Source organism: Nicotiana sylvestris, chromosome 4 (assembly GCF_000393655.2).
Source record: "Nicotiana sylvestris chromosome 4, ASM39365v2, whole genome shotgun sequence".
Taxonomy (NCBI): domain Eukaryota; kingdom Viridiplantae; phylum Streptophyta; class Magnoliopsida; order Solanales; family Solanaceae; genus Nicotiana; species Nicotiana sylvestris.
In genome coordinates, this window is record NC_091060.1 from 77348425 (window position 1) to 77492603 (window position 144179).

At 39.4% G+C, this 144179-nt stretch overlaps 2 protein-coding genes and 1 long non-coding RNA gene across 4 annotated transcripts; 1 reads left to right on the forward strand and 2 right to left on the reverse strand.

Moving 5' to 3' along the window:
- Positions 1 to 38684: 38684 nt before the first annotated feature.
- On the reverse strand, positions 38685 to 41941 carry LOC104236227 (succinate--CoA ligase [ADP-forming] subunit alpha-2, mitochondrial-like). 2 transcript variants are annotated; one of them, XR_011406789.1, is made up of 4 exons: positions 41823 to 41941; positions 40934 to 40995; positions 40145 to 40226; positions 38685 to 39122 (listed from the first exon to the last, which is right to left on the reverse strand). XR_011406789.1 is itself a non-coding variant. In XM_009790109.2 (4 exons), the coding sequence occupies exons 1-4, from the start codon at positions 41428 to 41430 to the stop codon at positions 38986 to 38988; spliced, it is 291 nt and encodes a 96-aa protein (XP_009788411.1). In that variant the 5' UTR covers positions 41431 to 41445; the 3' UTR covers positions 38685 to 38985. The 2 variants fall into 2 exon arrangements, 1 of the variants encoding a protein (XP_009788411.1); XM_009790109.2 differs by lacking the exon at positions 41823 to 41941 and adding an exon at positions 41421 to 41445.
- Positions 41942 to 51332: 9391 nt separating this feature from the next.
- LOC104225736 (succinate--CoA ligase [ADP-forming] subunit alpha-2, mitochondrial) lies at positions 51333 to 80074 on the reverse strand. The gene is made up of 7 exons (XM_070172040.1): positions 79628 to 80074; positions 78344 to 78553; positions 73444 to 73614; positions 70780 to 70903; positions 53582 to 53643; positions 52793 to 52874; positions 51333 to 51770 (listed from the first exon to the last, which is right to left on the reverse strand). The coding sequence occupies exons 1-7, from the start codon at positions 79862 to 79864 to the stop codon at positions 51634 to 51636; spliced, it is 1023 nt and encodes a 340-aa protein (XP_070028141.1). The 5' UTR covers positions 79865 to 80074; the 3' UTR covers positions 51333 to 51633.
- Positions 80075 to 106352: 26278 nt separating this feature from the next.
- LOC104224122 (uncharacterized) lies at positions 106353 to 109325 on the forward strand. The gene is made up of 4 exons (XR_011406561.1): positions 106353 to 106933; positions 107889 to 107956; positions 108541 to 108645; positions 108820 to 109325. It is a non-coding gene; the product is annotated as an uncharacterized lncRNA (long non-coding RNA).
- Positions 109326 to 144179: the final 34854 nt, after the last annotated feature.

The following is a 144179-nucleotide window of genomic DNA, read 5'->3' on the forward strand; positions in this document are numbered from 1 at the left end:
TCGAGGGCTGCTTGTACACAAATTTTTATGAATAAGAATACACTTTACTGACTTTTGCTTTCCTCACTTTTGTAAGCTTTCATACCCTTCGAGGCCCTTTGAATGCCTTCTTTTATTTGCTGACTGCTAATAACTGACTTGGGCGTGGGCGTTCTTTCCGATCTTCTACTGATCGACGCGGTTCTCCTTCGAACTCGTCGTCGTACTTAAGACCAATCCTGGATTGATTTGATAGGCCCGGGCTATGGAGGCCCTCCGAGTTGTATGGAGATCATGCGTCGAATCCCAGAATCTCCGGGAACGTTATCCTAAATGAAGGTTAGCTTCGGGTACCCGGGGGTCCCTTTTGATCCTGATATAGATAGCCCCTTTAAAACGTATAGGATAGAATTCTGCTGAGGAGTTGTCTATACTCAGGCGCTGCCTCGGACCCTCGTGGAGCTTTCGTGATCGGAGTTTCCCGTGCTTATTCCTCTCTTTTAGGAGAGGGGAACCATGAGACCAGGTACCTGCCTTGCATTGGGTAATAACATTGAAAGCTTCCCGAAGTCCGTCTTCTTTTGGTCGGGGATCCTCGAGATAAAATGCTATCTCGAGCTTGGAGATAACATGGACGGCTCCTCGAATCTTGACTTCTCGTTGAAGGATTCTTTCCAGATCGAGTACCAACCTGTCGATCCGTATCGAAGATGTCGGCTTCTCGGGGCTCACCTCGGGTAGGCGAGTCATCACCGTTTCTCGCATATATGTGGGGCGGCTTTGGATTCTTTGCAAGACCTCACTATTTTACATAGCTGCCCTTCCGCTTTGACATAGGGTTCCCCATTTCTTCAGGTGCAAAAAATATTTCCGCACATTCTTTCTTTGATCTGTTAGTTTTACCACAGTTATGGCGAGTACTTCGGGGCCGGCCCGTCAGGAAGTAGGAAGGACTACTCCCGGCGCCCAGGATCTGCTGGGGTTTGTTTCGAAGACCGTTTCTTGGGTAAATGTGGAACATCTGGAGATGGTAAGGAGATACTGCGGGTGGAGCGAGGGGATTACACTGCAGGTGCTTTCCCCAGATGAGAGTATTACGGACTCCACTGATGGATTCTTGAGCGTACACCTATACCCTTTCGCATTTGGCCCCCTAATAGGGTTGTGCTTGATTTTTGCCTAAAGTATCGGGTTACTCTGGTGCAGATACATCCATCATTTTGGCGAGTGGTGTTGGTGATGAGGTTCTTTGCGGGGAAGGCTGAGCTCGAGTTCATGCTTGATCACCTCGTTAAGCTATACCGACCCTTTCATCATCGGGGCCTGCTAACTATGAGGTGTCGTTCGTCCACACCCTTTGTTGTTGACGACGAAGAAGATGGGGATCGAGAGTGGGCCAGCTGGTTTATCCAGGTCCGGACAGCTGACATTATCCTTACAGGGCTTTTGCCATTTCCCGAATGGTGGAATTATGCACGTGAGTGGGGCGTCTGGCACTTTTTCAGATTTTGCCTTATAGCGAAAATCCGTTGAGTAATAATGTTGTCTTTCCTTGTTGCAGCAACTTTGTAGATGTACGCAAAGTCCTCAACCTGTCCGGCTGGGTCAGAAAGCTGGTGACATATTTGACCTGCGATGAGCGCAGGTGGCGAGCTGTATTTCTATCGCATGAGGAGTGAAATACCAAAGTATGTGCGTATGTTGCCTTTGCCTTGGACTTCGTATAGTCGAGGTAATATTTTCCCCTTTCATTTGTGCTGGATTCGCTGTTTGAAGACATCGGATGGTTCATTGGGATGAAGCAATGCTCTTCCGAAGAGAGGAAGGAGTCGTCGGCCTTCGAGCTAAGGGGTGATGGCGATAAGGGGGATCGGCATCCACATTGTGATGGAGCTTTTAGTGATGCTGGCCGGGCCCGTATCTTTGAGTATAGGGCATCGTCCGAGCCTGATGTTCCCGGAGTATTAGATTCCCAGGCGGCGGTTCCTCCAAGTGAATATGCTCTGCCCGAGGCTGGTTTCACCTGGGACTGGAGAGGCAGGATCAACAAGAGTGTGTTCTGACTTAGAGGAAGTCCGTTGGCTTCTCTTCGAGGTAAGTTTAGGTGCATTTTTTCCTGTATGTCGCTCCCTCCTTCCTTTATTAAGTTTTCCTTGCGCAAATGTGTGATGGGCTTATGTCCGAGCTGCTCTGACAAGGGGCAAGACTCCAGAAAATCCTGAATGATGGTGAGTCCCTTAGGCTCCTTAGCGAGGAGAATAAGGCTGAGTTGGTGTATTGGCGATATGAGGCGTATCGGAGCTCAAACTATGAGAGCTACTTGATGGAGCAGGTAACTTCCTGTAGTACGCGCTTCGCTCCTTTTTAACCTTAGGGCTAACCCCTTTTGTTATATCAATTGCAGAAAAAGGCGGAGGCCTTGGAGTACCTCAAAGGCGACGTCAACCGCGTTAGAGTTGCTTGTGGGGAGCTAGGGGCTCAAGGGCAGGCTCGAGCTTTGGAGGAGTCAAGTGCATCGGCCAAGGTCCCTTCCTTCAAGGCCCAACTCCGCTTGACTCGCGACAACGCTAAAGTTCAAGCATATATGATCGGGAAACTTGAATATGATCTCTCGAAGGTTAGAGCCGAGATAATTGACGCTCGTGCTGAAGCGGTGCTAAACCGGACCAAGGCTGATCAGGAGATGGCGATTCGTATGAAGGATGTTGCTGATGCCCAAGCTGAGATGAAGCGAGCCCTCGACCAGGAGAAGAGGATCGAGGAGTATGTTCGTTGTAGATCCCGGAGAGAGGTACTCGAGGAGGTCGGTTCACGGGGCTTTGTTCTCTCGGAAGAATTGGCTCGAGCAAGGGCGGATGAGCGCGATGCTCGGTCACTTCTCGCTGACGTCGCGGAGGGCGAACTTGACAAGCTGTATCCCTTTAGTGTGGAATGTAGATTTCACTGTTTTGTCACTTTGTTTCTGATATATGTAAAGCATGCCTGTAGATGGAGAACGCGCCTTTTTCGTGTATATGATATATAGGAAGAAACTTGAAACTTTATTTCTTCTGTACCTTTTTTTCTGTTATTGCTTTCGACCGGGCAGGCTGGTGTTTGGCGGGATCCCCGTAGATCTGGAACTGATCGGATAGGCCCGGGGGCTCTTACATGCGATCCTTGGCGCGAGCAGGTGCTGGGGCCTCCATGCTTGGCCCGACTATATAGGCTTAGTCTCCGAGTCGGTCTTCGACTCGAGCCTTCTTGCCCCTTCAATCTTCTATGCACGTGCGGGCAGGTAGTAATTGTTCTTATTTCTTGCCTTTGGGCTTTTGCCGTTTCAACTATTTCGGTTCCAGTCTCTGAGTCGCATTGTGACTCGAGCTTCAATTGACCCTCAAGCTTTTTCCTGCCTGCATGGGCGGACGATGATGGCCTTTTGTGTTTCGGGCCAAAATGATCTTACAGGCGCATGGCCCGGGGGCTCACTGATGGTAGCATTTATGTCGTGCCCTTAGGCATGTTGTAATTTAATTGTTTCGGGTCCAGTCTCCGAGTCGCATTGCGATTCGAGCTGTAATTGACCCTTAAGTTCTTTCTTGCCAGCATAGGCGGATGGCGATAGCCTTTTGTGTTTCGGGTCGAAGTGACATTACAAACGCGTAGCCCAGGGGCTCGCTGATGGTGGCATTTATGTCGTGCCCTTAGGCATATTGTAGTTTAGCTATTTCGGGTCTAGTCTCCGAGTCGCATTGCGATTCGAGATTTAATTGGCCCTTAAGCATTTTTTCTGCCTACATCGGGTCGAAGTGACCTTTCAGGCGCATAGCTCGGGGGCTCGCTGATGGTGACATTTATGTTATGCCCTTAGGCATATTGTAGTTTAGCTATATCGGGTCCAGTCTCCGTGTCACATTGCGATTCGAGCTTTAATTGACCCTTCAGCATTTGTTCTGCCTACATGGGCGGATGGCGATGGCCTTTACACTGTTTGGTCGTAGAGACCCGTTAATATGTGGCCCATAGGCTTGCTTAGTTAACTAATTTTTATCCAGCCTCCGAATCAGGTTACGATTCGAGCTCACTTTAATCCTCAAGTTGTCAATTTTTGGCTGGCGACAATGACTCTTACGCTGTTTGGTCGTAGAGACCTTTTAATGTGTGGCCCGTAGGCTTGCTTAGGTGGCGACAATGGCTCTTATGCTGTTTTTGCCCGTGGGCATTTTTGTAGTCTTTGTTTTCCGCTCGTTAAGGTCTTTTAGAATATTTTTCCCTGACCCGTCGTCGATTTCGGGGAACCTCGATTTCAAGTCATTATCGGTGATGTTTCGAGCACCTCGAAAGTTTCATAGCTCGTAGGTCGAGTAGATCGACGCTCTTGGGATTTGGAGCCGACATGGTCGGAGCTCATTTTTGCCTGTTGAGGGAAGCCTGTTTTAACCGGTTCTTTCCGAAGTATATTCAGAGTAGTGGCCTGTGATTTTAGCGACAGTCGGGTGTCCCCGAGTTGCGTTATTTTGGCTGTATCAGCCATTTTGAACGTAGTCATGTGTGTTTGGCCGTAGCCATTTTTGATCCCGAGTGATAGTTTAGGCGTCTACACCGAGGGCATGCCCTTTAGGGATTCTTACAAATGCGATGTATAGCCTAAACTTCGGGATTTTCATGCCTGTTGAGGTCTTACAGTTTGTCATGCCTTTTGAGGTCTTACAGTTTGTATAATGTAGAATAGATCTGGATACGCCGAGGCTGCCTGCTAGGGGTCTTACAGTTTCAGGTTTTCCAACGTATGGCGATTAATGGCAGTCTCCGAGTCATCGAGTTTGTTTAAGCTTGAAGACAGCTTCTCATGAGCTCGGAGTTGCCTTGTAGGGGCTTCTTGATCCCGGAGTTCCGATCCTGGGGTCGTGCGGGTGTTGAATTGCTGATGCTAAGTCTTTGAGTATCTCGGGATGCATTCGGCGGAGAGGCCCTTGCCGCGAGTATGTTGAAATCCCCTTTTCCGAAGTACGAAATGCTGAAAAGATATTCTTTATTGCTTGGCGTAAATATATGTTGTAAATACATATTGTCTCGTCGTTGTGAGCTCGGCCCGCGTAGGTACAACTCTTCGGACCATCTGATTTGAAACTCAGTTTGTTATTTTTGGTTCTTCTGAGGGGATGGTTCCCTTAAGAGGAGATCATCGCTCGTCGTTCGATTGTAGAAGAAGGCATGTAATCTTGTCGGATCCTGCTGGCAGGACCATCTTTGGGGGTACGCTGCTCCGCTAATAATCTTGCTGGCGGGACCCTCTTTAGTGGTACGCTGCTCTGCTAATAATCTTGCTGGCGGGACCCTCTTTGGGGGTACGCTGCTCTGCCAATAATTTGGCTGGCGGGACCCTCTTCGGGTTTGAAGTCCGATCAAGTGAAGAGAGCACGACGTGCCCTACTAAGGCCTTGAATCTTCGGGTGGAGTTAGAATTTCCGAATGCCCCGACTGACTACCTGCATATAGGTTCGTGAAAAAGTAACAAAGGAGTGAAGTAGTTCTTCCTCACCGCGGGATGTGTAGGCGACATTTTGAGATTTGGTATGTTCTTATGCTTTTGGGACACGGGCCCTGGTTCAGCCCTACGCCGTGTCTAATCAGGCTTGGCCGAAGATGCGGTCTGCTTGCCCTTTGATTCCTTTGAGGGCGAAGGCATTGATGTCGCTGATGCATTACATGGTGAGGAATTTTCTCTCGTCGCGTGTTGCTTTCTGCCGATTTATTTTAGTTTTGCCCTTTGCAAGGAGTTCCATGATTTTGGCGAAACGGATCTGACGCTGCCTCCGGGTGGTATGCCGATGGTCGTCTGAATATGGCGTCCGTGCTTTGTGCCTCCTCCGATGGTACAGAGCTCAACGTCCTGGCCTAAGCTCATACGGGTTGTGTTAAGAGATCTGTCATTAGGAATTTCGCCAGGGATTTGGGATACGGGAGTGATTTGGTCCGTTAGCTCGGACCGCTATATTGGCTTTGGTTCGGCATCGTTGTTGTACGTGATTGAACCACCTCAATTCATGAACACATGTTTTATTTGAAATAGATCAAATGAGGGAGAGGGTTACCAATGCGTCAGTGTGATGCCGAGGCAAAGTATCGATGTCTTTTTCCCTGGATGTAAGGGTGTCCTCTGGGATACTTCCCCGAACCCGTTTTTCCCTGGCGATGAAGATTTTCACTTTCCATTTTATGAGTTCTCGGGGGTTGTCGCCGCTCCTTCACTGTCGTGGTAATATATCGTGGCTTGTCTGCTTCATTTTTCCCGGTTGTTTTCCTCCCTTGGGGCTAGATTCGAGTCTGACCGCTCGACGATACTTGGTGGTGATCTTTATTGAGTAGCACGACTGTCGTCCTCCTGAGCTGGTGTCCGTTTTTGACCCTATGGCCACGCGCGCTCTACAGTTCCCACGCCAAGTTGTGGTTCTTTTGAAGGGGTCTTGTCGAGTAGGCCCGAGTCATTTGGCGTCCCTGGTTTCGCTTATGGTGATCACGATGTTTGGTATAGTAATACTGATACTCAGATAGGTGGGGTTCCCCTACCGGCCATGCCTTGTTGAATCTGGTTCCACTGGAGATTTCTCGAGGGTGTTGTCCTCGGGCTACTTCCCTATTGTTGCGGGGTAGGTTGCATCTTGTGCCGTTCTTCCCATATGTGGTGCATAGATGGTACCTCCACCTACTTGGCATTAGTTTCTTTGTCGAGATCTGCTTGGATGTACCGAGCTCGAGGAAGTTCCCGGGCAGTTGACCACGGCCCTGCTCTGTGGCCGGTGCCCGGTGCGGGTATCCGGCCAGTTCTCGGCTAGGTGTCTGATCAAGCTTCACCTGAAATGTCTTGGAGTCAACGGGCATGCTTCGTTTGAGCTTCGGGTGAAAGCCTGTGTTGCCCAATTATCCGAAACCAGGAGCGATCTCATTCGTTCCCTCAGGAAATGAGGTGCGGCTTCCTGTGGTGCTTCACTCTCTCTTTGTTCGGCCTACGATGTATCGGGCTCTTCCGTTACTGCTTCGATGGCATTGGCATATGCTTCTGCGGAGGAATTTGCTGGTGCGGTGAGTGAGTTTGCGAGGCCAGGTGCCAGGCCGCGGCGCTGCATCATGGTTTCTTTCGAGAGTTCTCCTCCTAACTTCCTCAACGAGACGGACTCGTACTCATCACCTTGGAGGTCACCGCCTTTGAACGAGCACGTGTAAGTGGTGGCGCGCTCGTAGGGATCCAAGGTCCTTGTCGCACCTGGGAGTTTTGGCGTTCCGGGTTTCCGTGAAGCGAGTTCCGGGACCGCTCTTTTGGGAGATGATTGTTGTATCAACTTCCACGAACCTGACTCGATCCTTTCGAAGAGATCTCGAAGCATCCTCGTTGCGGTGGGGGTTAGTTACCGATCCGTTGTTGCTTGATCTCTCAGGTACTCGTTCGGCGTAAGGAGATGTTTCCGGCGCTACTGCGCTGGGAGTCTCCGGGTGTCTTTGCAGCTGAGCGATAGCCAACCGATGTGCCTGCAACATTTCAAAAGTTACATGAAGACTAACTTTATGTTCTTCCCGGGCCGGGGTTTTTTGAGCTTCCTATTGGTCGATATATTGTATGCTACTATCGGTGCGCGAATCTTCATCGACTTTATGTGCGCCCTGCGAATCTACGTCCGCTAGAATCAGTCTGGGCGCGATATCAAGATTCTGTGGAGGTGCTCCAGCGGCCGGGACAGCCACGCCATTTTTCCCATGATTTTCGAGGTTGTCATTCTCAACTCCGTTTACCGAGCCAGACATTTTAACCTAAAATCAAAGGATCTAGGACAAGAAAAAGTGTAAAGATAATGTGTGTTTGCGTGACGAAACTAGCAAGAAAATAATCACTATTATTTTTAGCCCCACGGTGGGCGCCAAACTATTTACCGTGAAAATATTACAACAATTAAATTTGTAGATGAGATTCTAAAAATACGTGATCTATTCCCGAGCTAGTTGTTAAAGCAGTTGATGCTAATAATGTTAAGTTTAACGATAAAGTGCGAGCTAAAATGAGGCAGTAATCAAACCGAAGGGCCTGATGCCCGGTCGCAAGGCTGTTCGATGGGGACCTCGGGGTCCAGGTTCAGGTCGAGCTCGAGGTATCTGGGGCAGTCGGGAATGGGATAACAATTGGGGATATGGTTAAGTAAGGCTCTATACGGCCAATATTGGGCAATATAGTAAAGATCAAGTAAGAGGACGATAAATACTGAAGTGGCCTCGGGCCAGTGAGAACAAACAAGTTAGAAAGAAAAGAGAGATAGAGAGATTATTGCACTTATGGAGAAATGGAGCAACATCAGTCCCTTACAAGGTAGGGTGAGTCCCCTTTATATTGGAGAGGGGACTCGGTTACAAGTATGTGGAGATCAATTGCAAAGTATAGAGATGGGATGGCTTGATGTGATGCCTCAACATAGGCTCTGGATAGGCCGGCCCTGTCAGTCTTAGTCGTGTGCCTTGGGAGCTTCCCCCTCTATCCTGGCTTCGATCTCCATTTCCTCTGAGTCGGGCCTCGTTGAGCCCCGAGGTCGGGAACTCGGTCGTGGATTCCCGTCCTCGGGGCCCCGAGGCATGCTTCCGAAATGACTCGACAACGAGAAATCAAGTCTTCTGATTTTGCCGTGTACATCAATGTTCCTCTTCCATTCAATGACAGGTTCACCAGGAAATTGAATCCTAACTATCTTCATACGACAATCAACATTTGCATAATATGATGCCAACCAGTCTATTCTCATTATGACATCGAAGTCAACTATTTCTAACTCAAATAGATTCGCTGAGGTTTTACCGCTACAAATCATCACTGTGCAACCTCTATATACCCTTCTAAAAATCACAGAATCTCCTATCGGAGTAGATACCGCAAGTGGTTTACTTATCAATTCAGGTTCAATGCCAAACTTATTAGCCACAAAGGGTGTAACATATGATAATGTAGATCCCGAATCAATCAACACATATACATCAAAAAAAACATAGACACTATACCTGTAACAACATCCGGAGAAGTCTCGAGATCCTGTCGACCTACTAGAGCATAGGTTCGATTTTGAGTACCGCTCTAACCCGGCACTGTACCTCTACCCCTACCACGACCTGTCGACTGCTAAAAACCCTGTGTTGAAGGTCGAACTGATGAGGAAGAGCCAAACATAGATCCAGTCAGCTGAACCATACCACCACCTCCTCTCTTTGGACAATCTCGCATCATATGGCCAGGATTTCTGCAAGAATTGCATGCATCGGAACCTTGACAGCACAATCCAAAATGCGCCTTGTCGCACTGATTACAATAGGGTGTTGGGGGTCTCGTATGACTAGTATTCCCATGATATTGCGATCTTGATGACCGCGAACTATGACCTAGTCCAGAATAGATAGATGGATCATACCGAGGCCTCTGAAACTATGGAGGAGCACTAACTACAGGTGGCACCGAACTCCTCGAAGACTGGGGCCTGAAACTACCTCTGAGGTAACCAAAATACCCTGCAAATCTCGCCCTCGTATGTTGGCCCCTATCCTGCTCCCTATCTGCCCTTTGCTGGCGCTTATGATCCTCTAGTTTCTGGGCATAAGCCTGAATATGGGAAATATCCATGCCATCCACCAAGGAGGTTGTCATGCACTCATTGATCAAATATAGTTCCAACCTGTTCACGAACTGGTGCACCCTATCGCTCATCTCGGCTACCATATGGGGAGCATTCCTTTCTAAAGAATCAAACTGCATACTATATTCTTGCACACTCATATTACCTTGTCGAAGTTTCAAGAATTTATCAAATCTAGCTCATCGTATCTCAACTAGCAAGTAGTGACGAAGAAATGCCTCAGAAAATTCCTTCCACACAACTGGAGGAGAATTCGGACCCTAGATCTCTCCCAATTGTCATACCAGAAAACCGCAAACTCCCATAACCAATAAGAAGCCAACTCTACTACCTCAGTATCACTAACGTGCATAACCCGCAATGTACGATGAACCTGATTAATAAAAGTCTGTGGGTCCTCCTTGGGGTCTGATCCGGTAAATACTAAATGTTCTAGATTAATCAAATCACAACTATCGCACTAACCGGTTTGCCAACAGCACCGGTATTCTACCTCTAACCCTGAACAGCTACCAATCTATTCATCAATTGTACCGCACTGCACATATTCTGGTCTGTAGTGCTAGACGGAGGAACTTGAGGTGTTGGGTCCCTCATAATATCCTCTGGAGGGGACAAAGTAGATGAGGTATAAGACGACATCTCTCTCTGATCATCACTTTGGCCTGCTCTGGTTAGAGGCACCAAATTGGTACCCTCTCCCACGACTGTAGCAAGTCTTCTATAATCGCTTGCTTCCCAGTCAAAGGCAATGCTGAAAGAAAACAAGGTGAATATTAGATATGAACACTTGCGACTCAACTCTACGCACGATCTAGATTCATAAGGAAGCTAACCACCCTAGATATCATGTAGCCTCCTAATTATAAATGTGGCGCGCTACACATCCATAATCAAGACTCTACTAGACACGGCTCATAGACAACCCCTAGGACAGACTTGCTCTGATACCAAGTTTGTTACGACCCAAACTAGAGGGCCATGACTGGCACTCGGACCATACTTGTCGAGCACCAACGTACATTTTATCTAACCTTTCTAATTATCTATAAGGGCCGACGAGATCAATATAAATGGTAGACATGAATCATAAACAACCAACAATTACAGATAATGGCATGAACATACATAACATGGGCCGACAATGTCACACCCCAACCTAGGTGAAGTGTGGCTGGCACTCGGTGTCTTACTGGCCCGAGCGAACCACTCTGCAACTCATGATTTTTCGTCGAAAACTAGAACATATATAGGCTGACTTGGATGAATTGATTCATTTTGTAACTATCATGGGCCAATATAGCCACAACTCGTACTATGTAACTGTAAGTAGGAAAATGTTGTATCAATGAGCCATCATACTCAAAATATAAATACACATGGGCTGTCAAGGCCTCTGACATGGTGTACATACTGAACTTGTGTCTACAAAGCCTCTAAGAGTATCTGACATCAAAATATGGTAAGGATAGGATACTGACCTACCCACAAGTATATATATATATACATAGGACAGTCTAATAACCTCTAGACTTGGTTGTACTCTATATGAAATGGAGCTTTGCCAATCCTAAGCTAGATATCAACTCTATATATGATAAGAGCCTGCCAAACTGGATACTTGAACCTGTAGGTATGAATGCAATGCCTCGACTATGGGACATTAGTACAAAGAAATGTACTAAGTATGTAACGCAGATAACATATGAATAACTGAATTGAAACTGAACTAACATGTATATATGATATACTGAAAGTAATCTGGAGGGTCAATGAGAATCATACTTACCTTATTCTGACTCGTAACATATCTGAATATTGAATTATCCAACTTACTTTACAAAAGATGTAGACAGAAAAGGGAAGGCTCCGTTGGCCGAGAACATCTAATGTCGTATATACATCTAATTCGTGTCATGATATACCTGAACTTGTTCCCATATGCTATATGTACTGGAAACCATCATATTATGGAACTTCATCTGTAACATTCTTCTAGCCATCATACCTTATATCTGAATACTTACCTCAGACAGATCAAACATCTCTAGGGCTACACTGAAACATAAAAGTGGCACTTACGTGTTTCATAGGAGACCGTCCGTAAGGCTCACTCATAAACATAAATAACTAGTGGCTCGTACGCGTAACATAGTAAACCGTCCGTACGACTTATAATACTGAGGTTTGGCTATGCGTGCAACTGAGACCGTCCATAACCAACATTCATTATGCACTTATGTGTGCATAGACCGTCTATAGGTCTTCATTGTACACCTATGCGTTCATAGACCATCCATAGGGATCATGTCTTATACCTTTCATTTCATATCACTCATGCAGACATCATTCAATCATCATTAGATAAACTCGTATTCATAAACATACAAGTTCGCGACTAATTCGTTACAATAACCAATCCTTATTCCTTAGCCACTTTCTACGTCATCCTTCGTATTCCATATTATTTAGCCATAAAGAACATTGTAGCTATTTTTAAATCGCACTTCTATCCTTATTTCACATCACCACTCATTTCTGGAGATTACATGATTCTTTCTACTTGTAGCTATGTAATATTCATAGCTTGTGAGGCTACTCATTATATATATATATATATATATATATGAGCACATGATTTTTGCCTCACACGAATTACTCCAAAAGAATTCCCAAAATTAGGTCTTTTCTTTAATTATGTGTTATTTTTAGGAATTATTACGCTATTTTCCTGATTATTTGCATATGTTTATGTACATGTTTAATTTTATTAACACATTAGAAAATACAAAAAAATATAGTATCTGCATTTAGGATTTGAGTTTACATTTTTTGGATTAATTAATAATTAGGAGTTTTACAAAAACGAAAAAAATAACATATTTTTAGTCAAATTGTGTGCTTTTCTTTTAATTTAGTGTCTAATTATTCATGTTAATTATAATTTAGAGTGAATTAGTATTTTTAAGATTAATTTTGGTTTTATAACTTAATTTAGGATTTTAATTTTTGAAAAAATAAAACAAGAAAAGAAGGAATTAATTTGAAAAGTAAAGAAATCAAAAATCAAAGTTTGGGCTGTTCTTTAAACCCAAATCTGCAGGCCCAAAAAATACGCCCATACCCGGTCCAAACTTTCAGGTCTCTGAGACCAGCGAAATGACGTAGTATAGAACTACGTCGTTTCAATTTCAACAGATCTCAACCATCCATTCATCTACATCCAACGACCAGAACTTTGCCCCATCACCCGTATCCGCCCCTGACCCGCCCCTGAACCGGTCTTGCCCCATGAAACCAAAACGACCCCGTTTCCCTTTTACGATTTAATCAGAGCCGTTGGATTCCAATCATCCAACGGCCCTAATAAAATCAAACATTTAATATATCAAACCCCCCAAACCTTTACCCCTCTCAAAAACCCCTCTCCTTCGTCTCTCTTCAGAGACCAACCGACACACCACCGTCTTCTGCCCGCCGGAAATCGCCCACGGCGATGGACGGTGCCCAAACAACCCCATATTAACACCATCGACTCTCCTTCATCTCCCCGTTCCGAATCCTCAAACTTTTACCTTCGAATCATCTCAGAACTCGTCGAATATTTGATAAAAATTCGGACCCCTGAACCCTAACCTACCCAATCGACCCCAAATTAACACCACACAACCGCCTTGACCCCCTCATACCTAATCCATCAATAGTTTCCCTCGAATACCATTGAAACCCCTCGAATCTGGATTTGGAAGAAAAAAACGAACCCTAAATCCCAAAAATCCAAATCGTTAGATGTTTGAAGGTTTGAGGCCGGAATCGACCTTAGTTGTGTGTTCTCAGTCGAGAACACTCGATTAAGGTCTATTCCGGCCACAAATTAGAAGAAAATTAAAGGCCTAATTAGAGACAGTATTCAAATATTTGGAGGTAGGTTTCCTAATTTTAATTTTTTCTATTTCCTTATATTATTATCTACTTCTACTCCTTTCTGTTATTAGAATATTTATTTGGTCAGTTTTGTTCTATGTTTTTTTAGTTAATAGATTGTTTGTTGATTTCGTTTGGTTTTTGTTTTGTTTCTCAGTAGTTTAAACTCACAATAATTCTTGAATTGATTCTTGCTAATTTCATTGAAAGATTGAAATTGTTTCATTTTAAGAGCTATTAGGCAGTCTGCTGGGAGAGTTTGTTTGTATAAAGATTGAATAGCCTTAAATGATATGAATTGGGTTCAGCCTGGTCCATGAATTTCAAGTTTAAAAACAGAAAATTTAAGATAATAGTGGGAATTATTTAAGTGTTCACCTAATTAAGAAGCTTCTCAATAGTGGTAGGGTTAGAATTACACTAATTAGGTTAAGTGGACAATTAAGAAATGAAAAGGTAAATTGGTAATGGAGAAGGCACTAAGCTGAATGTTTATTTAAAAGGGCTGAACAGACTGAAAAAGGGGGAGAATCTAAGAGATATAGAGCTTAAGAGTTAGAAGGGGTACTCGGAAACACAAAGAAAAACATTCAGAAAAATACGGGAAAAAATACAAAATATTACTGTTCCATTAAAATTTCTGAAATTCTTGAGGCTTTTCATTTCTGAAATAATTTTTGAATAATCAGAGGTTGAAAATGATTTGAACTTGTCGATTTTCAAGTGTTTGGTTCAAGTGTTGGCTGCATTTTGATTGCTGAGCATCATTTGATCGTTCTACTGGTTTGAATTTGGCTCAAAAATTGGTTTTCCTTGGTGTATTTCTACTGTTGGGGCTTGTTGTTTCTACTGCTGAATCTTACCCCTTTTTACTCTCATTTCCTGGTACATTGTTACTCTACCCGCTGTAAAACCTTTTGTGATATGGAAATCAGGAAGATTTGAAGCATGTTGGCCATTTATTCTCATTAGAAGAGTTTAATTCTGTCTTTATTTCGAGTTTTAGTTTGAATATGTTTACGTTTGAATGTTGGTCAGTGATAGTGCTTTTAGGGGTTGAGTTTGGTTTAAAAATGGATATGGGATTTGATTTTGGTCGAATATTCTGTAATCTAAAAACCAGCACTGTGTAAATGGACCTGGTCATAATGTTTAAATCTGCTTAAAAGTTAGGACAACATGTTTGCTTAGTTAGGTCAGTAATGGAGTTCTGCATATAATATTGAGTAGCCATTTGCTTAATTAGATATTGAATGATCAAATATCACTAGATATGGTAACTTCTATGCAAGAGCAGTGTGATTAGTTGCGTTGTTGTAAAATTGAAATTGTTAAATTCCATTGTCTTTTGTTTATCGTTGAAATTGGAATTTAATATTGCTTTCATAATCAAACAATTATTAGGTTTGATTTGTTTGGCTTTTAAGTTTGAATGGAAATCTGAAGTATGTTGAATTACGATCCTTCATTTCTACTGCAATGAACTTGTCGTAATTTCGAAATCTGATTGGTTCGGTGTTAACATTCAAGAAATCTCGTAATCATCTTTCATAAAATGCATAGGTCCTTGGTTGAGTCTGTTAATTGGTCAAATCTGGATTAAATTGGGGTGGACTATAATTGAACTCGTTTATTATGGATTTTGAACTTGGATTCCTCTTAGATTTGGACTTTGTTATAATTTAAGGTGAATGAGCTCAGTTTCTTCTAGTTGAATGAAAAATAAATCTTGGAATTTGGTCATTAACTATAGAGTGTTGGTATATGTTTGTTTAAGTTATTTCGATGGCTATTCTCTTTTAAGGGCTTTAGATATAAACTAATAATCATTTAAAGCCAGTAATAATCGGCGGACTTGTATTGTTCTCTTGGTGTGTAAGAATTGAATAAATATAATTTGTCTCCTCTGTATTTATTTGGTCATTTGCTAGTATTCATGATTTTGCTGTTAGATTCTGTAGCTTCAATCTTCAGTTGGAAAATAAGCTGTTTGAGAAAAATGTGAATTTCGTTAAATTGAATTCCAATTGCCTTATTAATTGATAGGCTGCTTGGTTAGCATTTACATTGGTTAGGCCGTTTGTTAGCCTTAGGAAGATACAAAATTAGATTGGGATTAAAACAAATATGATCTGTTGGTTCGAGCCATTTCATATATGAATTGGTAAAGCAATTAAGTCATAAAGCTAGCATATTTTTCCATTTAGCAAAATAATCACTTATGAACATCCTTAGTTTGTTTTGGCTAAGTAAAGTAATTCGAGGTGTGCCATATTGAATAAAATCCCAAAACTCATGGCCCTCACTTAATTAATTTTAACTCTTTAGAATTGAGATTTGCCATTTTTATTAAATAATCCACGACCCTCAGATAATTAATACTAACTCTTTTATAATCGGGGGTTGCCATCAATTGAATTTTTCATGGTCTCCGCAAATTTCTTTTGTTATTTTGAACGATCGTAGTTTGCTTTAGACCCAATTTAGATTAGTATTGTGATTATGTATACGCTCGCATAACTTAATTGCAAATTTAACTCTAAAAAAAAGGGACTCGAGGGATGCGTTCGCGCAGCTTCAACTAAAATTTTCTTAAATAAATAAACGTTATCAATTATGGATACGTACGCGTGACATGATTTTTGACGCTCCAAAACAAAAGATTATACGTACGCGTAACTCAATTCTTTAATTACGAATAATCAAGTGATTTTTTTAAAAAAAAAACGGTAAAAGTAAAACGCATGTAGGATATTAAATAATTTAAACCAAGTATAAACTGTTAAGCGATCGTGCTAAAACTATGGAATTCGGGAGTGCCTAACACCTTCTCCCGGGTTAACAGAATTCCTTACCCATTCTTCTGGTTTCGCAGGCTTAAAACTGAGTCAACCTTCCTCGATTTGGGATTTAAAACAAACCGGTGACTTGGGACACCATAAATTATCCCCAGTGGCGATTCTGAATAAAATAAATAATCTCGTTTCGATCGTCACTTAAATTGAAAAAAACTCCCTTATACCCCATCTCGGGCAAAAAAGGAGGTGTGACAGCTCTGGCGACTCTGCTGGGGAACGGACCCAGAATCTCTGGTTCAGGGTTCAAGAATTTGAGCTTAGAATATTGTTATATTTGGCTTTATTTATTTTTATTCACATGTTTGTGCTTAATGTGTGAAATGTTGCTTTTTACCGCTTTGATATTATCTGAACTGTATGTATAAACTGTTACGAAACCCTTCTTCTTTATGAGTCTTCTGAATTTATGGTGCATACGTACGCGTGACCCACCTTTCTGTTAGAGGTCATACCAAATAGAACGAAGTTGGGCCAAGTAACTAGGTCGGATAGACTTTCGTGCTCCCGGTACGTTGCCCCCACTTCGGCTCAAGCTGTCCGCTTGGGAAAGCCAGGTCTAGAACAGTATACCCCAGGTTTTACACTTAGAATAACTCTTCTTCATGCCGGATCCCTAGTAGGAACGTTTGTTTGCATCATGTGCATTTGACTTCGGAGACTCAACACAGGGGTTGGGTCTGTCTAGGACAGGTGAAGACCATCTTGATACATCTTACTTGCTACTTGTGCATTTATTTGTTTCGGATTTGCATGTTGACCAGCTTATAGGAAAAAGTTAGAAAAGGAAAATCAATGTGAGAACCGAGAAAGAAAATTGGTTGTTTTTCGGAAAAAAAATAAATAAATTCCAAAATATTTTGAAATTCTGTCGAAATTTTGAAAAAAAAGAGAAGGAAATTTTGTGTTTCTTTTAAAAATAGTTTTATTATTACGAACTACGTAAGTTTGATTCTCGCCGTATGTGAGATACGTAGGCAACCCACATCGGGCCCAACTATTCAAAAAAAGATAAAAAAAGGGAAATAGATAATAAATAAATAAATAAATAAAAATGTAGGTACATAATTGTCGTTGTGTTGTCATAAGTAAGGCGATGCCATTCTTGTCCAAAATATGCCGAATGTCCCCAAAAGGGCGCTGGAAGGCTATTTTTGCAAGAACAACCACCTTTAAATCTTCTTCATCGAAGTGTTTTTTCTTATGAATTTTTTTATTAAAATATCGATGATTTTTTTCAAAATGAGTCTTGATTTTGGTTTTTAAAATTAAAATCACTCACAGGTACAAAATGAGCACCATCCAAAACCCACCGTTCACAAATGTAGATGAGTGTCTATTTCGGCTTCAGATGTGGTGGTATGAATTACGAGGAGATGGTCAGAAATGGGTCATTAAGTATTTGGGACCTCTTACAGATATTATGAAAGTTAAACCACGCGATGATTTGATCATAGCACTAGTGACTTTTTGGGACCCCGTTCACAATGTCTTTCGCTTCTCTGATTTCGAGCTTACTCCCACATTAGAAGAAATAGCTGGATATTCCGATTTTGACGGAGATTTGAGAAACCAGAATCTTATATTCCCAAAGGCTCCCTATGTACACCGATTCTTTGGTCTTCTGAATATCAGTAATCAAATCAGAAAAAGCAACGTTGTCAAAGGGTGTTGTTCTTTCAACTTCCTATATTCAAGGTTCGGAAAGCCGGATGGATTTGAAATTCATGAAAAGGGCCTTACTAACAAACAAAATAAGGACACCTGGCAGATTCACCGTCGCTTCGCTTTTATGGTGGCTTTTCTGGGAGTCATGGTCTTCCCAAACAAAGAGCGGATGATTGATATTCGCATAGCCAGAGTCGTACAAGTCCTCACTATCAAAGAACATCACACTCTTGCCCCGATCATTCTCTCAGACATTTATCGAGCGTTGACTTTGTGTAAGTCCGGGGCAAAATTCTTCGAAGGGTGCAATATTTTGTTGCAAATGTGGTTGACTGAACATCTCCGACATCACCCCAAGTTCATGCAGTATGGTCCGAGCAAGGACAATTTCATTGAGAGTTATGAAGAAAGAATAAAAGATTATAAATCTCCAGAAGGGGTGGAAGCCTGGATATCCCATTTAAGATCTTTAATGACAAGTCAAATTGAGTGGACTTTGGGATGGCTCCCGGTAAGAGAGGTGATACACATGTCAACCTTAAAAGAGTTATTTGCCGTTGTTGGGTTTAAGAAGTGTCCAGCCATATGCGCCACAGAGAGTTCTAAGACAGCTAGGGAGATACCAAGTGGGGCCTGATGATGAAAATTTGAGTGTGCAAGTGATTGAGCTACACCCCGAAGCCACATTCCCTGAGGCTTTAATCCAACGGATTTGGAATGGTTGTCGATACTTGAAAGATGATACCCAAGTTCCAGATCCTGCGAAAGGTGATATAAATTCGGGTTATGCTAGGTGGTTTGAGAAAATATCCCGTGTGGATGATGCACCCGAACCCGATCCCAGAAGGACCATAAAAAGACCGCATGTTCAAGCCTTTGATGAAAAAATCCAAGAACGGTTGGCTTGGGGTGAAAAGGAAAAGGGGTACAAAGCAACTATTCATGCCTTAGAAGAAAGCCCGAGGAACCTCAATTTGGAGAAAGACTTACAAGCACAAGAAGCAGAAGGTGAAAAGAAGAGTCTGATTTGCGAGAATAAAACTCTCCGCGCTCAGTTTCAACAGATGAAGAAAGCCTCTGAAGCACCAGTGAGAAGTTGGAAAGATCAGAAAATCATTTCCAATATGATGGAAAGGATGCAAGATTATGACTCCATTTTGGCAAGAACCAAAAAGGCGTTAGATAAAGCTAAGGAAAAAATCATACAGTTGAATGAGGAGGCCAAATCTAGTAAAAAACACCAAGTAATGAGATTTGAATAAGAAATGGCTCATTCGAGAAAGAGAAGGATCATTGGATACGTTCAAAGGCTCAGCTCCATGCAGAATTAGAAGAAATGAGAATGTACAACAGAATATATCAGCATACAGATATTGATAGGGAGATAGCACAGGCAAGACTCAAGCAGGCCAGACTTCGGGCTCAATTGGAATCGGCTTTAGATCGCGAGGGCCACATAAGAGATATAGCCACCACTCGCCAACAGGAATTGCAAAACCAAGACCAAAATCTCCAAGATTTCAGAGCACAAATCCATGATTTGACCGTTTATACTTCTCAAAGTTATGTGAACTGCCAGGGGATGGATTATGAAAGGTTTTTGGAGCATGCGCCTACTTTTGCCCGTCATCTTGCAGTAGAGATAGAGAGGATGTACCGTACATTAGGGGGTCATCCGGGACAAGCTCCGCCATAAGCAGATTTTCCAGTGATTGAAAGCAAAAGATTGTGGAGTGAAGCATAGTCATAGTTGTTGAAACTTTTCATATAATAGTCATGTTTTAGTTTGAGTACATGTCGAGTCTTTCAAACTATTTTCTTAAAGTGTTGTCCAAATGTAATGTCATTTCTGTCTTTGTACTGTTTCGTTTGTTAAAATAAATAAAAATAATAATAATTGTTTCCACCAGAACTACGCTCGGTCTGATTCATGCAGGGTCATGATACGTAGGCAATCTTCATAAGATTCGACCACAACCAAAAGAAAAGAATAAAATGAAAAAGGAAGGGGAATAAAAGATAGGCGTGAGTGACAATAAAAGGGAAAGGTCAGCAAAAATTGGGATGACACAAGCAATCGAGCAAATACATGGTAGAAATGACTAATTGCCTAGGTGCATTGCATTCCTATGTGTGGTTGCTTATTTGTTAAAACTCTAATCACTAACAAGTTTGGTTGTTGTTCAAGAATTCAAGCAGTTAGTACACCTAAGTATACTGGCAACCCACCCCTACCAAACCAAATCCAAAGGAGAAATAATCATGTTTATCCCAGATGTAGACACCAGTGTCATTGAAGGAGAAGAGTTGGACGTTAACTCCATAAAAGAAGAGATGTACAAGTTAAAACAACAAATGGCCGAAATGTATCAGGCCTGGGATAGACAACCGCCATCCGCCTACCCGGCTAACCCTACCTTCACTCCACCACCGGCTCAAACTCAGGATCATCCTACCACCGATCTATCCCTGAGCTTTCCCATTTACCAACACTACCGGGGCACCACTTCTCATACACCACAATCTCCACCCCCTAAACCGATTCCATACCCTCCTTCACCAGTAACTCCTGTCTTCGTAGCACCTCCACCAGCTACACTCCACAAATCTCCTAGTGAGCCTATGTTCCAGGCCCATGACAACCAATACTACCCCTCGGAGCCCACTTTCAAAGCTCCAGAAACCCATTCCTATACTCCTCGCTTTAACCTCCCGATAGAAGTTGATAAACCAGTCAAAAATACCGAACAGGAGGAGATGTTCGGGAAAGTTAAAAGCTTAGAACAATCATTCAGAGACATGCGGGGGTTGGGAGGGCAAGCCAGCGTGGCCTACAAGGACCTATGTCTGTTCCCGAATGTGCAATTACCGGCAGGTTTCAAGATGCCCAAGTTCGATCTATACAACGAGCATGATGATCCAGTAGCCCACTTGAGGGGTTTTTGTAGCAAGATGAGGGGAGCTGGAGGAAAAGATGAATTGTTAATGGCTTACTTCAGTCAGAGTTTGAGTGGATCAGCATTGGAATGGTATACCCGCCAAGACCATGGACGATGGTACACATTGGATGATCTGGCGCAAGCATTTGCTTGTCACTTCCAATACAATCTTGAGATCATTCCAGATCACTGTCCTTGACTAAACTGGAGAAGAAGCACAGTGAAAGCTTTAGAGAATATGGTTTCCGATGGAGGGAGCAAGCAGCAGGAGTAGATCCCCCAATGAAGGAAAGTGAGATGGTAGATTACTTCCTACAGGCTTTGGAACCTACTTACTATGGTCATTTGGTCTCAGCTGTGGGAAAGTCATTCAACGAAGTGGTAAAGATGGGGGGCATGGTAGAAGAAAGCCTCAAGTCGAATAAAATCATGAGCTATTCGGCTATCAAAGCGACTACTTAGGCTATTCAGGGCGGCATAGGAGGGATTGGGAAGAAGAAGAGAGAGGAAGCATCAATGGTTGATTCAGGAACTTGGTCCGGATCTAGAGGTTCACCTTACCACTACAATCAACCTCGACCCCACCAACAAACTTATCACCACAATCCACCCCAACACTACTATCCCCCACCAGAACCTCATTTTTTCGTCCACCATGCACAAGCATACAACCAACCTCCTGCCCACACTCAATGGCGTTCTCCCGTCCTACAAAATACTTATCCACATCCACGAGCCTACCAAAGAACTCCCGGACCAAGTTTCCGGCCTAGTCAATCATTCAAGGGTGAAAGGTTGCATAAAAAGAAAACCTTTACTCCGTTGGAAGAATCATACACTAGTCTGTTCCACAGGCTAAAACAGCTAGATATGCTAAGGCCGATACAGTCCAAACTGCTAAATCCTCCTCCAAAGAATCTTGACTATACTGTCAGCTGTGAGTATTGTTCTGGCACTCCGGGTCATGATACAGAAAAGTGCTGGCACTTGAAAAGTGAGATACAAGAGCTTATTGATACCAATAGAATTGAAGTTCAAGCTCCTGAGGCGCCCAATATTAACAGGAATCCAATGCCAGCCCACCAGGAGGCTAATATGATCAAAATAGTGCATGCGGAGGGAGAACCCAAGAAGCCATCCCAGACCGTCATGATGATTCGGTCTAGTGGAGTCAAGACAGATGAACAATCAGCAGGTGAGAAGTTGGTGGTCAAGCCAAGCAAAAAGAGTGTTGAGCCATCTGTGGCAGTTGAAAAGGGGTCTTTAAGCAAAGTTGCAATGAAACAGGAAGGGGTGAAGGTGATTGTACAAGGAGCGGCCAGCAAACCCGTCATAATCGTGGAAGGTGCCCACGCAGATCATGTTATTATCAAGCCGGTAACCCAGTTACCAATAATCAATAGCAAGGCTATTCCATGGAATTACGAACGGGTAACAATGATGTACAAAGGGAAGGAAGTCAAAGAAGAAATCTGTGAAGTACAGGGTTTGACTCGCTCGAGAAGGTGTTTTACTCCCGAGGAGTTAAGAAGAGCTAAAGACAATCCAGCGCTAGTAAAGAAAGCCGTAACTGAAGAAGAAGCAGAAGAATTCTTGAGAAAGATGAAGCTACAGGACTACTCTATCGTGGAACAATTAAGAAAGACGCATGCTCAAATTTCCCTATTATCATTATTGATCCATTCGGATGAGCACCGTCAAGCTTTAATGAAGATCGTGAATGAGGCGCACGTTCCTGATAAGATCTCCATGAATCATTTGGAAAAAATAGCCAACAAAATCTTCGAAGTAAATAGAGTCACGTTTTCTGATGATGAATTGCCTGTGGAAGGTACTGAGCACAACAGAGCTCTTTACCTCATAGTAAAATGTGAGAACTCTATGGTGACCCGGGTATTGGTTGACAACGGGTCAAGCGCAAACATCTGTCCTCTCTCCACTCTAAGCAAGTTGAAAATAGAAGACAAAAGGATCCATAAGAACAACATTTGCGTGCGGGGATTTGACGGCGGAGGTAAAGATTCAGTTGGGGACATAGTGCTGGAGGTGACAATAGGGCCAGTTGAGTTCACAATGGAGTTTCAGGTGCTGGATATAGCTATTTCCTATAATTTGTTGTTGGGTCGACCATGGATCCACGCCGCTAAAGCAGTCCCATCAACACTACACCAGGTAGTCAAATTTGAATGGGATAGACAAGAAATAGTTGTGCATGGGGAAGACAGTTTATGTGCTCGTAGCAATGCCATTGTACCAGTCATTGAAGTGGAAAATGACCAAGGACCATGGGTCTACCAGGTTTCTGACACGATGTTGGTAGAGAAAGTTCCGGAAGGGAAATACATTCCAAATCCAAAGATAATCGTCGCATCAGTCATGGTAGCCTATGAGATGTTGAAGAATGGTTTTGTACTCGGTAAAGGTTTGGGCTCATCTTTGCAAGGCATCGTACACCCGGTGTCCCTTCCTGAAAACTTGGGAACATTTGGTTTGGGATTCAAGCCCACTGCCGCAGACATAAGAAAGGCCAGAAAGCTAAAACAGAAGGCATGGGTCCTTTCAAAGCCAGTCCTACGTCTTTCCAAATCATTTGTCAAGTCCGGTACCAGAAGTTGCCCTGTAACAACAATTCCTAGTTCTGTGATTGATCTTGACAAGGAGTTAATTGAAAGATTTGAGAAGTTGTTCGACAGTCTGAACATGGTGGAAATTGGAGAAGGTTCTAGCAACGCGGATGTGCAATTTGTCGGGCCAAAAACAAAGCTTAACAATTGGAAAGCTACTCCTCTCCCCACTCGGAAGGAGTCTTGGTAGTTTATTTTGAGTTTCCTTCAGTTTGTCTGGGTTATTCCAGGGTTGTAATCCAGATTTTTTATCTTTCAGTCTGTTTGAAGTGTACAAACCTTGTTATCTTTCATCATTCAATGAAATGTAGTTTCCCTTTCTTTATCATTCCTGATAGTTTTTCTTTTGCTTTTCTTTTCTTTTCTGTAAAGTTCTTTTTACGCTGGTTCTAATGACATGGCATGCATGAGGAATCCTCAGCTAGTCTTAAAAATCAATCTGATTCCAAAATAATAGTTCAAGAAGTAGATTGTGACTACGAATCAGAATACGATGAAGATGAAGCCTTAGAAGAGATTAGTAAGGAGTTAATTCACTTCGACGAAAAACCCAAACCCAACCTGAATGAAACAGAAGCCGTCAATTTAGGGGATACAGATAATATCAGAGAAACTAAAATAAGTGTCCATCTCGAGCCAAAGATCCGGGAAGAGTTAATCAAAGCACTCATTGAATACAAAGATTTTTTTGCATGGTCGTATGACGACATGCTGGGTTTGAGCACTGATTTAATGGTCCACAAATTGCCCACTGATCCAGCGTTCCCTCCCGTCAAGCAAAAGTTGAGGAAATTCAAAACTGATATGAGTGTGAAGATTAAAGAAGAAATCACCAAACAGTTGGATGCAAAGGTTATTCGGGTTACTCGATCCTGTTTGGTTGGCTAATGTTGTGCCTGTGCCGAAGAAGGATGGCAAGAGCAGAGTATGCGTCGATTACCGCAATCTCAACAAAGCAAGTCCGAAGGATAACTTCCCACTACCCAATATCCACATTTTGATCGATAATTGTGCCAAATGTGAGATTGGATCTTTTGTGGATTGCTATGCAGGGTATCATCAAATTCTAATGGATGAAGAAGATGCAGAAAAGACGACATTCATCACGCCATAGGGAACTTATTGCTACCGGGTAATGCCATTTGGTTTGAAGAACACAACTTACTTGAGAGCAATGACTACTGTGTTTCATGATATGATACACAAGGAGATTGAGGTATACGTGGATGATGTGATCATAAAATCAAAGCATCAGGCCAACCATGTTGGGTATTTGAGGAAATTCTTCCTGAGACTTCGCGGGTACAACCTCAAGCTTAACCCTGCCAAGTGCGCATTTGGTGTTCCATCCGGAAAGCTATTGAGATTCATAGTCAGCCGGCGAGGCATCGAGTTAGACCCATCAAAGATCAAAGCCATCCAAGAATTTCCACCTCCGAGGAACAAGACTGAAGTGATGAGTCTGTTATGGAGGTTGAACTACATCAGCAGGTTTATTGCTCAGTTCACGACAACTTGTGAGCCTATTTTCAAATTACTGAAGAAGGATGTTGCGGTCAAATGGACTGATGAGTGTCAAGAAGCATTTGATAAAATAAAAGGATACTTGTCAAACCCACCTGTGCTGGTTCCGCTAGAACCAGGGAGACCTTTGATTCTTTACTTGACAGTCCTAGAAAATTCATTTGGCTGTGTACTGGGGCAGCATGACATCACCAGCAGAAAGGAATAGGCCATCTGCTATCTTAGCAAGAAGTTCACGACTTATGAGGTTAAGTACACTCATTTGGAAAGGACATGTTGTGCCCTAACTTGGGTGGCTCAGAAATTGAAACATTATTTGTCATCCTACACTACTTACCTCATTTCGCGCTTGGATCCGTTGAAGTATATCTTTCAAAATCCTATGCCGATAGGAAGACTTGTGAAGTGGCAAATCTTGCTCATAGATTTTGACATCATCTATGTTACTCGGACTGCGATGAAAGCCCAAGCATTGGCTGATCATTTGGCCGGAAACCCGGTCGATGAAGATTACGAGCCATTGAGAACTTATTTTCCCGATGAAGAAGTGATGCATATCGATGAACTGGAGCAAATTGAAAAACCAGGTGGGAAACTTTTCTTTGATGGGGTTGCCAACATGAAAGGAGTCGGAATAGGAGCTGTGCTTATTTCTGAAACAGGGCATCACTATCCTGTTACGGCTCAGCTTCAGTTTTATTGCACCAACAATATAGCTCAATATGAAGCCTGTATTTTGGGTCTAAGGCTAGCTGCAGACATGGATATCTAGGAAGTCTTGGTCTTGGGAGACTCGGATCTTCTGGTACATCAAATTTAAGGAGAATGGGAAACGTGAGATTTGAAGCTCATACCGTACCGACAATGTTTGCATGATCTTTGTCAACGGTTTCGATCAGTGGAGTTCAGGCATATTCCAAGGGTCCATAATGAGGTTGTCGATGCTTTGGCTACCCTGACATCAATGTTGCACCATCCGGACAACGCTTATGTCGATCCTCTGCATATTCAAGTCCGAGATCAACAGGCTTATTGTAACATGATTGAAGAAGAACTTGATGGCGAACCATGGTTCCACGATATCAAGGAGTACATCAGAATGGGGATATATCCAGTGCAAGCCACGGGGGATCAAAAGAGAATGATTCGACGGTTGACAAGTGGATTCTCCTTAAGTAGAGGAGTTTTGTATAAAAGAACACCAGACCTTGGATTATTAAGATGTATAGATGCTAGACAAGCTACGACTGTTATGTCCGAAGTACATTCGGGTGTCTGCAGACCACTGGCAAAGAAAATTCTCCGAGCAGGTTATTATTGGCTCACCATGGAGCGAGATTGTATTAGTTTTGTGCGCAAATGTCATCAGTGCCAAGTACATGGAGATTTGATTCATTCTCCACCATTGGAATTGCACACAATGTCAGCACCATGGCCCTTTGTTGATTGGGTCATGGATGTCATTGGACCAATTGAGCCAGCAGCATCCAACGCACACAGGTTCATTCTGGTAGCCATTGATTATTTCACCAAGTGGGTTGAGGACAAAACTTTTAAATCGGTGACCAAGAAAACAGTGGTCGATTTTGTTCACTCAAATATCATCTGTCGATTCGGAATCCCAAAGGTGATCATCATAGATAATGGTGCTAATCTTAACAGTAACATGATGGAAGAGGTATGTCAACAGTTTAAGATTACACATCGCAATTCTACCCCATATCTTATCTCTAATAGTCATCCAAATTTGGATTTTCCTCTTTATTCTTAATTCTCAAAATCATTGCATTTCATTACTGTTAATTTTACTCCTCTAAAGCTCTTCCAAGGTTAGCCTTGTTTCAACAAATAAGAAGGAATGTCAGAGTGTACTACCAGATTCAAAATTGCACAAAGCAAAATGCGGCTAGAACATGCCGAAGATAATATGATGAAAAGTGGGACATGGGGTGTAAGCAAAGGTTATATCGGTGGAATGGTTCAGTAATGTCGTGGGAGATGTACGGGTTCAGGCAGAAAGGTCAGGAGGGGAGAATAACAGTTGGGGGATCCAGCAGTCAAGGATCAGTCAAAAGGTCAAAACAGTCTTTTCGACCAGTTCAAGGCAGACGAAGCAAAGCATGGCAAAGAGAAAACCACCCCCAGCAAGAATGCCACAACTAACTGCCACATTTTAAACGGATGAGATTTTCTTTGATTTGAAACAGAAGCAAAGATGGCATTTGCTTCAGGAAGCACCCTGTAAGGAAAACAAGTACCATGCAGGTTTGATCGTAGAATTCTCAGTACCCTCCTGGGAAATGGGACCTAGGTTAAAATCCAAAACAAACATAAGTAGTGAATACCAGACAAATGTGCACCAAAAGGAATAAGTTGGCTTCAAAGATTGCATAAGAGTTTTCAGGACCCACCTGAATAATGGGACATAACTGTACGCATTCCATTAGATAAGTGTTGTTATAAGAGAGTACAGTTTAGCCTTGAAACTGTCATTTGTAAGATAAGCTTTAATTTGAAATTTCAGGACCCTCCTGGATAATGGGATGTAGTTCTAAGACTGTCTTAGATAACATGATTCAACTGAATTCATACCTTTAGAAAATATAATGTATCTTTGAAACTTGCATTTTACTAGAAATTTTCAGGACCCTCCTAGATAATGGGATATAGCTTGCAGATTGTTAGAGATGCTTGGTAAAAGGATTCAATTAACACTTACAGATGGGCCCGGTTACCAAACTGGGGCAGAAATTTTCCTTTTTGTTTTGTCTATTTTGTTGAAGTCAGGTACCCTTCTGAAGAACAGGGAAGAAGCACACGGATGTTAAGGATTAAAAGCAGTTCAGGATCAAGTAATCAGGAGCCCACCTGGAGAACAAGGGAAAACAAATCAAGTTTAAAGGAAGATTGGCACAAGTATTGGCAATCAAGCACCCACCTGGAAGAACGAGGGAGAACAAGTCAAAGAAAAGCAGTTTCAGGAAGAACAGTTGAAGTATCAGCAATCAGGCATCCACCTGGAGAATAAGGAAGAACAGTTGAAGTATCAGCAATCAGGTGTCCACCTGGAGAACAAGGAACAACAGTTGAAGTATCAACAATCAAGCATCCACCTAGAGAACAAGGGAATACATTTCAAATCCAGCAATCAGGAGCCCACCTGGAGAACAAGGGAATACATTTTGAGTTTCAGCAATCAGGAGCCCACCTGGAGAACAAGGGAATACATTTCAAATCCAGCAATCAGGAGCCCACCTGGAGAACAAGGGAATACATTTTGAGTTTCAGCAATCAAGAGCCCACCTAGAGAACAAAGGAATACAATCTAGATGTCAAGTAGTCAGGAGCCCACCTGGAGAACAAAGGAATACAATCTAGATGTCAAGTAGTCAGGAGCCCGCCTGGAGAACGAAGGGAAGAAGCAGCTCAAATTTCAAGTAATCAGGCGCCCGCCTGGAGAACAGAGGAAAGGAAACAATAGTCAGAGGAAGACATTTAAAAGGTTCAGCAATCAGGTACCCGCTTGGAGGAGAGGGAAAGCATCTCAAAAATACAATTCAAGTCAGCAACAAAGGAACTTCTAAAGAAAATACAAGTCAAAAAGGCAACAACAGTCACAAGACCAAGTTTGAAAATAGATCTTTGTAAAGGATAAATTATAGCTTAGTCTAGCTTCTTCATTTTTGTCATGGTGTAATGAGGAGGTCAGTAAGCAGTATCAGCAACAACAGTAGCAGTAATAGTGAAACCACAGCTTCATGGTAGTCCCAGCTACCGAAACTTCCCGAACTACATTGACCTGATTCCTTTATAGCCAAGGATATGTAGGAAACCTTTGAAGTAGAGGTTCGGTCAAATCTTTCAAAAAATGCTTCCCACGGAGTATTCAAACGGGCAAAAATCGCTCGTATCCGCTCACTTTATCTTTGCACGTAAACTCTTCGTATTTCCGAGCAAAAAGGGGCAGCTGTGAGCACGTGATTTTTGCCTCACATGAATTACTCCAAAAGAATTCCCAAAATTAGGTCTTTTCTTTAATTATGTGTTATTTTTTGGAATTATTACGCTATTTTCCTGATTATTTGCATATGTTTATGTACATGTTTAATTTTTTAACACATTAAAAAATACAAAAAAAAAATTAGTATCTACATTTAGGATTTGATTTTACATTTTTGGATTAATTAATAATTAGGAGTTTTACAAAAATGAAAAAAAAAATAATAACATATTTTTAGTCAAATTGTGTGCTTTTCTTTTAATTTAGTGTCTAATTATTCATGTTAATTATAATTGAGAGTGAATTAGTATTTTTAAGATTAATTTTGGTTTTATAACTTAATTTAGGATTTTAATTTTTGAAAAAATAAAACAAGAAAAGAAGGAATTAATTTGAAAAGTAAAGAAATGAAAAATCAAAGTTTGGGCTGTTCTTTAAACCCAAATCTGCTGGCCCAAAAAATACGCCCATACCCGGTCCAAACTTTCAGGTCTCTGAGACTAGCGAAAGGACGTAGTATAGGGACAGAACTACGTCGTTTTGATTTCAACAGGTCTCAATTGTCCATTCATCTACATCCAACGACCAGAACTTCGCCCCATCACCCGTATCCGACCCTGACCCGCCCCTTAATCGGTCTTGCCCCATGAAACCAAAACAACCCTGTTTCCCATTTACGATTTAATCAGAGCCGTTGGATTCCAATCATCCAATGGCCCTAATTAAATCAAACATTTAATATATCAAACCCCCCCAAACCCTTACCCCTCTCAGAACCCCCCCTCTTTTGTCTCTCATCAGAGTCCAACCAACACACCATCGTCTTCCGCCCGCCGGAAATCGCCCACGGCGGTGGACGGTGCCCAAACAACCCCAAATTAAAACCATCGACTCTCTTTCATCTCCCCGTTCCGAATCCTCAACCTATTACCTTCGAATCATCTCAGAACTCGTCGAATATTTGATAGAAATTCGGACCCCTGAACCCTAACCTACCCAATCGACCCCAAATTAACACCACACAACCGCCTTGACCCCCTCATACCTAATCCATCACTAGTTTCCCTCGAATACCCTTGAAAACCCTCGAATCTGGATTTGAAAAAAAAACGAACCCAAAATCCCAAAAATCCAAATCGTTAGATGTTTGAAGGTTTGAGGCCGGAATCGACCTTAGTTGTGTGTTCTCAGTCGAGAACACTCGATTAAGGTCTATTCCGGCCACAAATTCGAAGAAAATTAAAGGCCTAATTAGAGACAGTATTCAAATATTTGGAGGTAGGTTTCCTAATTTTAATTTTTTCTATTTCTTTATGTTACTATCTTCTTCTACTCCTTTCTGTTATTAGAATATTTATTTGGTCAGTGTTTTTCTATGTTTTTTTTAGTTAATAGATTGTTTGTTGATTTCGTTTGGTTTTTGTATTGTTTCTCAGTAGTTTAAACTCACAATAGTTCTTGAATTGATTCTTGCTAATTTCATTGAAAGATTGAAATTGTTTCATTTTAAGAGCTATTAGGCAGTCTGCTGGGAGAGTTTGTTTGTATAAAGATTGAATAGCCTTAAATGATATGAATTAGGTTCAGCCTGGTCCATGAATTTCAAGTTTAAAAACAGAAACTTTAAGATAATAGTGGGAATTATTTAAGTGTTCACCTAATTAAGAAGCTTCTCAATAGTGGTAGGGTTAGAATTACACTAATTAGGTTAAGTGGACAATTAAGAAATGAAAAGGTAAATTGGTAATGGAGAAGGCACTAAGCTGAATGCTTATTTAAAAGGGCTGAACAGACTGAAAAAGGGGGAGAATCTAAGAGATATAGAGCTTAAGAGTTAGAAGGGGTACACGGAAACACAAAGAAAAACATTCAGAAAAATACGGGAAAAAATACAAAATATTACTGTTCCATTAAAATTTCTGAAATCTTTGAGGCTTTTCATTTCTGAAATAATTCCTGAATAATCAGAGGTTAAAAATGATTTGAACTTGTTGGTTTTCAAGTGTTTGGTTCAAGTGTTGGCTGCATTTTGATTACTGAGCATCATTTGATCCTTCTACTGGTTTGAATTTGGCTCAAAAATTGATTTTCCTTGGTGTATTTCTACTGTTGGGTCTTGTTGTTGCAACTGCTGAATCTTACCCCTTTTTACTCTCATTTCCAGGTACATTTTTACTCTACCCGCTGTAAAACCTTTTGTGATATGGAAATCAGGAAGATTTGAAGCATGTTGGCCATTTATTCTCATTAGAAGAGTTTAATTCTGTCTTTATTTCGAGTTTTAGTTTGAATATGTTTACGTTTGAATGTTGGTCAGTGATAGTGCTTTTAGGGGTTGAGTTTGGTTTTAAAATGGATATGGGATTCGATTTTGGTCGAATATTCTGTAATCTAAAAACCAGCACTGTGTAAATAGACCTGGTAATAATGTTTAAATCTGCTTAAAAGTTAGGACAACATGTTTGCTTAGTTAGGTCAGTAATGGAGTTCTGCATATAATATTGAGTAGCCATTTGCTTAATTAGATATTGAATGATCAAATATCACTAGATATGGTAACTTCTATGCAGGAGCAATGTGATTAGTTGCGTTGTTGTGAAACTGAAATTGTTAAATTCCATTTCCTTTTGTTAATCATTGAAATTGGAATTTAATATTGCTTTCATAATCAAACCATTATTAGGTTTGATTTGTTTGGCTTTTAAGTTTTAATGGAAATCTGAAGTATGTTGAATTACGATCCTTCATTTCTACTGTAATGAACTTGTCGTAATTTCAAAATTTGATTGGTTCTGTGTTAACATTCAAGAAATCTCGTAATCATCTTCCATAAAATGCATAAGTCCTTGGTTGAGTCTGTTTATTGGTCAAATCTGGATTAAATTGGGGTGGACTATAATTGAACACGTTTATTATGGATTTTGAACTTGGATTCCTCTTAGATTTGGACTTTGTTATAATTTAAGGTGAATGATCTCAGTTTCTTCTAGTTGAATGAAAAATAAATCTTCGAATTTGGTCATTAACTGTAGAGTGTTGGTATATATTTGTTTAAGTTATTTCGATGGCTATTCTCTTTTAAGGGCTTTAGATATAAACTAGTAATCATTTAAAGCCAGTAATAATCGGCGGACTTGTATTGTTCTCTTGGTGTGTAAGAATTGAATAAATATAATTTGTATCCTCTGTATTTATTTGGTCATTTGCTAGTATTCATGATTTTGCTGTAAGATTCTGTAGCTTCTATCTTCAGTTGGAAAATAAGCTGTTTGAGAAAAATGTGAATTTCGTTAAATTGAATTCCAATTGCCTTGTTAACTGATAGGTTGCTTGGTTAGCATTTACATTGGTTGGGCCGTTTGTTAGTCTTAGGAAGATACAAAATTGGATTGGGATTAAAACAAATATGATCTGTTGGTTCGAGCCATTTCATGTATGAATTGGTAAAACAATTAAGTCATAAAGCTAGCATATTTTTCCATTTAGCAAAATAATCACTTATGAACATCCTTAGTTTGTTTTGGCTGAGTAAAGTAATTCGAGGTGTGCCATGTTGAATAAAATCCCAAAACGCATGGCCCTCACTTAATTAATTTTAACTCTTTAGAAATTGAGATTTGCCATTTTTATTAAATAACCCACGACCCTCAGATAATTAATACTAACTCTTTTATAATCGGGGTTTGCCATCAATTGAATTTTCATGGCCTCCGCAAATTTCTTTTGTTATTTTGAACGATCGTAGTTTGCTTTAGACCCAATTTATATTAGTATTGTGATTATGTATACGCTCGTGTAACGTAATTGCAAATTTAACTCTAAAAAAAAGGGACTCGAGGGATGCGTTCGCGCAGCTTCAACTAAAATTTTCTTAAATAAATAAACATTATCAATTATGGATACGTACGCGTGACATAATTTTTGACGCTCCAAAACAAAAGAGTATACGTACGCGTAACTCAATTCTTTAATTATGAATAATCAAGTAATTTTTTTTAAAAAAAAAAGCGGTAAAAGTAAAACGCATGTAGGATATTAAATAATTTAAGCTAAGTATAAACTATTAAGCGACCGTGCTAAAACCATGGAATTCGGGAGTGCCTAATACCTTCTCTCGGGTTAACAGAATTCCTTACCCGGTCTTCTGGTTTCGCAGGCTTAAAACTGAGTCAACCTTCCTCGGTTTGGGATTTAAAACAAATCGGTGACTTGGGACACCATAAATTATCCCCAGTGGCGACTCTGAATAAAATAAATAATCCCGTTTCGATTGTCACTTAAACTGGAAAAAACTCCCTTATACCCCATCTCGGGTAAAAAAGGAGGTGTGACAATATATATATATATATATATATATATATATATATATCCATTCAATACATAACAAGAGTTGCGGAATTTACGCTCTATCAACTTATATTCTTATGCCAACAAGGCTATCCAAAACTACACATGAGACGACACCTGTCTATGAGCCTTTAAAGGAACTTAAATGTTGTAACATTACCGGAATAGGGCCCCGACATACCCAAAATGTCTATAACAAAAACGCATACCAAGATCATGGCAAGTCCAGAAAAGGAATCTCGCCTATAATCGTTGAATTGGGCAGCCTATTATGGTGGGGGAGCTTCGTCTACCTGTCTATCAGGACCTGCAATACGATATGCAGCATCCACAAAAGTGATGTCAGTACGAATAAAGTACTGAGTATGTAAGGAAAGAAGCATAAATAAGAACCGTAATGTAAAGAGGGGTAGAGAATATACAACTTGTAACATATGTATGCCTCTGTGGGCGAAATCATCATCATATCATACTCGATCGTAACAGGCTCGATAAAAATATACCCGACCATTATAAGGCTCGGTAGAATCATACCCGGCCACATGAAGCTCGATAAAACCCAACTGATCAGTGGTTACACAATAGGTGCAATACCCGACCGACTATAGCATGGCTCGGTAGAGTAAAATAGGTGTATATATATATATAATGCATGTTTGACTCATGGTAATCACCTTGTGAACCTTTCGGAATGACGTAAGGTCGGTGACCTCCGTATAAGTTATTAGGGCTAAATCTTCATCATGAATCTTATAAGAATTAGGAAATACCAATAACACTGATAACATAATAATAATAGAAGAAACATCAACATCAATCGTTCCATAAGAAGGGAAACAATGTAAGTACTGCTAGCTTCTAAGAGTGGAGTATAATTGGAAGCTTGTTCGTTACATTATGCTTTATCGAAGTCGCAAAAAATAAGGAAAGAGATAGCCTCACATAACTTGTATATACTTCCCAACCTCAAGCTATGCAAATCTCACAGCTCATTAGTGCACAATAAGAGAACTGATACTGTCGTTATCGTTTAGCATCGTAACTAGTATATATAAACCGCAGCCTATTTTACAATGAAACGGACATCACCTCCCCTATTTGTATGACTTCCAACAATTTAAAACAATTACCAAACAACATCAATAATAATCATATTAAGCCTCCCAAAATAGTTCATCAATCAACAACATTACTAACAAGCCTTTCAATGGATATCCCACAAGTTCTAGCTTTAACGACTTAGCCGCAACTTGGATAAGATTAAACACATATAGAGTAAAAGGTTCCTTAAATTTACACATATAGAAAAACTCCAATTTGAGTGTAACTCACCACTAAATATCCTTCAAATGCAGCCACAAGAACAAGGAAGTGAAACTAGCAATCAATTCGGGTTTCTCGGTACTAGAATCACTTTAGAAGACTTGAAATCACCTAGGGTTGATATGAAAAACTTTAGAGAGTATTTTACATAACTTAAACCACTTTAAATAATCCCCCATACGAGCTAGAACCACACCAAAATCAGCAACAATAAAAAGAACAAAAAACTCACTAGCGCCACGAGATTCCCGATACTTGATTTGTGTTGTTTGTACTTTGTTTGGGTCTTGAATCATGAGAGAACTTTGAGAGAAAGTTCTTAGGTGTCTATGGTTTGAAGAGAGCAAAAAATAATGAGTTAAAACTGTCTTTAGGCATCTCATATATATCAATATATCTCAACAGCCTAAGTAGATCTCGTAGAGAGCTGTTACGCAGTCTCGCAAAAATATAAATATCTCTCTACTCCGATGTTGTATCGATGAACGATTTAATAAGTTAGAAACTAGATTCGTAGATCTTCAATTTGGAGTGGTGGATCAGCCTATAATTCCAAGTATATTTAGAGAAAATCTTAGTAACATTAGACTTAAATTCTAAGTAAAATTATAAACGTAAGTTGCGACAACGTTTGTCAACTTTTGTTTCATAACTCGTTTGACTTCAAGAATTATGATACGGATATTATATAATTCAAATACCTTAAAACACGACCTCCTTGGCATATTAAGAACATCTATTTTTATCCGAAAATACGGGTTACAACACCATTGATTCGTTTAACTTCTAACTTTTAATAATTATTAACCACTCTTATACACCCTTGTATTATTTAAGACCAACATGATTAACTTCTTATCATTTCAAAAATAATCTCTTCCCCGATTTACATCGACTAACTTACGACGTGATTTAACATACGCAAATATGGGTTGTAAAATGCCCTCCCAGCTCAGAGTTTATCCCGTGCTCCATCAGTTCAGGGTTCGTCAGTACCGGGTTCTACCAATGGTTATTCTAATTCTTGGGGTTCTATACAGGACCCACCACTATTTCTGGCTCGAGGTTGTTATTATTGTTGAGAGTTGGGGCATGTGAGGAAGTATTTTGGTCTAGTGCAGCCGGGAGGCCAGTCCATGGCTCCTGCACGAGTTGCTATACCACTCGCTCAGCCATCTCAGGGTGGAGGTCGTACGGGTCGAGTTCTCCCCATATGGGGAGGTAAGACATGTGGTGGTCAAGCTTGATGCTATGCTTTTCCCACCTGGCTAGAGGCAATTGTTTCAGATTCAATGATCACATGTATTGTTTCACTGTGCCAAAGGGATTTATTCATATTATTTAATCCTGGTTCCACTTATTCATATGTGTCATCATACTTTGATCATTATTCGGATATGCCTCATGATTCCTTAGTTACACCTGTTCATGTATCTATGATGGTAGATGATTATATTATTATGGACTGTGTATATCGGTCGTGTGTGGTGACTATTGGGTGATTGGAGATGAGAGTTGATATTTTAGTGCTTAGTATGGTTGACTTTGACGTTATTCTAGGAATGGATGGTTTTCACCATGTCATGATATTCTGGATTGTCACGCTAAGATCGTGATGTTGGCGATGGTGGGATTGCCTAGGATTGAGTGAAGAGGTTCTTTGGACTATATTCCATGTAAAGTGATTTCATATTTGAAGGCCCAATGAATGGTTGGGAAGGAATGCTTGGCATATTTGGCCTTTGTGAGGGATATTGGTACTGATACTCCTACCATTGATTCTGTTCCGGTAGTGCAAGATTTTTCGAATATGTTTCCTGCAGACCTGCCAGGCATGCGACCCGACAAGGACATTGATTTTGGTATTGACTTGAGGAATAAGGAAGAGATCATAGAGGAATGTTAAGGCACTTCCTTCTTTCTTTTGATATGATCTAAAATGAAATGAACATAAACGATACGCTATTCCATAATGGATATTGTCCATGTTGTTCTTTCCTTATAAAGTTATTCTAAGCATGTATGTATAATGCTTGTATCCTATTGAGGTTCATATGGATGGTATGGATGTCCATAACGTTAATCGAAGGTGCAATGACCTTATTGTCACTCCGAAAGGTTGAGAATGTGATTCCATGAGTTCAGCATGCATTATATATATGTACATATTTTACACTACCGAGCGGCGCTATAATTGGCCAGGTACGACACCTATTGTGCAACCACTCATCAATTGGGTTTTACCGAGCTCGACATTTCTAGGTACGATTCTACTGAGCCTTATGATAGTCGGGTACGTTTTTACCGAGCCTATTACTGTTGGGTACGATATGATGATAATGCCCACAGAGGCGTATGCTTTCGAGTCTGATTAGTTTTCGAGCCTATTCGAGCCTGATTAGTGTCCGGCAATGCAAAGTGCAAACTTTTACTTTCATAATTTGTGATGTTTCGGAAGTGTTTGATAACCTACGAATAAAGATATCAGTTTTCTTCCTTTGACACTCAAACCAGATTTGTTTGCGTTTATGTGAAGTTTTGTTACATATAGTGATTGTTAGTCGAGTTCCTGGCCTCAACTGTAATATATTCAGCCTAATTATTTTTTATAAATGTGTGTTTTTTCACCTCCCTCATTCTTAAAGCTCTTAACTCTAATTCTTTATATTTGCACATTGCAGGTTTCAAGTGTACTAAGTTGCTATTAGTCTTATCTTTCATAGTTTATGATGCTTCATGAAGTGTTCGTTACCCTGTGAATAAAGACATGAGTTTACTCAACTGGATTTGTTTTCATATGTCTATAGTTTGTTACGTAGAGAGTATTGGTTGAGTTCATGGCCTCAACTTTTAAAATTGCTTTCTATAAAGTATGTAGTAATATATTTAGCCTAATTATTTAGTAGACTAATTGGATTCGACTGCAAAGTCAGTTCTTAAATTTAAGGAGGTTATTCTTATCTTTTTCTTAATTAAATCGAGCAATTTTAATGGCAAGCTAAACGTTAACCTGTTAAGACTTTTCGTTAAGCTAGATCACTGATTCCTCTTCCTTGCTGACGGTTAGGGTGGGGCGAGGGGACGATATGATTAATTGGCTTAAATATCCTTATTGGTTAGGGAAAGTCGATTCTAAACCACGATTTGCTAATTTGTTTTAAACTCTACGGTGATGAAGGTATATGTGTGGACGACATTAGTACTGCAGAATCCTTGAAGTATGATTTCTCTATAATTAGATCAGCGACAAGTAATTTCTAAGAATAGTTTGGCCAAACTTGTCCCTTTTAGATAACAAAATATTTTTGTTACACCTAGATACCAAAGAAGGGATGTACATGTAACACTTGAAACCATAAGGGAGGTAAGCGTTACAAGTCAAAACCTCAAGAGATGTCTCTGTAACTATGCCATTATTTTATTAAAAACTACTAGCAGAGATTATCCAGGTGTACTATTATGAGAGATTTAGTTTTAACGCATAGAAAGATAGTTGCAAAGAAAGGAAAGGAAAGGAAAATATAAGTAGTCCACCATTCATGCCAAAGTGTACAATGTTAGTTAAATGTTCCTTCTTATTCCTTTATCTTCAATCCTAATTGATCGACCTCTTATGCAACGCATCTAATGGTTCAAAGGCAATGCAATGCTATAATAGGAAGTAATCGCAAAACCTGAGACCAAATTCAATCCAATTTCAGGACATGTAAACTTCGTCTGAGAAAACAAGTCATTCAACATAAAGCAGTCATTCCATAGAATAGCCATTTCATGAAAAAGCAACACTTACCGCTGTAGTTCCAAGGTCCAAAGTATAGTTTAATTCACGAGATCATTTAAGCACTTGCTTCAGAAGGAAATGATATAACACCATAGCTTTGAATTGTTTAATAAAAAAAAAAGGTCTCAGAGCATAGCAGTAAAAAAGGGCACACTATTGCAACATCATTGGCAATACAAGAAATTTGGTAGTGTAAACTGAAAAGTCAACAAGGAGAACTTTTTGGAGCTTCTGAATGATGCTTGGAAAAACAAATGGAGATTCAAAGTATTCTCTTTTGTTATTCTCGGCTAAATATGAGTTTTGAGGGTAACTACACATTTTTTTAGCACATGTCTGCACAAAAAGAAAAATTGCCAAATGAATTGTATGCCGCTTGCTTATGCAAGACCCCTCTGTTTGAACACATCAAGCATTGTGACCCCGATTTTTGCAGGAGACTCGCATACTGTAACCCCAGCTTCCTTGAGAGCCTTGATTTTGTCCTGTGCTGTTCCCTTTCCACCAGATACAATGGCTGCATGAGCAAGACAGATCACGGTTTAGAAAAGGAAATTAAGACTTCTTTTTACAGCACATGAAACATTAACTCTTCAAGACAATAATACAACAACTCACGAACCGAAAGGGTGAGAGTTGCTATTACAACAACTCACGGTCTGAGGAGGGTAGCGTGTATGCAGACCTTACCCCTACCTATGAAAGTAGAGAGGCTATTACCGAAAGACTCTCGGCTCAAGAACGTAAAAAAAAATGGAGCAATAGAGAAACAATAGCAACAACAATGTGATAAGACAGTATAAGCAAATAACACAAACGAATAATGACAGATCCGTGGATATGAAACTACAAGAATAGTGCAAATCCTACTGCTAATACTGACATACCCTATAGAAACAACGGACTAGGAATAGGAAGGTACCCGACTAGTACTACTACTACTACTACTGGTAAGACAAGGCAAAACTCTAGACTGTCTATCAACCCACCACCCTAGTTTTCGACCTCCACACCTTTCTATCGAGGGTCATGTCCTCGGTAATTTGAGAACTATCAACTCTCGTGAACTGAGAAAATCAAATCTCTCTGGGTGAATTTGGATTACCAAACTTACCCAGTGGATGAGAATTTAAGCAATTTCCCAGACTTCGAGGCAGGGATAAGTTGACAGTGCAGAAAGCCTGTTAAATCCAACGCGGTAGCTGCCACCTTGCTATTACAAGTAATAAATATTGTGTTCTTTCTAATTGAGGGAGTTGGGGAATGGATATAACAGTTCATCAGATTAGAATCCTTAAAGCATGGATTGATCAAATGCAGTTAAGAGGACTTCTTTCTTAACTTCTGATTACAGTTACTGTAACATGGACAGAATAAATTTTGTACTTGCTTAGCTTTGGATGTTAACTACAGTCAGAAATGCTACTCCAACCTTATTGAAAAAATTAATTTACCAACGTTTTCCTGCCCATTTTTTGTTTAGCAGAGAGGAGGTCAATCAAAAAAACCACAAGTAGATTAGCTGAACCAGAACAGTACCTCCAGCATGACCCATTCGCCGTCCAGGGGGAGCAGTTAGTCCAGCAATAAATGCAACAACAGGCTTTTGAGTTCCACTTTCCTGTTTAAGGAGCCGAAAGACACATAAATTCCCACCAATGCCAAAACAATTAAAAAAATAGATTTTTAAGAACATATCACAATTCACTGACATGGCAAGTATCCCAACATTCAGAAAATGGACATCTTTTTCCTCTCAACAATATAGTGTTTGCTAATGTAAAGAAATAAGTGATCCAGATATTTCAAGGGAAAATACATGAAGGTGTACAGTATTATCGAATATAGATTCATAAAAAAGCACATACAGGAAATTCAAAAGAGCATAATTAGTCTGGAGCAAATTTTATATCATTCCTTGATACTCCTCCAATACTTAGTAAGACATATTTTGGGATAGCTAAAGATGGATCTTTGCGATTTCCTGGTAAGGAGAGGTCGGGCGAACATAACCTTTCGTGTTGCCTAATACAGTAGGTTTACTGTGAAATTTAAACTAATCCTTGTACAGGCACTAACTTAAAACTACAAAACAAATAGTTACCATTCCATATATGGCGTTTAACCATGGTTTAGAATTTGACACAAACAATCTGCAAACAAGGTGGCGGACCCAGATATAAAATCATCATAATAAAAAGATGACCCAGCAAAGAGCATGTCAGTTATTCCATCACATACAAGAATGACCAGCATATAACACATCAGTCCTAATTGCAAACAACATTGTACTTCGTGATAGATATTAGTATTACAATTATCACTAACCTTTATCAAGGCTGCAGCATCTTCTTCTGCAGTACCACCGATCTCACCAATAAGAACTATACCTGACATGCAACAAGCACATATAACCAAGTCTTATCAAATGAAAAGCATAACAATGCACCAAGGTCTACTGGGGTTGAGATGCAAGCAAAATTAAAAGACGAGCTTGTGTAAAAGGCACATCAATCAAGTTCATAAAACATTTTTCAAATTTTGATTTAGATGAAAAGATGTAGCTTTAAGTTTCTAATTTAGGTTTAGTGACTAGATTTCTTGTGCTAAACATCTAATTTTCAAATCCTAATTATTAAAATATTCGTTCATTAAATTTTCTTAACAACTAACATATTACTGTGTCAGCCACATTCATTATTTGGACCCCACTATCTTCAAGATATAGCCTATGGACGGTAACATGGTTAGAGCACACCTTGTGTATATACTAAAGCACTGCCTATTAAAACGAAGAGCTCAACTTGTGTTGCACCTGGCTTCATGGTTTAAACGCACCTCACATGCGTCTTGAGCAACATAGATATAATAAGATAAAAAAAAACTACTTCCGCTAAGCATCTAGGTGCAGATCGTCTGAATCTTGTCCTCGTCTCAACACTTTCAAATAGAGAAACTGTCTAACCCTCATACCTTGAGAAATCAGAAGGCTTGAAGAAACATGAACGCTATAAATGTATGTTTTCCTCTCATAGGAATGAAGAATCTGAAAAGAGGCTAAAAGGACTACTTTATTTGAGCAACTTAAACCTAATCATGTAGGCATCTACAAGGGTCCTGGGGGATGGTCAACTATGGATATGGCAAAATCATTTTCTATTTCGCATCTATTCGGGGTTTCCTCCCTGTCCTTTGTTAAAATGTAAAAGTATTCTACCAGCTTTTAATGTTGTTTAACTCTGAGCCTCTGTTGCTTGAATCCTTCAAAATCCTTTATACACCCGCAACACAGTTTTGTGTGGGCGTAGGTTCGCACCGGATTTGGTCAACCTAACTTGGGTACTTTGATTACACCTATGACTAAGAATTATGGATTGCTCGGGCATTTGGTTTATATCATATGTATATTCACATAACGTGCTAGAGCACTTTGCCACAGAGTTTAAGAAAAAAATAAAGACTTTTGAAACTTTTGGTCTTAAAAGCTTAAAGCATAAAAACTTTTGTTGGGGCTTTCAATTTGTGTCTCTACAAAAGCTTCTCATTAAGGGTAAACTGGGTAAAAGAGAAAGTTTGAAGTTAAATTGTTTCCAAATATATAAATGTGTCATTCCTTTTGGAATGGACTAATAAAGAAAGTGTGTCAGATAAATTAAAACAGTGGGAGTGATGAGCATACAAGCTCAAATCATAATGCTAGAGAAGCACAAGTGGAGACCATGTTTTCTATAGCAATAGAGGCTTATTGGGTTCACGAAAATGTCAATAGATTTGGAGAATTGAGCCACGAATTTCAAATGCTTACACTAATTAGCCTTAATCCAATTGAGGCCCAAGAATCTCAAGAAGTCCAAGAACCCATTCAAGATTAGGATTTCTTTTCCTTAAAGATTAGGATTTCTTATTTCTTGTTTCCTAGTAATTTTATCCTTGTTTTAGTAGGATTATATTTGTAATTCTAGTCAAACTAGAATTGTTAGTTGATATCTCATTCCTACTAGAATTCTTTTTCCGATTTTAGATAGGATAGATTTTTTTAACCTTATTCTTATTCTAGTTTCCCTTAACTTCACAAAGTTTACTCATTGTAAGGCATATTTTGTAACGACCCGAATGGTCGTTTTGAGCATTTGCACTTCGTTTGGTGGTTTGAGGTCTTGAGTAGCTTCATAAGATATATTATGACTTATGCGTATCATCGATTTTGGTTTTCGGGTGATTCGTGATTGACTTGGAAAAATGATTCTCAACTAGGAAGCTTTAAGATGGAAGAGTTGATCAAGTTTGACTTTTGTGTATTTGACTCCGGTTCGGAGTTTTGATAGTTCTGTTACGTCCGGATGGTGATTTTGGACTTGGGCATATGTCCGGATTTGCATTTGAATATTTCTAGAAGGTTTTGGCACTATTTGACGAAAGTTGGCAATTTAAAGGTTTGGAATGTTCATAAGTTTGACCGGAAGTTGACTTTGATGATATCGGGTTCGGATTATGGTTCCGTGAGTTGGAATAGGTTTGTTATGTCATTTGGAACTTGTGTGCAAAGTTTGAGGTTATTCCGAACTGATTTGGTAAGGTTCGGCTTCGGCACGAGTTTTGGAAGTTGAAAGTTCATAAACTCGTCAAGTTTGGTTTGAGGTGTGATTCGTAGTTTTAATGTTGTTATGTGTGATTTAAGGCCTCAAGTAGGTCCCTATATTGTCTTGGAACTTGTTGGCATGTTCGGAGGGGGCCACGAGGGGCTCGGGTGAGTTTCAGACGTGTTCCGGACCATTTTTTTTTCATGCGAGGGTGCTGGTTGCTGCTGGTTCTGGTGTTGCGCACCTGCGGTTGGTTTGGCGCAGGTGCGGTGGTCGCAGAAGTGAAAATATGGTCGCACCTGCGATGAAGGCCGGGGGAGTTATCCGCAGATGCGGGTTTATTCTCGTAGAAGCGAAACAGGGCTGAGCATGGGATCTTCGCAGATGCGGAACTATGGGCGCAGATGCAGAACTATGGGCGCATCTGCGGCAACGCAGAAGCGATGGTTTGGGACGAGAAGCAAGATGGAGCACAGAAGCGGGGATTAGGGTCGCACCTGCGGTTGCACAGAAGTGGACAAGTGTCTGTAGGTGCGAGAGGTCGGCTATTTAGTGGTGTCTGCAGAAGCGGAATTTGTGTCGCAGAAGCGGTTGGAGGTTCGCAAATGCGGAAATGCCTGAGCAAGTTGTATATATTCCGAGGGTTCATTCATTTTATCACATTTGGAGCTCTGATTTGGCCGATTTTGGAGAGGATATTCACCACATGGATTGGGTAAGTATTTTTGACTCGATTTTGATTATATTTCATGATTTCATCTTCAATTTTGGCATTTGATTGATGATTTTAAAAAGAGAAATTGGGAATTTTTGTCTAGTTTTTTCTAAAGTGAATAATTGGGTTTTGAACATCGATTCAGAGTTGGATTTGAGTGAAATTAGTATGGTTGGACTCGTAATTTAATGGGTTGGAACTTGTGAGTTTTATCGGGTTCCAAAGCGCGGGCCCAAGTTAACTTTTTAGTTGACTTTGAGTATTTGATTAAAGATTCAACCTTTGTCGTTTAACTTGGTTGAGGCACTAGTTGCTTGAGTTATTCCTGTGTTATAAGTGCGCATATGTGTAGGGTTAAAGCCCACGTGCAAGCACCGGGGTATTTATCCATGCTCGGGGTAGTGTTTAGGCTATGACATGCCTTGAATCGATTGAGCTTTATGTTACGATGTTTCTCATATATGTAACCTTGTTGTGAACTACTTGATCCATGTTTGATGTTACATAGAGGTTAATCCAGTGTTTTCATAATCGTTGAAATTGGAATTTAATATTGCTTTCATAATCAAACCATTATTAGGTTTGATTTGTTTGGCTTTTAAGTTTTAATGGAAATCTGAAGTATGTTGAATTACGATCCTTCATTTCTACTGCAATGAACTTGTCGTAATATCAAAATTTGATTGGTTCTGTGTTAACATTCAAGAAATCTCGTAATCATCTTCCATAAAATGCATAAGTCCTTGGTTGAGTCTGTTTATTGGTTGAATCTGGATTAAATTGGGGTGGACTATAATTGAACACGTTTATTATGGATTTTGAACTTGGATTCCTCTTAGATTTGGACTTTGTTATAATTTAAGGTGAATGATCTCAGTTTCTTCTAGTTGAATGAAAAATAAATCTTCGAATTTGGTCATTAACTGTAGAGTGTTGGTATATGTTTGTTTAAGTTATTTCGATGACTATTCTCTTTTAAGGGCTTTAGATATAAACTAGTAATCATTTAAAGCCAGTAATAATCGGCGGACTTGTATTGTTCTCTTGGTGTGTAAGAATTGAATAAATATAATTTGTCTCCTCTGTATTTATTTGGTCATTTGCTAGTATTCATGATTTTGTTGTAAGATTCTGTAGCTTCTATCTTCAGTTGGAAAATAAGCTGTTTGAGAAAAATGTGAATTTCGTTAAATTGAATTCCAATTGCCTTATTAACTGATAGGTTGCTTGGTTAGCATTTACATTGGTTGGGCCGTTTGTTAGTCTTAGGAAGATACAAAATTGGATTGGGATTAAATCAAATATGATCTGTTGGTTCGAGCCATTTCATGTATGAATTGGTAAAGCAATTAAGTCATAAAGCTAGCATATTTTTCCATTTAGCAAAATAATCACTTATGAACATCCTTAGTTTGTTTTGGCTAAGTAAAGTAATTCGAGGTGTGCCATGTTGAATAAAATCCCAAAACGCATGGCCCTCACTTAATTAATTTTAACTCTTTAGAAATTGAGATTTGCCATTTTTATTAAATAACCCACGACCCTCAGATAATTACTACTAACTCTTTTATAATCGGGGTTTGCCATCAATTGAATTTTCATGGCCTCCGCAAATTTCTTTTGTTATTTTGAACGATCGTAGTTTGCTTTAGACCCAATTTATATTAGTATTGTGATTATGTATACGCTCGTGTAACGTAATTGCAAATTTAACTCTAAAAAAAAGGGACTCGAGGGATGCGTTCGCGCAGCTTCAACTAAAATTTTCTTAAATAAATAAACATTATCAATTATGGATACGTACGTGTGACATGATTTTTGACGCTCCAAAACAAAAGAGTATACGTACGCGTAACTCAATTTTTTAATTATGAATAATCAAGTAATTTTTTTTAAAAAAAAAACGGTAAAAGTAAAACGCATGTAGGATATTAAATAATTTAAGCCAAGTATAAACTATTAAGCGACCGTGCTAAAACCATGGAATTCGGGAGTGCCTAATACCTTCTCTCGGGTTAACAGAATTCCTTACCCGGTCTTCTGGTTTCGCAGGCTTAAAACTGAGTCAACCTTCCTCGGTTTGGGATTTAAAACAAATCGGTGACTTGGGACACCATAAATTATCCCCAGTGGCGACTCTGAATAAAATAAATAATCCCATTTCGATTGTCACTTAAACTGGAAAAAACTCCCTTATACCCCATCTCGGGTAAAAAAGGAGGTGTGACAATATATATATATATATATATATATATATATATATATATATATATCCATTCAGTACATAACAAGAGTTGCGGAATTTACGCTCTATCAACTTATATTCTTATGCCAACAAGGCTATCCAAAACTACACATGAGACGACACCTGTCTATGAGCCTTTAAAGGAACATAAATGTTGTAACATTACCGGAATAGGGCCCCGACATACCTATAATGTCTATAACAAAAAAGCATACCAAGATCATGGCAAGTCCAGAAAAGGAATCTCGCCTATAATCGTTGAATTGGGCAGCCTATTATGGTGGTGGAGCTTCGTCTACCTGTCTATCAGGACCTGCAATACGATATGCAACATCCACAAAAGTGATGTCAGTACGAATAAAGTACTGAGTATGTAAGGAAAGAAGCATAAATAAGAACCGTAATGTAAAGAGGAGTAGAGAATATACAACTTGTAACATATGTATGCCTCTGTGGGCGAAATCATCATCATATCATACTCGGTCGTAACAGGCTCGATAAAAATATATCCGACCATTATAAGGCTCGGTAGAATCGTACCCGGCCACATGAAGCTCGATAAAACCCAACTGATCAGTGGTTACACAATAGTTGCAATACCCGACCGACTATAGCATGGCTCGGTAGAGTAAAATAGGTGTATATATATATAATGCATGTTTGACTCATGGTAATCACCTTGTGAACCTTTCGGAATGACGTAAGGTTTGTGACCTCCGTATACGTTATTAGGGCTAAATCTTCATCATGAATCTTATAAGAATTAGGAAATACCAATAACACTGATAACATAATAATAATAGAAGAAACATCAACATCAATCGTTCCATAAGAAGGGAAACAATGTAAGTACTGCTAGCTTCTAAGAGTGGAGTATAATTGGAAGCTTGTTCGTTACATTATGCACTATCGAAGTCGCAAAAAATAAGGAAAGAGATAGCCTCACATAACTTGTATATACTTCCCAACCTCAAGCTATGCAAATCTCACAGCTCATTAGTGCACAATAAGAGAACTGATACTGTCGTTATCGTTTAGCATCGTAACTAGTATATATAAACCGCAGCCTATTTTACAATGAAACGGACATCACCTCCCCTATTTGTATGACTTCCCACAATTTAAAACAATTACCAAACAACATCAATAATAATCATATTAAGCCTCCCAAAATAGTTCATCAATCAACAACATTACTAACAAGCCTTTCAATGGATATCCCACAAGTTCTAGCTTTAACGACTTAGCCGCAACTTGGATAAGATTAAACACATATAGAGTAAAAGGTTCCTTAAATTTACACATATAGAACAACTCCAATTTGAGTGTAACTCACCACTAAATATCCTTCAAATGCAGCCACAAGAACAAGGAAGTGAAACTAGCAATCAATTCGGGTTTCTCGGTACTAGAATCACTTTAGAAGACTTGAAATCACCTAGGGTTGATATGAAAAACTGTAGAGAGTATTTTACATAACTTAAACCACTTTAAATAATCCCCCATATGAGCTAGAACCACACCAAAATCAGCAACAATAAAAAGAACAAGAAACTCACCAACGCCACGAGATTCCCGATACTTGATTTGTGTTGTTTGTACTTTGTTTAGGTCTTGAATAATGAGAGAACTTTGAGATAAAGTTCTTAGGTGTCTATGGTTTGAAGAGAGCAAAAAATAATGAGTTAAAACAGTCTTTAGGCATCTCATATATATCAATATATCTCAACAGCCTAAGTAGATCTCGTAGAGAGCTGTTACGCAGTCTCGCAAAAATATAAATATCTCTCTACTCCGATGTTGTATCGATGAACGATTTAATAAGTTAGAAACTAGATTCGTAGATCTTCAATTTGGAGTAGTGGATCAGCCTATAATTCCAAGTATATTTAGAGAAAATCTTAGTAACATTAGACTTAAATTCTAAGTAAAATTATAAACGTAAGTTGCGACAACGTTTGTCAACTTTTGTTTCATAACTCGTTTGACTTCAAGAATTATGATACGGATATTATATAATTCAAATACCTTAAAACACGACCTCCTTGGCATATTAAGAACATCTATTTTTATCCGAAAATACGGGTTACAACACCATTGATTCGTTTAACTTCTAACTTTTAATAATTATTAACCACTCTTATACACCCTTGTATTATTTAAGACCAACATGATTAACTTCTTATCATTTCAAAAATAATCTCTTCCCCGATTTACATCGACTAACTTACGACGTGATTTAACATACGCAAATATGGGTTGTAAAATGCCCTCCCAGCTCAGAGTTTATCCCGTGCTCCATCAGTTCAGGGTTCGTCAGTACCGGGTTCTACCAATGGTTATTCTAATTCTTGGGGTTCTATACAGGACCCACCACTATTTCTGGCTCGAGGTTGTTATTATTGTTGAGAGTTGGGGCATGTGAGGAAGTATTTTGGTCTAGTGCAGCCGGGAGGCCAGTCCATGGCTCCTGCACGAGTTGCTATACCACTCGCTCAGCCATCTCAGGGTGGAGGTCGTACGGGTCGAGTTCTCCCCATATGGGGAGGTAAGACATGTGGTGGTCAAGCTTGATGCTATGCTTTTCCCACCTGGCTAGAGGCAATTGTTTCAGATTCAATGATCACATGTATTGTTTCACTGTGCCAAAGGGATTTATTCATATTATTTAATCCTGGTTCCACTTATTCATATGTGTCATCATACTTTGATCATTATTCGGATATGCCTCATGATTCCTTAGTTACACCTGTTCATGTATCTATGATGGTAGATGATTATATTATTATGGACTGTGTATATCGGTCGTGTGTGGTGACTATTGGGTGATTGGAGATGAGAGTTGATATTTTAGTGCTTAGTATGGTTGACTTTGACGTTATTCTAGGAATGGATGGTTTTCACCATGTCATGATATTCTGGATTGTCACGCTAAGATCGTGATGTTGGCGATGGTGGGATTGCCTAGGATTGAGTGAAGAGGTTCTTTGGACTATATTCCATGTAAAGTGATTTCATATTTGAAGGCCCAATGAATGGTTGGGAAGGAATGCTTGGCATATTTGGCCTTTGTGAGGGATATTGGTACTGATACTCCTACCATTGATTCTGTTCCGGTAGTGCAAGATTTTTCGAATATGTTTCCTGCAGACCTGCCAGGCATGCGACCCGACAAGGACATTGATTTTGGTATTGACTTGAGGAATAAGGAAGAGATCATAGAGGAATGTTAAGGCACTTCCTTCTTTCTTTTGATATGATCTAAAATGAAATGAACATAAACGATACGCTATTCCATAATGGATATTGTCCATGTTGTTCTTTCCTTATAAAGTTATTCTAAGCATGTATGTATAATGCTTGTATCCTATTGAGGTTCATATGGATGGTATGGATGTCCATAACGTTAATCGAAGGTGCAATGACCTTATTGTCACTCCGAAAGGTTGAGAATGTGATTCCATGAGTTCAGCATGCATTATATATATGTACATATTTTACACTACCGAGCGGCGCTATAATTGGCCAGGTACGACACCTATTGTGCAACCACTCATCAATTGGGTTTTACCGAGCTCGACATTTCTAGGTACGATTCTACTGAGCCTTATGATAGTCGGGTACGTTTTTACCGAGCCTATTACTGTTGGGTACGATATGATGATAATGCCCACAGAGGCGTATGCTTTCGAGTCTGATTAGTTTTCGAGCCTATTCGAGCCTGATTAGTGTCCGGCAATGCAAAGTGCAAACTTTTACTTTCATAATTTGTGATGTTTCGGAAGTGTTTGATAACCTACGAATAAAGATATCAGTTTTCTTCCTTTGACACTCAAACCAGATTTGTTTGCGTTTATGTGAAGTTTTGTTACATATAGTGATTGTTAGTCGAGTTCCTGGCCTCAACTGTAATATATTCAGCCTAATTATTTTTTATAAATGTGTGTTTTTTCACCTCCCTCATTCTTAAAGCTCTTAACTCTAATTCTTTATATTTGCACATTGCAGGTTTCAAGTGTACTAAGTTGCTATTAGTCTTATCTTTCATAGTTTATGATGCTTCATGAAGTGTTCGTTACCCTGTGAATAAAGACATGAGTTTACTCAACTGGATTTGTTTTCATATGTCTATAGTTTGTTACGTAGAGAGTATTGGTTGAGTTCATGGCCTCAACTTTTAAAATTGCTTTCTATAAAGTATGTAGTAATATATTTAGCCTAATTATTTAGTAGACTAATTGGATTCGACTGCAAAGTCAGTTCTTAAATTTAAGGAGGTTATTCTTATCTTTTTCTTAATTAAATCGAGCAATTTTAATGGCAAGCTAAACGTTAACCTGTTAAGACTTTTCGTTAAGCTAGATCACTGATTCCTCTTCCTTGCTGACGGTTAGGGTGGGGCGAGGGGACGATATGATTAATTGGCTTAAATATCCTTATTGGTTAGGGAAAGTCGATTCTAAACCACGATTTGCTAATTTGTTTTAAACTCTACGGTGATGAAGGTATATGTGTGGACGACATTAGTACTGCAGAATCCTTGAAGTATGATTTCTCTATAATTAGATCAGCGACAAGTAATTTCTAAGAATAGTTTGGCCAAACTTGTCCCTTTTAGATAACAAAATATTTTTGTTACACCTAGATACCAAAGAAGGGATGTACATGTAACACTTGAAACCATAAGGGAGGTAAGCGTTACAAGTCAAAACCTCAAGAGATGTCTCTGTAACTATGCCATTATTTTATTAAAAACTACTAGCAGAGATTATCCAGGTGTACTATTATGAGAGATTTAGTTTTAACGCATAGAAAGATAGTTGCAAAGAAAGGAAAGGAAAGGAAAATATAAGTAGTCCACCATTCATGCCAAAGTGTACAATGTTAGTTAAATGTTCCTTCTTATTCCTTTATCTTCAATCCTAATTGATCGACCTCTTATGCAACGCATCTAATGGTTCAAAGGCAATGCAATGCTATAATAGGAAGTAATCGCAAAACCTGAGACCAAATTCAATCCAATTTCAGGACATGTAAACTTCGTCTGAGAAAACAAGTCATTCAACATAAAGCAGTCATTCCATAGAATAGCCATTTCATGAAAAAGCAACACTTACCGCTGTAGTTCCAAGGTCCAAAGTATAGTTTAATTCACGAGATCATTTAAGCACTTGCTTCAGAAGGAAATGATATAACACCATAGCTTTGAATTGTTTAATAAAAAAAAAAGGTCTCAGAGCATAGCAGTAAAAAAGGGCACACTATTGCAACATCATTGGCAATACAAGAAATTTGGTAGTGTAAACTGAAAAGTCAACAAGGAGAACTTTTTGGAGCTTCTGAATGATGCTTGGAAAAACAAATGGAGATTCAAAGTATTCTCTTTTGTTATTCTCGGCTAAATATGAGTTTTGAGGGTAACTACACATTTTTTTAGCACATGTCTGCACAAAAAGAAAAATTGCCAAATGAATTGTATGCCGCTTGCTTATGCAAGACCCCTCTGTTTGAACACATCAAGCATTGTGACCCCGATTTTTGCAGGAGACTCGCATACTGTAACCCCAGCTTCCTTGAGAGCCTTGATTTTGTCCTGTGCTGTTCCCTTTCCACCAGATACAATGGCTGCATGAGCAAGACAGATCACGGTTTAGAAAAGGAAATTAAGACTTCTTTTTACAGCACATGAAACATTAACTCTTCAAGACAATAATACAACAACTCACGAACCGAAAGGGTGAGAGTTGCTATTACAACAACTCACGGTCTGAGGAGGGTAGCGTGTATGCAGACCTTACCCCTACCTATGAAAGTAGAGAGGCTATTACCGAAAGACTCTCGGCTCAAGAACGTAAAAAAAAATGGAGCAATAGAGAAACAATAGCAACAACAATGTGATAAGACAGTATAAGCAAATAACACAAACGAATAATGACAGATCCGTGGATATGAAACTACAAGAATAGTGCAAATCCTACTGCTAATACTGACATACCCTATAGAAACAACGGACTAGGAATAGGAAGGTACCCGACTAGTACTACTACTACTACTACTGGTAAGACAAGGCAAAACTCTAGACTGTCTATCAACCCACCACCCTAGTTTTCGACCTCCACACCTTTCTATCGAGGGTCATGTCCTCGGTAATTTGAGAACTATCAACTCTCGTGAACTGAGAAAATCAAATCTCTCTGGGTGAATTTGGATTACCAAACTTACCCAGTGGATGAGAATTTAAGCAATTTCCCAGACTTCGAGGCAGGGATAAGTTGACAGTGCAGAAAGCCTGTTAAATCCAACGCGGTAGCTGCCACCTTGCTATTACAAGTAATAAATATTGTGTTCTTTCTAATTGAGGGAGTTGGGGAATGGATATAACAGTTCATCAGATTAGAATCCTTAAAGCATGGATTGATCAAATGCAGTTAAGAGGACTTCTTTCTTAACTTCTGATTACAGTTACTGTAACATGGACAGAATAAATTTTGTACTTGCTTAGCTTTGGATGTTAACTACAGTCAGAAATGCTACTCCAACCTTATTGAAAAAATTAATTTACCAACGTTTTCCTGCCCATTTTTTGTTTAGCAGAGAGGAGGTCAATCAAAAAAACCACAAGTAGATTAGCTGAACCAGAACAGTACCTCCAGCATGACCCATTCGCCGTCCAGGGGGAGCAGTTAGTCCAGCAATAAATGCAACAACAGGCTTTTGAGTTCCACTTTCCTGTTTAAGGAGCCGAAAGACACATAAATTCCCACCAATGCCAAAACAATTAAAAAAATAGATTTTTAAGAACATATCACAATTCACTGACATGGCAAGTATCCCAACATTCAGAAAATGGACATCTTTTTCCTCTCAACAATATAGTGTTTGCTAATGTAAAGAAATAAGTGATCCAGATATTTCAAGGGAAAATACATGAAGGTGTACAGTATTATCGAATATAGATTCATAAAAAAGCACATACAGGAAATTCAAAAGAGCATAATTAGTCTGGAGCAAATTTTATATCATTCCTTGATACTCCTCCAATACTTAGTAAGACATATTTTGGGATAGCTAAAGATGGATCTTTGCGATTTCCTGGTAAGGAGAGGTCGGGCGAACATAACCTTTCGTGTTGCCTAATACAGTAGGTTTACTGTGAAATTTAAACTAATCCTTGTACAGGCACTAACTTAAAACTACAAAACAAATAGTTACCATTCCATATATGGCGTTTAACCATGGTTTAGAATTTGACACAAACAATCTGCAAACAAGGTGGCGGACCCAGATATAAAATCATCATAATAAAAAGATGACCCAGCAAAGAGCATGTCAGTTATTCCATCACATACAAGAATGACCAGCATATAACACATCAGTCCTAATTGCAAACAACATTGTACTTCGTGATAGATATTAGTATTACAATTATCACTAACCTTTATCAAGGCTGCAGCATCTTCTTCTGCAGTACCACCGATCTCACCAATAAGAACTATACCTGACATGCAACAAGCACATATAACCAAGTCTTATCAAATGAAAAGCATAACAATGCACCAAGGTCTACTGGGGTTGAGATGCAAGCAAAATTAAAAGACGAGCTTGTGTAAAAGGCACATCAATCAAGTTCATAAAACATTTTTTAAATTTTGATTTAGATGAAAAGATGTAGCTTTAAGTTTCTAATTTAGGTTTAGTGACTAGATTTCTTGTGCTAAACATCTAATTTTCAAATCCTAATTATTAAAATATTCGTTCATTAAATTTTCTTAACAACTAACATATTACTGTGTCAGCCACATTCATTATTTGGACCCCACTATCTTCAAGATATAGCCTATGGACGGTAACATGGTTAGAGCACACCTTGTGTATATACTAAAGCACTGCATATTAAAACGAAGAGCTCAACTTGTGTTGCACCTGGCTTCATGGTTTAAACGCACCTCACATGCGTCTTGAGCAACATAGATATAATAAGATAAAAAAAAACTACTTCCGCTAAGCATCTAGGTGCAGATCGTCTGAATCTTGTCCTCGTCTCAACACTTTCAAATAGAGAAACTGTCTAACCCTCATACCTTGAGAAATCAGAAGGCTTGAAGAAACATGAACGCTATAAATGTATGTTTTCCTCTCATAGGAATGAAGAATCTGAAAAGAGGCTAAAAGGACTACTTTATTTGAGCAACTTAAACCTAATCATGTAGGCATCTACAAGGGTCCTGGGGGATGGTCAACTATGGATATGGCAAAATCATTTTCTATTTCGCATCTATTCGGGGTTTCCTCCCTGTCCTTTGTTAAAATGTAAAAGTATTCTACCAGCTTTTAATGTTGTTTAACTCTGAGCCTCTGTTGCTTGAATCCTTCAAAATCCTTTATACACCCGCAACACAGTTTTGTGTGGGCGTAGGTTCGCACCGGATTTGGTCAACCTAACTTGGGTACTTTGATTACACCTATGACTAAGAATTATGGATTGCTCGGGCATTTGGTTTATATCATATGTATATTCACATAACGTGCTAGAGCACTTTGCCACAGAGTTTAAGAAAAAAATAAAGACTTTTGAAACTTTTGGTCTTAAAAGCTTAAAGCATAAAAACTTTTGTTGGGGCTTTCAATTTGTGTCTCTACAAAAGCTTCTCATTAAGGGTAAACTGGGTAAAAGAGAAAGTTTGAAGTTAAATTGTTTCCAAATATATAAATGTGTCATTCCTTTTTGGAATGGACTAATAAAGAAAGTGTGTCAGATAAATTAAAACAGTGGGAGTGATGAGCATACAAGCTCAAATCATAATGCTAGAGAAGCACAAGTGGAGACCATGTTTTCTATAGCAATAGAGGCTTATTGGGTTCACGAAAATGCCAATAGATTTGGAGAATTGAGCCACGAATTTCAAATGCTTACACTAATTAGCCTTAATCCAATTGAGGCCCAAGAATCTCAAGAAGTCCAAGAACCCATTCAAGATTAGGATTTCTTTTCCTTAAAGATTAGGATTTCTTATTTCTTGTTTCCTAGTAATTTTATCCTTGTTTTAGTAGGATTATATTTGTAATTCTAGTCAAACTAGAATTGTTAGTTGATATCTCATTCCTACTAGAATTCTTTTTCCGATTTTAGATAGGATAGATTTTTTTAACCTTATTCTTATTCTAGTTTCCCTTAACTTCACAAAGTTTACTCATTGTAAGGCATATTTTGTAACGACCCGAATGGTCGTTTTGAGCATTTGCACTTCGTTTGGTGGTTTGAGGTCTTGAGTAGCTTCATAAGATATATTATGACTTATGCGTATCATCGATTTTGGTTTTCGGGTGATTCGTGATTGACTTGGAAGAATGATTCTCAACTAGGAAGCTTTAAGATGGAAGAGTTGATCAAGTTTGACTTTTGTGTATTTGACTCCGGATCGGAGTTTTGATGGTTCTGTTACGTCCGGATGGTGATTTTGGACTTGGGCCTATGTCCGGATTTGCATTTGAATATTTCTAGAAGGTTTTGGCACTATTTGACGAAAGTTGGCAATTTGAAGGTTTGGAATGTTCATAAGTTTGACCGGAAGTTGACTTTGATGATATCGGGTTCGGATTATGGTTCCGTGAGTTGGAATAGGTTTGTTATGTCATTTGGAACTTGTGTGTAAAATTTGAGGTTATTCCGAACTGATTTGGTATGGTTCGGCTTCGGCACGAGTTTTGGAAGTTGAAAGTTCATAAACTCATCAAGTTTGGTTTGAGGTGTGATTCGTAGTTTTAATGTTGTTATGTGTGATTTAAGGCCTCAAGTAGGTCCCTATTATGTCTTGGGACTTGTTGGCATGTTCGGAGGGGGCCACGAGGGGCTCGGGTGAGTTTCAGACGTATTCCGGACCATTTTTTTTTCATGCGAGGGTGCTGGTTGCTGCTGGTTCTGGTGTTGCGCACCTGCGGTTGGTTTGGCGCAGGTGCGGTGGTCGCAGAAGTGAAAATATGGTCGCACCTGCGATGAAGGCCGGGGGAGTTATCCGCAGATGCGGGTTTATTCTCGCAGAAGCGAAACAGGGCTGAGCATGGGATCTTCGCAGATGCGGAACTATGGGCGCAGATGCAGAACTATGGGCGCATCTGCGGCAACGCAGAAGCGATGGTTTGGGGCGCAGAAGCAAGATGGAGCACAGAAGCGCGGATTAGGGTCGCACCTGCGGTTGCGCAGAAGTGGACAAGTGTCTGTAGGTGCGAGAGGTCGGCTATTTAGTGGTGTCCGCAGAAGCGGAATTTGTGTCGCAGAAGCGGTTGGAGGTTCGCAAATGCGGAAATGCCTGAGCAAGTTGTATATATTCCGAGGGTTCATTCATTTTATCACATTTGGAGCTCTGATTTGGCCGATTTTGGAGAGGATATTCACCACATGGATTGGGCAAGTATTTTTGACTCGATTTTGATTATATTTCATGATTCCATCTTCAATTTTGGCATTTGATTGATGATTTTAAAAAGAGAAATTGGGAATTTTTGTCTAGTTTTTTCTAAAGTGAATAATTGGGTTTTGAACATCGATTCAGAGTTGGATTTGAGTGAAATTAGTATGGTTGGACTCGTAATTTAATGGGTTGGAACTTGTGAGTTTTATCGGGTTCCAAAGCGCGGGCCCAAGTTAACTTTTTAGTTGACTTTGAGTATTTGATTAAAGATTCAACCTTTGTCGTTTAACTTGGTTGAGGCACTAGTTGCTTGAGTTATTCCTGTGTTATAAGTGCGCATATGTGTAGGGTTAAAGCCCACGTGCAAGCACCGGGGTATTTATCCATGCTCGGGGTAGTGTTTAGGCTATGACATGCCTTGAATCGATTGAGCTTTATGTTACGATGTTTCTCATATATGTAACCTTGTTGTGAACTACTTGATCCATGTTTGATGTTACATAAAGGTTAATCCAGTGTTTTGGAGAGCGAGAAGCGAAAAAAAGCGACAAGGCCTCGATTCACCGAAGCAAGAAGTGGAAAGCGAAGGGCGCGCTTTTTTCATGGGAAACGAATTTAATACATAAATAAAAAAAATTAAATAGGCATAGATAAATGACCAAGAACTCAATAAAAAAAACAGAGGAAAAAAAAACAGAACAGTCAAGCTGGATCTTTTTTTTGCTTGATGCCATTGAATAATAAGAACGATTTTACTTCACAAAAAAAAAAAAGACAACAGTTAAAACAGTTAAAACAGAGAAAAAAATCAGAAAAGTCAACAGAACAGAGATTAACAAAAAAACATAGCAGAAACAGAACATAGAAAACAGAGCAGAACAGAGAAAAGATGAACTGAAAAAAATAGAAAAGAATAAGAGAAGAAGAGAAAATAGGGGGGAGTCTAGAGGAAGCAGGTAAAGTAGAGAAAAGCATAAAAGGAAGAGAAGAGAAGAAAGAGAAAAAGAGAAGAGAAACTTACCTTGAGAAAAGTCGTAACAGTCAAGAGAAAAGGAGGAGAAATCACAAGGTTTGCAGCAGTCACTCGAAGCATATGTTTTGGAAGAAAGGTCGCGTAAGAGTGTATTTGTAAAAAAAATTAAAAAAAACCCTAGGCAGTTGTCGACCTCGCTGAAGCGAGCTTTTCTCGCGCGCCGCGCTTCTCGCTTTTTTGCCTGAAGCGTGCACTTTTTATCAGATGCCTCGCTTTAGGGCAAAAAAGCGCAAGTCTTGCGCCTCGCCTCGCTTCTGCGCTTTAAGCGAGAAGCGCACACTTTTAATAACAATGGGTTAATCTCTTGGATGAACTTCATAATTGTTATTTAAGGGATGAAATTGTTGATTTGATTTATGATAGCACACTTTGCACATGCATACACCTTAGTATGTCATTTATACCAGTCCAGAAGTATGAAATCTAACATTCATTGATCATATACATGTATTCTTGCATATTTGCTTATGTGCGATATGATTTGGACTGGATGTCTGTGACCACACCGTGCGGATTGTATTGTTATGCATGTGAGCACACGGGGCCGATTATGATATAGCAGGTGACCACGTTGGGCGGATCTGTTATATTGAGCATGTGACCACGTCGGGCGGATGCGTATTATGATATTGAGCCTGTGACCACGCTGGGCGGACTATGATATTGAGCTTGTGACCACGCCGGGCTTATAGCACGTTGAATTGGCCGTGTTGTGTGTAGATATGGATCCATCCCCCTAGGGTCATCCTTTCATGTTTCTCTCTTGATGGTGTACACGCGGACTATGAGAACCAACGGGTTTCTGGTTGATGTGAGCTCTGGGAGAGCTGGATATTGGTTTGGTTCGGTTACTGAGAATCTAATGTGGTCATGAGGGTCGTGATGTGATTTCTATTTGGATTGTGTTGCACGCCGCAACAGAGTGATATTTGGTTATTGCATTTCATCTTTATTTGCAATTTCCTTGACTGTTTACCTGATTTACTTACATACCTTCCTTATATGCTGAAATATTGACCGAGCAAAACACTTTAAAAAGAATTGTGAGCACGAACATGGTTTTACTTGTGTTTTCCTGATTTAATCATATATTTGTTCTATACTTTTTGTAAATTTATGAACTTGTAGAGGTGACTGGCGAGTATCATTTATAATTCTTGCTTCTATTACCTCGCCGAGGTTAGTTATGATACTAATTGAGTATATGGGATCGGTTGTACTCATACTACATTTCGGCACCTTGTGTGCAGAACTTGGAGTTGATGCAGTTGTATATGGCGGGAGCTAATATAGAAGACTTGTCCTTGGTAGCTTTAGATTTGAATTCTGTTTATGTATATTTCAAATAGATGTTGTATTTATCTCATATCAGTTTTGTAAATCTAAGTCTTAGTAGCGCATGACTTATACCACCAGTCATTGGGATCTTGTATAGAAGTTCGGGTATTTTATTCATTGACTCTTATTATTCTCATTTGAGTTGTGTTGGCTATTATTTGATTTACATAGCGGGTTGGGTTAGGTTCCATCCCGGCTAGATGGATTTGGGGTCGTGACATATTTAAAGGGCTCAACATGCTGAATGGGAAGTCTATAGAGTTAGGTAAGATTCTTCAGAAGAGGAAGATCAACATAGCATGCGTCCAAGAGACTAGATGGGTGGGTACGAAGGCTCGGGATGTAGACGAGTTTAAACTTTGGTACTCGAGGCGCCGTGGGCAAGAACGGCGTAGGTATTTGTTGTTGTGAGCATTAAGCTCGTTGTAGGAGGGTTTACTATGAACGTGATTAGCACGTACGCTCCTCAGATAGGCTTGGTGGATGAGATGGAGCACTCTAAGAGTCGGCGGGATATTTGGGTATTGTAGGCGTATTAAGGTAGGGGCTATGCATAAGATGAGCAGGGGTAGAGCGACGAGGCCAGACAAAATTCTAGTGGAATTTGGAAGAATGCGGGTCCAGCAAGCTTGGAGTGGCTTACTGGTTGTTTAATGTTATTTTTAAGACGAAAAGGATGCCCAAAGAATGGAGATGGAGTACGATATTTCTGTTGTACAAAAACAAGGGTGATACCCAAAATTGCAACAATTATAGGGGTATAAAGGTGTTGAGTCACACTATGAAGATTTTGGGAAAGGGCGGTGGAAGTTTGGGTAAGGAGAAGCGTGTCTATTTTCGAGATCCAGTTCGGATTCATGCTGGGGCGCTAAACTACGGAAGCTATTTATCCGGTGAGGAGATTAGTGGAGCAGTATAGGGAAAGGAAAAAGGACATGCATATAGTGTTCATCGACCTTGAAAAAGCGTATGATAGTGCCGAGAGAAGTTATGTGGAGGTGTTTGGAGGTTAGTGCTCTTCCGATAGCTACACTAGGGTGATTAAGGATATGGACTATGGTGCTAAGACTCAATTGACGACTGTGGGAGGGGACCCGGAGCACTTTCCAGTTGTGATGGGGTTGCACCAGAGATTGGCTCTTAGCCCGTTTTCATTTGCCTTGGCGATAGACGTGCTGACGAGACACATCTAGGGGGAGGTTTCATGGTGCATGCTATTTGTCAATGTTATAGTGTTGATCGATGAGACGCAAAGCGAGTTTAACGCAAGGTTGGAGGTTTAGAGACAGACCTTGGAGTCTAAAGGTTTCAAGTTGTGCAGGACTAAAACAGAATACTTAGAGTGCAAATTCAGTGACGTGACTCATGAAACAGACGAGGATATGAAGCTTGATAGTCAAGTTATACCCAAGAAAGGCAGTTACAAGGCTGAGATGGTCCGGCACGTAAAGAGGAGAAGCATTGATGCTCGTGTTAGGAGGTGCGAGAGGTTGACTTTGGCGGGTATGAAAAGAGGTCGAGGTAAGCCAAAGAAGTACTAGCGAGAAGTAGTTAGGTAGGATATGGCGCAGCTTCAGCTTACTAAGGACATAACCTTGATAGGAAGGTGTGGAGGTCAAAAATTAGGGCAAAAGGTTAGTAGGTGGTTGATAGTTTCTCCTTTTCTTACTAGTAGTTTTAGTAGCACTCATATTCCTACATATTCTTAATTAGATCTTTTTACGTCATGTGTTCTAGTTCGCTTCTGTTATCGTATTTCTTGTTGTTAGTATTTAGTACTACTTATCCCCCCCACCCCAATATCTCTCTTCCTATTCGCTCTTGTCTCTTTCTTCTTCCTCTCACCCTTTTCGAGCCGAGCGTCTATTGGAAACAGCCTCTCTACCTTCACTAGGTAGGGGTAAGATTTACGTATACACTACCCTCCCCAGACCCCACTTGTGGGAATATACTGGGTTTGTTGTTGTAAACTTGTAATATGCTGAAATTTGTTGTAAAATAAATATTAGTGATTAATTTTTCTAAGCTCTTGCTTCAAAAAAAATGATTTATCTTTGATTTCATTCTTCTTCCTTTATTCAACACTTGGTGCAATCTTGCGAGATTGAGGAACGAGGGTTCTTTTCATCTTACATTCTTCTCACATGAGCTTGTAGGACGCTTTGCTATTTCTGTGAAAAGCTTTAGCGGGGTGCTTTTGTTTTTCCAACTTTTTTGTGGTTAGAGGAGCAAAAACCTTGAAAGCACATCAATTTAGCATCAGAGCCAGGTTCCAGGTTCGAATTCTTGAATTGCCATCTTGTTCATCATGTCGCCAGACAAGAAAATAGCAAGTTGGGGATCCTCTTCAATCGATGAGAAACTTCAGATTGAAAAATTAAGAACTACAGCCCTTCGAGAGAACGAAGAATTAAAGTGCAATTAGATGGCTTTAAAGTGCAGCAAGATGGCTTGAAGAAATCGATGGGGAATCTGACCGAATTGGTTGAACATTTGGTGATTCAAAATCAGCCACCATACAACTACCAACACCACCAAGACACAACATACCAATGTTCAGGGCGGACGTACCTTGTCTCAAGCAGTGTCATCCGACACCACTTGGTCGGAAATATTTACTAAATAGTATATGAATATCTAACTGATATGCAAATATGAGACAAATAAAAAAATTGCCATTGCATTAACATAAAAGCTCCTAGGTCACTTGGTCGGGCGTTGCAGTTTTGTGATGGAGATCAGGAGTTCGATTCCTTGTAGCTGCGTGTGTTGTTAGTGTTAGAAAAAATTTTCCCCTATATATTGTATTTTAGAAATTCTTTTCCCTATATATTGTATGCTAAAAGGATAAAAATCGAGATATTGAACCCTCGACCATTAGTTAAGGGCAAAGTTACCACTATATCACTAATTGCCTATAATATTAAGGCCATAATAAATAATTTTAAAATGAATATGGAAAAAAACAGTATTTAGTATTAATTCTCATGAGAATGTAATATATTAAAAAAATAAAATTTGTCTAGTAGAATTGTAATAATATACTTAATTGTGTTTTATTTATATATCACAGATGGTATATTTAATTTTTTATATGATGTCATTGCAACAATTGATTTATTTGATCACATCTTTAAATGTCGACACCGCTTACACAAAATCCTGCGTACGCCCCTGCCAATATTACCGCAACATCTTTCACTTCGAGATTCACTAATTCAACCTTGTAGAGCATGACATATTGAGCAAGTGGAAGAAGCTATAGCTACCATGGCATGAGAATACCGAAGCGCCATGCTCAATATGATAAAAATTTAGATTCGGAATACTTAGATAATCAAGGTAGTAAAGAGTATAAGTCTGATGAAGTTTAACATCAACGTGATAGGAGGAGACCTCAAATAAGGCAACACAATAATAATCGAGAGAGGTATCAACGTGATGATATTAAGCTTGAAATTTTGAGTATGATCGCAAATCTCAAGGCAATGAATTCATTGGCTGGCTTATAACTATTGATCGTGTTTTTGATTATAAAGAATATTTTGATGAGATGCTTAGAGGTTACGCATCGCTATGGTGGGAAAACCTCAAAGGGAGCAAGAGTTTGAAGGAAAAACATGAATTTGCACTTGAGAGAATGAAATAAGAATTGCACAATCAGTTCTTACAAGAGACATAAGAAGAAGATTCTTGAAGTTTCATTCTTTTAGATAAGGAACTTTATCTGTGGACGAGTACACAAGAGAATTTGAATATCTTAAGGCTCAAGTGTGACATTAAAGAAAAATCTAGCCGGCCTAATTGTTCGATATTTGGCTAGATTAAATAAGCCTATTGCGAATGTGGAATGGACCTTTGGAGATGTTGTCAAACTAGCCAAGGTCGTAAAGACACAACATTGGGAAGCCAAAGCCACGTTTCCATCAACTATCATAAAAAAGTCGAACACTTTAACTAGGGGAGTGCTAGTTTGAGCTCTACAAAGCCGCAATCATCTACAACAAAACTAAGTATCCAAAAAATTGAAGGGAAGCCCATAACTTCAGAATCTATTTTTAAAAGATTTCACAAATGTGGAGGACTTGGTCATATACAAGCGCATTGTCCTAACAAAAAGGCATTCACCATCCTTTAAGGAGTAACTGATGAAAAAGATTATCATTAAGAGCAGCATGATGACAAATTGGAAAAAGTAGCTCAATATGGAGATGATGGAGAATACCTGATGATCCACGATTCTTCATTCAGATTCTAGCAAGGAGTAACCACAGTTGCGGCATAATATTTTCCATACACTGGTATGCTCATCATTCCCAAAATGATGGGCAAACCGAAGTTGTCACCCGGAGTTTAGTTGCTTTGCTTCGTGGATTAATAAAGAAGAATCTCAAAGAGCGGAAATCGTTACTTCCTAATGTTTAGTTTGCCTTCAACAACTCAACCAATCGCACTACGAGAAAGAGCCCGTTCGAAGTCGTCTATGGCAAGAACCCTCTTGGACCACTTGATATTTCCCCTCTTCTTGTTACTCATTCTTTTGGTACAGATGTCGTTGATCGAGTTAAGAACTCAAGAAACTACATGAGAAAGTCCGAGCACATATTGAGAAGCAAAATGCTAAGTATAAAGAAAAGGCTACACATAGGAACCATGTGGTGTTGAAGGAAGGCCACCTAGTTTTGGTTCATTTGACCAAAGAGAGATTTACAAACCGCAAGGTTCCAAAAATACAAAAGCAAGTTGATGGACCTTTTAAGGTGCTTCAAAAGATTGGTGATAATGTTTATTGCTTGGAGCTTCCCAATGACTTTGAAGTATCATCCATCTTCTATGTAACAGATCTTACTCCCTGATATACAGATGATTCGAGGGCGAGTTCTTTTCAACCAGGAGAGAATGATGAGCATACAAGCTCAAATCATGATGCTAGAGAAGCACAAGTGGAGACCATGTTTTCTACCGCAATGAAGGCTTATTTGGGCTCACGAAGATACCAATGGATTTGGAGAATTGGGCCACAAATTTAAAAAGCTTACACTAATTAGCCTTAATCTAATAAAGGCCCAAGAATCTCAAGAAATCTAAGAAGTCCAAAATCCATTCAAGATTAGAATTCTTTCCCTTTAAGGATTAGGATTTCTTATTTCTTATTTCATATTAATTTGATCTGTGTTTTAGTAGGATTATATTTGTAGTTCTAGTCAAACAAGAATTGTTAGCTGGTATCTCATTCATACTAAAATTCTTTTTTCTGTATTAGTTAGGATAAGTTTTTCTTAACCTTATTCTTATTCTAGTTTAATTAGGATTAGTTTTCCTTAACCTCATAAATTTTACTCATTGTAAGACCTATTTAAAGGGCTCAATATGCTGAAAATAGATATTGGTGATTAGTTTTTCTAAGCTCATGCTTTAAAAATGTGATTTATCTTTTATTTCATTTTTCTTCCTTTTTCAACACTAACGTGCAATCTTACGGGATTGACGAACAATGGTTCTTTTCATCTTACATTTTTTTCATGTGAATTTTGTGAGAAGGCACGGGAGAAAATATGATATATTGATATTGTGTGTCTAATGCAATACAAGATGGGCTAATTCATAGCTACTCTATACAAAGGGCATACTACACCTATTCCAATGTGGGACAACTACATATCTATATCTAACACTCCCCCTCAAGCCGGAGCATACAAATCATATGTACCGAGCTTGTTACATATATAACCAATGCGAGGACTGGTGAGAGACTTGGTGAAAATATCTGCAAGTTGATCATTCGACCTCACAAACTTCGTAGTAATATCTCCTGAAAGTATCTTCTCTCTTACGAAGTGACAATCAATCTCAATGTGTTTAGTTCTCTCATGAAACACCGGATTTGATGCAATATGAAGGGCAGCTTGATTATCGCGCACAAGTTCCATCTGACTGATTTCACCAAATTTCAACTCCTTGAGTAATTGTTTGGTCCAGACTAGTTCACATGTTGCCATAGCCATTGCTCGATATTCTGCTTCTGCACTAGACCGAGCAACTACATTCTGTTTCTTGCTTTTCCAGGACACCAAATTTCCTCCTACTAAAAAACAATATCCAGACGTAGAACGTATATCAGAAGGTGATCCTGCCCAATCAGCATCTAAGTACCCAACGATCTGCTCATGACCTCGATCCTCAAACAGTAATCCTTTGCCTGGAGCCAATTTTATATACTGAATAATGCGGACGACTGCATCCCAATGAATATCACAGGGAGAATTCATAAACTGACTTACAACACTCACAGTATAAGAAATGTCGGGTCTAGTCACTGTAAGATAATTTAATTTACTAACCAACCGCATATAGCTTGCAGGATCGCTAAGCGGCTCCCCCTGTCATGGCAGAAGTTTAGAATTCGGATCAATCAGAGTGTCAACAGGTCTGCAACCTATCATCCCTGTCTCCTCAAGAATGTCTAAAGCATATTTCCTTTGAGAAATAACAATACCTGAGCTAGATTGAGCAATTTCAATACCTAGAAAGTATTTCAATCTGCCTAGATCCTTAGTTTGAAAATGCTGGAAGAGATGCTTCTTCAGATTAGTGATATCATCCTGATCATTGCTAGTAATAACAATATCATCAACATAGACTTGAAGCAGAGTGTCGATAAAACACAGGGTGATCAGCTTCACTACGAGTCATGCCAAACTCCTGGATAACCGTGCTGAACTTACCAAACCAGGCTCGAGGAGACTGCTTAAGACCATAAAGTGACCGACGCAAGCGACATACAAGGCCACGAGACTCCCCCTGAGCAACAAAACCAGGTGGTTGCTCCATATAAACCTCATCCTCAAGATCACCGTGAAGAAAGGCATTCTTAATGTCCAGCTGATAAAGGGGCCAATGACGAACCGCAGCCATGGATAGAAAAAGGCGGACTGATGCCACTTTAGCCACAGGAGAGAAGGTATCACTGTAATTGAGCCCAAATATCTGAGTATATCCTTTGGCAACAAGACGAGCCTTAAGTCGATCAATCTAGCCATCGGGACCAACTTTGACCGCATAAACCCAATGACAACCAACAGTAGATTTACCTGAAGGAAGAGGAACAAGCTCCCAAGTAGCACTTGTATGTAAAGCAGACATCTCGTCACTCATAGCCTGTCGCCATCCTGGATGAGACAACACTTCACCTGTAGACTTAGGGATGGAAACCGAGGACAAAGAAGATATAAAAACATAATGGGGAGATGACAGACGATGATAACTCAAACCAACATAATGAGGATTAGGGTTAAGTGTGGTCCGTATACCTTTTCGAAGTGCAATCGGTGTACTAGGAGCAGGGTTCACAGTAGGAGCAGGGTTAGGTGCAAGATGAGAACCAGTTGGGCCTGATGTAGGGCACAGACGACGATGATAAGTCAAGAGTGGTGTTCCTGTGACTGGGGAACTAGGAGGAACAACACTAGACTCCTCAATGGTTAGTATAGGTGAAACCTCTATGTTCGAAGGTGGAGGAGGAGCTATAGGAAACTCCTCAAAGGTAGGTATAGGTAAGACCTCAGATATATCATGGTGGTTAGCAGAAGAAAAGAAAGGTTTAGACTCAGAAAATGTGACGTCAGCTGACATAAGGTACCTACGAAGATTAGGTGAATAACAACGATATCCCTTCTGAACACAAGAATAGCCAAGGAAGACACACTTGAGAGCACGAGGAGCTAATTTATCTTTCCCAGGGGCTAACTTATGAACAAAACATGTGCTCCCAAAAACACGAGGTGGAAGAGGGTATAAGGCTGACTGGGGAAACAATACTGAATGCGGAATCTGATCCTTGATGGGAGATGAAGGCATCATACTAATCAAATAGCAAGTTGTGAGAACTGCATCGCCCCAAAAACGCAACGGAACACGAGATTCAATTAGAAGTGTGTGAGCAGTCTCAATAAGGTGCCTATTCTTTCTCTCTGCAACCCCATTTTGCTGAGGGGTATAAGGACAAGATGTCTGATGAATAATTCCATGAGAAGTCATAAACTGCTGAAACTGAGAAGATACATATTCTAAGGCATTATCACTGCGAAAAATGCGAATAGAGACACCAAATTGATTTTTTATTTCAGCAAAAAAACTCTGGAATATAGAGAATGACTCAGAACGATCTCTCATTAAGAAAAGTCAAGTACATCTTGAGTAATCATCAATGAAACTAACAAAATAATGAAATCGCAAGGTTGAACTGAGTCTACTAGGACCCCATATATCATAATGAACCAAGGAGAAAGCAGACTCTGCATGACTCTCAACACTACGCGGAAAGGAAGCTCGGGTATGTCTCCCAAGCTGACACGACTCACAATCTAATGTAGACAAACTGGATAAACTAGGCACCATCTTTTGAAGTTTGGATAAACTTGGATGTCCTAAACAACAGTGGATTAGGTCCGGAGGATCGGTAACTAGACATGTTGTGGAAGGACCGAGTGAATTAAGGTAGTAAAGGCCTTCTGATTCACGTCCTGTATCAATTGTCTGTCTCGTACTGCGATCCTGCATAATAAAAGAATCATCAGTAAAATATATACCACAATGGAGGGCACGAGTCAAACGACTAATAGATGCAAGACTAAAAGGACAACCAGGGACATAAAGAACGAAATTTAGGGTGATAAAAGACAATGGGTTAGCTTGTCCAACTCCTTGTGCCTTATTTGATATCCATTGGCTAAAGTAAAAGTGGGAAGAGACTGTGAATATACAGTATTCGACAAAAGTGATTTATTACCAGAGATGAGATTAGAAGCGCCTGAGTCCATGACCCATGGTCCAAGAGTACTAGACTGGGAAACACAAGCAAAAGAATTACCAGCAACAGGAGTATCAGTCTGGGCAACTGAGGCTACTTGTGGAAATGTCTGCTTACTTGCTCGATACTGAAGGAGCTCATTATATTCTTCTTTGGATACAGAAAAACCTTGGTTACCTGTAGTCTCGGTCTGAGCAACGTAAGCATTTTTGGGTGGACGACCATGTAAGGAATAACACATTTCACGAGTGTGTCCAAGTTTGTGACAATAAGAACACTTGGGTCTAGATCTCCCAAAACGACCTCGTCCTCCTTTGTTCTCCATAGTTTGAGACGCCCGAACATCCACTGTCTGCGATGCGAGAACAGAGGAATCAAGTATATGTGATGAGATCACTGGGTGACTTGGTGTTGCAGTAAGGTGGAGTAATCGAGAGAATAATTCATCAACTGTGGGAACAGTCAGACTAGCCAAAATCTTGTCTCGCACTGAATCAAGATCATTAGGAAGTCCAGCGAGTGTAAGAACTAGAAACATCTTTTGTTGTTGCTCTTGTTGTTTTGCCACACTAGCAGAAACTGGCATTAATGTCTCAAATTCCTCCGTGATTGCTTGTACTTGACCCAAGTAAGTAGACATATCTAATTCTTGCTTCTTTAAGTTTGTCATCCGTGATATCACATCATAGAAGCGAGATATGTCATTAGTGTATAAGGTACGAGCCTTTGCCCAAACCAAATAACATGTCTGGAATGGACGAAACAAAGGCATCAACTTGGAATCAATAGAACGCCACAAGATGCTACATAATTGAGCATCAATCTTTGCCCAAAGCGCTATCGCCTTTTCATCTCCTTCGCTAGACTATTTAATTAGATGATCTTGAACACCTTGACCTTTACACCACAACTCGATAGATGAAGCCCAAGCTAAGAAGTTTGAACCTCCCATTAAAGGTTTCGAAGTAATCATAAAACTAGAGCTTCCAGAACTCATGTTTTTAGACCCAAAAGCATCAATTCCCAAAGACATCGTTGCAAATTATTACCAAATTAGAGAAATAATCAAATGTAATCCCCTGAAACAGAGTAAGGAACAGTGAAACAGAATAAGGAAATACTGTAGCTGTCGGAATATTACTGTAGCAGTCGGAATAGTACTGTAGCTACCGGGAAAATTCAAAGTGGTCGGAATGAAATAAAAACAGTAGGGGTAGGATCGGAATTACCAGACGACCCAACTGTTCTGAAGAAACGTTTTCAAAAAATGGCCGGAAGTCCACTTTTGAAATCACTATTCACGCCGGAAAAATATAAAAGTTGTCGGAATTTGGTGTAACTTGGATAGGTAGGCTCGGAATTGCAAGGGGAACAATTTGTCCTGAAGAGTCGTCGCCAAAAAATGGCCGAAAGGTGGCCCACGTGACGTCGGAACTTCGCTAGAAAATTTTCTTCCGGTGGCGAGTGGCGGCCCATGGAGGGTATTCTGACGGAGATTTTTTTATGGGTTGGTCGCCGGAGCCCGATCTACTTCATGGTGGTGTTGGTTTTTGCACAACACTGACGAAAAGTGGCTTTTTTTACTTGCGGCAGACCTGCCGGAAAAAGGCTTCCGGTCAACTGATTTTCCTTTCCAGAGTCGCTGGAATTTATGCACAGCGATAAATCTCTCACGATTGCTCTGATACCATGTGAGAAGGCACGGGAGAAAATATGATATATTGATATTGTGTGTCTAATGCAATACAAGATGGGCTAATTTATAGCTACTCTATACAAATGGCATACTACACCTATTCCAATGTGGGACAACTACATATCTATATCTAACAAATTTGAACAACGATTTCGCCAGTTTTGTGAAAAACATTAGCGGGGTGCTTTATTTTTGTCTCTTCTGTGTGCTTGAGAGGAGCAAAACCATGCAAGTACACCAAGGAGTATTAAATATTAATTCCCCACAAAGAATTTAATTAGACCAGCATAACTATTAATTCTCCACAAAGAATTTAATTAGACCAGCATTAACTTAATAGCTTCTATTAATTGTTGAAATGTATACTTATATATGTCGCAATATACATTTCTTGATTGTATCTTAACACACGTACATATACATCTCTTGATTGTACCTTAACACTCGTACATACACATTTCTTGACTGTATCTTAATACCCATACCCATAGTCCTATACCCATGAATCCTAAGATTAAAAAATACTACTCCCTCTGTTCCAGTTTATGTGAACCTATTTCCTTTTTGGTTCGTTCCAAAAAGAATGACCCCCTTCTAAAGTTGGAAAAAATTTAGCTTAAACTTTCAACTCTACCCTTAATGAGAAACATTTATAATCACACAAATTCTCTGAACCACTTTTTGACTTGTTTAGGACCACAAATTCTAAAAGTCCTTATTTTTTCTTAAACTCCGTGCCCAGTCAAACAGGTTCACATAAATTGGAACGAAGGGAGCAATACTATATTTATATCAATTCCTAATTACATAATAGTCATTTTTTTATTTAACTTAGTTAATAATAATGGATTTAAATCACATTGTTAATTGAAAAATAAGTTATTTTCCGACAATCTAAAATAATTAATTGTCATATATATTATTCTAATATATACTAATATATTGTTCCCATAACTCGTATCCGTACTCTGACCCATACCCCTAAATCCTAACATTGATGAGATAATGAATCCAACCTCCGGATCCGCATCCATATTGAATACCCCCACCCGTATCCGAGCAATAAAGCTTTCAGGCAGCACATCTTAAAATGTAATTATATGATCTGCTAACTATAGAAAATAAACATCAACTTTTTTCTATGACGGTGTATCAAGACCAGTTTGCATGATCTTTGACTAATCAAACAGGCAGTCTGTTACAACCCACAAGCACGTGTCAGGTAAGAGAATTGGTATTAATCACCAACGAAGAAACTCATAGAGCACACCTTCATAAATGACCAAAAGAACTGTCATGTAAGCAATAATTTTGATTAAGATGAGTTAATATGCTTCAAGAAAGTCTACCTTCTGTCTGTGGATCAGCGATAAATTTCTCTAAGCAATCGACAAAATTTGTACCATTAAAAGGGTCACCACCAATCCCTACACAAGTTGACTGCCCAAGGCCAACAGCAGTTGTCTGAAAAACCTAAATATGGCAACAGAGAGAAATAACTAAACCATTTTCTCATACCAAATAATCACAACCCATAACAAGTAAAAATAATTTGTACAATAAGTTTTCATTCAGATTCAGATAGCTAGTCCAGGATCTTGCTTTTCGAGAGAAAGATACCCAACAAAGATCAAATGCAACAAATAGATTGTTAATGATTGGAGATAATTCTAGTTAGATCAAGCTTTAAGACACTCAAATTTATTGAATTTTAGGCCCGTAGCAAGTCTGGTCGCTGGTGTGTTGTTCGTTTTAGCGATAGGCTCCAAGTGTGATTCTGATTCTAAATTCGGTTTTCTGTTCTGGACATAGGATAATAAAAATTATCTCTGGGTAGTCAATAAATTATCACAGGAATAAATTACCAAGACAATTCTAAGGAAGAAATTTGGTTTTATTTTGCATCCTAACTCAATCAACCACTTGAACACTTGAGTCTTGAACAGGTAAATGCACACATGCAGCAATAAGGTCAATTCAACTTCTATCCATTTGCATCCATTCTTTAGAAAGAAGGCCCTTTAGATTTCATCTGTGATGGAAAATACTATTGCAGTGCATAAATTGAACCCTTCCAACTTCCAAGGGTTACACTTGACAAGGCAAAAACATTCATAATTATCCACATTGAGTTGATACTAATAAAATTGATCTTGACTTCATAAAGCAAGCGAAGAAGAAATTAGCACTTTCTGATACTGAAACAACAATGAGATATAATTAATGAACAGAAGAATCAGTAAATTTTTGCACGATTTGTGAGGATTGATGTGTGCTTCTAAGGCAGCGGAAGATTCAGTAATACAAATGAGGAAGCAGTATGCACAAGACAAGTGTAACAATTTGCTTGAATTGGCTTATCAAAAAGAAAAGGTTAAGTCATTTTGTCGCACATATTGCTTCCTCCTTAGCGTAATATGACCTAAGTGTTATCCAAGTAGAGAATGCAAATCATCTGAGTCAAATTGGTTAAGGGGAAGGGTGCTCCAGAAAGATAGAATACTCATTATCTGAACAATACCACATTTGCGATTCCTCGTGCCAAGAAGTAATACAAAGATGTTCAGTTTTTTGGAGTAAAACTTGGAGATAACAAGGACAAGCTAGATCACAGTTTGAACCCATTGAAGTAGGAAATACAGGAGTAGGACAGAAACCCACACAGTACAGGGATTAAGTGGTGGAAACTATTAGTATCTATGAGCAGATAAGGACAAGGAAATAAATGCGACTTTGATCCACAAGGGTGGTTAATTTTAGTCAAAGGGTGTTATGTAACATTTAAGCAGCCAATAGTGCTTTTAAGGTTGTCTAGTTTTGTCCATTGAGTTTGAAAATTACATAAGGATGGGCAGTTGGTTATAATTTGATTCTACCAACCTTCTTCGGGTGTTCTACTTATAAATTTATTTAATTATCAAAAAGACATTGTGCACAAGTCGCCCTTCAATGCTCTTTTTTGAAATTATGTACTTATCATAAGAAAAAAGATAATCATTGATAGCTAATAAAGCTTGTAGAGGTAAAACAAATCTGAAAATTGGACTTCTTCCTTCAAGGCATGTTCTGGCTTTAGTTCCGATCAAAGAGAAAAACTCCTGTCCGGCTTTAATTCAGAAATCACAACTCTGGAACTTTTTAACCAATACAGCAGTCACACGCTCCCCTAATGCCTTCTCATTATGAAAATATATGAACGAAAAATATCCAATGTAAAGCATACTATTTGGGTTCCCGATAGTTCATAATTCAGCAACCTAAAATTGACTGCATCCACGAGTTACAGTGACAATAATGAAATCACTTCAAGATTTTTAGATGTTCTAGAGAACAACCAATACACCACAACCCCTCCCTGCCACAGTTATAGTCTTATAGATACATAAAAGGAACAAAGAAAAAGAATGTAAATCTCCATACTTTTTCCCTCCAAGGTGTACACTAGCTTTCTTCACACTTGCCAATCAGACTTCAATATACCAGAATAAACTAAGCTGAGCCGGCCACCAAAATATCTTCACAAACAGTAAAGAAATACTAATAGGAGCAAAAGATACTAGTTAAGTTCGCTGAACTTCGCAAGAAAACCTGCTATATTTCATTAACCCCCTTTTTAGCACAAAACGTGTTGCTACACCAAAAGCCAATGCTCAAAGATTTATTATTTTTTCCTGCAACAGTCTGTGCACTTGTTCTTTATGCGTTTTCACAATCATAAAGGGATGGTAAAACATGGAAGTACAAGCAGGAAATTTCTCTATTTTTGTTCCTTGTAACAGTCAGTGCACCAATCTTCTGACCATTTTCACAATTGTAAAGGGATAGTAACAAACAGAACAACTAGTAGGTATATTCTTAGTGCAATAGAAACAGGCAGACTTAAGAATATGAATTCTGTACGAGATCTTTCAAATATCCAAAAATCTTCAGCCCGTAGTTAGACTAGAGAGGTGGGAACAATATGTGCAATTTAACCTGTCAGCAAACATTCCTAGAGAGAGAATAAATCTTACTGCTTCGTATGTCAATGTACCAGATCGAGAAACAATTCCAATACGTCCAGGTTTGTGAATGTATCCAGGCATAATACCAATTTTGCACTCTCCTGGTTTGATAATACCTGGGCAATTTGGACCAATCAGCCGAGTTTTCGATTGCTTCTTAAGAGCAGCTTTTACACGGACCTGTAGATTCATACAGAAAATCAAACAATAGAAGCAAGCTACTGCAACATTAAATGTGTAATGCTTTTCTTTAGTTCCAAGGTTGAAAAGCAATTGCATGAGCTTATATAAAAATAAATACCCATGAAACCCAATTGAACTTTTATTTCACCCAACCCAATTATAGGATTATGGCATGTAACCACGACAATCTGTCAAATTATATTTCCGTAATTTCTTATTGGATCAAACAGCTTGAATCTAGAGGTTCAACTTTCAGTTTTCAAGCTTGCATCAGCGCCAGTAATGCAATTGAAGCCTTTTTACATCCATATACCTCCCAAAAGTATACAACAACCCAGTAAAATCTCACTAGTGGGATCTGGGGAGGGTGGTGTGTATGCAGACCCTACCCCTACCCTGAAGGAGTAGAGAGGTTGTTTCCGAAAGACCCTCGGCTCAAGAAAACAAAAAAAGACAAAAGGAGACAATATTAGTATCACCACAGAAATCATAGGAACTTCCCAAAAGTATATAGTATTAAAACCTAAAAGATAATGTGACATAGTAAAGACATATTTTCCATCCACTTAAACGATAGCCATAACATAAATCAGACACCACAACAAGTTTCTGTATGTCGGCTATAATCCATGTAAACGCATCCAGTTTTCAAGCGAAAAGGTGATTGCTCCATGGAAAATACCCAAAAGCAGATAATACTGAATAATACTCTTTGTCCTAATTTATGTGATACTCTATCTTTTTTAGACAGTCCCAAAAAGAAAAAGAATGGCATCTTTCTATATTTAGTAATAATTGAACTTTAAACTTCTCATTTCACCCTTAATGTGATGATTTATAGCCGCAAAAATTTCTACGGATTGTTCCAGACACAAATTTCAAAATTCTTTCTTTCATTCTTAAACTCCATGCCCAGTCAAACACCATTATACAAAATGGTATGGACTGAGTACCTAGTATGATGTAAAAGATCAAAAGAAACAGCAGATAACAGAATCCCTGGAGGATCTAACAGTTGAAACATTCAGTTATCAAGCTATTCTTCTTTGAAACTCATCTACTCATACATCAATCCCAAAAATATTAAACAAGTTGCCTTTAAGACAAATTAGTCCTTTAAACCTCACTTGTTCTTACACGACTATGTACACAAGACTTTTACCAGAATAAAAGGACTCCTCGCAAACATCAACATTAATATAAATGTAACAAAAGCTAAACCTTAATCCCAACCAGGTGGAATTGCTTATACAAATCCTTTCCTTTCATTATGCGCTATTCTTAGCTAAACCAGTATTGATTTTGGGAGGTGGTAGATCTTTTGAGGCAACTTCCCTCTACCTCTATGTGATTTAAGGTCTACTTATCTCCTTTTCTCACCTTCAATAATCATAGAGTTCCCACCTAGAACCAATGCATATGGAGGTTTACAAAGGACATGGATCAAACTATCTCAAGTGATTGCTCAATGTATGCTCTAAGTGTGCTATTCCAACCTCTGCTAAATGAGAACAGTTCGTGTCTTGTCCAATCTTATATGACTGTACATCCATCTTATATTCACATATATGACATCAACCTTGTGGATATGTTACGCCATATAAGTCTTACATTCACTTACGTATAATATTGCTAGTCTCACAACCAATCTATAGAACTCTGTTTTTCATATTATTAGGTATCTTCTTATCACATATGACTCCCGTAACTCCTCCAGTTGCATCCATCCTATTTTAAATTGTATATGCTATGTCTGCATCAATCATGTTATGCTCCTACAAAACTAAGCCCAGGCACCTAATTTGATTGCATTTAGACACCATAGTTCTATCTAAAATCTCAATCCACCTTTACTCTAGTCTACTTTACTAATAGAGACTATAATCAAAGTGCATATATTATGTTTTACTTCTACTTATCATAAAATATTTATATTCTTAGAGTGATGCTCCATAATTCCAACTTCCAATTGACTCCCTCTCTGGTTTCATCAAAACCTCATATACTCATCCACGGCCAAAAAATCGCTTGAACTTACTAAAGAAATAAATTCCACAGCAGAAGTAATTGAGAGGTTTGGCATTAGCAGATAATAAAAGAATGTCATACATTATCCATTAGCCAATATATTTTGTCAACTTAGGAGAGACTCAGCTCTATCACCTTTCTCCTTTCGTTTTCTCTAGCAGGAGAAGAACTGCCAACTTTACCAAACAAATTATATGAGCAAAATCAGCTATTCAAGATTTTTAGCCAGAAGGGGATTGAATGAAATGACTTGTTTATCTTATTGATACAACATTCCATTTTCTCAGTGCAAAAGAAACCAAAAGGTTTTATATTTTCAGCCTTGATCACAATCTTAGTTTAAGCTGACATTTCATTTCTGGTCTTTCCGTCTCATTTATGGGAAAAGAGAATTTATTCCAGCTCACCTGTCTTGCGGAGCTTCTACGCTATATGCCATGAACCACACTTCCCAGGAATAAGACCTATTTTAGGCTTGCATCTTCTGAAAAGGCTGCTTTTTGCTAGCATTTCATTCCTTATCTCTCATATTAATAAATCATGCCAGCTAACTGTTGTGGTTTTATACTTTTTCTTCAGGGAAAGTCATCATATCAACCATGGCACGCACTATAACTCTATCCCATACCAAGCAGGTCTTAAGTTGATCAACTCTAGTATAGGTGATATCGAAGGAGTATTCCCTCCACTTAAAATCGATTGTCTGGGGATATCTTATTAAAATATGACATCTGTAATGCCAAAGCACACATTTACATATACCACTTTGCTTCTTAAACTTCACATTACCTAATATAAAGGTTCACTTGAAATCAGCTTTTTCCTAGACTCTTCTCATACCAAAATTGCAGATATACTCTAAATATTTTAGATAGGAAAGACATTTCGGTGTTACTGCTGCTGCTTATTTCCTTGCATTTCATTCCTTATCTCTCATATTAATAAATCATACCAGCTAAATGTTGTGGTTTTATACTTTTTTCTTCCGGAAAAGTCATTTCATATCAACCACCGCATGCACTATAACTCTGTCCATACCAAGTAGGATTTAAGTTGATCAACTCTAGTATAGGATATCGAATGAGTATTCCCTCCACATAAATTCGATTGTTTCAGGATATCTTATTAAAATATGACATCTATAATGCCAGAGCAGACATTTACAAATTATACCACTTTGCTTCTTAAACTTCATATTACCTAAAATGAAGGTTCACCTGAAACCAACTTTTTCCTAGACTCTTCTCATACAAAAAATGCAGATATACTCTAAATATTTTAGATAGGAAAGACATTTGGGTGTTACTGCTGCTGCTCATTTCCTCACAATTTCGAAAGTAGGATTGAGGGTGCTGCTAACCCAACGTCCTAATCTCTTGACCATGATCTTTTACTTTTTCCTTCTCTTGTTTTTTTTGGGGGGGTTGGGGGGGTTAAGGGTTCAGACATAAATCATGTTTCTAATAACAATTTTTCATCTAGCAAATCCTCTGTAAGAAATATATCACAAAGTGATCATCCACCCACAAGGGAAGAATAGGGGTGAGAGACCCGTATCCATGTCACAACCTTGTAAACTATTTCATCAGTTTTGACGGCTAAACTTCTACAAGTAAAGAAATATACAGATGCAATCCTCTAGATCATAATGCAAAAAAGCGGAACGATTTTTCCCTACGACTGCTCCCATCTTTCCACCCTGTTAATAACTGAAATTGAACCCTGAGTCAAAAAATATAAAAGCAAGATCAACGGGAAACATCCATAAAAATATAGTGCAAAAAGAAGTCAATGATTCAAGCTCATGAAGATTCCAAAAGCATAAAATGGGAATCTCAAACTAACTATAGCAGTTGTTTTTGTTGACAGATATCATATTACTTTCAAACAATTACAAAAACGAAACAGCAAAAAGTGGAGAACATCTCAAGAAACTTTTTTCATCAAGGGGCACCGTGCTCATCGGGGGCTAGAAATGTCTAGCGCATGGCCAGCCACGGGTCTCTGGGCACTTGACTCGAAAATGGCTACCTGGGAAAGAGCAACATACTTGTGGTAGAGTGAAAGCTACCCAGTGTGGAGCCGTCGAGGACAACTGCGGAACATGGTGGTTTGTTATGGTCCATTGCAAGGTATGGGACTTGAGTCCCACATCGGTATTATAGTTTGAGGTTTATATAGCCTTCTGCTATCCCACCTCAATAGACATGTCTTTGTTAGGATCATAAGTTTCAAGGACGGCAATGTAAAACATCTCTAATGATAAACTAGCACTAGATGTCCTAAAATCTAGTGCAAGCGTAGACTAGAATGCATTCACTAGAACAACATCCACCAACATTTTTCCGACATAAGAGAACGAGTTAGATGGCTCAAATTTTTGCACAAAATCGGGGTAGGCCTTAGGGAAAAAAAGACAGTTTAGTGCACAAGGCATCCCCATTCATGCTAGAGTTCGGGAAGTGCCGCACCCCAAGGGGGTTGACGTAGACAGTCTACCCTAATGCAAGCATTAGTGGTTGTTTCCACGGCTCGAACCCGTGATCTATAGCCCTGTCATAGAACAAGTAAAAAGAAAAAAAGCTAAAGAAAGAAATTCTGGGTTTCCAATAACATCATTAGTTATTATATGCGTTGTTTTTCCTCTTTTTGGGTGGGGGAACAAGAGAGTATTTACTAGATAGGACTTCTATCTTACCATATCATGCTGAGGAATCCCCTCCGTTATGCAGACTACTAAGTCCAACTCAGCTTCCATGGCCTCCATAATAGCTGCTGCAGCAAATGGTGGAGGGACATAAACCACTGAAGCATTAGCCTTTGTCTCTGCTTTTGCCTCTTCAACAGTATTAAAGACAGGAAGCCCCAAATGTTCTGTTCCACCCTTCTTGGGGGTCACTCCACCAACCTATTAAGGCGCGCAAAGCATACATGAGGAGTAGAATTAGAAAATCGTATTTCTAGCCTCAAAGCTTTTTATTTTCCTTGAAAATAAGAGCATTCAATCTCAACATTAAGAACAAAACTTTTGAATCAGCTACTGAAAAATTGCATCCTAATCTATTAAAGAATCAAATTGTCGTTCATACAAAATCATTTCATTTTTAACTGCTTCTGTTTTTAATAGATACTCGGTACATAAAATTTAATTTTCTTCATGCACTAGATATCAATAAATAAGAGACCAAAATATAGTATTGTCAAGATTTGAGGAGACCAAATGTTATCGTGAGAGCACAAGTTTCCCATGAAAGATGGTTTAACAGAAATGTTATTCAAAGATGCAAAACATGGAATGCTCTACCTTGAGGGACAAATAGGAAGCAACTACTCGATTGATTATTTTTACCCTTTATTAGAGCACTTGTAACTTACTCTCTTTATAGACCATCAACTAAGCTTTCCTGTATTGTACTAAATCAAAAAAGGTCCAGCCACCCCTTGAATTCAATCATTTTAAACTCTAAGAACTTCCCTGATATAATAGGGAACTATCTTATATAACCACTTCAGTTAGGGTAAGCTCACGAACTAACTGCTCATTTAAGAACATTTACTTTCCCTGTATGCTCCCTTAAAATGCCCCACGACAGCACCACAATGGATAATAATTAACCGCCCTTCTAATTGGTTGATTATAATTACAGTTCTTAAAATTTATTCAGTTCAAGAGTTACTAATACGGGTGGGAGGTAGCAAATACCCGATGGAATAGATGAGGTGCCCACAAGTTAGCCCCAACCCCACGGTCATCAGAAAGAACAGTTACACAAATTTAAATTCTTTGCAAAACTAAAAGCAAGCGATGCATCCCTATAAATCCTCTAATGATTCAACTAAATTCGATTCGGGATCCACAAGACCGTAGCCACATCACAGATATTCAAAGCAGGAAAATAACATTTTGCATCCCAACCATAGATCACATCCCAACATTTGTAATGTGAGATAGGAAAAAATGTGAAGGTGAAAGATGGTATACCATTTTAGTACCATACTCAATGGCTTGTTCGGTGTGGAAAGTACCGTTTTTACCAGTGATGCCTTGGCAGATAACGCGGGTGTTCTTATCGACGAAAACAGCGGGCGGCGGCGGTGGAGATCCAAAGTAGCGGTACTGATGCCACAATGGAGAAGATGGTGAAGCAGAGATCGTGGGACTATTAGGGCTAAGCTTTGAACTCAACTTAGAGACCAGTCTTGTGGCTTGGCGAGCCATGGATGCTGATGCTCTTCCTCCTCTTTTTCTCTGTAATAAAAAAACCAGAGCGAGGGCCTACTTTTGGTGGCGTGGTGTTTAGGTTTTGTGTAAAAAGCAGTCAAAAACAGAGCAGCAAAGCGAAGTGTCTTTTTCTCTCAGTGGGGAAAAGGCCGAAGTGGGCGTGCCAAAATGGAAGCAACTTCAGAGCGAAAGTCGTGGGTGTGACCCATGAGTCGGGTCATACGTTCGGGTCAATAAGCTTTCCGGGGTTCAAAAAATGAGTGTTTTTTTTTTTTTTTTTGCCTTAGTTTGATTTTCCATATGTTTTGTAATATATATATATATATATTGTTATAAATATATTATATTATGGATGTTTATTTAGTACTCCGTTGTAAATAAGCTTCTTATCCATATGGGACTCCACCGTAAATATGTTTATCTATTTAGTACTCTATTGTAAATAAGTTTCCTGAAGAAGCTTATCACTTCGGTACCCGGTTATGGATAAATATTACCCCGGTAGAAGATTATCCATACCAGGTATAATAAGCTTATCCTTTCAGTATCCAGTTATGAATAAACATTATCACCGGTAGAAAATTATCCATATTGGGTATAATAAGCTTATCCTTTCAGTACTCCGTTATGGATAAACATTGCTCTCAGTAGAAGATTATCCATATCTGGTATAGTAGCAGCTTACACAGCAGCTTCATTTCTTTTATAAATAGAAGAGATTTCAGTTTATTATGTACATCAGTTTGAATTCGAATAATATAACAGTTTCTCTCTATACTTGTCTTTACTTTACAGTCTTTATTTTATAACACGTTATTAGCACGAGACTCTGACATCTCGAGCAAATACTTTGAAAGTATTAGAGGTAAGAACTTTCTTTTCCTAAATAATGTCAAATTTGTAGCCCTGGATATATCGGGCAAAAGCTACATGTCTTGGGTGCTTGATGCTGAAATTCATCTTGATGCGATGGGTCTGGCAGACACCATCAAGGATAAAAATCAGGCATCAAACCAAGACCGTGCCAAAGCAATGATATTCCTACGCCATCACCTTGATGAGGGCCTGAAAATGGAATATCTCACTATTAAAGATCCAGTCATACTGTGGAATAATTTGAAAGATAGATATGACCACCTGAAGATGGTCGTTCTTCCACAGGCACGTTATGATTGGACTCATCTAAGGCTACAAGATTTTAAATCTATCAGTGAGTATAATTCTGCTATGTTCAGAATTATTTCCCAATTAAAATTATGTGGTGATAATATTACTGATCATGATATGTTGGAGAAAACTTTCACCACTTTTCATGCCTCGAATATGCTCCTGCAGCAGCAATATCGAGAGATGGGATTTAAAAAGTATTCTGAACTTATCTCACATCTTCTTATAGCAGAGCAACATAATGGGCTATTAATGAAAAATCATGAAAGCCGACCTATTGGTTCTTGTCCATTCCCTGAAGTGAATGAGACGAACTTCCACCAAGCTAAACGTGGAAGAGGTCGTGGCCCCAGTCGTGGTCATGGCCGTGGTCGGGGAAGAAACCCCAATCATGGTAATAATAATGCACCAAAGAAGCCTCCTCACCACCAGCAGTGGAAAAGGAAGGAACAAAAGCATGAAGCGGTGCAAGCGCCAAATGCAGAAAATGCATGCTATAGATGTGGAGGAAAAGGGCACTGGTCACGTACCTGTCGTACGCCAAAGCACCTGGTTGAGCTTTATCAAGCCTCCCTGAAGAAGACAGAGAAAAATGCTGAAGCAAATTTTATTTCTGAAGATAATTTAGACTTCATGCATTTGGATGTAGCTGATTACTTTGCACTCCCAGAAGGAGAAACAAGTCATGTAATCGGTAGTGAATCTGTAGAAATGTAAATATTTTAATTTTTGTTGTTTGTAATAGATAGTATGGTTATGTAATTGTTGTACATAAATAAAAGTTATGCTTTGATAATGATGTTTACTATAATATATTTTATTTATGTTATTTTGAAGAATATGGATAACCCTCAAATTATGTTTGGATCAAAGACAAATCATGAAGATATTTGTGTTATTGATAGTGGAACAACTCATGCCATATTCAACGATCAGAAATACTTTTCTTATTTGCATTATCTTTTAGGGCTGACGAGATCAATATAAATGGTAGACCTGGATCATGGACAACCAGCAATAAAATATGACGGCATGAACATACATAGCAGGGGATGACCAGACAATCAAGAAACTACATATAAGGTATGAGCTACCACGCTACCATGAAAGACTATACAACAAAAACCAGCCGACAAGGCATACCAAACTATACATGAGTCGACACTTGTCTATGAGCCTCTAAATGAACATAAGTGCTGCAACATAGCCGGAACAGGGCCCCGACATACCCATAATGTCTATAACAAAAATGCATACCAAGACCAAGGCAAGTCCGGAGAAGGGATCTCGCCAATCACCGCTGAACTGGACAGCCTACTGTGGTGGGAGAGCTGCACCTGCCTATCTATTAGGGCCTGCAGCACGACATGCAGTGTCCACAAACAAAAGGACGTCAGTACGAATAAAGTACTGAGTATGTAAGGTAGGGAACCATAAATATGAACAGTAATGTAAGCAGGGATAGAGAATATACAACCTGGAACATCTGAGTACCTTTGAGGGCTACTGACATGAAATGCATGATACATATGTATGTATACATAAACTTTTAAAAATACGCCTCTGTGGGCATCATCATCATCATATCGTACCCAGCCATAATAGGCTTGGTAAAAATGTACCCGACCGTCATAAGGCTCGGTAGAATCGTACCCGGCCACGTGGAGCTCGGTAAAACCCAACTGATCAGTGGTTGCACAATATGTGTCGTACTCGACCGACTATAGCGCGGCTCGATAGAGTAAAATAGATACATATATATAATGCATGCTCGACTCATGGAATCACATTCTAAACCTTTCGGAGTGACGTAAGGTCGGTATCCTCTATACACGTTATTAGGACCAACTCTTCATTATGAACCCTTATAAGAATCAGGAAGTACCAACAACATTGATAACATAAGAATAAGAGAAGCAACATTAACATCAATCGTTCCATAAGAGGGAAAGCAATGTAAGTACTGCTAGCTTCTAAGAGTAGAGTATCTTTGGAAGCTCGTTCATTACATTATGTACAATCGGAGTCGTGCAAAAGAAGAAAAGGGATAGCCTCACATACCTTGTATATACTGCCCCAATCACAAGCTATGCAATTGTCACAACTCCTTAGTCTACAATAAGAGAAACGATACTATCGTTATCATTTAAGCGTCATAACTATTATGTATCGACCACAACCTATTTTATGTTGAAACGGACAGCACCTCCCCTATATATATGACTTCACACCATTCCAAACAATCACCAAACATCCCAAACAACATCAATAATAAACATATTGAGCCTCCCAAAACAGTCCACGCACAACCTTATTACATCATATATATGACGACCACCGTAGTCGTGTCAAATGATCCGGAAATGTTACGAATCACTATCATCCCACAACCCTACATGTATATGGTGTTCCTCCACACCCTTCCACCTCCAAAACTCCACAAATTGTAGTAAAACACGCAGCCCAATAGCAACACAAAACAGTCCACAAAACAGTCCGCTACAAGTGAATAACTCGAACTCACGGCTTCCGATCACCGTCCCGTGAGTTCTTACATGTATAGAACGAATTACCATGAATTCACAGCAGAGAAAAATGTATGAAAGATGGCAGTAACTTACCTTACTTGTTGGATAACTCAGCCCTTCCCTTGGTTCTTCAAACTCTAGGTTTTACCTTCAAATAGAACTTGAAAGAGAGGGAAAATCGATTAGGGTTTGTGTGGGATTTTTGGGGAGGAGTTGTAGGGGTTAACTTTGGTTTTGAGGGTCTGAAATATGGATGAAATAACTGAGTTCATAACCCCTTAAAAGTCCTCTCTTGGCCGACTTAGGTCTTTTAATTTTGTCCTATCATTTTGGCAAGTAGGTGATGCACCTACTTGTCATCTACCAATCTGCGCAGGCTTGCGAAAATATGAATATCTCTATACTCCGAGATCATATTGACAAATGATTTAATGAGTTGGAAACTAGACTCATAGATCTTTAATTTTGTGGGTAGATCACCCCGTAATTCCTTGTAAATTAGGAGAAAAGCTTAGAAACATTTAACCTAATGTTTAAGTAAAATTATGAACCTAAGTTGCGACAACGTTTGTCAACTTTTGTTTCATAACTCGTTTGACTTCAAGACTTATGATACGGATATTATATGATTCAAACACCTTAATATATGACCTTGTGTGTATTAAGAACCTCTAGGTTTACCTGAAAATACGAGTTACCACATCCTTGATTCGTTTAACTTCTAATACTTGTTAATCACCCTTATACACCCTTATATCACTTAAGACCAATAGGATTAACTTCTTATCATCTCAAAGGTAATTCCTTCTTGAATTTATGTTAACTAATATATGGCATGAACTAACACATTTGGATATGGGTTGTAACAACCTTCCCCCCTTAGGAACATTCGTCCTCGAATGTAAGGGTTCATAGGGAGTTTAAATCATCGTGGATTCCGGTCAAGTTTATCCCATAAATAGAGGACAAACTTGCAAGCGGTTAACTCAACGTATGGCCTTACAAGAGTATGCAAAGCATTATGGACATGTACATTATCTGCATATCGCCATTTTGTATTAAGGAAGAGTATTCTCAAGTTATTGCTTACCTCATAGAGCCATTTCACCTTCCAATGTATCATGTGTTCCACCAACATCCTTGTTATCTTCATTCTAGAATAGGTACGGGTATTTAGACTTCATCTCCTCTTCTGCTTCCCATGTTATTTCTTCCATATTCTTGTTCCTCCACAATACTTTGATGGAAGCTACATCTTTTGTTCTCAGCTTGCGAACTTGTCGATCTAATATAGCCACTGGCACTTCTTCATATGATAGGTCCTCTGTAACCTGTACATCTTTGATAGGGACGACTCGAGAAGGGTCTCCAATACATTTCCTCAACATAGATACATGGAATACCGGGTGGACAAATTCCAATTCGGATGGCAATTCTAACTCATAAGCAACCTGTCCAATCCGTCGAAGAATTTTATACGGCCCGATATACCTTGGACTCAGCTTACCTTTCTTCCCAAAATGCATAATACCCTTCATTGGTGAGATCCTCAGGAAAACCCAATCACCAACCTCAAACTCCAGATCACGACGTCGGACATTGGAATAAGATTTTTGCCTGCTTTGTGCTGTCCTTAATTGCTCCTGTATCATTTTCACCTTCTCAATAGCTTGGTGAATCAAATCTGGCCCATATAATTCTGTTTCACCGACTTCGAACCATCCAACTGGTGATCTACATCTTCTCCCGTATAGTGCCTCGTATGGGGCCATTTTAATACTGGAATGGTAGCTATTATTGTAGGCGAATTCTATGAGTGGAAGATGGTCATCCCAATTTCCCTTAAAATCTAGAACACATGCTCGTAGCATATCTTCCAGTGTTTGAATGGTACGTTCAGCCTGTCCGTCAGTCTGCGGATGAAATGCAGTGCTGAGATTCACTTGTGTGTCTAAACCCTTCTGAAAAGACCTCCAAAAGTTAGCTGTAAATTGAGTTCCTTGGTCTGATATAATAGATACCGACACACCATGAAGCCTAACAATCTCCTTGATATACAACTTCGCATAATCTTCAACCGTGTAAGTTGTCTTAACTGGCAGAAAATGGGCACATTTTGTAAGTCGATCAATTATCACCCAGATGGAGTCAAACTTATGATAAGAGCGAGGTAATCCAATAATGAAGTCCATATTAATCACCTCCCATTTCCAGGTCGGAATCTCTATATTTTGAAGCAATCCACCGGGTTTCTGATGTTCTATCTTTACTTGTTGACAATTGGGACACTGGGCTACAAATTCTGTAATAGACTTCTTCATGTTATCCCACTAATACTGCTCCTTGACATCATGATACATCTTTGTCGAGCCGGGATGGAGAGAATATCGGGATTGATGAATCTCATTCATAATCTTCTCTCGCAACCCTGCCACATTAGGCACACATAATCGGCCCTGGTATCTCAGTGCCCCATCTCTTCCGATCTCAAAAGCCATACTTTTACACTGCTGAATGCTCTCTCTTAATCGTACTAAGATAGGATCTTCATATTGCCGTGCTTTTACCTCGGCTACCAAAGATGATTCTGATGTATTCTGTACAGTAACACCTCCGTCATCAGAGTCTAACAATCTGATTCTCATATTGGCTAGCTGATGAAGCTCTTTAGTCAACCCCCATCTACCTGCCTCAATATGTACTAAGCTTCCCATTGATTTACGGCTGAGAGCGTCTGCCACAACATTGGCTTTACCGGGATGATACAATATCTCGACGTCGTAGTCTTTCAATAATTCAAGCCACCTACGCTGCCTCAAATTCAACTCTTTCTGCTTGAAGATGTATTGTAAACTCTTGTGATCTGTGTAGATGTCAACATGGACGCCGTATAAGTAGTGCCGCCATATCTTCAAAGCATATATTACTGCAGCCAATTCCAAATCATGGGTTGGATAATTCTTTTCATGCTTCTTCAATTGTCTTGATGCATAAGCAATCACATTCCCACGCTGCATCAATACGCACCCCAAACCTATACCTGAGGCATCACAATATACCACATAATCTTCTGTTCCTTCAGGAAGAGTGAGCACTGGTGCAGATGTCAATCGATTCTTCAGCTCCTGAAAACTACGTTCACAAGTGTCAGACCACTGGAACTTGGTAGCTTTCTGTGTTAACTTAGTCAATGGTGATGATATAGAGGAAAACCCTTCCACAAACCGCCTATAATATCCTGCTAGCCCTAGGAAGCTGCGGACTTCTGATGGTGTTGTAGGTCTCGGCCAATTCTTTACTGCATCGATCTTCTGAGTGTCGACACTAATACCCTCGTCAGATATCACATGGCCAAGGAACGCTACTGAGTTCAGCCAAAATTCACATTTGGAGAGCTTAGCATATAACTTACGATCCTGAAGCGTCTGTAATACTATCCGCAAGTGGCCCGCATGTTCCGCCTCCGAACGAGAATATACTAGAATGTCATCAATGAATACAATCACGAACACATCAAGATAGGGCCTGAATATAGTATTCATGAGATCCATAAAAGCTGCTGGGGCATTTGTTAGCCCGAACGACATCACCAAGAACTCAAAGTGCCCATATCTTGTCCGGAAGGCCGTCTTTGGAATATCCTTCTCCCTAACCCTCACCTGATGATACCCTGAACGTAAATCAATCTTGGAGAAATACTTGGCACCCTGGAGTTGGTCAAACAGGTCATCAATTCTTGGAAGTGGATACTTGTTCTTTATAGTAGACTTATTCAACTGTCGATAGTCGATACACATCCGTAACGACCCGTCTTTCTTCCGCACGAATAGGACTGGTGCACCCCAAGGTGAAGTGCTAGGCCTAATAAAGCCCTTATCCAGCAAGTCCTTCAACTGCACCTTCAACTCTCGCAACTCTGCCGGGGCCATTCTGTATGGAGGAATAGAGATCGGTTGAGTGTCAGGCAACACATCAATGCTAAACTCAATCTCCCTTTCAGGAGGAAGGCCTGGGAGCTCATCTGGGAAAACATCCGGGAATTCTTTGACCACGGGGATTGATTGTAAAGTAGGCGGTTTCGCCTCCGCATCCCTAACACGAACGAAATGATAAATGTAACCTTTTGAGATCATTTTCCTTGCCTTAAGATAGGAAATAAACCTACCTTTTGGTGTAGCAATATTCCCTTTCCATTCAATGATGGGTTCACTAGGAAATTGAAACCTAACCATCTTCGTACGGTAGTCAACATTTGCATAGCATGAGGCCAACCAGTCCATTCCCATTATCACATCAAAATCAACCATTTCTAACTCAAATAAATTTGCCGAGGTTTGACGACTACAAATCATCACAGTGCAACCTCTATATACCCTTCTAGCAATCACAGAATCTCCTATCGGAGTAGATACCGCAAGGGGTTTACTTATCAATTCAGGTTCAATGCCAAACTTATTAGCCACAAAGGGTGTAACATATGATAATGTAGATCCCGGATCAATCAGCGCATATACATCATAAGAAAACACAGATATAATACCTGTAACAACATCTGGAGACGACTCGAGATCCTGTCGACCTACTAGAGCATAGGTTCGATTTTGAGCACCACTCGAACTCGGCACTGCACCTCTACCCCTACCACGACCTGTCGACTGCTGAAAACCCCGTGCTGGAGGTCGAACTGATGAGGAAGAACCAGACACAGATCCAGTCGGCTGAGCCATACCATCACCTCCTCTATTAGGACAATCCCGCATCATATGGCCAGGCTGCCCGCACGAATAGCATGCATCAGAACCTCGACGACACAGTCCAAAGTGGGCCTTGCCGCACTGATCACAATGTGGTGTTGGGGGTCTCATCTGACTAGTATCCCTGTGATGTTGCGAGCCAGATGCCCGCGAACTCTGACCTGGACCAGAATAGGATCGATCATATCGAGGCCTCTGAAACTGTGGAGGAGCACTAGCTACAGGTGGCGCCGAACTCCTCGAAAACTGTGGCCTGATGCGGCCTCTGAAGTCATCAGAATACCCTGCAAATCTCGCCCTCTTATGCTGGCCCCTATCCTGCTCCCTAACTGCTCTCTGCTGGCACTTACGATCCTCTAGGGTATGGGCATAAGCCAGAATACGAGAAATATCCATGCCCTCCACCAAGGAGGCTGTCGTGCACTCATTTATCAGATGTGGTCCCAATCCATTCACGAACAAATGCACCTTATCACTCATCTCGGCCACCATATGGGGAGAATACCTTGCTAAAGAATCGAACTGCATACTATACTCTCGCACACTCATATTACCTTGTCTAAGGTTCAAGAACTTATCAGCTCTAGCTCGTCGTATCTCAACTGGCAAGTAGTGATGAAGAAAGGCCTCAGGAAATTCCTTCCACACAGCTGGAGGAGCGTTCGAACCCCTGGATCTCTCCCAACTATTATACCAGAGAACCGCTAAATCCCGTAGCCGATAAGAAGCCAACTCTACTGCCTCTGTATCACTAACATGCATAATCTGAAGTGTACGATGAACCTGGTCAATAAAAGTCTGCGGGTCCTCCTTGGGGTCTGATCCGGTAAACACTGGAGGGTCTAAATTAATAAAATCACGAACTCTTGTACTAACTGGTTTCTCAGCAACACTTGTATTCTGCCTCTGAGCCTGAGCAACTACCAAGCTAGTCAATAACTGCAAAGCACAACCCATATCCTGGTCTGTAGTGCCAGACGGAGGAACTGGAGGTGCTGGGTGCCTCCTAATATCCTCTGGAGGAGACGGGGTAGATGAGGTATGAGACGGCATCTCACTCTGAGCCTCACTTTGGCCTGCTCTGGCTTGGGGCACCTGACTGGTACCCTCTCCCGCAGCTGTATCAAGCCGTCTACTAATTGTTTGCTTCCTAGTCGAAGGCATCGCTGAAAGAAAACAAGGTGAATATTAGAGACAAACACTTACGACTCAACTCTACGCACGATCTAGATTCAGGAAGAAGGTAACAACCCTAGATGTCATGTAGCCTCCTGATTATAAATGTGGCGCGCTACACATCCATAATCAAGACTCTACTAGACATGGCTCATAGACAATCCCTAGGACAGACTTGCTCTGATACCAAGTTTGTCACGACCCAAACTGGAGGGCCATGACTAGCACCCGACCATACTTGCCGAGCACCAACGTACATTTCATCTAACCTTCATTATTATCTTTTAGGGCTGACGAGATCAATATAAATGGTAGACCTGGATCATGGACAACCAGCAATAAAATATGACGGCATGAACATACATAGCAGGGGATGACCAGACAATCAAGAAACTACATATAAGGTATGAGCTACCACGCTACCATGAAAGACTATATAACAAAAACCAGCCGACAAGGCATACCAAACTATACATGAGTCGACACTTGTCTATGAGCCTCTAAATGAACATAAGTGCTGCAACATAGCCGGAACAGGGCCCCGACATACCCATAATGTCTATAACAAAAATGCATACCAAGACCAAGGCAAGTCCGGAGAAGGGATCTCGCCAATCACTGCTGAACTGGACAATCTACTGTGGTGGGGGAGCTGCACCTGCCTGTCTATTAGGGCCTGCAGCACGACATGCAGTGTCCACAAATAAAAGGACATCAGTACGATTAAAGTACTAAGTATGTAAGGCAGGGAACCATAAATACGAATAGTAATGTAAGTAAGGATAGAGAATATACAACCTGGAACATTTGAGTACCTCTGAGGGCTACTGACATGAAATGCATGATACATATGTATGTATACATAAACTTTTAAAACATATGCCTCTGTAGGCATCATCATCATCATATCGTACCCAGCCATAATAGGCTTGGTAAAAACGTACCCGGTAGTCATAAGGCTCGGTGGAATCGTACCCGGCCACGTGGAGCTCGGTAAAACCCAACTGATTAGTGGTTGCACAATATGTGTCGTACCCAGCCGACTATAGCGCGGCTCGGTAGAGTAAAATAGATACATATATATAATGCATGCTCGACTCATGGAATCACATTCTAAACCTTTCGGAGTGACGTAAGGTCGGTATCCTCTATATATGTTATTAGGACCAACTCTTCATTATGAACCCTACAAGAATCAGGAAGTACCAACAACATTGATAACATAAGAATAAGATAAGCAACATTAACATCAATCGTTCCATAAGAGGGAAAGCAATGTAAGTACTGCTAGCTTCTAAGAGTAGAGTATCTTTGGAAGCTCGTTCATTACATTATGTACAATCGGAGTCATGCAAAAGAAGAAAAGGGATAGCCTCACATACCTTGTATATACTGCCCCAATCACAAGCTATGCAATTGTCACAACTCCTTAGTCTACAATAAGAGAAACGATACTATCGTTATCATTTAAGCGTCATAACTATTATGTATCGACCACAACCTATTTTACGTTGAAACGGACAACACCTCCCCTATATATATGACTTCACACCATTCCAAACAATCACCAAACAGCCCAAACAACATCAATAATAAACATATTGAGCCTCCCAAAACAGTCCACGCACAACCTTATTACATCATATATATGACGACCACCGTAGTCGTGTCAAATGATCCGGAAATGTTACGAATCACTATCATCCCACAACCCTACATGTATATGGTGTTCCTCCACACCCTTCCACCTCCAAAACTCCACAAAATAGTAGTAAAACACGCAGCCCAATAGCAACACAAAACAGTCCACAAAATAGTCTGCTACAAGTGAATAACTCGAACTCATGGCTTCCGATCACCGTCCCGTGAGTTCTTACATGTATAGAACGAATTACCATGAATTCACAGCAGAGAAAAATGTATTAAAGATGGCAGTAACTTACCTTACTTGTTGGATAACTCAGCCCTTCCCTTGGTTCTTCAAACTCTAGGTTTTACCTTCAAATAGAACTTGAAAGAGAGGGAAAATCGATTAGGGTTTGTGTGGGATTTTTGGGGAGGAGTTGTAGGGGTTAACTTTGGTTTGAGGGTTTGAAATATGGATGAAATAACTGAGTTCATAACCCCTTAAAAGTCCTCTCTTGGCCGACTTAGGTCTTTTAATTTTGTCTTATCATTTTGGCAAGTAGGTGATGCACCTACTTGTCATCTACCAATTTGCGTAGGCTTGCGAAAATATGAATATCTCTATACTCCGAGATCGTATTGAAAAATGGTTTAATGCGTTGGAAACTAGACTCGTAGATCTTTAATATGGTAGGTAGATCACCCCGTAATTCCTTGTAAATTAGGATAAAAGCTTAGAAACATTTAACCTAATGTTTAAGTAAAGTTATGAACCTAAGTTGCGACAACGTTTGTCGACTTTTGTTTCATAACTCGTTTGACTTCAAGACTTATGATACGGATATTATATGATTCAAACACCTTAATACATGACCTTGAGTGTATTAAGAACCTCTAGGTTTACCTGAAAATACGAGTTACCACATCCTTGATTCGTTTAACTTCTAATACTTGTTAATCACCCTTATACACCTTTGTATCACTTAAGACCAATAGGATTAACTTCTTATTATCTCAAAGGTAATTCCTTCTTGAATATATGTTAACTAATATATGACATGAACTAACGCGTTTGGATATGGGTTGTAACAATTGATAGTGGAACAACTCATGCCATATTCAACGATCAGAAATACTTTTCTTATTTACATAAGGAAAAAGCAAATGTTTCAACAATTTCTGGTAATATAGGTTTGATTGAAGGCTCCGGAAGAGCCATAATATTTATGTCTAAGGGAACAAAACTTATTATAGACAATGCATTGTTCTCCTCCAAGTCCCGAAGAAACTTGTTGAGTTTTATAGATATCCGCCGAAATGGGTATCATGTTGAGACAATAGATGAAATGAACAGGGAATATCTTTGTATTACAAAGAATATTTCTGGCCAGAAATGCATTGTAGAAAAGTTACCAACTTTATCTTCTGGCTTATACTATTCAAAAATTAGTACAATTGAAGCACACTCTATCGTAAACCAGAAGTTTACGGATTCAAATACTTTTGTGCTTTGGCATGGCCGTTTGGGCCATCCCGGATCAATAATGATGAGACGAATTACTGAAAATTCGAGTGGGCATCCATTAAAGAACTTGAAGATTCTTACAAATGACGAATTTTCTTGTGATGCTTGTTATCAAGGAAAAATGATCACTAGACCATCACCAATGAAGGTTGGTATTGAATCCCCTGCCTTTTTAGAGCGTATACATGGGGATATATGTGGACCTATTCACCCACCAAGTGGGTTGTTTAGATATTTTATGGTCCTAATAGATGCATCTTCAAGATGGTCTCATGTGTACCTACTATCATCTCGTAACCTGGTGTTTGCAAAGCTATTAGCCCAAATAATTCGATTAAGGGCACAATTCCCAGATTATCCTATAAAGGCTATTCGCCTTGATAATGCTGGAGAATTCTTATCTCAAGCTTTTGATAATTATTGTCTATCCGTTGGGATAAAAGTTGAACATCCTGTAACTTATGTTCATACTCAAAATGGCCTTGTAGAGTCATTTATTAAACGCCTGCAATTGATAGCAAGACCACTACTTATGAAAACAAAATTGCCCACTACTGCTTGGGGCCATGTTATCTTGCATGCAACATCACTTATTCGTCTCAGACCGACACATTATAATAAATATTCTCCGTCACAATTAGTTTTTTGTCATGAACCAAATATTTCCCATTTACGAATTTTCGGATGTGCTGTATATGTCCCAGTAGCACCACCATAACATAGTAAGATGAGACCACAAAGAAGGATAGGAATATATGTTGGGTTTGAATCACCCTCTATTATTCGCTATCTTGAACCATTGATAGGAGATTTATTTACTGCTCGATTTGCAGATTGTCGGTTTGATGAAACAAATTTTCCACAATTAGGGGGAGAGAAAAAGGATAACTAAGTCACATATCCCAGCAGAGAATGTGCCTATCCGAATTTATGTCCCAGTAGGACCATCTACTAGCATGAGAGATAATGAACCTAAAGCATGCCTGAAGCGTGGTAGGCCTTTGGGTTCTAAGTATCAAAATCCTCAAAAAAAGAAAATCGACAAATGATCAAAACGATACTATGAAGGGATCTCCTGAAGAGACCCAAAATCTGATTAGTTCTGAGATTCATGAAGAAATCAATGAACCCGAAGCTCATGTGAGTGAGGAACTTTTAATAAGTTCGAACGGTGATGGGATTAATTTAAATCGATTTGAAATAGTGGTGGATAATATTTTTGCATATAATGTTGCACTTAATATTATGCAAGATAGTGAGGATCTTGAACCTCGATCTGTCGAAGAATGTCGACAAAGATCTGATTGGCCAAAATGGCAAGAGGCAATTCAATCGGAATTGAAGTCACTTGCTAAAAGAGAGGTCTTTGGACCAGTAGTCCAAACACCTGCTGGTATAAAACCAGTTGGTCATAAATGGGTTTTTGTGCGAAAAAGGAATGATAAAAATGAAGTTGAAAGATACAAAGCTCGCCTTGTTGCACAAGGATTCTCACAACGACCTGGAGTCGATTTTGATGAAACATATTCACCTGTTATGGATGCCATAACATTTCGATATCTCATCAGTTTAGCACTACATGAAAAGCTTGAAATACATCTAATGGATGTAGTTACAGCTTATCTGTACGGTTCACTTGATAATGAAATTTATATGAAAATTCCTGAAGGATTTAAAATGCCTGAAGCAAAATCTCAGGAAATGTATTCAATCAGATTACAAAGATCTTTGTACGGTTTAAAGCAATCTGGGCGCATGTGGTATAATCGCCTTAGTGAATATTTGCTGAAAGAAGGTTACATAAATGATGTTATTTGTCCATGTATTTTTATAAAGAAAATGGCATCAGAATTTGTTATACTTGCTGTTTATGTTGATGACATAAATCTTGTTGGAACTCCAGAAGAGCTCCAAAAGGCAATTGAATATCTTAAGAAAGAATTTGAGATGAAAGATCTTGGAAAGACAAAACTTTGTCTTGGTCTGCAAATTGAACATTTAGCAGACGGGATCTTTATCCATCAATCTGCCTATACAGAAAGGGTCTTAAAACGCTTTTACATGGACAAAGCGCACCCATTGAGTACACCAATGGTTGTTCGATCACTTGAAGTGAATAAGGATTTGTTCCGACCTCCAGAAGAGGACGAGGAACTCCTTGGTCCCGAAGTACCCTATCTCAGTGCAATTGGTGCACTAATGTATCTTGCTAATGCTACAAGGCCTGACATAGCATTTTCTGTTAATTTACATATATTGTGATATTTAAAGGGAACTCTTGATATGGGTTTGTTTTATGTTAACAAAGATAGTGCAGACCTTGTTGGTTATGCAGATGCATGTTATTTATCTGATCCCCATAAAGCTCGATCTCAAACCGGCTACATATTTACATATGGAGGTACTATCATATCATGGCGCTCCACAAAGCAATCTATTGTTGCTACTTCTTCAAATCACGCTGAGATAATAGCTATTCATGAAGAAAGTAGGGAATGCGTATGGTTGAGATCAATAATTCATTTTATTCGAGAAAAATGTGGTTTGGAATGTGAGAAAAGACCCACAATTTTATACGAAGACAATGTTGCATGCATAACCCAATTGAAGGGAGGATTTATAAAAGGAGATAGAACGAAGCACATTTCACCAAAATTATTCTACACACACGATCTTTAGAAAAGTGGTGACATTGATGTGCAACAAATCCGTTCAAGTGATAATCTAGCAGATTATTCACTAAATCTTTGCCAACTTCAACTTTTGAGAAGATGGTATACAAGATTGGAATGCGGAGACTCAAATATTTGAAACAAGGTTTTTATCAGGGGGAGTAAAATACGCGATGCACTCTTTTTCCCTTACTAAGATTTTTTCCCATGGGGTTTTCCTTATAAGGTTTTTAATGAGGCACCTAGCAATGCGTCTTACTAAATATGTGTACTCTTTTTCCTTCACTGGGATTTTTCCCCACGTGGTTTTTCCTAGTAAGGTTTTAATGAGGCACATTATCTTTTAATGAACATCCAAGGGGGAGTGTTATAAATATATTATATTATAGATGTTCATTTAGTACTCCGTTGTAAATAAGCTTCTTGAAGAAGCTTATCCATATGGGACTCCACTGTAAATATGTTTATCTATTTAGTACTCTATTGTAAATAAGTTTCCTGAAGAAGCTTATCACTTCGGTACCCGGTTATGGATAAATATTACCCCCGGCAGAAGATTATCCATACCAGGTATAATAAGCTTATTCTTTCAGTACCCAGTTATGAATAAACATTACCCCCGGTAGAAGATTATCCATATCGGGTATAATAAGCTTATTCTTTCAGTACTCCGTTATGGATAAACATTGCTCTCAGTAGAAGATTATCCATATCTGGTATAGTAGCAACTTACACAGCAGCTTCCTTTCTTCTATAAATAGAAGAGATTTCAGTTCATTATGTACATCAGTTTGAATTCGAATAATATAACAGTTTCTCTCTATACTTGTCTTTACTTTACAGTCTTTATTTTATAACATATATTAGTTTACTTTACTTTTTACTACTACTATTTAGAAGTGATAGTTAAAGGCCTCTTCGTCGTCCTTGGGTTATTTTAGGAAATTGCCATCCTACTTCGGGGTTATTTTTGGTAATTGTCATCTGAGTGTTGTGGGTGCACATCGCTTTTGATCAACATGTGTTGCCAGCTATGGTTTTCAGTCGACCAACCTCTCTGTCTCTTTCGTCTTCTTCATCGAGGATTTGACAAATAAACCCTAATAGGCAGACGAATGGGTAAAGTGCCTACTTTATCGTCCTTTTGTTCTTCATTTATTGTCTTTGCTGCAAACAACATAAATGGGCTTTGTGCTCTTCATTAAATATAATATTTAGCAGCTTAGGTGAATTCTATGGTTTCGAAAACGGATTTGACTGTTTGAAGGAATGAAGCACTCATTGTCGTCTCCAGATAGTGATTACTTGTTCATTTCAGCTGGCTTTGAAGATATTGATCCTACCATTGGTAAGTTTCGCCTTGCGTGCAGTAAAAATCTTTTATAAGTATCAAATATCGAACATTATCATGTAATAATCCTGTCACGACCCAAACCGATGGGCCGCGACGAGTGCCCGAGTCCTACCTGTCGAACACCCTTAAGCATGCGACTAAGATATAAACATGAATAATATCTGCTGAATTACGAGAATAACACGCGTGAGGAAAACCTGTCCAAAAGACATATATACGTGTGGAATACAGTGGGCGAGCCGGCAAGGCTGCTATAGACAACTATATACCCAAAACTAGAAGCCGTCAAGGCCACATACTATCCAACTATACATAACTATCTACAGACCTCTAATAGAAATACAGTTGTACAAAGACGGGACTGAGCCACGTCATACCCATATATGTATACAAGCATATCATATCAAATCAAAAGCATCTCCGGATCAAGTGAAGCATGCCAACTCTCGATGATCAAGAATCCTAAGAAGGGGGACCTTCAGCTTGCCTACTTGCACCTGCGGGCATGAAATCAGGCCCCAGGAAATAGGGCGTCAGTAAGAATAATGTACTGAGTATGTAAGACATGAAAATCAATACATAAAAGACATAGACGAAACATAGAATAAAGAAATCCACCTGTAAGTATGAATAACTTTGTAAATTCTCCAACATTTATAGTGTCATGCACGTGCATGTAAATGTTGTGTCATGCATAGGTATAGGTGTACATAACATCAGCAAACCTCTGAGGGCATCCCATCATATCGTCTCGGCCACTGTGGGCAACATCATCAACATATACCAACTGATCAGGTGGTGGTGCGTATATAACGCCGTAACCTTTTTCCATATTCCATATACATATATTTACATATATACACATGTATAATGCCATCTGATCATGTGTTAGTGTAAATGAATGCAATGCATGAAATGCATAAGAAATACGTTAATAAGATTTTCTCGGAATGCCATAAAAATTAATAATACCTTTCGGATAAACTTTATCAAATATGTATTTTTCTGAGACCCATGGACAGGAGATATAATAATAATTCACATGGGGAATTGAGAATATAGACACCCCAAGTATTTCTATGAATAGAGTTATTTATAAAAGTTTTGTATTATGCTCGTTTTATTTGTATTATATAGATCATGCCAAAAGGAAAGAAGGGATAGCCTTAACATACCTAGAGTAGGAAAAAATCCGTATGATATTCTTGAAAAAGGTTGCACCGTACTCCTTTAGAACCGCAAATTTTACATTGCTAAGGTGCTAATAATTCTTGCTAGAATTAATTTGGTCGGAAGAAATCTTGTTGGAAGCTTGTTGGAATTTCTAACGTTCTGATTATACATTCATGTTTGTCGTTGGAGTCTTTGAGGTTAGTATGGAATTCTTGATATTTAGTGAGCCTTCAAACTTACTGATTGTAGTGTTAGAAAGCGAAAACATTAGACATGAAAATGCCTTGTAATGAACCTATTAAATTGCCACCTAATTAGAGGTGACTAAGAGTCATTTTTTGGAAAGTGGCTTGCTGCCACGTAGGGTGGGGGTGGGTGTGGGGGTGGGGGATTTTAGTCTTTATCCACTTATTAGGTAATTAGGTAAAGTCTTGTTACTCGGTAATTAACCAATTACCCGCATAATTAAGAAATGGCTCAAATTACTTAAAACTCTACTCATTTTTAATATACTTTATACATCATAATATTATGGTCATATGGTATCTTGTATGGTACTAGTCCATAAATATCGGGTATTATAGCTCGGACTGTATTTTACACCAAATCGACAACCAACGAAACTCATTTTCTTTAATTCGTGTACCCTTTATCATCCATGGCACTTACTTATCGCTTGTTATAAATAGCATAAATATGCTAACCTCAAGATAATCTCATCCCCGAGTCTCTGTCAATTAACTGAAGACGAAATTTTATCGTCGAGAAATGCGAGATGTAACATCCTTCCTCCCTTAGAAACATTCGTCCTCGAATATTTATCTCCCCGAGATCTATATGACTTTGGCATAGTCGCCTTTGTAACAATTCTACTACCAACTCCCACATAGGACCACAATCATCAGTAATGACAATGGCCTTACACGACCAATGACAATAACTAACACAAGAATCCATACACGTACCTTAAGGTTGTGATGTCTCAGTCGGACCTTTTTATGGAGGACGAAATAAATAGGAAAATCTAGACTTCATGTCTTCCTCGGCCTCCCAAGTCATTTCTTCCACATTGTTGTTTCTCCAAAGTACTTTCATCAAAGCTACATCTTTAGTTCTCAATCTCTGAACCTGTTTGTCTAATATAGCAATGGGAGTTTATTCATATGATAGCTACTTTGTGACCTGAACGTCGTCAACGAACACGATTCTGGAAGGATCTCTGATACATTTACGGAGCATAGACACATAACTGGATGTACAGACTCCAAGTTCGAAGGCAAGTTTAACCCATATGCTACCTGGCTTACCTTGCGTATGATCTTATATGGTCCAATGTACCGAGGGCTAAGTTTTCCTTTCTTTCCAAACCTTATGACACCTTTCATCGGTGATACCTTTAGGAATACCCAGTCGTCAACCTGAAACTCCTAGTCTCGTCGTTGATTATAGGCATAAGACTTCTAACAGCTTTGAACTGCTAATAGCCTTTCCTATATAAGCTTAATTTTCTCGATTGCCTGTTGTACCAATTCTGGTCCTACTAATGTAGTTTCCCCAATATCGAACCACCCTATAGGCGATATACACTTTTGTCCGTAAAGAGCTTCATATAGAGCCATCTGAATACTGGAATGGTAGTTATTATTATATGCAAACTCAATAAGCGACAGATGATTATCCCAGCTACCCTTGAAGTCTATCACACAAGCTCGTAACATATCCTCAAGTGTCTGAATAGTACGCTCAGCCTTTCTATCTATCTGGGGATGGAATGCCATACTAAGACTTACCTGAGTCCCCAATCCTTTTTGGAAGGACCTCCAGAACTTAGCTGTAAATTGAGCTCCTATATCCGAGATAATAGATACAGGGATGCCATGTAGTTGTACTATCTCTTTAATATAAAGCTTTGCATAATCCTCTACGAAATATGTAGTCCTAATAGGCAACAAATGGGCTGACTTTGTAAGCCTATCAACAATCACCCATATCGAATCAAACTTACATTAGGTACGAGGTAAGCCTACGATGAAATCCATATTGATTACCTCCTATTTCCATGTCGAGATCTACATAGCCTGCAATAATCCATCGGGTTTTTGATGCTCAATCTTAACCGGCTGACAGTTAGGACACTGAGCAACAAACTCTGTTATATCCTTTTTCATTCCATCCCACAAATATACTTTCTTGATATCATGATACATCTTTGTTGCTCCTGGATGGAGAGAATAACGAGAATAGTGAGTTTCTCCCATAACCTGCTGACGCATCCCTGAAACATTAGGGACACATAATTGTCCTCGATATCTGAGGACCCCATCTTCTGTAATTTCAAACGGTGTCTTCTCCTTCTGAGGGGTGTTATCCCTATAACAAACTAACATAGGATCCTCGTACTGGCGTTCCTTTACTTCAATTACTAAAGAGTATGTTTCCGTATCCTGAATAGTAATTCCAATATCGCCTGAGTCCAGTAACCGAACTCCAAGACTAGCTAGCTGATGAATCTCATGAGCTATTCCCTTTTTTGTGGTTGTAGATATGATAGGTTATCCATAGATCTACGGATAAGGGCGTTGGCTAGGGCTGCTTATCGGGTGGATTGGGCAGTTATTTACTCTTAACGGTTTGGCTTATTGGTTATCGGCTTTTAAATGTATTAATCCGCTAGCCACCCGATAAGGTATCGGGTGGATTGATATCGGTTTAGCTCTTATCGGGTGGTTATCGGGCGTATTGGTATCGGTTTAGCTCTTATCGGGTGGTTATCGGGCGGTTTATCGATCTAGCAAAATTATCAATGATTTAGGAATCCAGCAGTACTATCAGAAGAAGGAAAATAAGCAAAAAAATTAGGACTTGGCGTGACTTTGGTTTAAAAAAGAAGACAAGAAATGGCTACTCTTTGCGCTTCTCTTCGACAACAACTTCCTCTTGAAATCATTAAGGTTTGTGAAACGTGTGTTCCTTTTTTCTTTAGATTTCCCAACTTTCCCTCGATCGCAGAAATCGTATTGCACTAATTCTACAAGAGAAGCCAGGTCTAGAGTCTCATTAATTTCTCGGGGACAGATCTGTTGTTTCATCTAATTAATGTTCATAAAATATAAGCAATTTGTGTATGTCATTTTGCTCCGGAAGTGATAGATAATGAATCAATTTCTTTTATCTTTGTTAGTGTTGTAATAAATCAGAAACTTTTTATTCAACTTCTTCCAGTTAAATTGAATATATTCCTATACTCCTATTTAGCAAAATTTGATCAATTCTCTATTCCATTACTGGACTTATTATATATATATATATATATATATATATATTCTTAACGGGTTAACGGATTATCCGTTAAGAAATTGAATAATCCGCCCCAAAATCGATAAGCCGTTAATAAAAAAATTTCAATCCGTTCCCCGTCCGTTAAGCCATTACCAGTAAGCCATTAAGCTTCGGTTCGGTTTGGTTTTCGGTTTCAGATCGGTTTTGAACACCCCAAGCGTCGGCTACTACGTTCGCCTTCCCTAGATGGTATAAAATATCAACATCATAGTCTTTAAGTAGCTCCAACCTCTCCTTTGACATAAATTCAATTCCTTTTGCTTGAAGATATACTGGAGGCTCTTATGATCCGTATAGATATCAACATGAATGCCATACAAGTAGTGCTTTAATATCTTTAGTGCATGAATTGCTGCGACTAACTCTAAATTGTGGGTCGGGTAATTCTCCTCGTGCTTTCTTAGTTGTCTAGAAGCATAAGCTACAACCTTACCATGCTGCACACAACCCAATCCAACTCCTGAAGCGTCACAGTAGATAACATAACCATCGGTCCCTTCTGGGAGCGTTAAAATCGGTGCTGAAATTAATCTGTTCTTCAATGCCTGGAAACTCCATTCGCAAGCATCAGGCCATTGAAACTTAGATCCCTTCTGAGTTAACTTACATGGGTATTCTAATCTTTTACAATTCATGAAATTCCCCTTATCGAAGGCCCAAACTTCATCCTTTATCTATCACAATTACGCCCTTATTCCACTACCAGGGCAACATTTCATTTATTCTAAATGTTACTAGTCTTAGACTCCTTTGAGTTCATTCAGGCTATACTGAGCCTTCTATAACTTAGAGAAACCATCAGCTCTCTTATGAGCTTAACCCCAAGGACTTATCCATTCTCGTCACCTTTTCACTCATCTTTTCTTATCCTTCCTCCTGTCTTCCTAAAACCTTGTCGCTCTAGCATACTTTAGCTTGCGACCTACACATATCAACTTATACTTATTCGCAACCTTCCTTCAACTTACTTGCACCATAGATTTTCTTATGTTATTCTGGAACATCAAGCGAGACACCATATACCACTTTGGTCAAAGGTACTAAAAGAGAAGAAAATTCCGTTACAAGTTTCATGTAATAACCTGACAAACGGAGAAACTATGAACCTTCGTCAGTGTCGGGGGTCTAGGTCAAGTCTTTACTGCCTCAATCTTTTGTGTATCCACCCGGATGCCTTCACCCGCAATGATATGCCCAAGGAAAGCTATAGAGTTCAACCAAAATTCACATTTAGAGAATTTTGCATACAACTTCCTTTTTTTGTAGAACTCTGAGCATAGTACGCAAATGATATGCATGCTCCGCCTCTGAACGAGAATACACCAATATATCATCGATAAATACAATTACTAACAGATCTAAAAAGGGCCTGAACACACGGCTCATCAAATCCATGAATACTGCTGGGGCATTGGTCAAATCGAACAACATAACACGAAACTTAAAGTTCTCATATCTGGTCCTGAATGCTATCTTCGAGATATCTTTCTTATCCGATAGTACTCGGACCTCAAGTCTATTTTTGAAAAACACTTGGCACCTTGCAACTAATCAAATAAATCATTAATCCTCGGGAGCGGGTACTTATTCTTGATCATCACCTTATTCAACTGTCTATAATCAATACAAATCCGTAAGGAACCATCTTTCTTCCTCACAAAATAACACTGGTACTCCCCACTATGATGTACTAGGTCTGATAAAGCCTTTTTCGAGCAAGTCCTTTAGTTATTCCTTCAACTCTTTCAGCTCTGCGGGGGCCATTCTATATGGAGGAATAAATATTGGTTGAGTAGCTGGTAGTAGGTTAATAGCAAACTTAATTTCTTGCTCTGGCGGAAGACGTGGAAGCTTATCGAAAAAACATTGGGAAATTCATTAACCATAGAGATAGATTGAACGGTTAGTGACTCTACTTTCACAGTCTTTACCCGAACTAAGTTATAATCATAACTTTTTCTGATCATCCTCCTTGCCTTATGACAGGAAATAAATCTACATCTCGGCGATGCCGTATTACCTTTCTAATCCAAAAACAGGCTTTCTTGGAAATTTGAATCGAACCACCTTTGTTCTTCAATCAACGTTAGCATAACAAGAAGCCAACCAATCCATACCCATTATAACATCAAATTCTACCTATCCAAGTGCCACGTACCTTATCCTTATTTATTATCAAACTTATCACGGGCCATTACATGCACCTCTATATATATAGACGTAACAATATTAGGACTTAACTCGCAGAACTCATTAAAAAAAAGGGTTTATATGGATACATAAGGGCCGACAAGGCCGTAGACATGTCATACCCAAAACTATATACATGATACTATCTGCAAAACCTTTAAAAAACATAACCATAATATATACAAGTGAGACGGGGCTCCCTACGTCCTCATAAAACAACCTAACACATTTAGAACCTTGACTTGGTAATACTCCAAGAAGAGGTGGAATTCACCAACCAAAAGCTGATATCTGGAGAAAGTCTACAATAGAAGATCCTTGCCTCGTCCTATATGAGAACCTCGATCAGACACACTTCGAAGCAGAGCCTTCATATCCTTATCAGTTACCTTCCTCCTCTTGTCCCGACTACTATCCTCTTCCTATTCGTACCTCATAAAATACACAGACGAACCTTGATTGACGGACTCCCAAGACTGTGGACTATCTGGAACCTCAAAAGAGCTGGTGTCCACAAATACCCTGATATAGTTTTGAGCCTAAGGGGAACCAGGTTGTGCCAATCCGTGCACTACTCTCCTCACACCCTAATCAATGAGTTGCGATAATGAAACTAAGGGCCTTGGTGAGGTTAGAGCTTCTCTCACCCCATTTGTTGCCGGAGTGGTCGAAATAGCTCGAATGGATGACGCATATGGATCCTCAGATGGATCCCCCTCAATAGAACACATGATCTCCGATGGGTCTGACTCCATAGTGTAACTTATATCTCTTTCTAACATTTTCATAGCCTTCTAACTCGTGCTAGCGGCTTGCGCCTGTCATCTAGTAGTAACAGGCATCACTAAAAACATAAATAAGGTAAAGATTAGGAGTGAATACTTATGACTCAGTTCTATCGCATAATCTGGATTAGAAAGAAAAGTAACCATCCTAAATATCTGGTAACCTCCTTTCTATAAGTGTGGTGCACAACACACCCATAAACAAGACTCTACTAGACACGGTTTGTAGACAACCCTAGGACAGAACTGCTCTGATACCACTTTTGTCACGACCCAAACCGATGGGCCGCGACGAGTGCCCGAGTCCTACTTGTCGAACACCCTTAAGCATGCGACTAAGATATAACCATGAATAATATCTGCTGAATTACGAGAATAACATGTGTGAGGAAAACCTGTCCAAAAGACATATATACATATACGTGCGGAATATAGTGGGCGAGCCGACAAGGCTGCTATAGACAACTATATACCCAAAACTGGAAGCCGTCAAGGCTATATACTATCCAACTATACATAACTGTCTACAGACCTCTAATAGAAATACAACTGTACAAAGACGAGACCGAACCACGTCATACATATATATAAATATATATATATATATATATATATATATATATATATATATATATATATATATATATATATATATATATATATATAAGCATATCGTACCAAATCAAAAGCATCTCCGGATCAAGTGGAGCACGCCAACTCTCGCTGATCAAGAATCCTAAGAAGGGGGATCGTCAGCTTGCCTACCTGCACCTGTTGGCATAAAACGCAGTACCGGGAATAAGGCGTCACTAAGAATATTGTACTGAGTATGTAAGGCATGGAAATCAATACATAAAAGACATAGATGGAACATGGAATAAAGAAATCAACCTGTAATTCTGAATAACTTTGTAAATTCTGCAACATTTATAGTGTCATGCACGTGCATGCAAATGTCGTGTCATGCATAGGTATGGATGTACATAACATCAACAAGTCTCTGAGGGCATCCCATCATATCGTCTCGGCCACTGTGGGCAACATCATCAACATATACCAACTAATCATGTGGTGGTGTATATAACGCCGTAACCTTTTTCCATATACCATATACATATATTTACATATATACGCATATATAACGCCATCTGGTCATGGGTCAGCGTAAATGAAATGCATAAGAAATACGTTAATAATTTTTTTTCAGAATACCATAAAAATCAATATACCTTTCAGATAAACTTTATCAAATACGTATTTTTCTGAGACCCATGAACAGAAGATATAATAATAATTCACATGGTGAATTGAGAATATAGACACCCCTAGTATTTCTAGGAATAGAGTCATTTATGAAAGTTGTATATTTTGCTCGTTTCATTTGTATTATTTGGATCATGCCAAAAAGAAAGAAGGGATAGCCTTAACATACCCGGAGTAGGGAAAAATCCGTATGATATTCTTGGAAAAGGTTGCACCGTACTCCTTTAAAACCGTAAAATTTTACGTTGCTAAGGTGCTAATAATTCTTGTTGGAATTGATTTGGTCGCAAAAAATCTTGTTGGAATTTCTAACGTTCTGATTATACATTCATGTTTGTCGTTGGAGTCTTTGAGGTTAGTATCGAATTCTTGATTTTTAGTGAGCCTTCAAACTTGCTGATTGTAGTGTTAGAAAGTGAAAACATTAGACATGAAAATGCCTTGTAATGAACCTATTAAGTTGCCACCTAATTAAAGGTGACTAAGAGTCATTTTTTGGGAAGTGGCTTGCTGCCACGTGGGGTGGGGTGGGGTGGGGGTGGGGCGATTTTAGTCTTTATCCATTTATTAGGTAATTAGGTATTGTCCCGTTATCCGGTAATTAACCAATTACCCGTATAATTAAAAATTATCTCAAATTACTTAAAAATTCTACTCATTTTTAATATACTTTATACATCGGTTCTATGGTACCTTGTATGTACTAGTCCATAAATATCGTATATTAGTTCGGATCGTATTTTACCGCAAATCGACAACCTTCAACGAAACTCATTTTTTTTAATTCGTGTACCCTTTATCCTCCATGACACTTATTTATCGCTTGTTATAAATAGTATAAATATGCTAACCTCAAGATAATCCTATCCCCGGGTCTCTGTCAATTAACTGAAGACGAAATTTTATCGTACGAAAAACGCGAGATGTAACAAATCAAATAATACAACACTCCTAGGTGTGATTAGCGCTAAAAAAATATTGCAGCTATTAAAGCAAGAAGGAAAATCAAGGGGTGCTGCTACAAATCAAGTACGCAAAGGTAGTTTGACTTACTCAAAAAATCATCGTGTTGGACCAATCAACTTTTACCATCTGCATCAGGCTAGCAAAGGCCGTTAAAATTGGTTCATTTCAGATGGCTTAGGTTGGGGTTAAAAAAAATTCTCGGTTCCTTTGCGAGGTTTGCTAAAAAAATTATATTTTCACATGTTTGTTTCAAATTTCATTTGAATATCATCACAAAGCAATGCCTTGTTCAAGTAAGAATTTCACCACAAAAGAATGGACCAAGTTTTGAGGATTGTGATCTTGGATCAATCTTGAGGGGACATCATCAAATGTCGCTTTGCAGACATTGCTCCATCTTATATGCTCCTACAATGATCATGAAGATTGTAAACTTGTTGTCAATAATATGGATGATGAGGGTGAGCAGGTTTCAATAGAATGAGTCTTGTGTTGAATCAATGATCACAAGGAAAATAAGTTACGATCTTGTTGGATTTTTTTTCCAGGTGTGCACTCTATTTGTTTTCAATTTATAGTCACCTCGTATGGAGTTTGATAATCATTTCACATAATACCAATAGATTTTATACTCGGTAATATGTGGTTAAAATTTTGGTTTAAATTTATATCATAAGATGGTGGTATGGTGGAAAACGCTTTTTTGGTGATCAGTTTACTGCTAGCACGGGGACAACATTATCCTGCTCTATTACATGTGCAGATAGATGGATCATACCCCTTTTTTAGGGTGTATGCTTGATGAATGTATTGAAAAATAATGAGAAATAGAACGATGGCTAACCATGGTTAGTGGTTACCAAAAAAATGCCACATTTAGATCAAGTTATAAATGTGGAGAATAATTGTCCTACTAAAGCAAAAGGGCCCTCGTGGTACCAACTATGATCCAGTGGGCGATTATTGAAGCTTCAGGCCAGTGTTATCACACCTGAAATAATTTTGATGATGTGAACCAAACTCTTGAGACTAAAAAAAATGCTGCAGAAAGCAAAGGAGACATTGAAGAAGATGCTTCAGGAAGCAAAGGATACATTGCAGTGTCTAAGAAAAGGAGACATGCGTCAGACGTTGAATTTATTTGTTCATATTGTAAATAAGAAAGTTGTGTAATCTAGATGCGCTAAAAATGCATAGTTTAGCATATAGAAATTATCTGTTATCCTGATTACTCCGGGGAAACTTGAAAGCTTGTCTCTCCTCTGCATATGTCGATTAGGTGGTGTACGTATTGTCCCACTATGAGTTCATTGTGTGAAATTCACTTTAAAGCTATTGCATAGTCTTGCTTGCCTATGTGAAAGTCTTGCCTTATGTATGGTGCAAATAATTATTTTTGTTTATGCGAATCAATGTTTTTTTTCCTTTTTTTTTTCTTTCTAATAAAGCAAAAGTATACAAAGCGATGCTAAGTAGGGCTAAGATTTTACTTTATTTCTGCAGCTAACCCCAACATTAATGGAAGAGAATTGACTTGAAGGTGATTTAAAAGAGATCTAGACATAACTTGGGTACGATTTCCTGCTCTTTTCTCCCCTGCCTGGTGTCTGTGAAACTCCATGCCTCCCCAAGACAGTGAATTCCTTGAAATTTGTTATTAGCATTCAAAGAGAGCAAACTTAGCTTCTCTCTTTAATCTTGTGTATTTCTTTAGGCTTAAAATTTGTTTTTAGCTAAGCTATGTACAATGAGAATCTGGGATTCTTCTACTTCACAGAAATTTATTTTCTAATAGCTTAAAGTTTAGGCCTATTAGTTGTTGTTAGTTTCCATGGGAGTAAGCTCAAGCTTCTTTCTTTATTCTTTTTTATCTTTTTTTTTAATCATTATTGTAGAATAAATATAATGATTGTGGTATATTTTTATGGTCGGTTGTTATTGATGATCATTGTTGGCTATTTTTTTAAGTTCAGTGATAATATATTTTTTGTGTGCTCCGCATATATGAAAAATCGTATCATATTGATAAAGATCACCCAATCCTAATGCATTCATGTTATGCTTGCGAGTAATACTCTTACTTTATGGAGAAGCTTTTTGAACATGTAGGCATTTTCTTGTGGCGAGACTGACTTGGGATTGGGTTATTTTGCAGAACATGGATTCAGGTGGACAATTAAATATATAATATTGTGGAAATGTAGCCATTGGGATGACTTACATCAAATTGTAAAATATTAAATCATACTCGAAACCTAAGGTAGAGAATCTATTTAAATTTTGAGTCAAATGTTTATTGGAGAGTCACTTTGATCCCTGTATTATGCAAATATATACTTGACTAGATCAACTTGTCGCTTGGGTTATTGATGGTGACAACTTTCGACCACCAAAAATCATCTCTGTGATAATGAACCGACGTGTAACTTTACAGAACTTATACTCAAGATCCATTGGGACAAAAGAGGAGTCTAGAATTTTTTTATCAAAGCGCTTCGAGATCGATGGCGGAAACAACGAGGGAGTAGGTAATCATGGAGCCAATTACAGGAGCTTTACCTGGATCAGTGGCGGAGGCAGGATCTCCACGAAGGGGTTCAAAAAAAAAAATTGTAACTAGTGAGAATTGAATCCATGATCTTATGTAGATTTTAAACCTCCTTGACCACTAAACTACACTTTTGGATTGTGTTAATGGGGTTCAAAACTTAATATATAAAGGTAAAAAACAGATTTTGCCTTATATATACAGTGTAATTTTTCGGCGAAGGGGGTTCGGAACCCCCTTGCGCCCCTAAATCCGCCCCTGACCTGGATGATCTAAACTAAGAGAAAATTTAAGTCATCTAATGATACCTTGCATCTCATTGTGTACCTGTTTCTGTTGTAAAGATCATATTGTCCCATGCTCTTGCAAATATGTAGATAATATGTCCATTCGTTGTGAAATGGACCGTGAACATTAACTCCATGCAAAAGTAGTATGTTACAAGTAAACTTCCCTTAGGCTTATTGCATTATTAACATGGCATAAAAATATTTCTTTCCTGTAGTCTCCAAATGAAGTCTTCTTTGTGTGTGCAATTTTTTTTTATATGTTTGACTATTTTCAGGCTTCTGGAGAGTTGAAGTGCAACATATTTCAAATAAGTGTGTCATACCGAGTGAAATTTCAGACACAAGGAGTAATCTCTTGTTTGAATTATTGAAATATGTGATTATAATTTTCTAAATGAGCTTGTCAGCATAGCATTGACCTATACATTCTCCTGCTTCACTGGCAATTACCACAAAGTAGACCAGCTGCTATTTGTTAATGTCATCTGTATCCATTTTTATTTTTATCTTACAGGGCTCATTTCAATTGATATTTCTCTCACTGTAACCAATTTAAATAGTTGTATCGATTTTCTCTTGTACGTCTGTTATCATATATTTTTTGAGTTAGATAACCATAATGCACTTTATTGCGCTTGCGGCTCGACTGGTAGGTGAGCTACGTTGAAAGTCCTAAATAAACCTGCTCCCATCCTTTTTTAATAGAAAATATATGTTCTAAAAAAATGTCATTCACCATTATAAGGAAAATAGGACTTTCTTGTTATATTGTGATAAAAAAATATAACTAATTCAATCACTAACTATGCATTTTTAACATTTGAGCTCGGCCCGGGCTCAACACGAGCCTATCCCTAACTAGTTATTTATATATCACCGAGAATTGTGGTAGGATACACTGACAAATCCAAAATTTATGGATTATAGTGGGTGCTCATGGCCTCTTTATAAATTTTTAAAAGTGCATAACTAAAATAGTTTGGCCAAAGCTAATGGGTGCTGAAGCACCCTTACTTCCAAGCATAGATCTGTCATTGGTGGTAAGGATAAGATTTCTTTTTCCTTAATCTGAGATAGCGGGTTCAAGCCTTGAACATAAAAAATTCAGATAAGGAGCACTTTCTCCTTTAATCCGTATTAATCGAGGACTCAAACAGAATATCATACACCAAATGATGAAATTAAAAAATATATATTATTTAACCTAAAATTTAATTATTATGCCAAACAATTAAGGCTACGAGATTTAGGCCACAAGCAACACGATTAAAACAAATTATATCAATCCTTTGAACAAATAAAGTTGATGGAAGTATCGTAATAATAATGACAAAATAAATAATAGAATGAAAATAATAGAGAGAGAGAGAGTAATTCATATGATCGATCTGGATGAATATCTAGTCAATGGTATTATTGAGTGCACAATGAGTAGGGAATTCACTAGAGTTTATATGTATTATAATATGTTACAATGATGGAAAAAGAGGTACATATAACCTAGTCCTAACTGTTTTTTCGCCTCCGGCACGTTTTGAGAGTGATCATAGTTGTTGGACGTGATAAGGCCGAATCCCAATTTTTTTGGAGTTTGTAGATGTTGGGATGGTGATTGTTTGGTCATCTTGGACTTTCTGTGATACACGCCGGATTAGCGGACTTAAGAGAATGATTTTTAGGTCAAAATCATAGCTTTGGAGTGCTTTAAAAGGTTCAAGATCAAGTGTGGCTATATTAGAAATTAAGGATATTTAGGCTAGCTTTAATTTGGCTCTACTTAGATTACTTAATAGCTTAAGGATATATGGGCCATTTGCCCAACTACCACCTTAATATAAATAGTCTCTTGTACTCATTTTGAGGGGAATCTTATGATGGATTGACAAGCACCTTTGAGAGGTTTAGGGCATCTTAGTTTTCTCTTTATTTACCATATTTTTCTTATATTATCTATGTTAGGTTAATTTTGTATGAGTTTATGTGCATACTTGTAACGACCCGAGCGGTCGTTTTGAGATTTAGCGTTTTATTCGGTGGTTTGAGACTTTGAGTAGCTTCATATTATGCGTTATGACTTGCACGTATAATTGATTTCGGTTTTCGAGCTGTTCGGGATTGATTTGGAAGAATGATTCTCGTTTTAGAAGCTTTAAGTTTGAAAAGTTGACCAAGATTTGACTTTTGGGTAAACGGACTCGGAATCGGATACTGATTATTCTAATAGGTTCGCATGATGATTTTAGACTTGTACGTATGTTCGAATTTGGTTTTGGAGGTTCCTAGAAGAATTCGACACTATTTGTCGAAAATTGGCAATTTGAAGAACTTAAGAGTTTATAAGTTTGACCAAGAGTTGACTTTGATGTTATTAGACTCCAATTGGTGTTCCGAGACTTTTGATAGGTCTATATAGTTGAATTAAATTTGTGTGCAAAGTTTGAAAGTAATCCGAAGTGTTTAAGTGTGATTCAGACACTCTTTTGAAAGAATGAAAATTTAACAACTTAAGAAAAATTCTTTTCGGTTTGAGCCTCAATTCTTTGTTGTGATGTTCCCATGGTTGTTTTAAGATTTTGGCTAAGTTTGGATGATGTATTTGTACTTGTTAGTATGATTGGATGGGGTCCCGAGGGGTTCGGGTGTGTTTTGGATCATTGGGTGAGAAACTAGTTATATTAAAGATTTGAAGTTTGACCATGGTCAATATCGGATCAAGAAGATATATTTTTGGTGTTTTGAGTGCGCAAGCAGGTTCGTAGCGTATTTTATGATTGAAATGCATATATGATTTGTGTCCGGGAGGTTCCGAATGAGTTTTGGGTGCTAAAACGAAGATTTTCTTAATGCTATTTTTTTCCTGAGGTAAATAATTACAAAAATGCCATTGAAATTTTCAGATTTCATTTAAATCTTCAAAACATCATATCTCCCTCATTTTAAGGCCAAATTAGGTGATTCAAGAGGTTATCTTGGATGTAGGGATGACAATGGGGTGGTGCGGATGCGGGACAGTGCGGGTTTAGATACATGCAGGGCGGTGCAGGTTTAAACATATGTGGGTGCGGGGCAGGTCAAAATAAAAAAAAATTAAATCTATGCGGGTGTGATGCGGGTGCGGGTTTAAAAACTTCATCAAAGAAGGAAAATATAACTTTTTGACTTTCTAAAGATGAAATTGATTCCACGTAATATATTGAAGCAAAATAAAGTCTCATATTGTTTCAAAAGTAAGATCACGACTTGATCTTTCTCTTAGTAAATTACAGTAATATATCTTATTTCACCTTTTTCCCCTTCCATTCTTTTTTTTTTGGTACCAAAGATAAATATTATATATTAAGTAAACATATGCGTACAGAGATGTTGGTGCCCAGGTTGCACCTTATTACAAACTAAGTCACTGGTAGTAGTAGTTACCATATTACAAACTAAGTCATTACTATTAGTAGCTATATTATTTGTAACATCCATAGTGGATCTATTACTACAACATCAAAAGAAATTTGGGATGATGTTATAGTTGTTCCTTCCATGCATTGTAGGTTGTTGATCTGTCAAGTCACCTGCAGTTAGTGGTAGTGAACTGTAACGATCCTACCGACCCTTTCATGAGTTACCGCTCTGTTTCCCCTATTTCTGCTTCTTTGTGTGTTGTTCAGCTGTATTTCATCGCATCGTGTTGGTTAGTTTGGGTTCAGAGTGGTTTTGTAGAGAAATGAGACACTTAGTCTCTTAAGTTGGCCTTTTAGTTGAAAAAGTCAACCGGAAGTTGACTTGTGAGTAAATAATCCCGGAACTTGGTTTTTATGGTTCGGATAGCTTCCTGAGATGATTTGGGACTTAAGAGCGTGATTGGAATTTTGACGCTTTCCGGTTGGTAGTAGAAATTTTGATATAGGGGCTGGAATGGAATTTCGGAAATTGGAGTAGGTCTGTTATGTTATTTGGGATATGTGTGTAAAATTTAAGGTCATTCGGACGAGGTTTGATAGACTTTTTGATCGAAAGTGGAATTTGGAAGATTTGGAATTCTTAGGCTTGAATCCGAGGGTGATTTGATGTTTTGATGTTGTTTTGAGCATTCCGAACGTTGGAACAAGTTTGAATAACGTTATGGGATGTATTGGCATGTTTGGTTGAGGTCCCAAGGGCCTCGGGTGAGTTTCGGGAGGTTAACAGATTAAATTCTTGTTTTTGGAAGTTGCAGATTTCTTCAGGTTTCTGTTGCAGAGTTTTGCTATTCGCGTTCGCGAGATGGCCCTCGCGTTCGCGAAGAGATGTTCAGTGAGGCAGGCCAGTTGCCCTTAGCATTTCCGATGTTGGTACAACATTCGCGAAGGTTGCGTCTGAATGTGTATTGCGAACGCGTGGCATAGTTCGCGTTCACGTAGAAGGGTGAATCAGACTTGGACATCATGCCCTAAGGCATCACGTTCGCGACTGGAGGAACACATTCGCATAGGCTAAGTTGAGTAAGGTATCGTGTTCGCGAGGTGGTGTTTGCATTCGCGTAAGAGGAAAGTTGAGCTATGATCTTTTTGTGCTTCGCGAACGCGAGGCTTTGACCGCGTTCGCGAAGAAGGAATTAATGCCTGGGCAGAATGTTTAAATAGTTGCCTTCGCGATTTTTGGTCTATTTTCCACCATTGTTGAGCGATTTTGAAGCCTTTTGAGAAGTATTGAAGAGGGATAGAAGGGAAACACTTGGAGGTAAGATTTGTGAACTCAATACTCGATTCTATGGTGATTTGTACCTAATTAGACATGAACTTTATGGGATTTAAAGCCTAAAATTGGGGAATTAGGGCTTGAAATTGGAGACTTTGATTTAGGGATTTGACGGGTCGTTTATGGTCGTATTTTGATGTATTTGGTATGTATGAACTCGTGGGAGTGTAAGGATTCTAGTTTTGTGATTTTTATCGAAATTCGAAAGGTGGGCCCGGGGGTTGGGTTTGGAAATTTCGGGATTTTTATGTAACTTGGTTATTTTCGAGTGGGCTTTGTTCCTCTAGAATATTTTTATGGTATGAATATGATTTTGGTTAGATTTGGAGCAATTGGAAGCCGATTCGAGGGGCAAAGGTGTTGCATCCCGCATTTTCGTACGTTAAAATTTCGTCGTAAGTTAATCGACGTAAGTGCAGGAATGAGATTATTTTGAAATTATAAGTATTATGCTATTTCAAACAAGGAATAAGTAAATTCGTGAAGGTGAGAGGGAAAGAAAATCGAAGAAAGTTTCGTCATCGAAGTTTGTCGATTTTGGATAAAATACGGTCCGAGCTATAATACTCGGTATTTATGGACTAGTGTCATACAAGGTACCACATGGCCATGATAGTAAGGTGTATAAAGTGTATTAAAAGTGAGTATCATTTTATGTAATTTGAGATAATTCTTAATTATATGTGTAATTGGTTATTTATTGGGTAATGTGATATTACTTAAATATTTAATAGATTATTGGGTAATGATTAAACCCCCCAACTAAGGAATTAGGTGGCAGCACCCCAATCCCATTTAAATGACTCATTTAGTCTTGCATAGATGTCATCTTTGGAAGGATTGAGATGGTTTAGTCATCCAACTAGTGGGCCACACCCAAAAGATTTCCATAACTAGTAAAGATATCACATTACTTCACATTTTTTGGCAAGGTAAGTTCATATGTCTTACAAACCAAATACGTGAGTTGCAAAACATTTGATAACATACTAAATCCATGGCTGATCGTGAGCTCTTTAAAGAGTAAAACGAATCTGTACCAAAAAATTGATAACGTTGGTCGATTGATTTTGTAAAATGTGAATTGCAAATTCTAAGAGAATCGGTTCAGGTATGTTAAGGCTATCCCTTCTTTCTTTTTGGCATGATCTATACGATACGAACTAAATGAGAAAATGCACAACTTCCATAAATAACTCTATTCATAGAAGTATTAGAAGTACCTGTGTTCTTGAATTCCCATATGTCTTATTATTCTATCATCTGTTCATGGATCTCAGAAAACATGTAAGTTGATAAAGTCTATTTCATGATATTAATCAGAGGCATAATGGTTTTATGGCATTCCAAAAGATTTTATTAACGTACTTCTCATACATTGCATTCATTTACATGTGCATTCACCCATGACTCAGACGGCGTTATATACGCGTATATATGTATATATATGTATATGAGATATGGGAAAAGGTTACAGCGTTATATACGCACCACTACCTTATCATCTGGTATACGATGATGATGTTGCCCGCAATGGCTGAAATATGACTCAAACGGCATTATATACGCGTATATATGTATATGAGATATGGGAAAGGTTATGGCGTTATACGCACCACCACCTGATCAGCAGGTATACGTTGATGATTTTGCCCACAGTGGCCGAGATGATATGAAGGGATCCCCTCAGAGGCTTGATGATGTTATGAACACATGTACCTATGCACGACATGACATTTATACGTATATGTATGACATTTTAAATATTAAAGAATTTCACATAACTATTCAGATTTACATGTTGAGTCTTTTACTCCATGTTTCTCTCATGTCTATTGTCTACTGATTTTTATTTCTTACATACTCAGTACATTATTTGTACTGACGTCCTTTTTTGCTTAGGGACTCTACGTTTTATTCCCGCAGGTCTCGATAGACAGGTCGAGAGTACTCTAAGTAGGCGATCAGTTTAGCGAAAGATGTTGGTGCACTCCATTTGCTCCGGGGTTGCTTGTTTGGTCAGTATAATTTAGATGTGTATTGTTTGGTATGGCGGGGCTCTGTCCCGACCTTTACGATATTATGTATTCTTAGAGACTTGTAGATAGATGTCATGTATATGGATTCTTGTGTGGCCTTGTTGGCCTATGTTTTGAGTATACAAAGGATCATGTCGGCCTTATAGGCCCGTACATCATATGTATAAGTTTGGATTACATGTTGGATCATCTAATGTCGAGTATTTCCCCATGTTTATTCTACTTATCTCATGATAGCCTCTCTGGCTCATTTACCTATGATAGTATGATACGAAAAGATACGTTATGTTGGTACTTGGTTGAGTAAGGTATCGGGTGCCCGTCGTGGCCCATTGGTTTGGGATGTGACAAAAGTGGTATCATAGCAATTATGTCCTAGGGAGTCTACAAGCCGTGTCTAGTAGAGTCTTGTTTATGGGTGTGTCTTGCACCACACTTATAAGTAGGAGGCTACGGGGCATTTATGACTGTCACTCTTTCTTCCTACTCTAGATCGTGTGGTAGAGCTCAGTTGTAAGAACTCAATTTTCTAAACTCTATCTTACTTATAGCATGACGATACCTACATCCAAAAAGACGGTTGGTAAGAGATATAGCTATGGAAGGGTTGAGTCAGAGGAACTCGTTTTTTGCATCATGCTTATGATGGATAAATATGAGGTATTCAGTAGATCATGTGTATACTAAGATATGTAAGCTTTTTGATAAGGATCCCTAAGGTAAGAATGCATATCCACTCTTACGGTAAAAAGGAATAAGGAGGGAGACACAAGTTTCAGCAAGTAAAAGAAGCAAGGTGAAGAAGGGTACGAGACACCCAATTAATGAGGATTATCAGTATTACAGTTCCGGCAGAAAAATATAAGCGTTGTGAGTTAACCTCAATAGTAACAGAGGTATGTTTAATTGGCCACATCCATCTTAGTTATACCTTATTGGGGGCTAACAGGTGTAGATTAAGAAAAGGACAAGATATCAGGATCCAGCTGGGGTTAGAGTAATCCAAAATGGTGAATTGATTGTTTGCGTTAGTAGACATTTCCGAAGGATATTGCAAATGTGCTAATAGATCTCCTTGTGAAACACCCAGATGGCGCACTATAAAATGATACAACTAGATATGAAACTCTAAAGATAGACACTGGAAGGCTTGAAGGAATAAATTTTACCTTAGTGTGGCTCACGTCCCTAGTAGAGCGAGAACATTAAGCAACCCGTAGAGCCACTGGATGGAGCAAAGGGGAGCTAAAAGCAAAAGAATGTCTTGTTCGAGTTTTCAGAATAAAGTGATAGGCATAAATGTTAGCGGGAAATAAGAAAAGAGTTAATGAATCATTATGAGTAAGATATGATACATGGATGACAACGGTAGATCAAAAGATAATAGTATTACAGAATCTATAGTTAAGTGAAGGAAAAGACGAGAGGTGACAAGCCTTAGGACAACAAAAGAGTATAGGCCATAATGTCATATCCTCACTTCCAAAAATAAGTTCGTGACTCCAATGCAACTACTGGAAGGAAAAGTCAGACCCCAAAATAATAGAAATCAGTATGCACCGGTGAACAATATAAACTAAACGTGAACTGGGGACTGAGTGATATGATAATAGTCGGAAGCATGAGAATTTCAGAGATTGCGGGATAATAGAATGGACGACAAAAGAATATCCTTTAAAGGTCATTCAGGAAGACGCTTCCCTAAAGCAATCAATATGAACAAAGTTAAGCTTAAGAGAATATGTGCGCCAGTTACACTAAGTGTCATCCTTGCGAGTAAGGAATTTTGTTATCCTTGGTACAAAAAGCATTACTACAAGGCGAGTAAGGGTAATCGATGATGTGAAAAGACGCCAAAGATGAAGAGGTAAAACATCTATAGGTAGATCGTCGTAACTCCAACTCTTAGTACTCCCCTAAAGGGGGGAATATGGAGTGATGTGGCGTGAAGTCATAATTTAGTGGTTCCAGTAATCATGGAGTGGTAAAGGAAGAATGCGGTAAGATGATAAAAGTGATGAGATTGCACTTATCCAAATCCTACAGATATGCTACGATTCCAAAACATTATGCAAACACGACGTCAAGGAGGGGAAGTAAGGGTTCCGGCCCGAGATAAAAAAAAAGCCATTATGAGAGGTAAGTTAAGACAAATGAAATAACCCAAGAAAGTTTATGTGAAATATTTATATGAGAATGGGCCAATGAGCAGTTAGCAGTTGATTCAGGAAGATCCTGGTTAGGGCTAGACAAGAAGATACAGACAAATCAATAGATTATTCAAGATAAACATAGTAAAACCCAGTATAGTGAATGTTGCCTCGTAGTTATGACATTATGACTTTTGAGAAATATTCAGATAGGAGTTTGGGTAGTCAAAGGTACCATATGAGTGTTACGGAGATAAAAGAGAGTGCCACTGGGAAGACAGTCAAAATATCAGTTTAGAAGCAACACTACAAGCACAAGGGCGTAGAAATAAGTAACTACGAATAATTATAGATGAGGAAGAACATAAAATTTTTTGCCGAGTATACGATGTAATAAGCTCACTGTTTTACAAGAATCAGAAAGTCCTCCCTAAATACTACAATGAAATACTAGATTAGGAAATAAGGAAGAAGACTTCAACCTAAGCATAATGACCTAAAGAGGAAATGGTCGTGTAACAACAGTCTCACAACAGCATTGTAAGTGCTCCAAAGAAAGTGGCACCTACCATGGCTAATGAATGGGAAGTAAAATCAAAAGTAATATTCGAGATCATATGAGTTTCCCGAAAACTCTGGAATGCGTGGGAACTAAAATAAGCTAAGTATGCACGCAACAAGGGGATAGAAAGACCAGAAAAAGTAATAGCTTACGTTTAAAGAAAGCTGAGAAGGAACGCAAGGAATTATTCAATCAATGATCTAGAGTTAGTTACGTTATGAACGCGCTTAAGAGTTCAGAGTATTATCCATGCAACATATATGTTGATAATCATAATTTCGTAGAATATTCCGGTATAAGTTTAAAAAAAAGAATTGAGCCCAGGTCATGGACAATGGATCAAATTGTTATAAGATTGAATCATAGATATTCCATAGTGTCCTTGAAGGGATAAAGTAATAACTAACACCATGAGCCGCAGATCGGAAGATAGCTTAATTTTACATTAAGGTTAACCAGAGGAAAGAGGAAACTAAAGAGTTACATCAACTAAGTAAATCAGGAGTTTGATTATTGGACCCAGGAAATTATGGACATCGTGATTGAGAACATTGTAGAATCACTCTTAATATCAGAGGTGGAAGAGAGATAGTACATTAGCCATATTTTATGAAAGCTCTACGATAAAACCAGGGTACCAGCCTATAAGAAGTCAACATGAAGCTCCTACCTGGATTGTGTATACACTAGTGGTGCATGTATCATAATAGAGCTTCAAGTTATGGACGTGAATTATACCTATATGGAAGGGAGGTCGTGAAAGAGATAGAAAATACGATGCGAGATTTTAAAGTAAGTAAGGTAAAGGTGAACAACGTACGAGATACTCAAATGCAGAAGGCTGTGAATAGTCCATACTTCGGATAGAAGGCTAGAAACATGGGGATTCCGTATCCAGGAATGATAGCAGCATCGTCAATGGTATATTTTCCAGCCTATAGGTTCTAGGTACCGAGAGATCTAGACAAGAGAGTAAAGAAGAGTTGGAGACGATGAAATATCTCGCTTGATGTTCCAAAATAATACAAGAAAATCTATGGTGAAGCAAGATTGCGAGCAGTATAAATGGATATATGTAGGTCACAAGCTAAGGTATGATATAGAGACAAGGTTTTAGGAAGACAAGAGTAAGAACAAGAAAGGGTGAGTGAGAAGATGACAAGAATGGATAAGTCCTCGGGATTAAGCCCATGAAAAATGAGAGACCTGATGGTTTCTCTAAATTATACAAAGTTCAGTATAGCCTAAATGAACTCAAACGAGTCTAAGACTAATGGCATTTAAAAGAGATGGAAAATGTTGCCCTGACAGTACAATGAGGGTGTAATTGTGATAGATAAAGGATGACGTTTGGGCCTTTGATTGAGTAATGATTTAAAGAGGATTTTATGAATTGTACGGGATTAAAATACCCACGTAAGGTGGATCACATTGGGATGCTATGAAATACGGTTATGAAAGTATAGTATCTCCCCCAGGTGGATTAGTCTAATCACTTCAAATATCCCCCGATGAGACGTAAGTCCTAGTGGCAAGGTATTACGTAAAAAAGTTTTAAGTTATCAGTAGTATATTGTAGATCAAGATTGAGGTGAATCAACAATGGATGGACAACAGTCACAAAGTATAAGATGAAACTAGGCCTTCATTATTAAACAGTAAATTAAAGGACTTAGATTTATACATATGGATAAGCAATGAAAGCAACCTGGAGTTCAGTAGAAGACCTCGGTAATGATAAATTGATGTAAGAGTTATGGTATAATATGACCTACCTAGATGTAGTAAATTCATATGAATGGATAACCGGGTCTATGAAATAAGATATAGCAATGTTCGTAAGTTCAATAAAGTATCGGGCAAAGAACTTCAATATAGGATAAATGCCCAAAGAGACATCTTTTCAAGCTCCGTATATGCTTACAAAGTGACGCCTAGAGATTGGATAAAAAATTGGAGGAAAAAGGAGAGAAGAGTCGCATAGGCGCACATACAAAAAATGGGTCGTACAAGCTGCATGACAGAAGGTAGCAAGAATTACGAAATTGGAAAGAGTCCGACCACAAGTCGTGGTGTGAGAAATAGGCTTAAAGGGGTGAATGCCCTGGCTTTTGGAATTATTCATAGAATAGTTGCCTAGATGGCAAGAATAGTTCTAAATATTCACAAGAACTATAGATTATGATAATCACAAGTGCATCAGTCAACATTCGAGGACGAATGTTCCAAAGGGGGGACTGATGTTACATCCCACATTTTCGTATGTTAAAATTTCGTCGTAAGTTAATCGACGTAAGTGCAGGAATGAGATTATTTTGGAATTATAAGTATTATGCTATTTCAAACAAGGGATAAGTAAATTCGTGAAGGTGAGAGGGCAAGTAAATCGAAGAAAACGAGTTTCGTCAAAGTTTGTCAATTTCGGATAAAATACGGTCCGAGCTATAACACTCGGTATTTATAAACTAGTGTCATACAAGGTACCACATGACCATGATAGTAAGGTGTATAAAGCGTATTAAAAGTGAGTATTATTTTATGTAATTTGAGATAATTCTTAATTATGTGGGTAATTAGTTAATTATTAGGTAATGGGATATTACCTAAATATTTAATAGATTATTGGGTAATGATTAAACCCCCCAACTAAGGAATTAGGTGGTAGCACCCCAATCCCATTTAAATGACTCATTTATCCTTGCATAGATGTCATCTTTGGAAGGATTGGGGTGACTTAGTCATCCTACTAGTGGGCCACACCCAAAAGATTTCCATAACTAGTAAGATATCACATTACTTCACATTTTTTGGCAAGGTAAGTTCATATGTCTTAGAAACCAAATACGTGAGTTGCAAAACATTTGATAACATACCAAATCCATGGTTGATCGTGAGCTCTTTAAAGAGCAAAACGAATCCGTACTAAAAAATTGATAACGTTGGTTGATTGTTTGTAAAGCGTGAATTGCAAATTCTAAGAGAATCGGTTCAGGTATGTTAAGGCTATCCCTTCTTTCTTTTTGGCATGATCTATACGATACGAACAAAATGAGAAAATGCACAACTTTCATAAATGACTCTATTCATAGAAGTATTAGAAGTACATGTGTTCTTGAATTCCCATATGTCTTATTATTCTATCATCTGTTCATGGATCTCAGAAAATACGTAAGTTGATAAAGTCTATTTCATGATATTAATCAGAGGCATAATGGTCTTATGGCATTCCGAAAGATTTTATTAACGTATTTCTCATGCATTGCATTCATTTACATGTGCATTCATCTATGACTCAGACGGCGTTATATATGCGTATATATGTATATAGGATATGGGAAAAGGTTAAGGCGTTATATACGCACCACCACTTGATCAGCTGGTATACGATGATGATGTTGCCCACAATAGCTGAAATATGATTCAGACGGCATTATATACGCGTATATATGTATATATATGTATATGGGATATGGGAAAGGTTATGGCGTTATATACGCACCACCACCTGATCAGCTTGTATACGTTGATGATTTTGCCAACAGTGGCCGAGATGGTATGAAGGGATGCCCTCAGAGGCTTGATGATGTTATGAACACATGTACCTATGCACGACATGACATTTATACGTATATGCATGACATTTTAAATATTAAAGAATTTCACATAGCTATTCAGATTTACATGTCGAGTCTTTTACTCCATGTTTCTCTCATGTCTATTGTCTACTGATTTTTATTCTTTACATACTCGGTATATTATTTGTACTAACGTCCCTTTTCCCTTTGGACGCTGTGTTTCATGCCCGCAGGTCCCGATAGATAGGTCGAGAGTCCTTCAAGTAGGCTATCATCTCAGTAGAAGATGTTGATGCACTCCATTTGCTCCGGAGTTGCTTGTTTGGTCAGAATAATTTAGATGTGTATTGTCTGGTATGGCGGGGCTCTGTCCCGACCTTTACAATATTATGTATTCTTAGAGGCTTGTAGATAGATTTCATGTACACGGATTCTTATGTGGCCTTGTCGACCTATGTTTTGAGTATACAAAGGATCATGCTGGCCTTATAGGCCCGTACGTCATATGTATAAGTTTGGATTCCATGTTAGATCATCCAATGTCGAGTATTTCTCCATGTTTTATTCTACTTATCTCACGATAGCCTTTCTGGCTCATTTACCTATGATAGTTTGATATTGTTTGCCATAAAAATGGTAACAACAATTAAATTTTTAAATGGGATTCTAAAAATACGTGATCTATTCTCGAGCTAGTTGTTGGAGCAGTTGATGCTAAGAATGTGAAGTTTAACGATGAAATGAAAGCTAAAACGAGGCAGTAAACGAACCGAGGGGCCTATTACCCGGATGCAGGACTGGTCGATGGGGGATCTCGGGGTCGATGTTCGGGTCGAGCTCGAGCTATCGGGGATGATCGGGAATGGGATAATAGATAAAATATGATTAAACAAAACTCTTTATGGCCAATACCAATCGATAAGATGAAGAACAAGTAAGAGAACGATGAATATTAAAGTGGCCTCGGGCCAGTGAGAACGATCAAATTAGAAAGAAAAAAGAGAGAGAGAGAGATATTATTGATCTTGTGGAGAAATGGAGCAACATCATCCTGCTATAAGGTAGTGCGAGTTCCCTTTGTATAGGAGGGGAACCCGACTACTAGTACATGGTCATTAACTATAAAGTATGGAGATGGGACGGCTTGACGCGACGCCTCAGCATAGGTTCTGGATAGGCCGGCCCTGTCAGACTTAGCCGTGCGCCTTGGGAGCTTCCCCCTCAGTCCTGGCTTCTCTTTCCGTCTTCCCTGAGTCGGGCCTCGACGAGCCCCGAGGGAGGGGATTCGGTCGTGGCTCCACGCCCTCGGGGTCTCGAGGCATTTCTTCCGGAATGTATTGATAGCGAGAAATTAAGTCCTCTGATTTTCGCCGCACACAGATAGTCTCCGCGTTTCCTAGAACGAAGTGAAGGGAAATGATTTTGACACTTGACTCCTCGAGCTTCTTATAGCAACATCACACCAGTGATGCAACCTATGGCGCGAGCTTTGTGGCAACCGGGGCATCCCACGGATTTGTGTATTTTGACTTCATTCGATGCACTGCCGATTCCCATTCTCCAAGGCGACTGTACCACCGTTGATTCGATTTTTCAAGAATGCAACTGTGTCCGTCGGTCAATCTTCTAAAGCCTCGGTGACCGTGTCGTAACCCCCTATAATGGGGGTGCCTTATCATTGTTTTTCCTATCCCAGTGCCTTCGCTGGCTTATTTGCCCATTCCTTCTTATCATCTTATTCTATCCTTGAACATCATGCTTAGGGCTCATGGCCTCAAGGCTGTTTGGCGGAGCTCCCTTAGATTGTGTCGTGGTCTTTTGCCGGGGCTTCCCTTTGTCGAGCACAATCATGCTGTCCTGTTGCTGCTATGGTTGTTGACATGTTTTGCTGTGGCTGTTGCTGTTGGCCCGAGGTGGTGATGGACGGGGGCCAACTTTCCTTGTTCACAGAAAGCCCTTCGAATTACATACTGCTGATCAAAAGGGGGCTCGTATTATACACCGCTACTCACCTTCATACCTCGGCTCGACATGGTGCTCTGCCCCGAGCTGGGGCACGGCCAGACGTTCCAAGAAGTGGATTCTAAGTAGCCGTGAAAGCGGGACCGAGGCTTGTTCGGGCCGCTGTCTCTCCGAGGTTCTCTTGGCCAGCGAGGGTCCTCGAGCTTCGGAGAGCTATGACATTTTTTCGTCCCTCCCTGCTACTCACCTTATCTCTTGGGGATATTAGTGCGGAAGGCTGGGATGAAGTTTACTTTATTGACTTCTGCTTTCGATTCTTGCCTTATTTTTGTATGCTCTCGTGCCCTTCGAGGCCTTTTGAATGTCTTTCTTTATTATTGACCGCTGATATCTGACTAAGGTGCGAGCGTTCTTTCCGATCCTCTATTGATCAACATGGCTCTTTTCTGAGCCCATTGTTGTACCTCGCTCCAAGCCTAAATTAATCTGATAGGCCCGGGCTGTTGGGCCCTCCGAGTTGTAAGGAGATAATATGCTGAGTTTTGGAGCTTTTCGAGAATGTTATCCTGAATGGAGGTCAGCTTTGGGTACCTAGGGGTCCCTTTTGATCTTGATACAGATAGCTTTTTGAAGCATATAGGATAGACTTATGTTGAGGAGTTGTCTGTACTCAGCCGCTGCCTCGAGCCTTCGTGGAGCTTTCGTGGTCGGAGCTTCCTGTGTTATTCCTCTTTTTAGAAAAAGGAACCATGAGACCAGGTACTGTCACACCTCCTTTTTACTTACACCCCGTAAAGGGCATAAAGGGAGTTTTTCCAATTAAAGGACAATCGAAACGGGATTAATTTGTTTAAAGATTCAGAGTCGCCACTTGGAGATTTATGGTGTCCCAAGTCACCGGTTCAAATCCCGAGTCGAGGAAAGGGTTAACTCTATTTAACAGTCCGCGAACCAGAAATCCAGGTAAGGAATTCTGTTAACCTGGGAGAAGGGGTTAGGCATTCCCGAGTTCCGTGGTTCTAGTACGGTCGCTCAACTGTTATAATTGGCCTATTATCTGATTTTAGAACATTTTGAACCTATATGCATTTTTAACTTTATAACCGCTTTTATTCATTTTAAGGAAGATTTCAACGTCAGCCAAAACACATCTTTTGACCGCGCCACATGAAATGCACCCGCAGTCTGAGACATATTCTATTTGACGTTGTTAAGATTTGAATTTGGGTCACATGAAATGCACACCCGAGTTTAGGAAAGTAATTTGTTAAACTAACGTACCTAAAGCAATTACAAACTTGCAACTTTGCGAGGGACATGGAAATTTTCTAAATGGCGCGCCTCGAACTCTAAGGATTCACATGTTAATTAAATGAGGGCCATGCATTTTGAGATTTTGTTTGGCACGACACACCTCAATTTTATTAAAAGAATTGTATTTCACAAAGCAAACTAAGGATGCTCCTATTTAAATCTAATTTGAAATTAGGTATCACAACCACGTCACGGGAACCGTACCCGTAGTTGTGATGATTTAATTGCGTGGCTAAAATGTGATTACCCGGGTGCGGTCGGCCTAGCATGCTCCTAGCAACCCGAATAACTAAAAGAGAAATAAAACAAGAAAACAACATGTTCCTTAAGCCCAAATTCCTTCCTAGTATCAACCAAGCCTCAAACCCAACACTAATTTATCCCAAATTCAATCTACAGCCTAAATCAATTTTCAAGACCAATCATTAGCCTTAGTAATTAGTAAGACATGCTTATAACAAAATCATTGCCTTCTCCTGCCAACTAATACATCAGCAAGGAGTTGTACCAAACCAACAAATAACAATGTTAAATAATTAAAACCAACAGATGCCTTTCAAGATAGATTAAACGCAGATTCATTCAAATCGAGGCAAGAAAATATCATGAAACCATGAGGAAGATATCATCATATAAGCAGTGAGATAGAGAGATTAGGAAGGACCTTAATAAAACAGTGTTCTCTTGAATTTTAAGCTAAAACAGGGACCTTGAATGACGAATATTCATTCCTTGTTACTCAAAACAAAAGCAACATTCCAAAACCACAATATTCCGACGAACAACTAACAGGAACCTTAGTCTGGCGATAGACCTTCGAACAACACCTCGATTTCACGAATTCGTATGGGCCTCGAACTCAAATAACGTCCATTTTGGGATGAAAATCAGAGGACAAGAAGAACAGAAATCTTTTTTGTTTTAGTTTTCTGATTTTTTTTCCAAAGATACCAAGAACCCTAAGCTCTTTTCATTTCTGTCCCGTTTTTATTTTTATACGTGACTGTGTGTGTGCGTGTTCCGACGAACTGTTGTGAATGAGAAGAAACAGAAGCAACGAGATGAGTTCATCCTCGCCGGATTCCGGCCAGTTATGGTGGTGAGGGAGCGATGGCTGCTGGAGTTTTTTTTCTTTGGTTTGGGTGTGTGTTTTCTGGCGGATTTTATTGGGAAAGGGCTGGGGTGCGACGGGTTGCAGTTGTTGAAGGTTGTTCGCTGGGGTGGTCAGGAGTGACGTTAGGGTGCGTTGATGGCTGTGTTAGCTGTTGTGGAGAAATCCAAAAATGGCTGCTTAAGTCTTGTACGTCAAAGGTGCTGAAAGGCTTCTCTTTTGTCTTAAGTTTTTAGGTTAGAGAAGAAGGGTCAGAACGGGGGTGGTTTGAAGAAGATAGACGCGAGGGGGGTAAGGGGTCGTGAAGAAGACGACGCAGGGGGGGGTGGGGTTCGTTCCCTGCGCAGCTGCTCGTCAGCTTTTTTTTGTTTGTTTTTTCAGTCTTTTTTTTCTTTTCGTTCATTTTTTTATTTATATAGTCTAGGTTTTTGGTAGGGTTTTAGGTTAAGGGGTATGAGCCTAAGAATTATGGGCTTGGCAATTGTGGGATAGGTCCAAAATTAGGCCTAAAGATGGGTTGCTCGAGCCCAAGCTCTATTCTTTCGCTGCGAACGAGATTAAAAATATGGGCCCATTTGTTAATTATTCCTACTATTCAAATAATTATTAAAATAAAACTAACCGTTAAAACAAATATATTTTTGGTATTTTCAAATATCATATTAAAATAAAAATATGATACTATTGTTTTATATATTTTTTTAAAGATTTGTTTTAGATTACAAATGACTACAAAACTTTAATGAACTTATTTTTGTGATTTTTCTATTTTCTTGTAATAAAATAGAGTAAAAGAGTCAAAATTACTTGAAATATCTATATTATGCCTAAATTAAATATTTTACGCTAATATATCAAAAATCTTGGGGAGGGTCAAAAATCACATGTCTACAGCTGCCCATCTTTGACTGGAAGCGTACAGAGTTTTCAGACAAAGATTGACTAGACAGGTTTTTGACCCGAACCTTATTTGGAGAGACTAAAACTAAGAGAAAAGGGGAATGTGACCGAGCCCTGGTATCTGGGCTGCCTACATATCCTTGGCTATAAAGGAATCAGGCCATGTGTAGTTCAGAGATGAGTGAGGTGATGGAGTATACCGAGGTGGAGAGCCGGTCGAGGTGCCGTTCCGTCGAGGTTCCGGTCCGCAGTCCTGCTATTACATCAAAATCAAAACATGAAAAAGACTAGCTAAGCCTATCAACTACGAGTTACAAGATTCCTATCTATAAGTCTTCTGAAGCTTGATCTTGAGTCTTGAATGGTTCTTCATGCAGACTTTAGATTTGAACCTTGGCGCTTGTTAGCTGCAGGTGCTAGCTCGTTCTTCTACAGCTTTTGGGTCAGGACCGGACATGTAGTGCTTGTGACTTCTACCACGTCTTAAGCAGTTCACATCTTTCATCAACTTCTGCATTTGGATTCACTTCTTGCCTTTCTCTCTTTTCTTTATTGTGACTAACTTCTGTTGATCACCTCGGACTGTTGACTCGCATTCTTGCCACGAGATTCTTTGGTTGCTGACTTGAATTGCAATCTGAGATGCTTTTCCTTTTCTTCAGGTGGACGCCTGACTGTTGAACTCGAACCGTCTTCTCTTGTTACTTGACACTGTTTTCCTTTGCACCTTGAACCATTTTCCCCTGAAACTTGAACTGTCTTCCTTCGAAACTGCTTTCCCTTGAAACTTGAGTTGTCTTCCTTCGACACTGCTTTCCCTAGAAACTTGAGTTGTTTCCTCTTGTTCTCCAGGTGAGCGCCTGATTACAACAAACTAGACAAAACAAAGAAATTTTCTGCCCCAGTTTGCACTAGGAATATTTGTGGGTTGTTAGCAAAATTGTAAACCACTTGTACTATTGATGCAGTGACGAAATTAAACTAAAGAATAGACTAGGAAAACTATAAACTAAGCTTGACTAAAGTAAAAACTGACCCTATTCTCCAGGCGGGGCTCCCTGACTGCTAACTTGAAATGTATTCCCTGCTCTCCAGGCGGGCTCTTGACTGCTGACGTGAAATGTATTCCCTGCTCTTCAGGCGGGCTCCTAACTACTGACTTAAAATGTATTCCCTGCTCTCCAGGCGGGCTCTTGATTGCTGGACTTGAAATGTATTCCCTGCTCTCCAGGCGGGCTCCTGACTTCTAACTTGAAATGTATTCCCTGCTCTCCAGCCGTGCTTCTGACTTCAGGATAGACAAAACAAAGAATTTGAAAGCTAAAATTTAAATTGTACTCCCTTGTTCTCCAGGCGGGCTCCTGACTGCTACGCTTGAAAGTATTCCCTGCTCTCCAGGCGGGCTCCTGACTTCAAAACGTGAATGTATTCCCATGTTATCCAGCGGGCTCCTGACTGCTGACGTGAAATATATTCCCTGCTCTTCAGGCAGGCTCCTGACTGCTGACCTGAAATGTATTCCCTGCTCTCCAGGCGGGTTCCTGATTGCTTGACTTGAAATGTATTCCCTGCTCTCTAGGCGGGCTCCTGACTTCAACTTGAAATGTATTCCCTGCTCTCCAGGCGGTCTCCTGACTTCAAGATAGACAAAACAGAGAATTTGAAAGCTAAAATTTAAATTGTACTCCCTTGTTCTCCAGGTGGGATTCTGACTGCTACGTTTGAAAGTATTCCCTGCTCTCCAGGCTTGCTCCTGACTTCAACTTGAAATGTATTCCATGCTCTCCAGGCGGGCTCCTGACTTCAACATAGACAAAACAAAGAGTTTGAAAGCTAAAACTTAAATTGTACTCCCTTGTTCTCCAGGAGGGCTCCTGACTGCTGCGCTTGAAAGTATTCCCTACTCTCCAGGCGGGCTCCTGACTGCTGATTTGAAATGTATTCCCTGCTCTCCAGGCGGGCTCCTGACCTTAAATAGACAAAACAAAGAGTTTGAAAGCTAAAACTTAAATTGTACTCCCTTGTTCTCCAGGCGGGCTTCTGATTGCTGGACTTGAAATGTATTCCCTGCTCTCCAAGCGAACTCCTGACTTCAACTTGAAATGTATTCCCTGCTCTCCAGGCGGGCTCCTGACTTCAAGATAGACAAAACAAAGAATTTGAAAGATAAAATTTAAATTGTACTCCCTTGTTCTCCAAGCGGGCTCCTGACTGCTATGCTTGAATGTATTCCCTGCTCTCCAGGCGGGCTCCTGACTTCAACAAAACAGACAAAAACAAAGAAAATTTTCTGCCCCAGTTTGGTGGCTGGGGACAGATGTGATTATAAAACTAAATCATATTACCAAGTATTACTAAGGATTTGAAAGCTAGGTCCCATTATTCAGGGGGTCCTGACAACTCTTAACTAAACGACAATTTAAAATCTAAGTTATATCTTCTATAGGTGTGACTTCTGCTAAATCTTGCTATCTAAGAGGATCTTTAAACTACTCCCCATTATCCAGGAGGGTCCTAAAAATCAAAAGTCCAATTTTATCTTAAGAGTGACAACTTTTATGGCTGAATTATACTACCCTACAACAGACTTTACGCTAAATGTTGTTATCTAATCGAAATCTTATAGCTAAGTCCCATTATTCAGGAGGGTCCTGAAAACTCTTAATTGATTCTTATTTCAAGCATGCAAACTTCTAAACCAACTTATATTACTTTGGGATACATTTATGCTAGATTATGCTATTTCTGAACTTTAAACTAGGTCCCATTTTCCAGGAGGGTACTGAAAATAAAAATTCAAACCTGTTTGGTGACTGCCTTTCTCCACGGAGGGTTTCTCCGAAACAACCAAAATTTCCTGCCCCTATTTTAATCAAAGAAAATTTTTGTCATTTTAAATGTGGTGGTTGGTTTGTGGCCTTGACTTTTAGGGAGATTGCTCTTTCACTTCCCATGATAACTGATTTCCACTCGAGGACCTTGCTTGCTTATGGACTAACCACTTTCTCTGTCATCCTTATCACAGAAAATACCCCTTCTCCGTTCAGACCTAATTCCCTTTATCTATTGCATTGCTCATGAACTGACATTTACCAACCTTTGTGTTTCACCGAAAATACCTTTGATTCGTTCACCTAACACCCCCTATGTTGTTGCATTGTTCCTGAATTGATATGTACCAAACCTTTATATTTCACATGAATCCCAAAGCATGTCAATTACCGTCTACTTAATATGCATTCTGTTCTTTCCTGACTTAACCCACTGGCATTGACCTTGAGGTATACTGTTCCCTCACTTGTCACGTCAACTTTGATTTCTGCTTGGAAGACCTCGCTTGTCACTGGTTAACCACTTTCTTTGTCTCATCATAGGGAATACCTTTGACCCGTTCACCCAACATCCTCTATCTGTTGCACTGTTCACGAATTGAAATATACCAAATCTTTGTATTTCTGATTGACCCCAAAGCATGTTGATTGTTACCAACTCAGTGCGCTTGTTGTTCTTTCTTGACTTATGATACTGATGTACTTGCTAGATCCCGTTTTGTGCAATTAGAAAACTGGTGGCAAATTTTGAAGTCATTTCTCACTTGTTTTGACCAAATAGACTTAGGAAGAGGAAGTAAACAAGACAAAAGGAACATAGTAAAGGACAAAAAGAGGTGATTCCTAACAAGAAAACTACAAAGTAGAAACCTATCAGATATGGATACCAACTCTAATGACCATGACATGCATCTGTGGCCTATTCTGTCAAACAAGTCTGATGTTCAACTCTTGTTATACCTCTGAACCGTGAAACTGGGCTTCAATGCTCCGATTATCTAATCTGATTCACAATCCTTATTCGACTTGTAGTGCCCAAAGGGTTTTCACCATCAAGCCTCTCTCATTTGATTCTTTCTCTCAACTTTCAATCGCCTCAAGGTGCCCGTGAAAGTTTTCACCAGTAAGACTCTCTCATTTTTATTACTCTCAACTCCCGTCTCCTTACGGTGCCTGTGAGGGTTTTCACCGATAAGACTCTCATTTTCATTATTTTTTTTTCCTGCTTGGACCATAGTGTTGCCCCTGATATGAATCACCTCTATTTGCTCGACTTGGCATCTCTTGAAGAATGATTGGAAGGTCTTTCTTTGGACCGTAATGTGGGCTTTTGGATGGGGTTAAGAAGAAAGGATATCAATGGCTCGAAATAATTCAAATGGGTTCAAAATTACAACTTTCGGAATCGGATTTCTGACAACAACCACAGCTTCTGCCCCAGTTTCTTGTTTGGGAACTTTTGGATTTTATTTTGATGGGACCGAACCGTGAGACTGCCTACGTATCCTTAAAAAGAATCAGGTCGAACGTAGTTTATGACATAGGAATTGCTCTGTTGTTGTGATTTTTCTTTTTTTTTTCTTCTTTTTCTTTTTTTTCTTTCTTCCTTTTTCTCTTTTTGTTGTTTTGTTGTTTTTTCTTTCTTCTTTTTCCTCTTTTTTTCTTTTTCTTCTTTTCTCTTCTTTTTTTTGTTCAATTTCCATTTTTCTTCTCTCCCTTTTCGTTTTATTCTTTTCTCCTTTTCCTTTGCTTATCTTTCACGCTTGTGTTTCTGATCTTTGCTACTGATCCCGAAAGAGGGGTATGAAAGAAAATAAACAAAGCTCAAAGGGGTAACGAAGAATAAGGTGTTTAGATAGTAGAACAAAATGCCTTCGTCATTCCAATCTTCAAAACATGCCAAGTACAAACAACCCAATTAAACAAACCAAAGAAAACCTTCGTAACATCTTTTGATTGCGCCAGACTTGATGACCATATCCACACATTCGCCTTCTACATCTGTTACATACAAAGCACCATTGGACAACACTCTCACTCTCATTACCACGAACGACTCCTGTCAATTTGGGCAAACTTGCCTTTAGCTTTAATCCGATGCAGCATGATACATTTCAATAAGGTTTCTTTATGCTCTATCTGCCCCGTTTCACACAATTCGGGCTTGAAGTGATCTCAAAATGCCTTTACTTATTTCCGTCAAATGTCCCTACATCTTCAACATTGTTTCATTGCTTCGTGATTAAACTAACTTTTAAAACCAGGTCGATAATTACGCGTGCATGTCATGTCACTAGAGTCAATCAGGAAAAGAACTTTAAAAGAAAAGAGAACTAAAGTAAAATGACTAGAAATTACAGAAAATAGAAAATTGCATTAGACAGATGGTGAAAGGGTTTGAACAAAACAAACAAACTAAATTGGGGTCACAAACCTAGAACAAACCTAGACAACACTAGACGGGCTACCATTACTAAACAAACTAGGCAAAATAAAAGGATAGAAGAGTTTGAGCCACGAGACAATGTCTGGATTACAACCCTGAAATAACCAAGACAACAGAAATGACAACAAAATAAACCACCAAAACTCCTCCCTGGCTAACCAAGACAGGAGCGTCTTTCCAATTGCAAAGCTCGGCATCTTAGCCACTGAATTCCGCATCAACATTACTAGGATCTTCACAAACTTCCATCACATTGTTCTTAACAAATTGCTTTTGGGTTCCTTTTGCTGGCTCGTTCTTAAGATCAACCTCTGATAGCACTGAAAACTTTGCAGTGCGTGGGACTTCGAGGATCTCAGAAGAATTTTCATATTCCTTTTCAAAACAAATCATACTCACCACATGCGTCTCATTATGCACAGGCGATGAACTTTGGCTAGTGTTTGCTGCATCTGGATTTTGTACGACAATGTCGCCTACATCAATAAGCTTCTGAATTGCTTTCTTCAGATTCCAACACTTCTCTATGTCATGCCCCGTGGCATCTGAGAAATATGCGCACCTTTGAGAAAAATCAAACTTCTTTGACAGAGGGTTTGGCATTTTTATGTGAATCGTCTTCAACATGTCCAATTGCTTCAACTTTTGGAACAAACTGGCATATGATTCTCCAATAGGGGTGAAAGCCTTTTCTTTTTTCAGCAACCTCTCATTCTTAAATTCTTGATTGGGCCGGAAACCTGATCCAGGGAGTTTTTGGCAGGCTCGTGGGGGCGGGTAAGACATTTGGGGAAGTGGTGTGGGCTATCGCGGGCCTTGTGGGTGTGGAGCATATGGTGGTGCATTGTGGACAGAGTATTGGGAAAGTGATGTACGACTTTGGGAGTTCTGTGGGGAGAAGTAGCATTGGGGAGGATTACAAGCATATCCACGAGGTCGACATTGAGGCTAAAAGCGTTTAGCAAGAACGACCACTAGACCCTGTCATCGGCGGGGCTCACCAACATCTTTTCTATCAATGGGAGGACTATCCCAAGCAATTTGTTCGTTCTATCTGACCCAAAAATCCCTAAAACTTTTCTTAAGTTTCTTTTCCATTTGAGATAGGGAGGAGCGGTCTGGGACAACACCTGATCTGTATTGAAAGTATCAAACAAAATCTTGAGCCATGTCACCCAATGTAGGCCACATACCAACATCTTGACGCTTATGCCATTCCAAAGCTACCCCAATCAGGCTCTCACTGAAGTACGCCATCAGCAAATCATCTTTCTCGCTAACACTTCTCATTTTACTGCAATAATCCCTCAAATGGGCTACCAGATCCCCACATCCATCATACAAGTTAAACTTTGGCACTTTAAATCCCACAGGCAGACGAACGTCGAGAAACATAGATAGTTCTTTGTAAGACATGCTACCCTAGTCTCCCATTCCTTGCTTGTTCTTTAAGGACTGTTCTATGCCTTTCGGCCTCCTGGGTATCCCATCTCGCCCTTTTCTTCCTATGAACTTTTCATTTTCAACATGAGGTTCATCCCGTGGGCCCTGCTTGTATGAGTTAGGAACCTTGTGGGCAACCTTTGAGGGGTAATATTGGGCATCATGAGCTTTGAGTGGGTGTTCATTGTTGAGGATGGTGGATAAGACCGGAGGGCAATTTTTGGGATAGGTAATTGGAAGATGAGTGATGGAGCTACTAAGACGGTTGGGAAAGCTATGATAAGTGGGTAGATCTGGAGAGTATGGAGGATCATCTGGCATTGTGTCCGGAGTTTGGGTAAGGGCAACATCTAGGAAGCTAGGTGGCGGCGGGGGTGGTGCCTTCCCAGTCATCCAAGCCTGATACATGTCCGTCATGTGTTGTCTTAACATCTTTACCTCTTCAACCAACCTATTGTCCTGTTCAACCAACTACTTTCGGGCACCGGTATCAACCAACTCAGTTCTGTTGTTGTCTGCCATTGCCTTTTGACATTATGTTGTAGAGAAGAGTTACCACTTTAAAACCACAAACCAACCACCCTTCTGCTATGAATATAACAAATTGAAGCCATCACGTTAGCGTTAGGGCATTTAACATAAGATAATCTCACTTTATGTGCAATGCACCTAGCCACAATTATCAGTTCTAAAATGACTTCGAGGGTACAAAGGTCAGTTGGCATCATCCCAATTTGTTCATTTCAATCCTCTCTTTTCTTTGTTTTTCTAGCACTTGCTTGATCATTTTCCTTCCTCTTTTTCTAATTTCACTCTTTTCTTTCCTCTCATTTCTCACATCCCACAATTTCATCTCTTTTTTCTCTCTTTTTTTTTTCCTTTTTTCCTTTTTTTTTCTTTTAACAGTAAAAAAAATGATTCGATCGAACCCTATGTAGATTGCCTACGTATCATGACGCCGCATGAATTAGATCTTTGCGTAGTTCTGGAATATCGGGAATAAAGGGAACAAACTAACATTCTTTTTCCTTTTATCTTAATGACTACTCTGACGAGAAAAGAGAAATAAAAGAAACAAATCTCTTTCTTTTTTTTTGAATTTTCTAGACTTAATGTTCTATAACCTATTCTAAACTCAAGCTTAACGTTCATATATATTTTTTCGAAATGAGCAATGAAAAAAAAAGAAAAAAAAAACAAAATGTTTTTGGATTTCAATTTTGATTACCTAAAAAAGAGATTCTAATGATAAACAAAAGATAAAGTATTTTTTTCTATGTACAATATGCTAAAGTTCTAATGAAAATAAAAGAATTTTTTCATTTTCACTAATTTCCCAAAGAAACACCTCAAAAGAAAATCTTTTTGGATTTTGGAATTAACACCTTAAAGAAAGCTTTTAAAGAAGTACTAAAAGAAAATTCTTTTTTTTTTGAATTTGGTCCTAATATACTAAAGGAAACATAAAAACAATTCATTTTAAGTCCTAGATATTAATTGCCTAGAGGAAAACAACCTCAAATTTTTTTTCATTTCTAGAATTAGTATTCTAAAGAAAATTTATAGCGAAACATAAAATGCAACATCGTTTTTTTTTGGATTTTTGAGTTACAGCATATTTTCCAAATATAAAGCAGAAAATATAATAACAAAAGGCTTGACATTACTGTACAAAACTAGAAAGTAAAAGACGACATAAAATGAAGAACAGACTCAAAACTTAAAAGTAAAACAAATCTCCTCAAGCAACTCCTGACTGAGCGATCCTGACCAGATGGTCACGGGGTGTCTGTCATGCTCAAACTTCGGTAAATAAATCCACACCTGTATGAGAAAACTTTAAATAAACACTATGTGACACAATAACACTCCCTACTGGACACATGAAAGACATGGTTGAGACTATTTTTGCAAACTGGCTTATTTGGCCATAAGGTGGCTAGAAGTGCAAAATTTGGTTATGACCCCGCAAAGCCAAGAACCTAAGATTTACTAGGAAGACCGGACCCTATGTGGGTTGCCTACGTATCACGCCCCGAAAGACGAGAATCAGGTATGCGTAGTTCGGGCAGATTGGATACGGGCGAGAATAATAAAAAAACAACTGACATATAGAAAACACATTTTTTCTTTTTTTCGAAAAATGATGAAACATATAAAATCTTTTTGGATTTTCTTTTTTTTTTTTCCGATTTTTTGATTTTTGAAAAATGATAAAAAGTGCAAAATCTTTTTGAAGTTTCCATGCTCTTTTTTTTCTTAATAAAATGTAACAAAAATATAATTGGGCCCTACTCGCTTCATCCTCACACTTCAACCTTTTTTTTTTCATTCGCCCTCAATTATCATTGGTCCGCCAAATGACCCTTTTACCCTTGAAGAAATGCAATATGTAGCACATAGGATGCATCAAGATGGTCGGTTATTTTGGGTACACCTGTCCTAGACGGACCCAACCCCTGTGTTGAGTCCCCTAAGTCAAATGCACATGATGCAAACAAGCGTTCTTACTAGGGATCCGACATGAAGCTGTGTTTTTTTAGGTTTAATCCTGGGTTTTATTGTTCTAGACCTGGCTTACCCGAGAGGACAGCTCGAGCCGGGGGGGGGGGCAGCGTACCGGGAATACAGAAGCTTTACCGATTTTGCAACTTGTCCGAACCTCGTTCTAAATTTGGGATATGACTCTAACAGAAAAGAAATAACACGAAGTGCACACTTCTTCATGATTTAGAAGACTCAGAGAGAGGAGGGAGTTCGCAACAGTTTATATACAGTTCATGGAGTATCAAAGCGGTAAAAGCAATCAATTAGCACATTAGGCCCAAATCATGTAACAAAATCAGATAATGGATAAAGCCAACTATAACAATTATTCTAAGCTCGAATTCTTGAACCCTGAAGCAGATATTCTGGGTTCGATCCCCAGATGAGACCAGGTACTGTCACACCTCCTTTTTACTTACACCCCGTAAAGGGCATAAAGGGAGTTTTTCCAATTAAAGGACAATCAAAATGAGATTTATTTGTTTAAATATTCAGAGTCGCCACTTGGGAGATTTATGGTGTCCCAAGTCACCAGTTCAAATCCCGAGCCGAGGAAAGGGTTGACTCTATTTTGACAGTCCGCGAATCAGAAATCCAAGTAAGGAATTCTGTTAACCCGAGAGAAGGGGTTAGGCATTTTCGAGTTCCGTGGTTCTAGCACGGTCGCTCAACTGTTATAATTGGCCTATTATCTGATTTTAGAACATTTTGAACCTATATGCATTTTAACTTTATAACCGCTTTTATTCATTTTAAGGAAGATTTCAACGTCAGCCAAAACACATCTTTTGACCGCGCCACATGAAATGCACCCGCAGTCTGAGACATATTCTATTTGACGTTGTTAAGATTTGAATTTGGGTCACATGAAATGCACACCCGAGTTTTGGAAAGTAATTTGTTAAACTAACGTACCTAAAGCAATTACAAACTTGCAACTTTGCAAGGGCCATGGAAATTTTCTAAATGTCGCGCCTCGAACTCTAAGGATTCACATGTTAATTAAATGAGAGCCATGCATTTTGAGATTTTGTTTGGCACGACACACCTCAATTTTATTAAAAGAATTGTATTTCACAAAGCAAACTAAGGATGCTCCTATTTAAATCTAATTTGAAATTAGGTATCACAACCACGTCACAGGAACCATACCCGTAGTTGTGATAATTTAATTACGTGGCTAAAATGTGATTACCCGGGTGCGGTCGGTCTAGCATGCTCCTAGCGACCCGAATAACTAAAAGATAAATAAAACAAGAAAACAGCATGTTCCTTAAGCCCAAATTCCTTCCTAGTATCAACCAAGCCTCAAACCTAACACTAATTTATCCCAAATTCAATCTACAGCCTAAATCAATTTTCAAGACCAATCATTAGCCTTAGTAATTAGTAAGACATGCTTATAACAAAATCATTGCCTTCTCCTGCCAACTAATACATCAGCAAGGAGTGGTACCAAACCAACAAATAACAATGTTAAATAATTAAAACCAACAGATGCCTTTCAAGATAGATTAAAGGCAGATTCATTCAAATCGAGGCAAGAAAATATCATGAAACCATGAGGAAGATATCATCATATAAGCAGTGAGATTGAGAGATTAGGAAGGAACTTAATAAAGCAGTGTTCTCTTGAATTTTAAGCTAAAACAGGGACCTTGAATGACGAATATTCATTCCTTGTTACTCAAAACAAAAGCAATGTTCCAAAACCACAATATTCCGACGAACAACTAACAAGAACCTTAGTCTGGCGACAGACCTTCAAACAGCACCTCGATTTCACGAATTCAGATGGGCCTCGAACTCAAATAACGTCCATTTTGGGATGAAAATCAGAGGACAAGAAGAACAAAAATCTTTTTGTTTTAGTTTTCTGATTTCTTTTTCAAAGATACCAAGAACCCTAGGCTCTTTTCATTTCTGTCCCATTTTTATTTTTATACGTGACCGTGTGTTTGCGTGTTCCGGCAAACTGTTGTGAATGGGAAGAAACACAAGCAACGAGATGAGTTCATCCTCGCCGGATTCCGGCCAGTTATGGTGGTGAGGGAGCGATGGCTGCTGGAGTTTTTTTTCTTTGGTTTGGGTGTGTGTTTTCTGGCGGATTTTATTGGGAAAGGGCTGGGGTGCGACGGGTTGCAGTTGTTGAAGGTTGTTCGCCGGGGTGGTCAGGAGTGACGTTAGGGTGCGTTGATGGCTGTGTTAGCTGTTGCGGAGAAATCCAAAAATGGCTGCTTAAGTCTTGTACGTCAAAGGTGCTGAAAGGCTTCTCTTTTGTCTTAAGTTTTTAGGTTAGAGAAGAAGGGTCAGAACGGGGGTGGTTTGAAGAAGATAGACGCGAGGGGGGTAAGGGGTCGTGAAGAAGACGACGCAGGGGGGGGTGGGGTTCGTTCCCTGCGCAGCTGCTCGTCAGCTTTTTTTTGTTTGTTTTTTCAGTCTTTTTTTTCTTTTCGTTCATTTTTTTATTTATATAGTCTAGGTTTTTGGTAGGGTTTTAGGTTAAGGGGTATGAGCCTAAGAATTATGGGCTTGGCAATTGTGGGATAGGTCCAAAATTAGGCCTAAAGATGGGTTTCTCGAGCCCAAGCTCTATTCTTTCGCTGCGAACAAGATTAAAAATACGGGCCCATTTGTTAATTATTCCTACTATTCAAATAATTATTAAAATAAAACTAACCATTAAAACAAATCTATTTTTGGTATTTTCAAATATCATATTAAAATAAAAATACGATACTATTGTTGTATGTATTTTTTAAGATTTGTTTTAGATTAAAAATAACTACAAAATTTTAATGAACCTATTTTTGTGATTTTTCTGTTTTCTTATAATAAAATAGAGTAAAAGAGTCAAAATTACTTAAAATATCTATATTATGCCTAAATTAAATATTTTACGCTAATACATCAAAAATCTTGGGGAGGGTCAAAAATCATATGTCTACAGGTACTGCCTTGAGTCGAGTGATGGTGTTGAAAGCTTCCCGAAATCCGACTTCTTTTTGGTGGGGCTGCTTGAGGTAGAATGCTACCTCGAAATTGGAGATAATAAGGCCGACTCCTTGAGTCCTGGCTTCTCGTCGAATGATGCTTCCGGGATCGGGTATCACCCTATCGATCTGTAACGAGGTTGTTGGCTTCCCGAGGCTCACTTCGGGTAGGCGAGTCGTTGCTGCTTCTCGCATATGTGTGGGGCGGCTTCGGCTTCTTTGAAAGACCTCACTATTTTAGATAACTATCCTTCCACTTTGGCATATGGTTCTTCATTTCTTTAGGCGCAAAAAGTGTTGGCGCATGTCCTTGCTCTGATATGTTAGTTTTACCATAGTCATGGTAACCACTTCGGGGCCGGCCCGGCAGGGAGTGGGTAGTTTTGCTCTCGGCGCTCAGGAACCACGGGAGTTCGCTTTGAAGATTGTGTCTTTGTTAAGAGAGGAATATTTGGAGATGGCGAGGAGATACTGTGGATAGAGCGAGGGGACAACGCTGCAGGTGCTTTCCCCGGATGAGAGTATTACAGACTCCACTGATGGATTCTTGAGCGTATACCTATATCCTTTCGCATTTGGCCCCCTTGATAGGGTCGTGCTTGATTTTTGCTTGGAGTATCGAGTTACTTTGGCGTAGATACACCCGTCGTTTTGGCTAGTGGTATTGATGATGAGGTTCTTTGCGAAGAAGGCTGGGCTTGAATTCACGCTTAACCACATCGTCAGGCTATACCAACCCTTTCATCACCAAGGCCTACTAACCTTGAGGTGCCTTTCTTCCATGCCCTTTGTTGTCAATGACGAAGGAGACGGGGATCGAGAGTGGGCCAGTTGGTTTGTCCGGGTCTGGACGACCGACATTATCCCTGTGGAGCTTTTGCCATTTCCCAAGGGATAGAATTATGCACGTGAGTGGAGCGTCTGGTACTTTTTTAGATTTTGCCTATAGCGAAAATCAGTTGAGTAATCAGGTTTTTCCCTTTTCGCAGCAACTTCATGGATGCTAGGCGAAGTTCTTGACCTGCCCGGCTGGGTCCGGAAGCTGGTGATCCATTCGACCTGCGATGAGCGTCAGTGGCGAGCTGTATTCCGTATCAGATGGGGAGCGAAATACCAAGGTATACGCGCATGCTACCTTTGCCTTGGCCTTCATATATTTGAGGTAACATTTCCCTCCTTTCTTTTGTAGTGGCTTTGCCGTTTGCAAGTATCAGGCGGTTCTTCGGGAGGAGGCAGTGCTCTTCCAAAGGAGAGAAGGAGGCATCGGCCTCGAAGCCGAGGGATGACAGCGATAAATGGGGTTGGCACCCGCAGTGTGACGGAGCTTTTAGTGGCACTGAACGGGCCCGCGTATTCGAAAAGAGGGCATCATCCAAGCCTTCTATTCTCGGAGTATCTGATTCCCGGACGGCGGTTCCTCCGAGTGAATACGCTTTGCCCGAGGTTGGTTCTCCTGGGGCCGAAGAGGCAGGATCAATAGGAGTATGCTCTGACTTCGAGGAAGTCCGCCGGCTTCACTTTGTGGTGAGTTTATGCACAGTTTTTCTATATTGCGTGTCCTCCTATCTTCATCGAGTTTTCCTTTTGCAGGCCTGTGATGGGCTCAGGTCTGAGCTGCTTCGTCAAGGAGCCAGGCTTCAGAAGGTTCTGGACAAGGGCGAGTCCCTTAGGCTCCTTAGTGAGGAGAAGGAGGTTAAGTTGCTACATTGGTGATATGAGGCGTACCAGAGCTCGAATTACGAGAGCTATTTGATAGAGTGGGTAACCTTTTGTAGCACGCGCCTCGCTTCTTGTGGACATTAAGGTTAACCCTTTTTTATTATACTAGCTGAAGAAAAAGACGTAGGCCTTGGAGTACCTTAAGGGCGACATCGACCGCGTCGGAAATGCTTGCGGTGAGCTAAGGGCTCAGGTACAAGCTAAATCTTTAGGGGAGACAGGTGCTTTGACCAAGGTCCCTGCCTTCAAAGCCCAACTCTGCTTGGCTCGTGACAATGCCAAAGTTCAAGTGGATATGATCGGGAGACTTAAATCTGATCTCTCGAAGATCAGGGCTGAGATAATCGATGCCCAGGATGAAGCGGCATTAAGCCAAACCAAGGCTGATCAGGAGATGGCGATTCGTATGAAGGACGCTGCTGATGCCCAAGCCGAGCTGAAGCGAGCCCTCGATCGGGAGAAGAGGATCGTGGAATATGTTCGTTGCAGATCCTGAAGAGAGGTACTTGAGGAGATCGGTGCATGGGGCTTCATTCTCTCGGAGGAATTGGCTCGAGTAAGGGCGGACGAGCGTGATGCTCGGTCCCTTCTTGATGACGTTGCAGAGAGCGCATCTGGCAAGCTGTAGCCATTTGGAGCGGAGTGTTGATTTTGCCATTTTTCCGCTTTGTATTTGATACTTGTGGAACATGTTTGTAGATGGAGAGTGCACCTTTTTTGCGTATGAAAGATAAGAGGAAACTTGAAGCTTTATCTCTCCTACATCCCTTTCTGTATTGCTTTTGACCAGGCGGGCTGGTTTCGGTGTTTGGTGGGAACCTCGTAGGTCCGGAACTGATCAGGTAGGCCCGGCGGCTTTTAAGTACGATCCTTGACATGAGCAGGCGTTGGGGCCTCTGTGTTTTGCCTAGCTGTTTAGGCTTAGTCTCCGAGTCAGGCCTTGACTCGATCTTGCCCGACCTTGAATATTTTGTGCCCGTGTGGGCAGATAGTAATTGTTCTTATTTCTTGCCCTTGGGCATTTGCTGTTTCAACTATTTTGGGTCCAGTCTCCGAGTCGCATTGCGATTCGAGCTTTAATTGACCCTCAAGTTCTTTCCTGCATGCATAGGTGGACGATGATGGTCTTTTGTGCTTCGGGTCGAAGTGACCTTACAGGCGCGTGGCCCGGAGGCTCACTCGACTAGCGATAATGGCATTTATGCCGTGCCCTTAGGCATATTGCAGTTTAACTATTTCGGGTCCAGTCTCCGAGTCGCGTTGCGACTCGAGCTTTAATTGACCCTTAAGTACTTTCAATTTTCAGATCGGTGATAGTGCCTCTTACGTTGTTCTGGTCGTTGAGACCTTTTAATATGTGGCCTGGAGGCTTGCATAGTTAACAATTTTGGATCCGGTCTCCGAATCGGGTTACCATTCGAGCTCATTTTAATCCTCAAGTTGTCAATTTTCAAGCTGGCAGCAATGGCTCTTACGCTGTTTGGTCGTAGAGACCTTTTAGTGTGTGACCCGGAGGATCGTTTGGCTGGCGACAATGGCTCTTACGCTATTTTACCCGCGGGCTTTTTGTAGGCTTTGTTTTCCACTCGTTAAGGTCTTTTGAAATAATTTTTCCTGACCCGTCGTCAGTTCTAGAAGAACCTCAATTTCAAGTCGTTATCAGCGATGTTTGAGCACCTCAGAAGGTTCATAGCTCGTAGGCTGAGTAGGTAAAAGCCTTGTGATTTAGAGATGACATGGTCGAAGCTCCTTTTTGCCTGTTGAGGGAAGCCTGTTTTAACCGATTCTTTCCGAAGTATATTTGAAGTAGTGGCCTACAATTTTTGTTTAGCGACGATCGGGCGTCCTCGAGTCGCATTAATTAGGCTGTATCAGCCGTTTTGACCGTAGTCATATATGTTTGGCTAGGGCTGTTTTTGATCCTGAGTGATAGTTTAGGCATCTACACCGAGGGTATGCCCTTTCGGGATTCTTACAAATGCGACGTATAGCCTAAACTTCGAGATTTTCATGCCTGTTGAGGTCTTACAGTTTGTCATGCTTGTTGAGGTCTTACAATTTGTCATGCCTGTTGAGGTCTTACAGTTTGTCATGTTTGTTGAGGTCTTACAATTTTGTTGTAGTATAGAATAGATCTGATTACGCCGAGTCTGCCCGCTAGGGGTGTTACACTTTCGGGTTTTCTAGTGCATGGCGATTGGCGACAGTCTCCGAGTTATTGAGTTTGCTTGGGCTCGAAGTCCGCTGTTTGAGAGCTCAGAGCTACCTTTCTGGGGATTCATGAGCCCGGAGTTCCAACCTTGGGGTCGTGTGAGTGTCAAATTGTTGACGCTAAGTCTCCGAGCATTTCGGGATGCATTCGGTGGAAAGGTTCCTGCCGAGAATACACTGCGATTTCCTTGTTTGGAGAATAAGATGCTGAAAAGATATCCTTTTATTTCTTGGCGTAAACACTCATTGTTTCATTGTCGTGAGCTCGGCCCGCACGAGCGCGGCTCCTCGGACCATTCGATTCTGTACATAATTCACCATTAAAACTTAGTCTGGTGTTTCCCGGTCCTTCCAAGGGGATATTGCCCTTAAAAGAAGATCATCGCTTATTATTTGTATGCAGGAGAAAGCCTGTGATCTTGTCA

Bases quoted from the DNA above. Each gene is read 5' to 3' on its own strand.
- LOC104225736 (XM_070172040.1), bottom strand. From the start codon at position 79,864: ATGGCTCGCCAAGCCACAAGACTGGTCTCTAAGTTGAGTTCAAAGCTT. The intron at 53,644-70,779 runs GTAGACTTTCTT...GTTGCATGTCAG, and splicing joins CGCTGATCCACAGACAGAAG to GTATAGTTCTTATTGGTGAG. The intron at 51,771-52,792 runs GTACTGTTCTGG...TTGCTCATGCAG, and splicing joins GCGAATGGGTCATGCTGGAG to CCATTGTATCTGGTGGAAAG.
- LOC104236227 (XM_009790109.2), bottom strand. The intron at 40,227-40,933 runs GTTAGTGATAAT...CTCCTTAAACAG, and splicing joins ATGCTGCAGCCTTGATAAAG to GAAAGTGGAACTCAAAAGCC. The intron at 39,123-40,144 runs GTACTGTTCTGG...TTGCTCATGCAG, and splicing joins GCGAATGGGTCATGCTGGAG to CCATTGTATCTGGTGGAAAG.